The sequence below is a fragment of the Podarcis erhardii genome, assembly GCF_964252035.2.
Source record: "Podarcis erhardii genome assembly, chromosome: Z".
In the NCBI taxonomy this organism is placed as follows: domain Eukaryota; kingdom Metazoa; phylum Chordata; class Lepidosauria; order Squamata; family Lacertidae; genus Podarcis; species Podarcis erhardii.
In genome coordinates, this window is record NC_138504.1 from 28,521,601 (window position 1) to 28,642,652 (window position 121,052).

A 121,052-nucleotide genomic window follows, 5' to 3' on the forward strand; every position below is an offset into this window, starting at 1 on the left:
TTGTACCTTGGGTTAAGAACTTTGCTTCAGGATGAGAACAGAAATCATGCTCCAGTGGTTCAGCGGCAGTGGGAGGCCCCATTAGCTAAAGTGGTGCTTCAGGTTAAGAACAGTTTCAGGTTAAGAACAGACCTCCAGAACAAATTAAGTTCTTAACCCGAGGTACCACTGTATTTGTATAGGGTAGACTTCCCCAAGCATTGAGGATGATTGGAGTTATCATCCAAAACATTTGAAGGAGAGGTTTGGCGTAGGTCAGCTTCAGAAACGGGTCAAATCCTAGTTGTAGAATTTGATGAGACTTCCTTATCAGAAGGAAGACCCCAGCATGTGCTGCAGCATGAACCAAGGCTGGATGGAGATAAGTCACCAAGAGTGAACACCAGAACCATACTCTAAGAATTTGCTCCAACTGGACACATTCCCAGCTTGGGACACTTCCATCATCACAGGAGACTAAAGAATATGGACTACAAGGAGTCTGAACCAATGTGTAGACTTGGTTGGAAACATGAGGCATCCCCTGTCAGATTCCTACTTGACAAGGGGAACCATGTCCAGTCAGGATCAGAACCTCACTAATACATCAGGATGAGTGAGTCAACCAAGCTGACTACATAAACCAGGGAATGGGGAACCTAAGGCCCTCTATATGTCATTGGACTACAGCTCCCATCATCCCTGACTGGCTGGGAAGAAGCTGGAGTCTTAACAATACCAAGTGGACTGCAGCTTCCTCAATCCTGACATAAATCCTCAGTTACTGCTTGGAGACTTCTGGTGCCATGGCCTCCATAGATCTACTCAATAGATATATTCTAGGCTACGGACTGAAACCACATGAAGGCACATTTATTTATTTAATAAAAAAATTTACACCACTTATAAAAACAAAAAACTCAAAGTGGTTTACAAAAAAAGGCAAAGCATTAAGATGAATTAGCAACAATAATGTAAGACTTTCCAACAGTTAAAATGGCAATAAAATAAAAACAGCTTAACCAACTTTCAGTACCAACTTTCTTAACACCTGTGTAAACTTGCCTAAACAAAAAATGTTCTTAGGAGGTGCTGAAAGTGTACAGTGGTACCTTGGGTTACATAAGCTTCAGGTTACATACGCTTCAGGATACAGACTCTGCTAACCCAGAAACAGTGCTTCAGGTTAAGAACTTTGCTTCAGGATGAGAACAGAAATCGTGCTCCGCGGCGTGGCAGCAGCAGGAGGCCCCATTAGCTAAAGTGGTGCTTCAGGTTAAGAACAGTTTCAGGTTAAGAATGGTCCTCCGGAACGAATGAAGTACTTTACCTGAGGTACCACTGTACTGTACAGTGAAAGTCCTGTCTTATATCAATGAGGCCTTGCTGAAGCTAAGCAGGTCTGGATCTGTTCTATGCCTGGATGGGTGACTGCTTGGGAACCATATGAGTGTTAGCTTGGGTTCCATGGCATGGAAGAGTGGTGGGAAAGGATATAGTATAATATACTATGTCTATTAAAAAAACAAAACCTTCTGGAGAACTTTTCCCTTTCTAGGCCTTCTGACTGCTGATGGTGCAAGACACCTTCCTCACCTGATGTATTTTGTGCACGTGGGTAGACTGTCCCCTATGCTACCTGGAAAACTAAGAGGGACCATGGAGGACGCTTTTTAGCCTGTATGGTTTTCACTCTTAGCTGTACCAGATCCAGTCTCTGCTTAGCAAAAACTGCCAGTTGTTTCTGACTGTGCCAGATTGTGATGCCTAAATGTGTCGGAATGAGAAGAGAGATGTGTCAGAAAGAGAGAGCCTCTCTTGAGGAGGCAGATGGTTAAAGTGACATGTTTCTGCAAGAGTTGCTTAATATAAACATGTTCTTGGTAATCCTTTGAATCTATCCCAGTGAGTTTGGACTGAAAACTGCACACCGCTGCTCGGGGGTGGGGAGATTCACGTCTAGCAACTAATTAGCTTATATTATTCCTCTTCTGCATTTTTAAAATATTTAGTACACAGTGCTGATTACTATACACCCCAGTGTATCAGATGAAAATATAGGAATTGCAGCCTTGCAGTGTTTCTTCAACATTCTAATATGCCCAAGAGAGAGCTGTGCCATACAATCTAAATTAAATTCACACGCGATAAAAGGAAAATAGCTGTGTTGATCTATAAAAGAATTTCCAAAATCCATGTTAAGGCAATATGTCAGGGAACTGCCATCGGAGCCAGAGGGAGAGGGAGGGCTCCAGAGGGATTCTGGAGAGCGTACCGGGAGGGAGAGAAGCAGCCCATCTTCTGGGGGAGGAAATCAGCGTAACACTAGTGGAGAAGGGGGGCAGATGGGGGAATCGGCGAGGTGGCTCCATGACTGAGGAGACCAGCAGGGAGAGCACGGGTCATCCGCTGCCCACACCCTCCCTGTGCAGAAGGCTTCCGCGCAGGGAGAGTAGGCGGAGACTAGGCGTCAAAGAGCTTCTTTGCTGGAAGAAGTTCAAGAAACGCCCACTGACGGATTCTGCCAGCGATTGAGACAGCCACGGGTGAGTGGCTGTCCGGACAGAAAGGGTTCACCCAGGCAACTCAGCTAAGCGTGGCGCCGATTTACGCACAAGCAACCCCTAGAACCATTACAGCAATCCGTCAGTCCTTGACGTTGCTTGTGCGCAGCACCGGAGAGGCAGCACGATGAGCCAAACAGGGACAGCCGGAGAGATGGAGCAGCCAGATGCGGTGCGGAGTCTGGTCGAGAGGAACCGAGACTTGGAGCAGCATGTAGCTATCCTGACGGCGCGGCTGGACGAGAGACGGGCTCAGGATGCACAGGTCAGACTCACCCCAATCGCAAGGAAAGTACCGGGGCTGGTACACAAGTTCGGTGGGAAGCCCCAAGACTACAATGCTTTCCGAACGGAAGTACAGTACGCTTTGGAACTGCAGAAAGATGACTTTGCTGATGACGGGGAGAGGGTGGCTTACATTGTGGGGCATCTGCAGGATGGGGCGCGCGAATGGATCAGGCCCCTAATGGCGACACAAAATGATGCCTTGAAGGACCTTAAGAAATTCTTCCAGGCGATGGATGCGATGTACTCCAGCGAGGTAGAGCAAAGTGTGACTTGGCAGGAACTGATGGGGTGCAAGCAGGGGAGCCAGTCCGTCAGAGACTACTGGTCGTGTTTTGCGATGTTAGTCCACCGGCTAGGGTGGGATCTGGACTCTGAACCAATACAAATGTTGTTTGAGGAGGGTCTGTCCCCCGCAGTGAAGGATGAGTTGTCCCGCGTACCCCGACCACGGTCGCTGGATGAGCTCACAAAGGCTGTGCTGGCGATCGGCATACGCCAGGAAGCGCGGGCTCAGGAGAAGCGGGAAACAAGTGGGGAACGTTTCCATGACTACCGCATTCCTGAGATACCGAGGCAGCCTTCCCAAACGGCGGAGCCAATGGAAATTGATGGCGCGCGTGTGTGCGAGGCTTCAAACTCCAGTGAAGGTCGTAAAAGGGAGGGAAAGGAGTGGAAAACTACCAAGAAGTGTTTCCTCTGTCAACGACCAGGACATTTTGCTAAGGTCTTCCCTCAAAGAAAAGCCTGGCAAGGGATGGTGGGGGCTGCTGGCTGCGAGGCGCAGGGAAAAGACAACGCCTGGCTGCCAACCAGCAGGGGCAGCAGTCAGGCCAGCAACCAATAGAAGTGCCCCAGCTTGACCCCCCCAAGGCAGCTATAGCCATAGAAGTGGTGCTAGAACTCCCGAATGGGCACCCCGTCAAGGTTAAGGGACTGCTGGATTCGGGCAGCTCGTGTAATTTCTTCAGCAGAGACTTCACTCTGGAGCACCAACTGTTGCCTCTAGATTTTCCCTTGCAAGTGACCACCATTGAGGGCAAGATCCAGGTTTGTACTGACCACAAGAACTTGGAATACTGGCAGACCGTGCGAGTGCTCAACCAGAGACAGATTCGATGGGCCCAGGAGTTCTCCAAGTTTTCCTTCGAGATCAGATACGTTCCGGGAGAGGAAAACGTAAGAGCAGATGCTCTCTCCCGGAAACCGGAGTACATGGAAGGAGAGGGACCATCGGAGGTCCGACACGTGTTTCCCGAGGACCGAGGGGTGTGTGGGGGAGCGTTGGTTGGGAAACGAGAACTGGCAGGGCTTACTAGAGACGACGCGTTCGCTCAAGCGAAAATCAGGGAACTCCGGGACGGAAGGGAAGACCATGGAGGGTTTGAGGAAAAGGAAGGGCTACTGTTCATGGCCAATTATGGGTGTCACCCCAGGGCCTTCCCGGGGAGGGGGGAGGAAGGATGGAGTGTACCCGTGGCTGAGCAGTTTGTAGAAGAAATGGAGGCCTTGCACCAGCAACTCAAGATGAACTTGGAGCGGGCCAAGGAAGTTTACAAGAGGCAGGTGGACAAGCACCGTCGGGAGGGGGAGGCCATACAGGTGGGAGACCGGGTGTGGTTGTCAACCCAAGGGTTAGCCCTAAAGGGAGGGCGCAAGAAGTTGCAGCCGAGGCGGCTGGGGCCTTTTGAGGTAACACAGCAGGTGAACCCAGTGGCATTCAAACTCAAGTTGCCTGACAGCATGAAGATACATCCGGTGTTCCATAGGTCCCTACTTTCACCGTACAGGGAGGGGCGGGAATTTTCGGGGTGGGAGGGAGGAGTCACCACCCACCCGCTGGTAGAGGAGAGGGAACACCGCAACCAAGCCATGGAAATACTCAATTCAAGGTGGCGAGGTCGCCAGGTGGAGTACTTGGTAGCTTGGGAGGGAGAACCCGGGTCAAAAAACACGTGGGTCCCCGCTGAATCAATCAATGACAGCTATCTGGTGGAGGAATTCCACAGTTTGTTCCCGGATAAGCCAAAACTACTAGCGAGATTCTGGGAGGAAGAATTTGGAACCACAGACGACGAAGGGGACTTTGTGGGTTTTCCTGCCTCCGAAGAGGAGGGAGGGGAGGTGTCAGAGGGAGAAGAATCAGACTGGGAGGTCCCCCATGCGGGAAGAGATCTGAACGGGTGGGAAGACAGTTTTGAATCCTCAGAGGATGGTGACAGCTCCTTCAGGGGATTCCCCGCATCGTCGGGCAAGGGAAGAGACAAGGTTGATTCAGAAAATCGCGCTGGGGGTGGAGGGGGTCCTGGGGAGGAGGTGGATGTCAGGGAACTGCCATCGGAGCCAGAGGGAGAGGGAGGGCTCCAGAGGGATTCCGGAGAGCGTACCGGGAGGGAGAGAAGCAGCCCATCTTCTGGGGGAGGAAATCAGCGTAACACTAGTGGAGAAGGGGGGCAGATGGGGGAATCGGCGAGGTGGCTCCATGACTCCTTGCCGGAGACAAGTGGGGAGAGCACGGGTCCTCCGCTGCCCACACCCTCCCTGCGCAGAAGGCTTCCGCACAGGGAGAGTAGGCGGAGACTAGGCGTCGAAGAGCTTCTTTGCTGGAAGAAGTTCAAGAAACGCCCACTGACGGATTCTGCCAGCGATTGAGACAGCCACGGGTGAGTGGCTGTCCAGACAGAAAGGGTTCACCCCGGCAACTCAGCCAAGCGTGGCGCCGATTTACGCACGAGCAACCCCTAGAACCATTACACAATACTTTTATTTGATCAACCCAAATGCTATAACAATAGGACACAAGATTTTGAGTTCTGCAGAACTCTGTTACTTTTATTTACCATCTAGCTCTAGTAATATGGATTTTGAAATTCACACCGATTTCCCATTGCATCATTTCCTTACATGTGAAACTGTGAGCAAAGTTTCTTACTAAACCTTTGGCAGGAACTGGCAAACAGATCAAATTAAACAACTTAGCATGCTATTTATGTGGGACATTATTGCAGTCAAACCAACAAATCATGTTTTGCCAGATGGGCACATGAAGGGGCTCAAGCTTACAAAGCTTTCCTATAAAACTTGCTAGAGAGAACTCTCTGAAATCACTTTCTTTTTCTGCCTTGGCAGAAAGCTGTAACACCATATACTTCCTTCCAGCTTGGGCATCCCTTTCTTTGCTTCCAAGCTGACCACCTGTACATGTCTGAAGTCTGCAGCTCAGACACTATTTTTGAACTTACATTTTGTACTTTTGTAACTTAGATAGTACTGTGGATGCTCAGGTTGCAAACGTGATCCGTACGGGATGCACGTTCGCAACCTGCAGCGTTTGCGCATGCGCAGGTTGCAATTCAGCACTTCTGTGCATGCGCAAAAAGCGATTTAGTGCTTCTGCACATGCGTGATCACCAAAACCCGGAAGTAACCCATTCCAGTACTTCTGGGTTTCGGTGGGTGTGTAACCCGAAAATATGCAACCTGAAGCGGCTGTAACCCACGGTGAGACTGTAGTTATAAACCTGCTTTCATTTTGTTACTGTGACTCCTGCTTTAAGACCTATATCATGTAAGTAAATAGTTCTTTTATTTCTTCACAAAACAATGTGTGTGATTGATGTTCTTAAGAGGGGGGGGAAAGGTAATACCAGGGGAAATCCTGACTGCTTCAGAGCATCCTGGATTGTTTTTTCTAGAATGTCGAGTCAACCTTGTGTTAGCTTCTAAGTTTAAGCTGCAAAGGATGGTACTCTGCTGATCTTACTCACATGAGCTAGGAAGGATAATAACTAAACAATACATCCTCTCCTAGTGTCCCAATCCATTCCTACAATGAAACTATGCCCCAGAGCTTAGCATTGCCCCTCCTTCAATATAGCCCTGAAATCCACTTGCATAGGATGGTACATCCATTTTCAAAACATTGTTCATGTTCCAATTCATTTTCAAGTAAGGAAATAAAACCCACTAGAGTTGCAGCCCTACGTATTTGTTGTAATTAAAAACATCCATAATGCTTCCTCAAAGGCAGCATTTTCATACATGCTTTGTTATTTAAATGCATATATCTATCTATCATCTATCTATCATCTATATCTATCTAACATCTATCATCTATCATCTATCTATCTATATCTATCTATCTCTCTATCTATCTATCATCTATCATCTATCATCTATCATCTATCATCTATCATCTATCATCTATCATCTATCATCTATCATCTGTCTGTCTGTCTGTCTGTCTGTCTGTCTGTCTGTCTATATCTATCTATCTATCTATCTATCTATCTATCTATCTATCTATCTATCATCTATCTATCTATCTATCTATCTATCTATCTATCATCATCTATCTCTATCTATCTATCTATCATCTATCTATCATCTATCTATCTATCTATCTATCTATCTATCTATCTATCTATCATCTATCATCTATCTATCTATCTATCTATCTATCTATCTATCTATCTATCTATCTCTTTATCTATCTATCTATCTATCTATCTATCTATCTATCTATCTATCATCTATCTATATCTATCTCTATCTATCTATCTATCTATCTATCTATCTATCTATCTACCATCTATCTCACACAATGTGCAACTGATACTTCCAGAGATGAAGCAGAATAAAGCTATCAATGGCTACTAGCCATGATAGCTATGTACTACCACCTCCAGTGTCAGAGGCAGGGTACCGCTAAATGCCAGTTGTTGCGAATCACAAGTGTTGTGCTCATGTCCTGTTTGTAGGCTTCCCAGAGGCATCTGGTTGGCCACTGTGAGAGCTGAATTAGATGGACCTTTGATTCAGCAGGGGTCTCAAGTGGCTTAACTTGAAAGAATGTGCATTATCCTTAGCTTGGAGGCCCTGGAACACTGCAGCCCTGGAAAGCATCTTGGACTTTCTATTGGGGTGGCCCAACTTTGGGTTACCCACTTAAAAAAGAATAACAGTCCTAGCCATCTCAAACATCTGAAGGGCTGTCACATGGAAGAAGGAGCAAGCTTGCTTTCTCCTGTTCTGATGGGTAGGACCCGAACCAATGGATTCAAGTTACAAGAAAGGAGATTCCAGCTAAACATCAGGAAGAACTTTTGGGCAGTGTGAGCTGTTTGACAGTGGAACAGTCTCCCTCGGAAGGTGCTGGACTCTCCTTTCTTGGAAGTTTTTAAGCAAAGGTTGGGTGTACAACTGTCATGGATGCTTTAGTTGAGATTCCAGCATTGCAGGGGGTTGGACTAAATGACCATCAGAATCTCCTCCAGCTCTATAATTCTCATATTCTATGTTAGCAAAATCAACAAAGTGTCTTGTGGCGCTTTAAAGACTAGCACGTTTATGATGGCATAAATGTTTGTGGGCTACAATCCACTTCATCAGATGCATAGTGTTATCTTGAGTTGCAGATACATATGTACATAATTTGTGGAGGGTGGGGTGAGGTCGTAGCTCAGTTGTGGAGTATCTGCCTTGCAAACAGAACATCCCAGGTCGAATCTTCATGGACATCTCCAGGCAGGGTTGGCATCAGGGCCAGCCCTGGATGTTTTACCAATCAAGGCAAAACATAAAATGGTGCCCTCCTCATCCACTCCCACATTTGCTGGCAAGCAGCATGCTCTTGTGGGACCTGAATCTGCTGCCCCTTCCAGCTGCCCCTAGCCTGCTGCCAAAGGTAATTGCCTCACTGAGCTTCATGGGTGGGAGAGAATCCTGCCTGAAATCCTAGAAAGCCACTGTCAGTCAGTGTAGGCAATATTGAACTAGGTGGGTGTGATAATCAGCCTCATATAACCAACCTGCTTAATTAAGTCTAATCCATGATAGGGTTCATAATGTAAAGTAAGCTGTCCTGCCTGGCTTAGCTCACCATGGGAGGGACTAGGTCATCAAATATTTCTCTCCCCCCCCCCCAGTCTACCTGAGAAGTTTAACATGTGAAGAGGTCTGAGGAGGTCTGAGAAGAGTTTGTAAGTAAACCATTTTTATCTTACTAAACATGTGACCTTTCTTTTCCTATGCTGGAGGAAGAGGGGACTATTTTGGAACTCTCTCAGAAAGACATATATCAAAGGTATAACAGCCTATATTTCCATGCTTTACTTTGCTGCATATTTGGGGTTCTCTCACCAAAGAGTACTTGCCCCAAACTTGGCTCTTGGCATCCAGGGAATTATTCTTTTGCACCATTCTTTTCCTTGCCACAAACATAGTGGATCAGTGGTCTGACTTGGTAAAAGGCAGTTTCCTATGTTCCTGTGTGTGTGTGTGCACGCATGCACATGTGTGCTCATGCATGCAAAGAGTGAGGCCAAAGTGAAATGAGATGCAAACAAGTACAGACATATTTGCAAAGTTAGCTGTGGTCATACACAACAAGCAGTTGTGCCAGTAACACAAACATCCTGGCATGGTAAGCCAATTAACACATGCAGCATGATTTTAAAAATCCACAATATTTGTTCAGTTACCTAATTATTTATACTTTTCTACATCACATTTTCCTCTGACCTTAATATTTATAATGTCTCTAGCATGCATTTGTTTATATACTTGCAACTCAGTATAACACTTCATGCATTGGAGGTCTTTGTGCCATAACACAGGTTCTAGTCTTAATAATAATAATAATAATAATAATAATAATAATAATAATAATAATAATTTATTATTTGTACCCCGCCCATCTGGCTGGGTTTCCCCAGCCACTCTGGGCGGCTTCCATAAAAACCAGAAATACATTAAAATATCACAGATTAAAAACTTCCCTGAACAGGGCTGCCTTAAGATGTCTTCTGAATGTCAGGTAGTTATTTATCGCTTTGACATCTGATGGGAGGGCGTTCCACAAGGCGGGTGCCACTACCGAGAAGGCCCTCTGCCTGGTTCCCTGTAGCTTTGCTTCTCGTAATGAGGGAACCGCCAGAAGGCCCTCGGCGCTGGACCTCAGCGTCCGGGCAGAACGATGGGGGTGGAGACGCTCCTTCAGGTATACTGGGCCAAGGCCGTTTAGGGCTTTAAAGGTCAACACCAGCACTTTGAATTGTGCTTGGAAACGTACTGGGAGCCAATGTAGGTCTTTCAAGACCGGTGTTATGTGGTCTCGGCGGCTGCCCCCAGTCACCAGTCTAGCTGCCGCATTCTGGATTAGTTGTAGTTTCCGAGTCACCTTCAAAGGTAGCCCCACGTAGAGCGCATTGCAGTAGTCCAAGCGGGAGATAACTAGAGCATGCACCACTCTGGCGAGACAGTCCGCGGGCAGGTAGGGTCTCAGCCTGCGTACCAGGTGGAGTTGGTAGACAGCTGCCCTGGATACAGAATTGACCTGCCAGTGGCGTAGCGCGGGTTGTCAGCACCCGGGGCAAGGCAAGGAATTTGCGCCCCCTAACCCGGGGATTTGCGCCCCCTAACCCGGGGATTTGCGCCCCCTAACCCTAACCCCCAGATGTTGCGCCCGGTGCGGCCGGCCCCCCCTGCACCCCCCACGCTACGCCACTGTGACCTGCGCCTCCATGGACAGCTGTGAGTCCAAAATGACTCCCAGGCTGCGCACCTGGTCCTTCAGGGGCACAGTTACCCCATTCAGGACCAGGGAGTCCTCCACACCAGCCCGCCCCCTGTCCCCCAAAAACAGTACTTCTGTCTTGTCAGGATTCAACCTCAATCCATTAGCCGCCATCCATCCTCCAACCGCCTCTAGGCACTCACACAGGACCTTCACCGCCTTCACTGGTTCTGATTTGAAAGAGAGGTAGAGCTAGTCTTTAAACTGCCACAAGACTGTTGCTATTGTTTAAGCAGTGCTTAACGCTCTTAGGTTGCTCTTCTCATCCCCATCAGTATCTCGGGTCCCTGCAGCTCGATCTAATTACACAACATCCATCCAGGTGCAGTTGAGCCCCAGAAGTCATCACCAGCTCGCATCCATCCTCCAGTCAAAATAATGATAATAATGCATTCTTTTTCATGTTCATATTGTGTCGTTCTGCATTTCATACCGGAGAGACTTTGCAGGCTTCTCTTCGCTCAAAGCGAAGATGTGAAGCACCTGACCTTGGGAAAAGGAGGCGGGTCTCGGCAGCCTTATGAATGAAATTCCAGAGGACGAGTGTGTATGCGCGCTCGCGCGAGAGTGTGTTTATCTCCTCGCCGGTGCGTATCTTGGAGAAAAGGAGAGGAGGAGCTGAGCTAGTGTGAGAAAGCGCCTCGTTGTTATTCTGATCACAGGCTCCTCTGATTCACAGACTTGGAGCCGATCGTGAATATAAGAGAAGACTTTTGACGTCAGAGTAGAGAGATATCAGCAGACCCAAAGGGGGAAAAATATTAAGAGCAACTCGGTTGGCAGAGACCTGCCAGCGTTATTAGCCATGTAAACCAGAGAAGGAAGCCTTAATTCCGAGGACTGAGAAGGATTTAGCAGGGAGGACAACTGACCAAAGAATTGGAAACCAAGGTACAAACAACAACTGGGGAGGTGGGGAATTGCATGCCTGTTTCTGAATGTCGCCTGGGGTTTACCTGATTCCTTCCCCACCCACACATTCTTCCATCCCGCAGTGGGCTTGGAAAGCGGGAGGCGGAGGGTGTTCGCGTTGCATGGAACAATGAAACCAGCCCAACGGCTTGGCTACTGTTTTCTAAATTGTTCTTTGGTGGGCTCTGTTAAGTTGTATTATGGGAGCAGCCACAAGAGTCAAAAGCAGCGGCTGCAGCAGCACAGACCAAACGCCTAAAGGGTGACCTTTGAATGGCTCTCGGGTTCTTTGTTCACAGCGCTAAAACCTGACAGTAGAGAGAAATGTGCACGGTGGTTGTAGAAGGAAGGGGTGATAGGTGGGAATACGTTGGAGTCTCACAGACTGGAAAGGTTGCGTGCGGGTAACTGTGTGATTGTGTCTGTGCGCGCGCGCGTTTTTGGTTTTTTTCGCGGCAGCTGAGCTTCTGCGGTTGTTCGCAGGCGGCTTGTGTCATTCCCCCAAAAAGGAGGGGTCGGGGCGGGAACTGCAAATTATACTGGCTTCTCTTCGGTGCGGCAGTCTTACTGTTCTAACGGTAGCTGGATGTGTTATGAACGAAATTTGAGTGAGAAGGTGCTTTGGAATCATGCAAATAGATATCCGGAGAGGACTAGACTACAAATTATATCTGCCTATATATATAGCTAATTAGAGAGCGATAATTCTTTCCCATTCGAGTCAAAAGGTATTATTATTATTATTATTATTATTATTAGCAGCTCTGGGAAAGACCAAGCCAAGAAATTCTAGCCCCGCTATATAACGCTATGTAAGTCATCGGTGTCCCATTTTCCTTCCCTCCCCACCATGTAGCCGCAGCACCCAACATACAACTGATGATGCAAGCGCCTCTGCATCCTAACAGTGTGTGTGTGTGTGTGTGTGTGTGTGTGTGTGTGTGTGTAGAGGGGGGTAGGAAACATTTTGGATGCACAACATGGCACTCTGATTTTGCTCATTTTTGTGAGGGGCATGAGCGGCAGGGAATGGAGATAATTTACAGTAAATTAAAAATACTCACTACCCCGAAAATCAGCAGTCCTCCTATGAAGGACTCTTCACCTGGGGTTTTGGGAGAGGAAGTAACCAAGCATGTTACACTCAGCTAAGTCTGCACGCCCAGACATACGCTCAGATTACTGGTCACTGCTTGCAGGGAAGGGACTGGTTTTTTCTTTTGCAAAGGTGCCCTTTTCAAAGCTGCTGTTGTGTTCCCGCGAGTGCCTCTGGCGTCTGGCTCCGGAGTTTTTAGGGTAACAGCTTTTAATACAGGCTGAGGAGAGCGTCGTCTTCCGTGCCTCCACCTTCGCGGCTCGGGAACCGATGTGTGTTTCCTGGGGCAGAGAAGCTAGGGAGCATCCACGCTGATTATAAGATGCCTTCTCAGCCGCAGGGTTAAAGGCTGATGGTTCCTTTCGTTGGCAATGGGACGAGGTGGCTGGTTTGGTGTCAAATCCAGGTGGAATTGACATGCCCTACCCCGCCTCCCCATCCCCAGAAATGGGACTGGGATATATTGGGTCATAGGAACAAAGGCATCTGCTTTCCATTGGTGGTGGATCTCCAGGGTTCCCGGCCTTTCCTAGCCCTGTCTGGAGATGCGGGAGTTTGAGCCTGTGACTTCTGCATGCAAAGCAGATGCTCTACCACTGAGCAAAGTTACTTCCCCGTGCATACGGAGCTGCCGTTACATGGAGTCAGGTGCTGACCACTGGTCCATCTAACTCAGTATCGTCCTTCCTGTCTGGAAGAGGCTCTCCGGGATTCCGGACAGGGGTTATCTCCCAGCTATACCTGGAGATGCTAGGGATTGAAGCTGGGGCATCCTCCAGACAAAGCAGGTGCTCTGTCGCGGAGCATCCTCTCCGTTGAGTTTGAATGCACACTAGTGAAACCCAAACCTGAGCTCTGTGGATGCAAACACCGCTAATGGCCCTTCCCTCCTCCCTTCCACGTGCGGACCTGGGGGTGGGCGGGTGCCCACCATACTTGACACACGCACCCCAAACCCTGCCAGCTCCTCCTTGACCTTCTCCCAGGGACCGCCCGCCCCCCGCCCCCCGCCCCCCGCCCTGCCTTCTCCCCTATAACTGTCTCCCGTTCCCTTTTTCTTCCACTCTTCAGTGATGCTCGGTCACCCTACAGCAGCCGCAGCAGCAGCCATGGAAGAGCACTTGCTGATGCAGCAGCAAAGTCTGGAGCAACAGCAGGAGGAGCAACTCTTAACGCTCCTCAACGCCTCCTCCCGGCCCTTCGCCAGCCTCTGGCCGCCGTCGGTCGCCTCTGCCACCGCGGGGAGCCCTTTGGATCTGTCTCCGGCGTCAGGAGACAGCGGGGATGTGGCCGCGGCGGCCGTGGCGGTCAACCCGTGGGACATCGTGCTGTGCGCCACGGGCACCGCAATGGCCTGCGAGAATGCCTTGGTGCTGGCGGTGCTCTTCTACACTCCCGGTCTGCGCGCACCCACATTCCTGCTCATCGGCAGCCTGGCCCTAGCCGACCTGCTGGCCGGCCTGGGGCTCATCGTCAACTTCAGCGTGCAGTACCTGCTGTCCTCGCCAAGCGAGACTGCCCTGCTGAGCGCCGCCGGCCTGCTGATTACTGCCTTCTCCGCCTCGGTGTGCAGCCTACTAGCTATCACCGTCGATCGCTACCTGTCGCTCTACAACGCGCTGACTTATCACTCCGAGCGCACGCTGACCTTCACGGCCGCTATGCTGCTGCTTGTCTGGCTGTTCTGCCTGGGCGTCGGACTCCTGCCCCTGCTAGGCTGGAACTGCCTGCGGGAGCGCAGCACCTGCAGTGTCCTCCGGCCCGTTACCAAGAATAACGCCACTGTGCTGGCCGTCGCTTTCCTGCTCATTTTCGCGCTGATGGTGCACCTCTACCTGCAGATCTGCAAGATCGCCTTCCGGCACGCCCAGCAGATCGCCATCCAGCACCAGTTCATCGCCACCTCTCAGGCCACCTCCACCCGCAAGGGGATCGCCACGCTCTCGGTCATCTTGGGCACCTTCGCCCTCTGCTGGATCCCGTTGGCCATCTATTCCCTGGTGGCGGACTCCAGCTACCCAGCCGTCTACACCTATTCTTTGGCCCTGCCGGCAGCGTTCAACTCGCTCATCAACCCCATCATTTATGCCTTCAGAAATCCGGACATCCAGAAATCCCTCTGGGTGGCCTGCTGCGGGTGCATCACCTCCGGCTTCTCCTCTCGGCCCAGGACATCCAGCGACGTATGACAAGGGTCTATGGTTGCCTTTATGGTTTTGGAATCTTAGTTTCTCTCTCTCTCTCTCTCTCTCTCTCTTCTTTCTTCCTTTCTTCCTTCCTTTCTCTCTCTCTCTCTCTCTTCTCTCTCTCTCTCTCTTTCTTTTTCTTTCTTTCTTTATTTCTCTCTCTTCTTTCTTTCTTTCTTTCTTTCTTTCTTTCTTTCTTCCTCTCTCTCTCTCTTTCTCTCTCTTTCTCTTTCTCTTTCTCTTTCTCTTTCTCTTTCTCTTTCTCTTTCTCTTTCTCTTTCTCTTTCTCTTTCTCTTTCTCTTTCTCCTCCTTTCCCCCTTCCTCGCCTTTGTATGATCCCCCAGCACCAGCAGCTGCAGCAGGGGGGGAGGGGAGAAAACAAAACGGGGGAGGGGAGGGACCCCTACCCAACCTTCTTAGGAAAAGAAAGCAGGGTGTCAGTGCCAAGGCTCTCCAGATGGTTATTTTCTTATGCCTGTTTTTATTTTGATAAACCATACACAAGTAAGATGTGCCTGACATGCTCCCCCCTCCCTCTCCCCGCAAGCGACCGGGCGATATTTTAATTTTATTATTTCTTTGTGTTTAGGGAGGGAGGCGTGGCGAAAGACTCGGACATTTGCCAAAATCTGTGGCCAATGTGGAACACCAAGTGTAAACTGCAAGATAATGTTTCGAAACATAACAAATCTTGTTCTGCTTTCTTGATTTACTTTTTTGCCTCTAAAATTTCTTCTCCTTTGATGGAAAGCAGGATTCTCAGGAAAGGCGTTTGCGGGGAGCGGGCGGGGGTATCTTCTGCTTTTGTTTTTTAAAAGTTGCCTGATTTTATTCTGCGGGTACAAGTTTTTTAAAAAATGGGTCATGTGAATTCTGCCTTTGAGTTTCTTTTAGTTAGTCGTGGACAATGGAGCGTAAGAGGAGGTTTTGCCTTGACTCCGGGGTCTAGGGCAGCTCAGGGCTCTTCTCTGAATGAAGCACACTTTTTCGAAACAGGGTGTGAATGTAAGCGCGGGAGCAGGAAGCCAGACGCAAACAGTTAAATGTTTGCTTCCCTTTATTAATGTCGAATATAAAGATAGCAAAGCAAAACCAAAATTATAAACAGATAGTTTGCAGGAATATTTCCAGAGAAAAACGTGGGCTGCTCCGTTTGGAGTTTCCATTTTTATCCTAATCAAATTTTGATCCTCTATGCAATATCAATAGCCATTTAAAAATAAACCGAGACGTCGTGGGATCAGTGGAATCTGCCAGATTCCTTCTCATCCCAAAGACGTGTCAGCACCATCAGGACTGGACAGCTCCGCGGAAGTCGCAATCAAACAGTAAAATGCTACTTAAAAAAAGCACACAGGCTTCTGTTTTGAAAAAAAAGATAGCGTGTGGTGTGGATTTATTAGCCCCGGGCAAAGGAGATGGGCCGGGTTGAGTCAGATAAAAATAACTGCCATTCCTCGTCATTGGCTCCCCACCTTCCCTCCAGCCCTCATAAAGATTGCACAACTCAACAACTCATGAGTTGACTGAGAAGGTTGAATGGCTGTTCCATTATCCTACTGTGGAGCCAGTACTCTAAGGGAGTCCACAGGAATGAACGCACCTTAAATTCGTGTATCACTGTGTGAGATTATAGAGTAACCATTTATTTCCTGCAAATTTCTTTATTTCTTTGGACTTAAAAGTGACCCCAGAGATAATTGGGGCTACACACACTGACCTAAAATGGAAAGGAAAGAGCAGATGTGGGAGAATAATGTTGATATGATTAGGAAGCCCAGTTAGTTAACTTTAAGTTTTAAGGAAGATGAGAGGTACTACTCTGCAAAACTACCAACCCTATTTAGTAGGAGGGAAGGAGATGAGAGACTGGGGCCTTCAGCTTCGCCAGTCTTATTGTTCTGCATACCTGAAGCTACTAAAGTAACATGTCTGAATAGGCACTCTTTGCTAAACTCTTTTCCTCTATGTATGATGTCATTTGTGATGTGAAATCAGGCCGGGGGACATAAAGTGACCTTTATAATGGGGATGTAGCATGGCCAATAAAGGGAATGCAGTCGGGTCATTTAGGAAAGAGAATTAAAAGCCCTATGGAAGCATCAGTGAGATTAAGCCAGAAAACAACTGTGGTGATAGAGACTGCAATTCAGCCAATGGCTTGCATGACTTACTTGTGACAGATGCAATCCTGCACCATTAAAGTTAAAAGGAACTTTGCTATTGATGACAATAGGAACAGGATTGTTCCTAAGTGTGTTGCTCTTCTGTGTATGTTTGTGTGTGTGTGTTTAGGTCAGCCAGCAATTTGAGGCTTAGATGTAGTAGACAAGATATAGCCACACAGAACATTATTTTCTTCTATTTTCTGCTATGCTGTATCTTCACCTTATGCATGCACACAAGTGCAAAAATGCAGAAATGTGTCTCTTATGTTTGAATAATTCCTTTTGTAGCATCCACAAGCAAATCCTCAATGATACTTATGTCAAAATTTTGATGCCTTTGACAGACTAGGTTTCAGCTGCATATATGCATATTTTTTGCTTTCCAGGATGTTTTTCTTGTGCCCAAATTTTGTGCAGACCTGCAATATTGCATCCCTGTGGTGTATGCATTGGTCAAACACATGCAAAAACAAAACCCAACCTCAGCTGAGTCAAGAAGATATTGCATCACTGTGGGAATCTCTGTTTACTTTACTTTTTCATGTTTATTTGTGTTGTTCATAAAACTTATCCCAAAAATTACTTTGTGCAAACCAAGAGATTTGCTGGGTTACAACCTAGAAATGCAGTACAGCTCAGTCTGTGCACTGGTGTTTCCTTACTAATCCACACAAAAAATGCTAAGGGAAACCTATGCAGCAGATGTGGTTTGCCTTAGTAGGCATCCCTTTGTGAATGTAGCTACCCACCCCCAAAAGAAAGATGCACAATTTTTAGATGGTTTTTAAAACTAGGTTACATAACACTTATCTGCTCTACATTTATTAATTCTAGTTTGATTAGCAACTCCTGAACATAAATGCACGAATTCTTTCCTACCACCACACCACTCCCTCCACCCCAACACCTTCATATCCTTACAGGAATGTTGCTTTACACAGTTCATTCTTCGTTTTCTAAGTTGTATAAAAATAAAACTTTTGTGAAACTTGTGCATCTTACCTACCTGAAGGTCTTAGAAAGAAAAACACCTTTGACTTGAATGACTGTTGTAGAAGAGCTTAGTTGTGTACGCACACTGGAAATAGGTGTGATGTGGAAAGTGGGTGTTGTAGTATACAGATTACCCCTTATGGTATAGGTGGGAACTTCAGGCCTGGCCCTCAAATCTCTCCCTAGGTTACACTTCTCACTAGCCCTGCTGCACACCCTTAATGTTTTTCTCTGGCTGGGATGTGTCCTAGAAACATAGAACTGTAGAGTTGGAAGGGACACCAAATGTCATCTAATCCAACCCCATGAAATCCAAGAATCTTATCTAAAGAATCCCTGGCAGGTAGCCATCCAATCTTTATTTAAAAACCTCCAATGAAGGAGAGTCCACCACTTGCCAAGGTAGGCTGTAACACTGTCAAATAAGTTCACACAGTCAGAATGTTTAGTTAGACTCTCCTTTCTTGTAATTTGTATCATTGAACTCTGATCATGCCTCTTGCTTGTCTTGACAGGATAGAGAGGGGTGTCTGAGTCTCTGTGTAGAAACAAGCAGAATGTAGAAAGGTAAAATTTGCATTTGTTCCTCCACTCACTTTTGCCTCAGGTCCCTCCAACAACCAGCATGGTCTCACTGTTTCCCTAGGGGCCAGTGAAAAGACAAAACAGTGTGGGGAAGCCATTCTTTGGCGCAAGAAGTGCTACTTGTTGAATGGAATGTCCACACGTTTACCCTCCAAAGAGATATAAATGTACAGCAATCATTCCATTTGGTGAAACCAAGTCCCTGCAATGCACTTTATAGATGAGTGGGGAAAAACAAAAAACCAATGCTATTATTGCACTGTATGGTGTATTAAACTGATACATTCATCTGTTAAGAGTAATTTATTTTTATTACTGTACATAAAATGCTAAAGTGATTTGTCAAAACGATACTTAAAATTATTTTTAAAAGAAGATTAAAGAGAGATGTTGACTTCTGGGGCATTGGCCCTGATATGTGCCAATATTCTTGTGTCTTTTGCTTTTTTAGATTTGTCTTAATAAATGTCAGCAATGATCTTGTGCTTGAGTCGTTTCCTTTATTATAAGGCTGCAGAGTGTGTGCCCCACAGCATCCAGTGTGGTCCATCAGCCATATAGAGTTACCTGCCAGGTGACTGACAACCTACACTGCTTTTGCAGGTCCATGCAAGCAAAAAACCCCAGGAAGTTTATCCTGCTCCCAGTAGGATATGTTCAGTTTTATGAGACACAAACTCCGTATGCCTGCCACAGAGTTTCCAGCCCAAGATGAAAATGTGACAGACTGAACTTGGGGCCTTTTGTTTGCAATCATATTCTCAACTATTGGTGAACTACAACCCTTCTGCCAGGGAGAGCCCTGTCTGTAAAGACAGCCCACTCTATGTTGAAGGCAGACAGCTGATTTTAACACACACATTCTGGTCAAATGCATTGCCTTATTTTCGCCAGAGGAGAGAAATGGCAGCCATTCTCTTGTATAGATTAGGTAGGTAGCCTTCAGCCCCTGCTGATCTCAGGGCATTTTTGGTGGGCAGATTATTTTCCATGGCCCCAGGGCTTTTTAGTCATTTTAGGCCATGGGCTTGGTGACAAGTGAGACTCAAACCCTAGGCCCCATGGCTTGGCCACAACAGAGCATATGGCAAAAAGACAGGACTCTGGAACAGCAGTAATTTATGAACTTGAAGTCAGTAGCATTTGATATGGGGTGGGAGCAGAAGGATGGTAATCCCAGGCCAATGATAGGTTACCTTGTTGTTGTTGTTAGATTAGCAATTTCACTTATGAATGAAAAACTGTCAGGTGCATGACATCTGGGCCCACTGATTTGTTAGTTTTCATTCTGTTGATTTGCCAATGAGCTTGCTGGATCATGCCAACGGCCCATCTAGCTTTGTAGGTATAAGGATGTGGCATGTCTCTAGTTTTGTCAAAAGAGTGCCACAATTTGCACAGTGGGTTGAATTGCAGGCCACTGGAGTTCCTCACAATATGAGCTGGGGTGCAATCTGTCCAAACTTAAAAAATAATTAAGCCCTACTGATTCCAATAGGGACGTGGATGGCGTTGTGGGTTAAAGCACAGAGCCTAGGACTTGCCGATCAGAAGGTCAGCGGTTAGAATCCCCGCGAGGGGTGAGCTCCCATTGGTCAGTCCCTGCTCCTGCCAACCTAGCAGTCTGAAAGCACGTCAAAGTGCAAGTAGATAAATAGGTACCGCGCCAGCAGGAAGGTAAAAGGTGATTCCGTGCGCTGCTCTGGTTCGCCAGAAGCGGCTTAGTCATGCTGGCCACATGACTGTACGCCGGCTCCCTCGGCCAATAAAGTGAGATGAGCGCCGCAGCCCCAGAGTCAGTCACGACTGGACCTAATGGTCAGGGGTCCCTTTACTGATTCCATTGGGAGCATAAAAGTACTTCCTTACTCCCTTCTGTTGAAATGAAGTGACTCTGTCAAAGTACTGGATCCTGGTCAGATTTTTGTGGCTTCTGGAATCTGTACTTTTCTAATCATCTCAAATTCTATGTCCATGATTTCAATGGGACATCATTTGCATTTTAACTGGCAGATTTAGATAAATGTAAATAGCATCAGCTGGTGTGTGTGTGTGTGTGTGTGTGCGCGCGCGTGAGAGAGAGAGAGAGAGAGAATTAAAAGTGTAGTAATATACCAGTTATTAATTGTTAGTAAGTTATCAGAGCTCTCATGCATGAGCTCACAAAATCATCCTCCTACCAGGTTCCCTCCAGATGTTTGAACTACCACCAGCACTGGCCAGAACAACTGTGCTGGCTGGATTTGATGGAAGCTGCAGCCCAAAATGTTTGGAGGAAGGCTGGACAAGGTTTTGCCCACTGTTTAAAAGTAATGGAAATATCAAAAGGGGGAGCAGAGAGAAGAAAAAGCAGTGGCCACACAGACAGAAATTGTCTTAAGAGCTTTATTTATTTCTATTACTAACATGCATAAAGTGTCAACAGCTTCAGATTATGTTGTACAACATTTCTTGAAAAAATAAAAAGTCCCATGAAGCATTACTAGCAGTTCCCCCCACCCATCCCACAGTATCTTGCACAGATTGTGTTTTTTCCCCTCTACAGGCAGGAAAATAATAAAGTTCACTTTTGCAACCATAAACTTTGGTCCTGATTTTGTCAGCACTGACACAAGCAGAACCCACAACATCGGGAACCCTTGCTTTACAAACAGCAAACTGTACGGCAGATAGATAATAGTAGCAAACATATACTGATCTACTGACTAAATGCACATGTTTAGAACACCCCATTAGACTGTGAAAAGCTTCTCATTAGTGCTGCTGCTTTGCCAGCTCTATAATAATGCACATGAATCAAATTATCAATACCTTGAAGCATGTACAAACTTCATGTTTCTCTTGCTGAACAGAAATCAAACGTGTGTGTGTGTGTGTGTGTGTGTGTGTGTGTGTGTGTTTGTCTGTCTGTCTGTGTGTCTGTGTATAAACACTCATTTCCAAAAATGAAAAAGAAATAGTATAAAGTATTATATGAGCAGAAGAGAGAGCAACAAAACTCTGAAGATCACTTGCACTGCTTGGTGGGTGTCCCTTCAGGAACCCAAGTGGAGGATAGGTCTCAACAGCAATTAGCCATGAAAGCTAGAGTGAACTTTCATTTTTAGAGGCAGTATACCTCTGGATACCAGCTGCTAGGAACATAAGATTGGGGAAGGTTGTTGCCTATGAGCTTCCCTGAGGCATCGCCAGGTGGTGTGGCTGTACTGACTAGGATGCACAGCAGAGACAACCAAAATGGTACCCTCCAGATGTTGTGGTCTACAATTACCATCATCCCTGACCAGCAGGGCTGAGAGAACCATGTTGGTTACACACTTGATATAGAGTGTTCACATTCAGAGTGTATTACCCAGAGATCTTCTCTACTCACCTATGTTGGTGTGTCAGCATCATAACAGAAGCTTAGGAAAGCTCAGGGGGGAAATGGGAGGCAAGCATGGCACTTTAAGAGCATGCAGTGAAGGAGAACAATGACTTAAGGCTTGGTGGGACTTTGAGATCTTGCTTCCTCTGAAAGCATGGCCAATCCTGCTGGGATTCAGCAACTGCACAGCTGAGCCCACAGTGCCAGTCTTGCTGTTGCCATGTTTCTCAAGGCACTGATACACTGTCAGATCCTTCTCAAGAGGAACTTTAAAACTATTTGCTGTCAGGGGCATAGTGACACAGGTCATCCATTTCTTTCCAAAGGGCTGAAAAATCTTGGCTTCCATTAGCACGCACATACATACATACATACATACATACATACATACATATTGGCAGGTATAATTGTGTGCATGGCAAGTCCCCACCTTTTTAATTCCTCCAGTCCCCATTCCCAGGGACCAGAGGGATTCTGGACATCAGTACACTGGCCTGAATTGCTTGCACTTCTCTCTTCCAGCCAGTGGCTCAGGGAGCAAGGAACTGGCACATGGCATTAATGGCTCATGCTCTACAACAAAGCAAGGAGACAGCATCTCTCAAAAGAAGGCAACTGCCAGCAAGGCTACTCACTGAACACAATAAGCTGGAAGACAGTGAATTTGGTAGCATCCCTACTTAGAGCAGAGATGGTTGGAGCAACATCTTGCATTCCCATGAAGTCCAAAATCCAGCCTCCTATTATAGGGATACTGAGATACACCCGTTCTCCGTGACTTTAAACAACTGCATTTAAACCAAGCTGCCTCATGGACTTAAATATTTGCTTTCCTTTTAGGAACTGTTTTATAATCATGAAACTTCATCATGGGGCTGAGGGTGGAGAAGGTTTAGGGTCTGGGGTGGGGTGGGGAACCTGTGGTTCTCCAGATGTTGCTTGGCTACATCTTCCATCATCCCTGTTCATAGTGGCTGGGGCTGATGGGAGTTGTAGCCCAACAGCATCCGGTGGGTCATCGGCTCTTTCCAAGCCTGCTCTTGGGAGTGAGAAACCTATCAGGATAACTAACTACCTCTGCCCCCTCCTCAAGTCTTCCACTTGGTATCAACTACATCATTTTACAATTGCAAATTAAAACCCAGATACAACCTCCCCTTTTTAAGCAGTTTCTCTCACCATGTTACCATCATTTCTGCCTTGAGTTTAGTCCAGAACTACTGATCATTTATTCACAGTGACAGGATAACAAAGACTTTTACCCAAGAAGGTGCATTCTTCCATTGTCTCCCAAAACAGACAAATGCCAACAAAAGGAAAAAAAGGGGGGACAGCATGTAAATCAGAGGACAACACCTTCTAAAGTGCAGTGCAGGTTCTGAAATCTTTGCTTCAAACTGCAAGTTTCTCTAAGGACAGAGCCCTTCTCTTGCCCTTTGGGGGCTAAATTCACATGACTTGGCCAACTGGTAGCAGCTAGGCCAGCACAAGCTTATCACACACACCGACAGGGTCAGCTCTGTAATGGCTGTTAAGCAGCATTCTCACACATTCAGGTCAGGCTGTATTGAATATTCTCCAATTTCAGTGTTTGTTTCGAAATAGCAGATTGGGTGTTATGATGAGCTGTACTAGTTACTACAAAAAAGGGTTAACTTGCATTGCTGAACATTTTGCATTGCTTTGGCCCCAGTTCTTCCAGCTGCTTCCGACCCAGCAACTGCTGCTACTCAGAGGTCTCCTTATTTACTTACTTACAGGCCAAAGGAATCTTAACCTCAGTGGGATAGGAGGAGTACAGTGGAGCAACAGAGAGAAAACCACATCCTAAGCCCTGATGTCCACAAGAGCCAGATCAGGAAGCAAGAGCAGGTTTTTTTACTTGCTTTCTCGCTTTTTATTTGACAGATTTATATCCTAACTTTCTACTATTTAGGTCTGCAAGGCAGCTTAGAATTTTCTTTGTCTACACTCTCAGCGCAGGTGGGCTTCTCTGTGTAGATCTCCCACCCATCTACTTAGCTTATGCTGATGTTTTAATTATTAGCACACATATAATAGCTGGGTTTACAAGAAAGCTTAAGCACTTAATGTACAATTAAAAATTATAACAGTCATATAGCCCACTACGGTATAGCGAAAGAACAGTAAATGAACAGCCAAGCAAGCAATCAATCTCCTCCCTCAGCTACCCTCCAAAAAACAATCAGAGTGCCCTAAGGCACTCTGAAAGATGAGTGCCTTAGTCAACTATCTAAACATCAGGAGCAAGGAAGCAGAACAGAGTTCCCCAGGACATCCCACAATCTTGGTGGCAGAAGTAAAAAGCCCCTCTCCTGTGTCACCAAACACCAAATGGTGGAATAATGAGGGCAATAATTCTGCCTCTGGGGGAGATCTTAAGGTATGGGTGGGTGCTGACTGGCTGAGGCAACTACACGATTTTATTCACATCTGCCCATGACATCATCAAGCCAGATGTAGCAGTATGACATCATCCTTAGGATCTTGACTGCCATCAGGCCAGCTGTCTGGGAGAAGAACTGTGTGACAGGGGAACTCCTGGCCCTTTTGGCCTGGAAACTGTCACCAGCTCTGCTCCTGGATATGATGGGGGGAGGGGAGTAGCAGGGGCGGGGAGAGAGTGTTTCAGAGATAGCGAAGCTTGATTAAGGGCAAGATAGTCAGAACTGACACTAACAAACCCAGACAATGGAAAGAGGATTTCCAGGCAATCAAAATCTGCGCAAACCAAACTACATAGCTGCCTCATAAGAACTGTAACTCCATGAATTTGTTCTTGAGCTCAAGAGTTCGAGTTTATCTTTTCTCACATTATCATGTCTTTTCAGACCTTGAGGGTCCACTTTAATACTGTTTTGGTAATTGTGCCTAAGAGCCTTCTAAACTAAATGGGTAGGGTATGCGTGCATGGAATGGATTGAACAAAGTGCTGACAATCACACGAGACATCACCATAATGTTAAATGCCAAATGATGGTGATGATGGCGAAAGCAAGGGACAAAATAGTACCATTGAAATCAGCCTAACATCCTATATACACACACATACATACAGAATATATTACTGCAACAAACACAATACATTATTGCAACAATTCCTATACAGTGCAAAAGCCAAAGGGTGCTTTTTAGATATGAAAACAAGCATAAAATAAAAGGAAGCCATTCTGAACCACCCTATGGCCATAAAACAGCCTGCCTATGGAGTTGCATCTGTAAGCAGCATTGCCCAGGAAGATACCATAACCTTCTCCATTGGGCAAATGTACACCTGACTGGAACCACTTTATGCTTCCAAATGCATTAGATTACATGCCATGACAGTTCACAGAAGAGTTTGCCAAGTCTGCCTCTACAATCTTCACATTGTAAAGTTCCTTTACTACTTTATTGGTTCCTTTACTACTTTATTGGAAATTTCATGTTGTGTATGTCACACCACCTGCTCTGCCTACTCTAGCCCTCAGCTGCGGTGCAGGATACTATATTGTAAACACCAGTGTTGAAGCAAGATTCAACTGTGAATTCACTCAGCTTCTGAACAGGGAATTGTGGAGTGGAGAGGGAGAGGGAGAGGGAGAGGAAGAGGAAGAGGGAGAGGGAGAGAGAGAAAGACACTCTCTCTCTCTCTCTCTCTCTCTCTCTCACACACACACACACACACACACACACACACACACACGATCAGGTATCAAAATGTCTGGGGTTGTTGTAATCACTCTGCTTTGGTTACTTAGAAATTCAAACAGGGTTATATGCAATCCCAAAGTGAACTTTCAAATTCGTTTCACAATGTGAGGATGAAGACAAGAAGAATCTCTTGTTTGATGATGCCTGAATCTAAATACAGTTCTTCCTACCCACCCACCTTATTTCTTTCTTTATTTTTTAGTTATTTAATGCCTGTATAATCAGTGAGCAACTCAATCACACAGAGCTGTGTGATGGGGATGGCAGCTGCCACTTCTGCCATGCTCAGGGGCATGCAACAGAACTCCAGGGAAGGGCCAGATGAATATTAATTATTGCCATCATGAAGCTAACAGCAAAGTTACGTCCTATAAATTTGCATTCCTGATGATGAATAGGCCAGCCTATTCAGACAGGTAAGAATGCCGGCACGTGTTTTAATTTGGTTTTTAGCATGTTGCTTATTTAATTATTAATTAATTTAATTATTTCTGAATGTTTAAATAGTTGTTTTAAACTAATAATGTCATTGTTTGTTTTTTAAAAAGAAAACCAAGTGATGTATAAATTTTGTGAAATGAATAAATTGATAAATTAACGAGGGACTGCCAATTGAGATGGAGCAGTTTAAATATTAAATGGGCCTTATTATCTTTTTTAGGAATTTTTGAATGCTGAGGGTTGCATAACCCTGCCTGGCTTAACTTTTGGCAGAGGCACCCAAACAGAATGAGAAGGAAGCCTTTTTTACAGATTTTATTCTTCAGCAGCTGCTCTAAACTGTGAAGCTTAATTCAGTAGTACCGTTCCCAGTATAGTTTGCTATATATAATGCTGCATTAATTGATGCCTAACCCAAAAAGAGACAAATAAGAGCGACACATAAATCCTGCCACAAGAAGCTTGAATTCTGTGATAGCCAGATGCCATCAATTGGTTATTTCCCCCCCTCTTACCACAAAGACCTGGGTGGGGGCAAATTACAGTCTAAAATTTCAGTATGCAAATTAATCATTGCTTCCAACCTTGCAGAGATGGATGCCTGGTCCTGTTGGGTGACAAAGGCAGAGTGAGAAAGACTATTTAGTTTTACTTGATTTTGTCCTCTCTGAACAAGTGCACAGAATCTCATGCTAGTAGGTGGAAGCTCATAAGCCAGAAGAAACATCAGTGCAGGCTGGTCCGTTAGGATGAATGGGGCCGAGCACCACCAACCTCAGTGTGCTTCCAGCCTGCATCCCTGCTTACTTACAGCTCAGCAGGGAGGGAGGTGGGGACAGAAAGAGAATTAGTAATCTGGGCCTGACATGAGCTCTAGCTCCACCTACTGTTGGCCTCCCTGCCTTCCATCCTACCAGTCTCAATGGGCATTGGCCACCACTGAAAAACAAGGTAAGAGGCAAGCAGAGTACAGTGATGGCAAAGCTATTCACTTTGTCTCTCAGTGGCATCATGGTTCAGAACCTGGACTAAGAAAAAAAGAATGTCAAGGGAGTTCTGCACTTGCAAGGAATCAACTGTTCAGTTTGGCAGCTTGATCCCAGAAGCTGCAGGTAGTGCAGAATGCTACAGCAAGATTGTTGACAGGAGTGAGACCTTGCTAACAGACAGCACCTGTGTTCAGAAACCTGCTCTGATTGCCAATTTGCTAATGGGGCCTAGTTTAAGGTGTTACTATTAGTATATAGAGCCCTGAACAACGTGGGACCAGTTTACCCGCCATATCGTTTTACCACATGTATATCCTAATTTAGTCCCAATACTTATAATAAGGATTTTCCTGGACCAGGCTCAACCTTCTGCTGAGAGAGAAATCTGTCCTCTCTGCCTCCTGCCACCCTCAGATGTTATAATGAACGGGGGAACAAAATATTCCACACAACCTTTCCTGTTCTTGTCACATGTATGAGCAAGTCAAGCCTTTAAATGCAGCCTTTGAATTCTGATTCAAAACTCTGCCTATCTGATCAGTCTTTAAGAGGAAGCTGTTCAACACCTCTGCCCAAATCAGAGCCCCTAGGACCTAGCAACTACGTTAACTAATCAACACAAAATAAAAGCTTAACAAATACATCTCTTCACTATGCAGATATATTCTTTGAAAATAAATGCTAACATATATTCTTCTAGAATAATATAGGTGAGAGAGAGAAGAAATGAACCTAACCCTTTTAATAGATGCTTCATATCAAAGCCACTATACTAATACAGTACAACAACAACCAATCACAGGGAATGCTTAGCTTATTATGATGTTGTTATATAAGGTATCATCCCTAAAGTGCACCCCGTTGTCTGCTAGACACATAATGCACAGGGCTAACCTTTGAACACTGTAGTGGTAACTTCCCAACCCCACTGCCCCAACCATTCTACGGAAAGTGTTTTCTATTCTTACCTATTTATCTCTAAAACGGCTAACAATGCCAAACAGCTTACAAACACAACCAACACCATACCTGACTGGCCCACCACCTTATTTCCCCCACATTTTCTATCCAGATGTCACAGAGGAGGGTTTGCAATTCTATCTACCACCAATTCCACGGTGATTGCTCCGCTACTCTTTGGCAAGGGTGAGAAGAGGGGCCCCAACCTCCTCTGCAGCTGAGATTTGGGGAGGGGAGAGCCCTTTGTCTGCAACCCCAAGCTGAAGGGGAAGTATTGAGATGGATGTTTGAGCAATGATTGGAACAGAAGTTACGAGCATCAGAGCCAAGACAAGACTGAGATTTCCCTCTGGTTTCAGAATGGAAAGATGGAGGCACTTGGCAGTGATTCTCAACCAAGAAAAACTGACTTTGGAAAGGTGGATACATTATGCAAAGCAAGCTATTTTACCATTTTGACCTTTCATTTTTGTTTGTTTCTGTTTACCATGCCAAGGGCCAAACAGCACTTTGTCACAACTTGGGAGCAGTGTTTAAGAAGGAACTGGCCATAAATTCAACTTCAGTTACTTTTCATGTGCAGTGCTTTCTAATTTAAGTTTACCCTGAAGTAAGTCCTGCTATAATCAGTGGGACCGGCTTTCAGAAAAGTGCAGATAGAATTGTAGCTCAAGCCCCAAGCACTAAACCATTAAAAAGCATAACAATAAACACAGTTGGGGTGTTTTTTTTTTAAAAAAAGGAACAGTTAAAACAATGAAATCACAGGTTGTATTCAGGGGAATGGTTGCCTAAACAGGTGTTTTAGTGGATCAGAGTTCACTTTGTCACATGCATGATATGATCACTTACATGTTCTTATCTCTTAGTACAGACAGAATAAAGTGGTTGTTGTCTAACATGGTGCACTTACTAGGTTTTGCAATGCCTTATATTTAGTAAAACTGCCTATATAATTAATACCACACAATGACTCTGAATACTGGGAATCACAGGAGGGCAGAGTGCTATTGCCCTCAAGTCCTGCTTTTGGGCTTCCAATAAGCATCTGATTGGCCAGTGTGAGATCAGAATGCTGTACCAGATGGGCCATTGGTCTGATCCAGCAGTCTCTTCTTATGTTCTTATAATGACTTATATTCACTCGATTGGCTCTGGTATTGACTAGCAGTCTGCACAGTGAAATACACCTACTGCTATGTTTTAGCCCTACTTTGTAACCAGCAACAACAACATGTTTTAGTTCTCTCTGTACCTTCTTAAGTGACTTCCCATGCATGTGATGAAGTGACCTTTGACACCTGAAAGCTGACATCATGATAATTTAAAGTGCCACAGAACTCTGTTGCTTTTGTCACAATAGACTAACATGGCTACTTCTCTGGAACTTGCCTCTAAAATGTTAAGCCATAGAGGAAACTTTACAAGCATGTAAAAGCACATTCCTCTAACCCATGACACCACACGGCAGTACTCTACACAGAAAGAAGGCTTCCCACTCATACCCAGGAGCATAGAAAGTGCATCTGCTTAAATAAGCTTAAAACTTTGTCTCTTGTGTTTGACTGCTCCCTCAATCTGCATGTTCTTCTCTGAGACCATAGCTTAAGCTGTAATAGACCACACTGACAACTGAACCAGGAGTGAGTTGTGGTTGTTGTTTTAGCTTTTCCAGGACTTTCAAAGCCTAAAATACCATTTCTCACACCTGAAGGAAAAAAATGGTCAACTGCTGGTCTACCACCACCAAATGCTTTTTTTCAAAAGACAAAAGTCACTAATGCACACTTGCCCACAAAGAGGCCACCTTAATAAAATTTCAACAGTGCAACATGGCATGAAAGCAAAGCTCACTGAACATGAGCTGCTGGCAGCAGCTGGAATTTACCCGCAGGGGCACCCGGTCACACACACACACACACCTGGCTGTGGAAAGGTGGCAAAAAGAACTTGGGGGAATCCTCCCCAAGGCAGCACTCTGCCCCTTCTCAATCTGACCATTCATTCTCGTCCAGCTCCGAGTCATCATCTGATTCACTGTACTCGACGGCGATTCTGCGGGAGAGGATTGTCGCCACGTCATTGCCCACTGGCTCTTTCTTTGCCTCTTGCTCCCATTGTTCTTGGACCTTCCGGAGTTGAATCCCTGCATTTGCAAAGGAAGAAATACTTTGGAGGACTGGCTTCTGAGCAGGTGTGTTGCTGGGACCTGACTTCACACTGAGACTCCAAGCCATGAAAGACAATCCCTGTTCCCTTCCCAAGTCCCAACTGGGGTCCCAGCAGCTACACTGAGCTTTGAAACAGATCTGTAGAGCTGGAAGGCACCCAAAGGGTTAGTAAATCCAACACCCTGAAATGCAGGAATCGATCACCTCGAGAAGCCCAGCACAACAGCAGGGGCGATCCCCACCAACCTCTAGTTCCAGATTTGGAGCTGGGGCTTGTTTTGCTGTTAGGAAGCTCGAGTGGCCATTATCCACCCATTTTTCCTTGCTAAAGGCGGAGGAAAATCTGGGGCTTGTCTTGGCACCTGGTGCCAAAGGGCCTGATTACCTAGACATCTACCTCTAGCTTCCATTTCTAGCTTGGAGCTACAGAGGTTGGACTGAGATTTCCCCTGCAGTTGCACTGAACCCTCCACAGCTCAGCACAAACAATAGGCATTGCTTCCTCCCCAACTGTAGAGGGAAATGGAACTTCACTTCTCCTCCTAGCCATGGAAAGGTGGGAGTAGATGGAATTGTGGGACAGTGATCAATTTGTACAGGCCTGGCCGAAACAGGCCTTCCCAGTCACTATTTGTTTGATACTAATTAATTCTGCATTCGTTAAGGGGCAGCTAACCTTTTGGGGCCATTGGACACCTTTGGAATTCTGAAAATGTGGTGTGGGCACCAGCCACAAAAATAGCTGCCATAGAGCATGGCATATAAGAAAATGACTACCACAAATAAAACAGCAGAAAAAGAGGCATGACCACAAAATGGAGTGGGCTTGGATGCCCCACTGCTTCCATTAAGGGGATAAAATACATCTACATCAGTCATCATACACCATGCTCACTCACAAAGACAAGCAGTCTACAAGTCTCCTGTCTAAGGAGAACGAGAGGTCAAGCCAATGCAAACAGGAACTGAGGCGGAAGAGCAGCCAGCCTCTCACAAATGGTGGATTTGGATGAGATATTTACTGAGACCTTTCATGGGTGCCATGGAAGGTACTATTGGAAGCACTGGTGCCTGTACATGCTGTTTGGATGAGCATTGTTTAATGGCTTCCAATCACTTTATTTTTACCCTTTAGAATTTCAAAAGCAAACAAATAAATTAAAAAATGTGGACTCTTTGTGGGAGGGAATATTGCTATACAGAAAAAGCCGGTGCTCACCTCTACGAATTGCAGCAAGCAGGTCGCTCCTGGCATCACTCATTGGTATCAGCGGGAACTGAGGCTTCCGTGGTTCAACCGTCATGGCTGGGGGAGAGGCCAAGTGAGCTGGTGAGGTGGTAATCGTTGGGGGTCCAGGGGGAGGGGGCGGAGGTGCAACGGGGGGCCCCATTGGGCCAGTCTGAGGGGGAGAAGCAGAGTAGGGGCAAGGTGGGGCCGGTGGAGGGGAAGGTGCGTAAGAGGAGTGAGCAGCAGTGGCAGCTGCATTGGACGCCATGGTGGGAGGGGCAGAGATAGGGCTGTCAAAGGCAGTTTGAGCGGAGGGTATCACCGGGGGAGGGGGAGGGGGAGCAGGTGGCACAAAGTACTCGGCCATTGGCACTTGCTGGGGGCTGAAACGAGAAAGGGAAAGAGACAATCTGAAACAGACTCTGGCCCAATCAAACATGGCGCACATACAAAAAAATCTACAAGTTAAACTTAATATATAGGTTGGCATCAGACAAATGCTAGATACGTGGATCGAGTAAAGTGAATTACAGACACATCTTTTGGAACTTCTTTCAGATACAAACATTTTGAAAATCTGTTTCAAAAGGCTAATGTTTCTAATATTGCTCACTGTTAGAACTGAAAATATTTCTAATTTGTTATCTGGAAGGTGTTATCTATGGAAATGATCGAAAAATAGTGATCAACCTTATAACTGCTAAGATTATGATAGCTAAAAATGGAGGGGGGAGGTTATATCTCCTAATATATGTTAAGGGCTTTTTTTGGGGGGGGGACACACCCTGGTCTATAGTAACAGTTGATTGAGTTAACTAATTATAAAATAATACACATAAATCAACCTAATAGGTTTTGGAAGAATTTGTGTTTTTTTGTAATGTTTAGGAACAGCAAGTTTAATGATACTACTCAACCTTATGTTGTTTTCAACCTGCTGTAATTGTTTGTAATTGTTTGATTATTTCTTTATGGATATTTTATTGCATCTATAATAAAATGGAAACAAAAACAGATGAGCAGCTCAAGTCACAGAATTAGGCTAAGTTTAGCCCTTCTTAACTGCTGCACAACTTTGGAGCTAGAGCTATGGTTAAAGGCAGCTCCTCCCTCGAAGTAAGCAAACTAGAGCAGATACAGTCCTACATACATGGGAATTTTCACAGTACTCAGACATGGCAGGCACCCAGATACAGAATGGCAACCAGTACTAGTGCAAGAAAGTCCAGTTGCTAACAAACTCCTGTGCTGAGCTTGCCCAACTCATGACCCACCAAGATGTGCAAAAACCTTTTGTTATCCGAGGCAAGCAGTTAAGCAGTAAAGACTGAGGGACCATAGTAAACTAGACTAAAACCTCTAATTTTTGGAGAAGGGGTAAAAAAGAAGTGCTACTGCCAGGGTTTCAGGCAGGGGTCTCTTCCAGTCCCCAAAAATGCCAGGGAATGAACCAGGGACCTTCTGCATGCTAAGCAGATGCTGCACCACTAAGCTATGGCATAAAACCATTTCATTTTTGTTATCATTACCCACTATACCTTCTAACAGGAGCATCTAAGGAGATTTTAAAAAATAAAAAATCACACACACACACACATCAGAAAAGTCCTGCTGAATCAGTCCAAAGGCCCATTTAGTCCACCATATTGATCTCACAGATCTCACAGACCTCACAGCAAGCAGGATCTGCGTGCAACAGCACCCTCCCCCACCTGTGATTCCTCACAACTAGCATTCAGATGAGCTTCCCAAATGTACTCACTACTCTGTGTGCACAAATCTCATGCTCAGATTGCATAAATGTTTAATACTAATTGTGTCTATTTGGACAACAATCTGCATGGTGAAAAACTGACTGGCAAGTTCAATAAAATCCCTTTCCAGACAAAAATTTCATAGGAAAAGTAACTGTTCTCTTGCTGTCTGCTGTCCATAGTCCTGAAAAAGACAGTCCGTTGTTTGCACACATAGGGCTCATTCACAGTTAACTTTTCTCCACATTTTTCCAGGCACAGACTGCATTTTAAAGCTCCATATCTAAGCACTCCCCGCTTCCCTGCCCCTGGAGATTTCCTGCAAAACCCCACTCTTTACCAGTGAATCAGAGCAAATAGCAATCCACGGAAAACCTGAATTGTTGCACTTCAGCTTTAAAGAACAGGTTTTTGAAGGGGAAAGTCCCGAGAGGAAAAGGACACTTGGACATGGAGCTTTGAAGCAAGGACCTGTTGCTATAAAGTGCAGGGCAAAAGCTAAGTATGGATAAGCCCTTTGTCTAGAAGTGCTATTTCACATTTTACAGATCATCCAACTATAGTTGTCAGCCTATTGCATTTCTATATTTTCTATGCAGCCCCCTTGGTCTCTTTTCAAGCCTGGCTTTTGAAGCTCATTACATATCAGCCCTTAGCCATTGATCCTACAAGGACTTGCACATGGCTTGATTTTTCCAGTGGGGATGCCTCTTCTTCCACAGGAGGAAAAAATAATTTGCAAGAATTTACATGCCAACTTACTTAACAATGAGGGAGTAAATTCTGCCCATGGGCCTCCATGCAAAAAGGGGTCAAGAGCAGCATGGGAATGGCAGAATTTGGGTCTTAAGCTCATTTTTCAGCATTCATTTACCGAGTAATGACAAAGACTAGGAACAACTGGGACAGAACTTAATCAAGGGAAAAGGAGCTAGGTGAGTAAAGGATGCAGGGAAATGATAGGGGATTCTTGCTGAGCCTAACGGAGCGAAGTCAGCCTGCCCTTGTGGCCACCAGAGAAAGCCAGCAGCATTCAGTGCTGTTTCAGACGCCAGCACTTTCCCAGGCTGGGCAAAATGGATGCTGGCTGGCATTTACATGAAGGGATGAACAGTGATGAATATACAATCAAGTTCTCTCTTGGGAGTCCTGGTAGGATTTAGATTGTCACTCACATTACTGTACCAATGAGCAACCTCTGTGCAACCATATTGTTGCCAGCTGGTTTTACAGAATGCAAGCCTGCCCTACCATGGGGAAAACCCATATGATCTTCCAACAAATGTAGTTAAAGAGGAATATTTATATTTTCCTCATGTTTCCCAGGATTGATGAATACAGCTGTATTCCTTTTAATCATCTGATCTCTGGACCAGCTGCTTTCCAATGTGGAAACCAAAGGGTGGAAACTTGAGCTTGTCCATACCAAAAATAAAAAATAAATCAATGGCAAAGAAAGGGGTTGGGGTCAAGTTTCCCAGCTCCTTGGCTATCCATGGATCTGACTGTATTCTGCTTCTCAACACCTTTCCTACACAAGTTTGCTACACTATCAATATCCTGGTAGCTTTAGAAAGTGCCAAACTCTCTTTCTGAAAGCAGAAAGCCACACCTAACAGGGGAAGGAAAGCAGGCAGGAATCCATACCCATAATCCTTGACTATCTGAGGCCTCGGTCCATTTAGCATAGTCTCTGACGGCTGCGGTACATGGGGCTGTTGGACCCGGTTGAGACTGTTCTGCCGGCTTCCTGCTGCTGAGGGCCTGTAGACATGTTCCTGGGCCTGGTTAGCCACCAGGATGACCTCTTTGTTGTCTGCTGACAGGTGTGAGGCTGGAGCTAATATCTGCTGGGCAGGATGGTTAGGGCTGGCCGGGTATGAGTGATCAGCTGCATCTGACGCATAAGATCTGTCACACACAAAAACACCAAAAGGTTGTACTCCTGAATGGGGTGGGTGGATGGAAGGAGCCAAACTGAAGGGAAAATTAAGATGACATCTATCAGCTGCTGGGATCAAGGCATGGTGTGTGTGTGTGTGTGTGTGTGTGTGTGTGTGTGCGCGCGCGCGCGCACGTACGTACGCACACATACACATTTACACATGCACATACACGCACACACTCTAAAAGGAACACACACATGCAGCAAGGATGGAGCAGGCATGGATTAGGAAGTTAGCACCACAGTTTAAGTGATTAACCTTCTATAGGGGTTTAAGTACTCCTAACTTGTGCTCCAAACAGCACACTGACTTCTTATCTCAGCATCATGTGAATGCAGAAGCAAAGCCCATGCAATGATTTAGCAGCCCCAGAGCAACAAACATTGGGTTGTTTTTTTATTTGGGGCAGGGGGAGAGTTTGTCAAAAGGCCTCATTTTCCTGAACCTCCAGCTAGTCAGATAAGAACCCTTGCTGTTGTGAGCAATAAAAGCATCCAGAAAAATAATAATAAGTCAAACAATAATCAAGCCCCAAAAACAGCAAAAGAAAGAAAAAAGATTGAGCGAAGCGTGTAATACATAAAACCTGCCTATTATCTGGGGACAGTGATCCTTCCGATGAGGCCATGTGATATGGGGATGGTGAGAACCTGTTATCGGGCCGGAATTCCTTATCGTATGCCATCATGTTCCATTCCAGCCGACGGTTGCGAGCCTTTCGCACTTTCTTCACTTCCCTGGTGGAGTCTTCAACCAGCCGCTGCTCCTGCAGAGAAACAGAGTAAAGTATCTGCTGTGTCAACCACCTTTCTGCTACTGATGTGAATTGTAAGGCTTGGCTGGCCTCCACAATGGAACAGAATCCCCAAGGGGTAAAAACAGAATACACCACCTTCAGGCTGCAGAGTCTGAGGGTTTCTTTTTAATGTGTGTGAGTGTGTGTGTGTGTGTGTGTGCACGCACGTGTGTGCATATTTGAGTTTCCCATATGTAAATAATTCCTTACAAGAAAAAAACTAATCCCAGCACAACGAAAGGTGAGAATGCTTTCAGCTCAACACACTCCTTATTTACTGAGATCTGTACTTTGTTTGTTTTTTCATAATGCAGGTGATTCAAAAATGTGGTCACGCACATGTATTCTGAGGTTGTCTAGGTTATTCTATAACAGTGGGGTCACTGCCCCCTTGATTCTGTACACTCATGCCCTGTGCCCCCTACCCTACCCTACCCTACAAAAAGCATTATTCACCATCCACTAAGAAAGACAATAACACAATAAAAATTCAAAGCAGTAACAATGAATTGCATATTTAATCAAAACCCAATTAAAACTTTTTGTAATCAACCATTTATTTAGCATTTAATCTCCGGTGGGGTGTGAGAATTCTCCTCTTTCAATCATCTCTAGACAGGCAGATTATCTGCTTACGTGCTCTATAGAGACTACCTGAATCCCAACTCCTATATATTCCCCCTTCACAAAAATGTACCTTCTGCCTGCGTTTCTCTTTCCTCTTGTCCTCTGTTGCCTGCAACATCTTCTCTTTCCACAAGTTGAAGAAATATGAAGGGTCCGTGTAAAACTTCAAACCGTCTTTCTTGTCATCTCTAGAAAGAGCAAGTGGTGGTGGGGGGGGGGTTGAGGGGGGGAGGGAGAGGTAGAGAGAGAGAACTATTTTAATTCTTATTTCATAAAATTTATACACCACTTGATTAAAAAAAAAAAAGAGAGAATACCGTATTTTTCGCTCTATAAGACGCACTTTTCCCCTCCTAAAAAGTAAGGGGAAATGTGTGTGCGTCCTATGGAGCGAATGCAGGCTGCGCAGCTTTCCCTGAAGCCAGGAGAGCAAGAGCGCACCGATCCCTCTTGCTCTCCTGGCTTCGCTTCGCTGGAGAGGCACTGTGCAGCTTTCCCTCTCTGTGCAGCACCCTTTCAGCGAAGTAGCAGGAGAAATGGAAGGAGCTCCGTTTCTTCTGCCGCTTCGCTGGAGAGGCGCTGAGCAAAGAGGGAGAGAATTTTTTTTTTCTTGTTCTCCGCCTCTAAAACTAGGTGCGTCTTATGGTCGGGTGCGTCTGATAGAGCAAAAAATATGGTAAATTATCAGTAAGGAAAACATTCACATTGCTATGAAGGAACACCTAAATTGCATAAGTTACCATCACAGGACCATCTTTTAAACTTATTAGACTCCCCAAATGAATCATAGAATCATAGAATCATAGAGTTGGAAGAAACCACAAGGGCCATCGAGTCCAACCCCCTGCCAAGCAGGAAACACCATCAGAGCACTCCTGACATATGGTTGTCAAGCCTCTGCTTAAAGACCTCCAAAGAAGGAGACTCCACCACACTCCTTGGCAGCAAATTCCACTGTCAAACAGCTCTTACTGTCAGGAAGTTCTTCCTAATGTTTAGGTGGAATCTTATGGGTACAGACTTAGTAACAGAGACTCTTTTGCCAAATGCCCTACCTGTAAGGAGTAAGGATGTTGAGCGGTGGGGGCTTATCGCACCTCTGGTACATCTCCATCACAGGGTTTGGGATGGAATTGCGAGACACCACCTGTTGGTTCTGAATGGTGGAGCTCTTGAAAGCTTTCCGCATGTTGATATCCTGCAGTGAGACTGGAAATGCAAGGCAGAAACATGAAAAGGATGAAACTCAACCCTGCGCACCCGCAATCCCAACACACAATGCGGGTTTTGTTTCCTACAAGTCACGCACTGGTTCTTTGGTGCAATGATTCCCATGCTTATCCTACCATCTCAAGGCAGGTAACGCTTTACACTATACTGCAATTCGTTATAACCAGTATCTTAAATATTTAAATGGGGGGGGGGAGAGCAAGCGAGCACAAGATTAAAGACAGAATCCCACCACCTACTGAAACCTAAAACTCCTGCCTGCCAGATCATAATCTCCCCCATCTCTCAAGAGCTAGGTTTGACAGATAACACAAACACTTTAAAAAATAAAAATAAAAACGCTGTAATTCACTATGACAAATATTATTTGTAATATAAATACAGGGGGAAAACAGATTAAATACAGAAAAAGCAAGTTAAATATTAATACAATTAAAAGTAATTAACAATGGGTAATCAATATAACCAGTTAATGAACTAACAATCCTATGCAATCTACTCAAAAGGAAGTCTCACTGAGTTCAGTCAGAGACTTACTTCCAGGTAAGTGTGCATACAGTTGAGACTTAAAGATCATAACCCTAAGATTTAGACAGCTGTTATCTCACATTTACTTACTTATAAGCGGCATCGAGAGTGGAACCATGAAAACTGCAGTGACGATCTCTGCTTTGAGAATTCTTGCAAGTTTTAAGATGTGCTATAAGTACGAGCATACTTTCTACAAAGACCCTGTTACTTCAGGGGTGGGGAACCTTGTGGGCCTCCAGATGTAGCTGGACTTTATCCCCTGACCATTGGCCACATTGCCTGGGGTAATGGAAATTGGGAGTCCAAAAACACCTGGAGGGCCAGAGGTTCCCCACCCCTGATTTACCTCTCAGGATAAATGAGCCTGATGCAAGAAAAAAAAGCTCAGCACCTTCTTGCTGGCTTGGAGAGCAGACCAGGGCAGGGGCTGGAAAGGTGCAAACCAGCCCGCGCCGTCTTCTGTAGGTCTGCTCCCAAGGTGGAAAGTGCGGCAGCGCTTGCTTTTATAGCAAAACAGGACCTTAGCCAACACCCACACCCCAGCTGTATCCAATCAGCCAAAGTACCTGCCCTGGGACCTTGGGCAAAAGGGCAGGTGATAAATTGCTATAGCAACCACAACACCCCCCAGGATATTCTATGCCTTCTGCATCACCTACGCTTTCCAAGAAGCAGCAGTTATCCAGCTCCACTACTGAGGGGTGGTAGAACACAAGCAATTACTTCATCAGATTTCTGAAAAAGATTAAGGTTGCTAGGAAAGCAGGGGGCCAGTATGATTTGTGGGGGGGATGGCAATTTTCTGATTAACGGAAATGACAGATGGGGAGATTAGACAGCTGTTCATGTGGCTAAACTGAAGGTTCCTGTTTTCTATTTTTTTTAACAAGATTGATTTTTTAAAAAAACAACAACTGGCAAGAACTTTCCGGGCCTATCATCAAAGTACAGTCATACCTTGGGTTACAGACACTTTGGGTTGCACGATTTCGGGTTGTGCACCGCGCCAAACATGGAAGTACCGGAACGGGTTACTTCTGGGTTTCGGCGCTTGCACATGAGCAGAAGCGCCGAATTGCAACCCGTGTGTGCAGACGCGGCGCTGTGGGTTGCAAACGCTGCGGGTTGTGAATGTGCTTCCTGCATGGATCACCTTCGCGACCCGAGCATCCACTGTACAAGGAAGGGGCAGACCTACAGAGGAAGAAGCAGGGAGAGGATGGATTGCATTGCACCTTCCTTGCTCTGCCTGATCTTCTCTCCCAGCCAGCAAGAGTGTGCCGATGTTTTCTGCCTGCCTCATTTTGCTTGTTCTGTGAGATATCTGCTAGTAGGTAACAGTGTTGTGCTGATTACAGTTTGGGGCATTGGAGTCTGATTGATCAGCCAGGGAAAGACTGAAGGTGGGAGTTGTGTGTGTCAGGCAGCTGGCATAGAAAAGAACTGTGTTAAAGCAAATACTAGAACTATTATCTATTGTTGAATAAGTGAAACAGCATTATACTCAAGAAATCTAACATCTGCCTTTATTGGTGCATCTGAGCTCACACCTCTTACACTCTTCTGAAAAGGTTAAGTGTGGGTGCCAAATATGGATCTAAAACAGGGAGCAGAGAGGCTGTGTCCCTCCTTATGTTGTTGGACTACAGCTCCCATCATCCCCCCAGCCAGCATGGCCAGATATCAGGGGGAATGGGAGTTGGAATCCAACAACATCTGGTGGATTACATGTTAGACCACCGTATCCTCCTGTGTCCCTCAGGGCTCAATTCTATGCCCCATGTTGTTTAATATCTATATGGAACCACTGAATGGAGTCATCTGGAGTTTTGGCATGCACTGTTGGCAGTATGCTAATGACAGACAACTCTGTTGCTCCTTTACAGTGGTACCTCGGGTTAAGTACTTAATTCGTTCTGGAGGTCCATTCTTAACCTGAAACTGTTCTTAACCTGAAGCACCACTTTAGCTAATGGGGCCTCCTGCTGCTGCCGCACCGCTGGAGCACGATTTCTGTTCTCATCCTGAAGCAAAGTTCTTAATCTGAGGTACTATTTCTGGGTTGGAGGAGTCTGTAACCTGAAGCGTCTGTAACCCGAGATACCACTGTACATCTGCAGGTGAGGCAGTGGATGTGCAGGACCACTGTTTTGCCTCGGTAATGGACTGGATGAGAGCCAACAAACTGAAGGTAAGACTGAGGCACTGTTAGTGAGTGGTTCCCCAGAACAGTTAGGTGGAAGATTACCTGCTCTTGAGAGGGTTACAGTCCCCTCTTATGCAGCAGGTACATGGCTTGGGGGTGCTCCTGGATCCATTCTGTTGCTTAAGGCCCAGGTGGCCTCGGTGGTGTGGAATGCCTTCTGTCAGCTTTGGCTGTTGGCTCAGCTGTGCCCCTATCTGGACAGGGATAGCCTGATTTCTGTGGCCTCCTCTGGAAACCTCTAGGTTGGATTACTGCAATGTGATATACGTGGGGCTGCCTCTGAAGACAGTTCAGAAACTTCAGCTGGTGCAAAATGCAATGGCCAGATTGCTCACCAGAACATGCTGGTTTGAACATATATCACCAATCCTGGTACAACTGCAATGGCTGCCGATTAGTTTCCGGGCCCAATTCAAAGTGCTGGTGTTGACCTATAACATGGCTCAGGAGCTCAATACTATAAGGCTCACCTCTCCCCATACAAAGTGTCCCGACCCTGTGCTTGTCATCTAAGGCCCTTCTATATATCCCCCATTGCAGAGAAGTTCAGAGGGTGACAACAAGAGAACGGAACCTTTCTGTAGTGGCTCCCTGATTGTGGAATGCTCTCCCCAGAGAGACTTGTCTGATGCCATCAGTACATGTATTTAGGCTCCAGGCAAAAACATTCCTCTTTACCCAGGCCTATGGCTATTAAATAAGCTATGGCTTGTGAAAATGTGAGGGAGAGGACTGCTATTAGGATGACTATATTATTATTGGGCTGCCTGTCAGTATGTTTTTAATTAAGTTTTTTATTATGTTTTTATCATTTATGTTCTGTAATGTGTTTTTAATGTTGTACACTGCCCTGGGATCTTTTGACAAAGGGCAGCATATAAATTGAATTAATAATGATCAACTGCACATTTATTCAAAATCCAGTTAAAAGTATTTCAATTAATTCAACAAAACTGATGAACTTGATCTATTGATATCAGCTTTTCAAAACCTGATAGTCAAGTACAGTTCCAGTGGCCCTCACACAGGTAACCCCCCCGCCCCCTGCCCCGGGATGGTACTGCCTATTTTGAGAACCACTGAATTCTAATATCAGCGAAGAAGGCTAGGGTGTAACTCTGCTCTCACCAACTAACCATGGTATTTGGGGGGACATGGGGGGTTGTGTACCTTAGGAGCATTCACTGATGGGAGTCACCACCTGCAGCTTGAAGTAAAGGTAAAGGGACCCCTGACCGTTGCGGACGACTCTGGGGTTGTGGTGCTCATCTCGCTCTATAGGCCAAGGGAGCCGGCATACAGCTTCCTGGTCATATGGCCAGCATGACTAAGCTGCTTCTGGAAAGCCAGAGCAGTGCACAGAAAAACTGTTTACCTTCCCACCAGAGCAGTGCCTATTTATCTACTTGCACTTTGACATGCTCTCAAACTGCCATGTTGGCAGGAGCAGGGACCAAGCAACAGGAGCTCATCCCGTCGTGGGGATTCAAACAGCTGACCTTTTGATCAGCAAGCCCTAGGCTCTGAAGCTTGAAGTAGCACAACCCAAAATGCAGTGAGAAATACACCAAAGGTTAAGGTTGTTTTGAGAAAAGTTTTCCAGCTGCTGATGGAAAAACAAGTGGGCTTATCCCGTCCTTCAGAGCTCATCTTTCACTCCCCCAGCGGATTAGCAGAGAAAACTAAGTGCTAAAGCTAATCCTGCAAGAGCAAGAATCCTTCCTCACCACCTGTTGAGAACATAAAGAGGTAAAAAAATAAATAAAAATCAAGGCCAGCAGAAATGAACAACAAAAGTAAATGGTAAGTGGTCTGTAAGTGGTCAGGTGGTCTGATTTAGTTCAGCGACAATAATGTTTGGGTGTAGGGGACACCCTCCCCAAACCGTAGAAATTAATAAATGGTAGGATTTTGATTATTTGGAGTATTGAAGTGAAGATTGGAAGCCAGTGGAAAAGTACAGGCTAAGTTTCCTTCCAAGTCAGGGCCTCACCTGGGATACAGGCATCAGCATGACAAAAAGTGTTGATGGCCCATCAAAGAGGAATCCTTGGCCCTAGGCAGACAGAGGTTGCCATGGCGATGGGGTATGTGTGTGAGGTGACAGGAAAATAGTCTTTTTAGAAAAGTGTGCTGGGAAAAAGAAAGGAGAAAAAAAAGAGAGCTACCGTATTTTTCGCTCCATAGGGTGCACCTGACCATAGGGCGCACCTAGTTTTTAGAGGAGGAAAATACGGAAAAAAATATTCTGAATAAAATGTTGCACTAAACTATTTAAAGCAGCAATGTGGGCGGCTCCTGTCCGCTTTGCTGCTTTAAATCGAGCCTCAGAGGAGGGTAGGAAGGGGAACCATGGCTTATCTAAGTCCAGTTAATAATGCTGAGCCAGACTTATGGCCATCGAGATTAGCCTGGCCGTCTCAGTGGAAATCTGGGGAGGCTGGGGTGGACTTTCAGTGGTTAAAGTGTGGTTGTGTCTTCCTGCCCGGCATCTATTTCCTGCTGTCTTTCCCCCCTGCACCCCCGCACCCTGCTTCGAGGGAAGGAAGAGGAGCCATGGATCCTCTGCTCGTGTCAGCAGCTCCCCTCCCACTTTGCTGCTTCAAAGGGAGCCCAGGAGGAGGGAATCTGCTGCAGCCGCAAGCAGTGGAGGATCCGTGGTCCCTTTCCTTCCCTCCTCCGTGATTGCTTTGAAGCAGGAAAGTAGGAGAGGAGCTGCTTACACGAGTGTAAGCTGCTCCCCTCCCACTTTCCTGCTTCAAAGCAATCACGGAGGAGGGAATCCGCTGCAGCCATCAGCAACGGAGGATCCATGGTCCCCTTCCTTCCCTCCTCCGTAGTTGCTTTGGAGCAAGAAAGTGGGAGAGGAGCTGCTTACACGAGTGTAAGCTGCTCCCCTCCCACATTGCCGCTTCAAAGGGAGCCCGGGAGGAGGGAATCTGCTGCCGCTTCCCCCACCTCCCGCAGAAGCCGCACGCTCTTTAAAGGGGCTGCGCGACTTCTCCTGGCTTTTCTGGGAGGTGGGGGGATTCCCCCACCTCGTAGAAAAGCCCGCAGGAGCCGCGCAGCCTTTAAAGGGGGTGCCGCTCTTGGGGGCTTTTCCCCGAGGACGGAGAAGGGACTGATGCGGCCAGTCAGTCCCTTCTCCCTCCTGGGGAAAAGCCCGCAAGAGCACACGAAGCTTGTGTGCGGCTCTTGGGGGCTTTTCCCGCCTGCCTCCCCCCTGCATTCACTCCATAGGACGCACACACATTTTCCCTTGCTATTTAGGAGGGGGAAAGTGCGTCCTATGGTGCGAAAAATACGGTATATCTTGGGCAGGCTGGCTGAAGGCGGGCTGGGAGAAATGCCTTGGACTCCAGTGCTGCACTGATGTGGGGGACAATCCCCTCTTGAAATGACCATGCTGCAAGATCTGGAATCTCTCCATGCAGACTGAAGGTGTAAGTATGTGTATAAATCACATTTCTTAAAGTTATGACAGTCTCGACCGTGCCTTGTGGGGCTGGCACCCAACTTTTGTAACAATAATGTATTTCTCCCTCATGCACAGGAAAGCCTTGCTTCTGTCCATGCCCTGCTAACTTCTATGTTTGATCAATGTAGGCAATCTGTTAAATATGGGGCTGCCTCTGAAACTGCAGTTTGGAAACTGCAGTTAGTGCAAACTTCTGCTGCAAGACTGCTAACTGGGACCCTGCACAAGGAAAATATATTGTTAGTGCTGAGATATCTGCACTGGCTCTCAGTCCATTTCTGGGACACGGGTGGTGCTATGGTCTAAAACACTGAGCCTCTTGGGTTGCTGATCGGAAGGTTGGCGGTTTGAATCCCCACAATGGGGCGAGCTCCCGTTGCTCTGTCCCAGCTCCTGTCAACCTAGCAGTTCGAAAGCATGCCAGTGCAAGTACTGTGTTTTTCGCCCTATAGGACGCACTTTCCCCCCTCCAAAAATGAAGGGGAAATGTGTGTGCGTCCTATGGGGTGAATGCAGGCTTTCGCTGAAGCCTGGAGAGCGAGAGGGGTCGGTGCGCACCGACCCCTCTCGCTCTCCAGGCTTCAGGAAGCTATCCGCAAGACTTGGGAGCCCGCGGGAGTTCCCACTGGGCTCCCTAGGCTTGCGGAGAGCTGCCTGCATCCTGAAGCCTGGAGCACGCCCCAGGTTTCGGGCTTCGCACAGCTCTGCACAAGCCTCCCACGGAGGCTTCAATGGGCCAATATTTCTTTAAGTGGGTCCATAGAGAAAAGACAAAGCTATGTTTGTTTGTTTGTTTTTGTTATTTGCTATATTTTATTGGTTGCTTTTTTACCAAGGTAATTCAAAGTGACTTATGATGTATAACAGGCATGTCCAACAGGTAGATCACTGGATGTCTGCGATAGATCACTGGTAGATCATTGGCTCCCCCCAAAGAAGCTGAACAACTGTGGCTCCCCTAAGAAAAGCTCAACATTTTACCTCCTCCCTGAAAAAACTCAACAACTTTGACCCGAACCTCCCAAAAATGGGCCTTCCTCCTTCCTAAAAAAAAACTCAACAACTTTGACCGGAAGCCCAAAAAAGGGGGTAGATCACTGCTAGTTTTTAACTCTGTGAGTAAATCGCAGTCTCTTGGGAGTTGGCCACCCCAGATATATAAGAAGAAGAAGAGAAGAGTTTGGATTTGATATCCCACTTTATCACTACCCTAAGGAGTCTGGGACGCGGGTGGCTCTGTGGGGTAAACCACAGAGCCTAGGACTTGCTGATCAGAAGATCGGCGGTTCAAATCCCCACAACGGGGTGAGCTCCTGTTGCTCGGTCCCTGCTCCTGCCAACCTAGCAGTTTGAAAGCACGTCAAAGTGCAAGTAGATAAATAGTGCAAGTAGATAAACTGGCGGGAAGGTAAACGGCATTTCCGTGTGCTGCTCTGGTTCACCAGAAGCGGCTTAGTCATGCTGGTCACGACCCGGAAGCTGTACGCCGGCTCCCTCGGCCAGTAAAGCGAGATGAGTGCCGCAACCCCAGAGTTGGTCACAACTGGACGTAATGGTCAGGGGTCCCTTTAGCTTTACTTAAGGAGTCTCAAAGTGGCTAACAATCTCCTTTCCCTTCCTCCCCCACAACAAACACTCTGTGAGGTGAAGCCAAGAGACTTCAGAGAAGTGTGACTAGGCCAAGGTCACCCAGCAGCTGCATGTGGAGGAGTGGGGAATCGAACCGGGTTCACCAGATTACAAGTCCACCGCTCTTAACCACTACACCACAAACGCATACACTAAAGCTAGCATAAAATGGAAAGACAAAGAAAAATCTAAAAGGCCATTGTGTTTTAAAAGGCAGAATTAAAACATCTCACTCACAGGACACAGATAACTAAGGCCCATAGAATCATGGAATTGTAAAGTTTGAAGGTGCCCTGAGGGTCATCTAGTCCAACCCCCTGCAATGTGGAATCTCTACTAAATCATCCATGACAGATGGCCATCCAACCTCTGCTTAAAAACCTCCAAGGTTTTTAAGTCCACTGCCTCCCGAGGGCATCTGCTCCACTGTCGAGCAACTCTTACTATCAGAAAGTTCTTGATGTTTAGTTGGAATCTCATTTCTTGTAACTTGAATCCATAGGTTCAGGTCCTAGCCTCCAGAGCAGAGAAAACAAGCTTGCTCCATCTTCCATGTGACAGCCCTTTAGATATTTGAAGATGGCTATCACATCTCCTCTTTTCCAGGCTAATCATACCCAACACCCTCAACCATTCCTCATGAGACTGGGTTTCCAGACTCATTATCATTTTGGTTGCCCTCCTTTGCACAGTTCCAACTTGTCAGTATGGTATTCTTTTTAAAGTGTGGCACTCAGAACTGTACACAGTATTCCAGGTGTGGTCTGACCAAGGCAGAATAGAGCTGGACTATTACTTCCCTTGATCTGGACACTAGACTTCTGTTGATGCAGCCTAGAATACCATTAGCTTTTTTTGCTGCTGCATCACACTGTTGACTCATGTTAAGCTTGTGGCCTACTAAGACCCTGAGATCCTTTTCACATGTACTATTGGCAAGCCAGGTGTCCCCCCATCTTATATTTGTGCAGCTGCTTCTATCTGTCTAAGTGCAGAACCTTACATTTGTTCCTCTTGAAATTCCTTTTTTAAACGTTTTGACCCAGTTCTCCAATCTGTTAAGATGACGTTGAATCCTGATTCTTTCTTCTGTGGCATTAGCTACCCCTCCCAGTTTGGTGCTATCTGCAAATTTGATGAGCATCCAAAAGGTCTGGCAGAAAAGAAATTATTTTGCCTGGTGCCTGAACATTGACAGATGATTGACAGATTCTGGGTAAATGCATGCTAATCACTACATGGGACTATCTCATTGATAACTTTAAGCTGCTTTGGAAACCTGGCCTATGATGAAGATGATGATAGTAACTAATGTGAAAAACACCTCATTATCATTGCCTTTTCAGAACGCTTACTGGAAGAAGAAAGCAAGGAAGGAAGTAATGGAGATCCTTCCAGGCTGCACACCTTTGTGCATTTACTTGGGAATAAGTCCCCCTGAAATTCTTGGGAGGCATTTCTGAGGAAAAATGATTGGTCAGCTGAGAATATAGCTTCTCAACAAATATGCAATTCTTTTCAGAGACTGAAAATTCAGTGGTGAAACCAGAGGCTTGTTCTTTTCATCATGAGATACTGAAAGACTGACATTTCCCAAGGTCCAGGTTTGTGACTTTGTTAACCCAAACTGCTTGCATTCAACAGGACCGTACATTGTGCTTTAGATAAAAGGTCCCCAGTGCAAAATAAGAGGGGGGGGGAAGGGGAGTGCTTTGTTGTTGTTTAGTCGTGTCCGACTCTTCGTGACCCCATGCACCAGAGCACGCCAGACACTTCTGTCTTCCACTGCCTCCCACAGTTTGGTCAGACTCATGTTGGTAGCTTCGAAAACACTGTCCATCCATCTAGTCCTCTGTCGTCCCCTTCTCCTTGTGCCCTCAATCTTTCCCAACATCAGGGTCTTTTCTAGGGAGTCTTTGCTTCTCATGAGGGGGCCAAAGTATTGGAGCCTCAGCTTCAGGATCTGTCCTTCCAGTGGGCACTCAGGGCTGATTTCCTTAAGAATGGATAGGTTTGATCTTCTTGCAGTCCATGGGACTCTCAAGAGTCTCTTCCAGCACCATAATTCAAAAGCATCAATTCTTTGGCGATCAGCCTTCTTGTGCTAGAATCCATAAATCAAGGATGGATAACCTGAGATTGAAAGCCTAAATGTTGCTTTTTGCCTAAATTGAAATCTGTGACAAAGGGGTTAGTTTAATCTCTGGTTTGCTAGTAAAGGTGAATTACTGTGTCATGAAATTGTGCATGGCTAAAATGTATGCCACCAACATGAAAAGTTTGGAAAGCTCTGGGTTAGGGGTTTATTAGGCAGGACAAACCAGTTTAATTTCCTTAGGGAAATGAAGAGATCCTAGAAAAAGGCTAGAGGCATTTTACAGGCAGGGTAAAACAGATATCCATTCTAGGAGAAATTAGGTTTATTAAAAACAGTGTTAGAAAGTTAAAAGAAAGTTATAATTATATCTTTAAAGGAAGTTTTGACTGAAACAAAGTATTGTGCCTTTACTAGTGAAACCACTAAGCTTTATCCCACAGAGTGCTTGTTACTAAAATTCAAATTTTGCTTCCACTGTGCCTCATCTTTAATTTATTCCCAGTGCAAGAAATAAGGGGGCACAGGATCCCTACAATGAGACCTTGTTGCTGAATTATAGTAAATGCTACCATGCACATAGAATCTCTGAATTAATAGTTGTTTTTGACAGAGTCTCTAAGTTTAAATCACCCAGACCCAATCATGTTACCTTGCCAGTGGCGTAGCGTGGGGGGTGCAGGGGGGGCCGGCCGCACCGGGCGCAACATCTGGGGTTAGGGCAAATCCACGGGTTAGGGGGCGCAAATCCACGGGTTAGGGGGTGCAAATTACTTGCCTTGCCCCGGGTGCTGACAACCCACGCTACGCCACTGTACCTTGCTCCCATTTTTACTGAGGGAGTTTGACACACCACCCACGTTTGGCTCTAACTCTATCCACCTTGGCATGCAGCCCCTAACAAATTACTCTCCCAAATGACTGAAGGACTCTCCAACCCTGCCATAAATCATCCTTTTCATAATGTATGGTTCAAAAAGCCCTAATATTCTAAGAAAACAGATTGTTTACTAGAATTTCCTTTTCCCGGGAGTGTTTTGCCTGTTCCATGGCAGGGTTTTGTTGTACTGAGTCACAAAGGGAAGCTTGAAAATGGCAATACTTAATTAGCGCTTAAGGAAGCAAAACATCTAAATGCAGTTCTGTCCTCCTTGACCAGATAAACAAAACCAAAGGTTAATGTGACCCAAGTGGTTGCTACTAATGCTGCTTACCTTCTTCCACAGTGGAGTCCAGTTGGGTGACCTTGATCACCAGAAGATCAACTCGCTCTTGCAGAGAATTCATCCGCATGTAGAAACTATTGGCTTCATTAAAAAGCTCCCCGAATATGTCTTCAGCATGTCTGCCTGAAATACCATGAAACAAAAGAGGTGACCTGTTCCAGGCAAAATAGATTGAGGACCCTTTCAGGTAGTCAAAGGAAAGCAAATTTGTTTACGAACCAGAAGGCAGAAGTAATAGCAACAAAACAAGTGAAGGAGTTTTTTCTACAACACAGCATACCGTTCTTTTAATTTCCTGGAAATGCTTTTATTCCATTTTCCAGTTTAACAGCACAAGAAGCCCCATACAATAAACACAACACAATGGTTAGCCTGCCCTAACTGGACATATGTTGCCAGAGGCTGTGTGTCAGAATCAGTCTCTCATACATATGTTACAAAGGAATACCGTATTTCTACGAAATCATTTTCCGTTGTATATCAGCAAATAGTTCAGAGATGGTAGCACAGCCTTCTCCAACCTGGTGCCTACCAGAAGTTTGACTGCAATTCCCATCAGCCCCAGCCAGCTGCTGGTAGTCCAAAACATGTGGAGGACACCAGGTTGGCAAAGTGTGTGGCAACATATAGTAATTATTTCAAATAACCATTAATAGATTTATTCACCTACATACATTTGACTAATCCTCTTTCTACGGCTATGCTGGTAACCACCATCGTATCTTGTGACTGCAAATTCTAAAAATATTAATTGTGTGCTATCCAAATAAATACATCTTCCAGTCTGCCTTGAACCTTCTGCCAACAAGCTTAACTGGGTGACCCATGATCCCAGCATTATGAGAGAGGAAGAAAAATGCATCTGTCTACTTCCTCCATGCCAGGAGTCACCAACATGGTGTGCATGAGCACCAGTGTGCCTACTATGTACCTCCTATGGTGCTTGGAAAAGTTCTAAGTAAATATTCCCTTAAAAATCCAAAATGCATGATAGACTGTTGCTCTTCCTGCTCAGTTCTTGTCTGCAGTGGCTCAGCCTTTCCTACATTGAATATGCTGCATTAGACGTGCTCACATTTCATTAGATACAAAGATTGGACACCCATCCTCTAATGAACAAACAAGAGTGCAAAAGACATCCTCCTTGTTAGCAAGCACAACAGTGGCTCCTGCATGTGCCCTTTCTTCCATGGATTTTGTGATTGGGCCAGTGGCACTCACCCAGAATTCCAAATGTGCCCACAAGCCCCAAAAAGTTGCTATATGCCATCATAACTTTTATAATCCTCAATTATGCTTCTTTTGCATATATTTTGAAAATAAACTAACCCCTCCCCAATATATTATAACTTTCACTTGCAGAAAGATGCTCCAGCCCCCTTTTCTGTACCTTCTACAGCTTGACAAAATCTAATGCAAGAGAAATCTGAAATGAGCGAACAAATGCATTCTTAGACTGGAACTACACATTACTTTAAACAAGGGGTTGCAAAAGGAAACAGCAATGGTAAGTTTCATTCCACCATAACATCTTGGATCACTTATAGTGCTTTGACCAGGCCAGTGCAGAGCTTGTCTGAGGTCCAGGGTGGGAGTTTTGTCCATAAGATGGACCACTGCAGTGCAACCGCCTCATCTGATCTGATGCTACACACTAATTTGCATTAACACAGGTTTAGATTTTACTATTGAAGTCTTGAAGTGCATATGGACAGGCATGGCCGTTTCACCCATTAAGCTCCAGTTCGGCTGGGAAGGATGGGGGCATTTTTGGATGACAGTGTAAGTCTGGCAGGCCCCTGGCAGGGCCTTCTGGCCAACTTAGCCCTCCAAGGCCTGCAGCAAGTGTACCCAGCTTCCTTCTCCCCTGCTTTGGCCTGTCCTTGACGTTATGGGATTGTGTATTTCTGTTCCTATCGCCACCGGCTGTTATCGCTTGCTGTTTTTCAGCCTTGGGTTCTGAATATGCACCTGGATATTTTGTCCCTTTTGTTTGCTTCCTGTGTTTGGTGCGTCCCCCCACCTTTTCTCAAGGCTGCAATTATTATAGCGAGGGGATTTTTTTCAGCCGGAACTCACTGGAGCTCAGTTCCGGCTCTTCTCGGGTGGACGCCATTGCCATTATAAGAGAACAAGGGAGGCATTCGTAGTGAATTCCAGTACCTCTTTTTCTAGAAAAATAGCAATGATTATAGTACGGTACATGAAGCTCATTTGTGCAGGGGTTGCGTTCCGGGTCATTGCATGTGCCAACAGTCACACGTAAGCCTGTTCCACCCCAATTCTGGGACTGAAAGCCACACATGTATTGGCAGTTGCACGTCAATAGGACGCATGCAAAATGGTCACCACCTGTACCAACTTTGTGCCACAATTGGGGGCAAGGAAAGCAACACACTGGCATGTCTTTCCATATGCATGCATTTACAAACATGTGCCAAAACCACTCTTATTCCCCTTGGTGGTGTCTTCTCAGAGCCTGTAATTTTATAATGCTGCATCGCGAATGGTGTATAATTGTGTGTGTGTGTGTGTGTGTGTGTGTGTGTGTATAAAACCCTGGTAAATGTGGGATAACTAGTCTCATATAACCAACATTCTTGAGTCTAATTAATGCATGAAGGGGTTCAGACCATAGAAAAAGCTGTCCTGACAGGCTCAGGTTTTCTTTTTCTTTTCTTTTCTTTTTTGCAGCAAGAAGCTGGGAAACAGGGACATCTGGTAACCTTATCCTAGAATCCTCCCTCCTCCTTCCCAAAGCCTAGTTAGTGCTTTCCCAGCTCAACTCCTTCCCAAAGCCCAGTGCCCTCCTAAAGCTCAACCACTTTGGGAAAAGCACCATTTGACAAGGCAGTGTGCAGTCTGCAGATTCCTTGTCAAAGTACTATTGCAGCCCTCTTGTATGAAGGTTGGACCTTCCTGAACTACATAATCAAGACTTTGTTCCCCTCCAGTCTACCAGAGAAGCACAAGGTGTGAAGAGGCTATACTCTAACAAGCCTCTATTGAGCACCTATACCAATAATTTAGCAACATTCACCACTTTGCAACTAAGCCAGGTTTTACCGCCTGTGCAACTTTTCTGACTGATGCATGGAAAAATGAACCTCTGAAATGATCTCTGAAAAGTTTGCACCGTATGTTCCGGCATATAAGACGACTTTTTAACCCAGCAAAATCTTCTCAAAAGTCAGGGGTCATCTTATATGCTGGGTATGGTTGTGGGGGGTCGCCTGAGTGAAGCGGCGGGGGGCTTCAACTATTTAAACGGCCACAGCGCATTTTTCCCTTGCCTTCCCTTGCCGTTTTGCCTTGCTCCTTCTAGCTGCCTTCATGGCGCAAGCCCCTGGCTCCTTTGTTTCACCCTCGGCTGCTACAGCGTGTGTGTGAAGAGGTGGCAGGAGAGCAGGCAGGAAGAGGAGGCTGCTTATCTCTCCCTGCGTGTCTCTCTGCTGAACATCTCGTCAAGCAGGGATTTGTTATTTTATTTTTTAAGTCTCTAGATGGAGCCACTCAATGCAGCAGAGCACACATTTTTATTAAGCATATAGCTCTCTCCTCTCCTCTGAGACAGCTGATCCCAACCACCCGCCCTTTGATGCCACCTGGCAGGTTGCTTGGATCGCCTGTCTGAAGCCCTGTTGGGGTTGCTGCTGCCGCCGCCCTCTCAGCCTGGTGCCAGACCTTGTGGAGCGTCCATGCTGCTGCTGCAGAAGCTGCCGGGCTGGCAGCCATCAGCGCTGGTTTGTGGCTGCCGCAGAGGTTCCTACTATTAAATTGCTCTGTCTTTACAAGTGTTTACATGGATTAGAGTTCCTCACTTTGCCTCATAAGCGTGTGTTGAAAGGGTGGGAACTGCAGTTTTAAATCCACTTATCTGGGGAGTAAGTAAGCCCCATTAAACTTGGAGGGATGTGTGTAAAGCATATTGTGCTGTAAAGTATATAACTTGGAACAACTTCAGAAGTGACTTTAACAGGTACTGTAATGTGCTGCTGACCTGTGTTGTGTCTGTTGGTCCGCTAATGCCATCATCTTTGAAGTGGGGACACACATGGTTTTTCAACCATGAAGATGTATGCTGAAGCTCTGATCCTTGAAGCTCTGTGCAGTGTGTTTCTGTGATGTATATGATTTAAAACATGTTGAAGACTACAGGTTCTAGAGAGTGTGTGCAGCATGGGGTTGTAATGCATACCTGTTAAAATTGTGAAGTAGCTTGCAAAAGGCATGTTGAGTGATAAGTAAGCATCTGCATCATATCTTGAGTAATGTGCTTTTCTAATCATCAGCATTATCCCCTTCCTTAGGTTATGCCTTTCACCCCATTGCTTCTTTAGGCTTCTGTTAAGTGCCCATTAATACTCCTTTTGTCCACTCACCTTTTCCATGTTCCCAATCCTTCCTTGCATTTAGCATTTTTTGACTGCCTTATTCCTCTCACACACTACCCTTCATTCCTCCCTCCTCATGTTTCCACTTAACCACTCTTTCTCTTTTTCTGACTTACCTTCCATTTTTGCTCTTAATGGCTTTTTCAATTACTCTTTCATGCCTTCTCAATTTGTGTCTTCTTAATACTCTCTTTTAGCTGCTCCTATGCATGTTTACTCACAAGTAAGCCCCACCACTCTGGGATTTTCTCCCTGTAACCCTGCATAAGAGTGTAGCCTTGCAGTACCAGCCCTTATGCATGCTTATTTAGAAATAAGTGCCACAATATTTAATAAAGCTTACACCCCAGTAAGTGTGTTTATCCTTCCTTTCAGCTTTAGAGTGAGTTAGGAAAAGTTTAATCCACTTGCACTGTTTTATGTTTACATGTTTAATGACAAACAGCCTTATGTTTATAAGTGACATGCTAAGTACCTGCATGTCATAAGCATTTGAATTGAAATTACCATATTGAAGTAAAGTCTGATGTTGTTGTTTTTTTATTTATTTAGTGTGCGTTGGAAGAGGGGTAGTCTTATATGGCGAGTATATCCCAAACTCTATATTTTATCTGGAAAAGTCTTATACACCAGAAAATACGGTAAGTACAAATTTTAACTTACCTAATGTTAGGTCTTCTCCTATGCTGGGGGAAGAAGGAAGTCTTGGAACTCACAAGGGTATATTTTAAGGTATGCAGGCTAAAATTTGGCATTACTTTGCTGCATATTTTGTGACTTTAAATCTCTGCTGGGGTGCTCTCACCAAAGAGTACTTCCCCAAACCTGAATCTTGGCATCCAAGGAATTTTCCTTTCTATATATATATTATACCTTTTCCCCCTTACTGAAAAGGTCTCAGGAACCTAACAATTAGAGCAACTCTTTTTGTTGATTTTATTGTTTACAAAGGCCTACCGACATCAGAGTTATGTGACTTGTGCAAGGCTGGCCAACATTAATAATAATAATAATAATAATAATAATAATTCCATGTGATTTCCAAATATCAAATACATTAGGATGCCATATACCTTTAGAACCTGAAGTATTTTTACCTGGCTATTTGGAAATTATATTGGAGATTATCCTGGAAAATGATCTAGAAGTAGTAACTAATCCTAAAAAAATCCTACAGAATTTGAATGGATTGGAAACATCTGATTCCTTGCAACTTTGATCAAGTTCAGCTACTTTATGTGTAAATCAGCTCAGTAAGTTATTTGGGGAAATGGGTGGTTATTTGGGGAAATGGGTGGTTTAAAAAAATGTTTTGGAATAATAAGTTTAATGATAATTTTCAACCATATGCTGTCTTTTATTTATTTCAATGTTATTACCGAATTTTTCGCTCCACAAGACGCACTTTTTTCTTGCTAAAAAGTAAGGGGAAATGTCTGAGCATCTTATGGAGTGAATGTGTGGTCCCTGTAGCCGAATTGCCCAGGGGCAAAAAGCAGAAGAAAGGGGGTGTTGAAACAAAGCTGCTGAGCAGCTGATAGGCAAGCGATAGGTGAGGGAGATAAGGGACTCTAGCGATAAATGAAGCTGCCTGGGAGGAGAGAGGTAAAGATGGCAAACTTGCAAGGAGAGGAGACAGGAAGACTAAATCAATGAAGAGAGAAAATAGAAGAAAAGGAAGAGCAAAAAACTGCTCCAGCTAAGGAAAAGACACAAAGGTAAAGAAGAGGAAGTGTTGAAAGGGAGAGAGATAAGGGATGCGATAAAGGAGGCTGCCTGGGAGGGGGGACATAAAAGCCAAAGGATCCTCAGGATTTTTGCATTGGGTCACCCCAAATTCACCATCAGATCACATTGCATGTCCAGGGCTACGGCCTGCACCAAAAAAACCACGCACCCACTGTTGTGTGGGGCCGCCATGGGGAAAAAACGTGGTTACAAAGCAAGGATTCACATGGATCGTCAGGATTTTTGCATTGGGTCACCCCAAATTCACCATCAGATCACATAGCATGTCCAGGGATACAGCCTGCAGCAAAAAAACACGCACCCACTGTTGTGTGGGGCAGCAATGGGGCAAAAACATGGTTACAAAGCACGGATCCACATGGATCCTTGGGATGTTTGCATTGGGTCACCCCAAATTCACCATCAGATCACATAGCATGTCCAGGGTTACAGCCTGCACCAAAAAAACCACGCACCCACTGTTGTGTGGGGCCGCAATGGGGCAAAAACCTGGTTACAAAGCACGGATCCACATGGATCCTCAGGATTTTTGCATTAGGTCACCCGAAATTCACCATCAGATCACATAGCATGTTCATGGGTACAACTTGCAGCAAAAAATGCACACACCCACTGTTGTGTGGGGCCGCAATGTTGCAAAAACGTGGTTACAAAGCAGGGATCCACATGGATCCTCAGGATTTTTGCATTGGGTCACCCCAAATTCACCATCAGATCACATAGCATGTCCAGGGATACAGCCTGCACCCAAAAATGCACACACCCACTGTTGTGTGGGGCCGCAATGGCACAAAAACGTGGTTACAAAGCATGGCTCCACATGGATCCTCAGCATTTTTGCATTGGGTGACCCCAAATTCACCATCAGATCACATAGCATGTTCATGGGTACAACCTGCACCAAAAAAACCACACACCCACTGTTTTGTAGGGCCACAATGGCGCAAATTCGTGGTTACAAAGCACGGATCCACATGGATCCTCGGGATTTTTGCATTGGGTCACCTCAAATTCACCATCAGATTACATAGCATGTCTAGGGCTACAGCCTGCACCAAAAAAAAACCACGCACCCACTGTTGTGTGGGGCCGCAATGGCGCAAAATCATGGTTACAGAGCACGGATCCACATGGATCCTCAGGATTTTTGCATTGGGTCACCCCAAATTCACCATCAGATCACATTGCATGTCCCGGGTTACAGCCTGCACCAAAAAATACACCCACCCACTGTTGTGTGGGGGCGCAATGGCACAAAAATGTGGTTACAAAGCATGGATAAACATGGATCCTCAGGATTTTTGCATTGGGTGACCCCAAATTCACCATCAGATCACATAGCATGTTCATGGGTACAACCTGCACCAAAAAAACCACGCACCCACTGTTGTGTGGCGCCGCAATGGCGCAAAATCATGGTTACAGAGCACGGATCCACATGGATCCTCAGGATTTTTGCATTGGGTCACCCCAAATTCACCATCAGATCACATTGCATGTCCAGGGATTCAGCCTGCACCAAAAAATGCACACACCCACTGTTGTGTGGAGCCGCAATGGCACAAATACATGGTTACAAAGCACGGATCCACATGGATCCTCGGGATTTGTGCATTGGGTCACCTCAAATACCCCATCAGATTACATAGCATGTTCACCGGTACAGCCTGCACAAAAGAAACCACGCACCCACTGTTGTGTGGGGCCGCAATGGCGCAAAAACGTGGTTACAAAGCACAGATCCACATGGATCCTCGGGATGTTTGCATTGGGTCACCCCAAATTCACCATCAGATCACATAGCATGTTCACGGGTACAGCCTGCACCAAAAAACCACGCACCCACCGTGGTGTGCGGTCTCAATGGCGCAAAATTGTGGTTACAAAGCACGGATCCACAATGATCCTCAGGATTTTTGCATTGGGTCACCCCAAATTCACCATCAGATCACATAGCATGTCCAGGGCAACAGCCTGCACCAAAAAAACCACGCACCCACTGTTGTGTGGGGCCGCCATGGCACAAAAACGTGGTAACAAAGCACGGATAAACATGGATGCTCGGGATTTTTGCAGTGGGTGATCCCAAATTCACCATCAGATCACATAGCATGTTCATGGGTACAGCCTGCACCAAAAAAACCATGCACCCACTGATGTGTGGGGCCGCAATGGCGCAAAATCGTGGTTACAAAGCACGGATCCACATGGATCCTCGGGATATTTGCATTGGGTCATCACAAACTCACCATCAGATCACATAGCATGTCTAAGGCTACAGCCTGCACCCAAAAAAACACGCACCCACTGTTGTGTGGGGCCGCAATGGCGTAAAAACGTGGCTACAAACCACGGATGTACATGGATCCTCAGGATTTTTGCATTGGGTCACCCCAAATTCACCATCAGATCACACAGCATGTTCATGCGTACAGCCTGCACCCAAAAAACCACGCACCCACTGTTCTGTGGGGCCACAAGTCGCAAAAACGTGGTTACAAACCACGGATCCACATGGATCCCCAGCATTTTTGCACTGGGTCACTCCAAATTCACCATCAGATCTCATAGCATGTCCAGGGCTACAGCCTGACAAAAAAAACCACGCACCCACTGTTGTGTGGGGCAGCAATGGCGCAAAAACGTGGTCACAAAGCACGGATCCACATGGATCCTCAGGATTTTTGCATTGGGTCACCCCAAATTCACCATCAGATCACATAGCATGTCCAGGGCTACAGCCTGCACCAAAAAAACCACGCACCTACTGTTGTGTGGGGCCACAAGTCGCAAAAACGTGGTTACAAACCACGGATCCACATGGATCCCCAGCATTTTTGCACTGGGTCACCCCAAATTCACCATCAGATCTCATAGCATGTCCAGAGCTACAGCCTGACCAAAAAAACCACGCACCCACTGTTGTGTGGGGCAGCAATGGCGCAAAAACGTGGTTACAAAGCACGGATCCACATGGATCCTCGGGATGTTTGCATTGGGTCACCCCATATTCACCATCAGATTACATAGCATGTTCATGGGTACAGCCTGCACCAAAAAAACCACGCACCCACTGTTGTGTGGGGCAGCAATGGCGTAAAAACGTGGTTACAAACCACGGATCCACATGGATCCTCAGGATTTTTGCATTGAGTCACCCCAAATTCACCATCAGATCACATAGCATGTCTAAGGCTATAGCTTGCACCAAAAAATCCACGCATCCACTGTTGTGTGGGTCTGCAATGGCGCAAAAACGTGGTTACAAAGCACGGATCCACATGGATCCTCGGGATTTTTGCATTGAGTCACCCCAAATTCACCATCAGATCACATAGCATGTCCATGGCTACAGCCTGCACCAAAGAACCCACGCACCCACTGTTGTGTGGGTCCGCAATGGCGCAAAAACGTGGTTACAAAGCACGGATCCACATTGGGATGTCTGCATTGGGTCACCCCAAATTCACCATCAGATAACACTTCATGTGCAGGGCTACAGCCTGCACCAAAAAAACCATGCACCTACTGTTGTGTGGGGCTACAAGTCGCAAAAATGTGGTTACAAACCACGGATCCACATGGATTCCCAACATTTTTGCACTGGGTCACCCCAAATTCACCATCAGATCTCATAGCATGTCCAGGGCTACAGCCTACACCAAAAAAACCCTGCACCCACTATTGGGTGGGGCCGCAATGGCGCAAAAACGTGGTTAGAAAGCACGGATCCACATGAATCCTCGGGATTTTTGCATTGGGTCACCCCAAATTCACCATCAGATCACACAGCATGTTCATGGGTACAGCCTGCACCAAAAAAAACCATGCACCCACTGTTGTGTGGGGCCGCCATGGCGCAAAAATGTGGTTACAAAGCACGGATCCACATGGATTCTCAGGGTTTTGCATTGGATCACCCCAAATTCACCATCAGATCACATAGCATGTCTAGGGCTACAGCCTGTACTCAAAAAACCACACACCTACTATTGTGTGGGGCCGCAATGTCGCAAAAACGTGGTTACAGAGCACAGATCCACATGGATCCTCGGGATTTTTGCATTGGGCTAACCCAAACTTATCGTCAAATCACATGTCTGTGGCCACAGCATTAACTACAAAAATGATACATCCACTGTTTCGTTCAGAATATTTTTCTTCCTGTTTTCCTCCTCTAAAAACTAGGTGCATCTTATTGTCAGGTTCTTCTTATGGAGCGAAAAATACGGCAGTTTCCATTATTTTGTTTATTTTTATTTTACTTTCATGTTAATAGGTAGAAGTCTTGTCTTTTTATTAATGCCTTAGTAAACAATTTATAATTTAAAAAGAAAAAGAGAAAGAGAAAGAGAAAGAGAAAGAGAAAGAAAGAAAGAAAGATGGCATATAGGGCTATAAAAGGAAATGGGAAATAGATTCACTCTTCCAACTTCCTTCAGCTCTGTGGACCCACCTGGCCTAGGCCTGGCAGGAGAATTTACTCTATGGTCTGAACCCCTTCATGCATTAATTACACTTAAGGATGCTGGTTATATGAGACTGGTTACCCCACTTTTCCAAAGGAGCAGAGGTAACCACCCTCAGCACCATGGCTGCAAGTGGAGCAGCCCAGAGGCTTTATGGGCACCAGGGGAAGACCTCAAGGGCACCCATACAATATAAAAGTAATTGTGCCCATGACTGCCACACTGGTGACACTTCCTTTTGCAAGTCCTTTTTTGCCTACCAACATTTACTCAAGCCTTTAGAGAACCATGTGTATCACCATACAACATACTGAGAAACAAAATTGAATAGCCAAAAATATGACTGGAAAAGATGACAAATCCAGTGTATACACCCTCTGAGCCAACTCCACCAGCACAAACTGCCACATGCAGTCTCACTTTGATTTAGTTTTGCTTCAGATCCCTTTGATGGGCCAAACAGAGGGTTTTTCAGAGAGAGATGTCTCTCCGGAAAATTACAATGCTAGTCTTGTTCCACAAGACAGCAACACAGGGACATGCTTTGTCAGTCACATGTGCTCGCCTGAGGAAGCAACTCCAAATAACACGCAGTATTGAAAAAAGAATAAAAGAAGCTGCAAAACAGGAGGTAATTGTCACCCTTTGTGGATCTAGCCCGGCTAGCAGTTGGGCAGGCATTATGCAGGCCTGTTAGTGGATGCTCACTCAATCAAAGCATAAGAAAATGGTCTTTCTTGTAGTTTACAAGCCTTGTGGAGTAGCCATGCTTTTTTATTCAGACTTGCACTAGGTCAAAACAACTAACAGTTTTGGGCAAACATTTTCAGCAGTGCCATAAAATCTCCCTTACTTTATCAAAATTTTATTTCCAGTACACCTTGTGAAAAGGTTAGGAAGAGAAGAAGAGCTGGCTGCTAAATCAGTCCAAAGGCCTATCTAGGCCACATTCACACCATACATTAAAGAACTATGATACCACTTTACATTAATGTCTTTCTTCAAAGAATCCTGGGAGCTGTAGTTTGTTGAGGATGCTGAGAATCGTTAGGATGCCCCTATTCCTATCAGTGATCTACAATTCACAGAGTTCCCAAGATGGATTGTTAAACCACTCTGCAAATTATAGTTCTGAGGGAATAAGGATCTCCTAGCAACCCTCAGCACCCTTTACAGCTCTCAGAATTCTTTTGGAGAAGCCATGACTGTTTAAAGTGGTATGAAAGTGTTTTAAATGTATGGTGTGCATGTGGCCTTACTCTAGCACTGTCTCTTCCACAGTGGCCAAAGATATGTCTTTTGGGTGGCCCACAAGTTGACCTCCTAACCTGAGGACATGGACACGATGCTTGCCGCAGTTTGGCTCACAACATGCTCATTTTGGCTTACTCATGCTTGCTATGTGTGTATGTATGTTTGTTTGTTTTTGTGTGTGTGTGTGTGTTAGTCCAGCTTGGTTAATGCATCTTTGCAAAAGGAGATAGTACCCAATGTCTTGAAGAAAGAGGCAGTGTGGCAGCTCCTAAAAAAAGCCCTTTCTAGATTGTGAGGTATTTGACAACTACTGCCTTGGAGGAAAGATGCATGAGAAAGATGCATGAGAGGGTGGTGGTGGATGGCTTTTGCTGGGAGAGGAATGGGGAGTGTAAGAAAGCCTGTTGCTCTTGGTCTTAGCAACTTTAGATCCCTTTGCCATGGTATCCTCCTGGACCACACCATGAGTTGGGAGTTGGTGGCACAGTCTTGCAGTGGTTCCACTGCTACTTATGGGATTGAGCTCAGAGAATTGTGTTGGGGAATTGTGTGTCCAAATCACTGAGACTCTTGGGCTCTGAATCCGTGCAACAGGGTGAGCTCCCGTTGCTCTGTCCCAGCTTCTTCCGACCTAGCAGTTTGAAAGCACGCCAGAGCGGGTAGATAAATAGTTACCGCTGCAGCAGTAAGGTAAATGGTGTTTCTGTGCACTCTGGTTTCTGTCACAGTGTTCCGATGTGCTGGAAGCAGTTTAGTCATCCTGGCCACATGACCCGGAAAGCTGTCTGTGGACAAATGTCGGCTCCCTTGGCCTGAAAGCAAGATGAGCGCCGCGACCCCATAGTCGCCTTTGACTGGACTTAACCTTCCAGGGGTCCTTTACCTTTTACCTTTACCCCCTGCTACTTATGGGATTGAGTTCAGAGAATTGTCTTGGGGAATTGTGTGTCTACTCCCTGGAAGTGTTGCTGTGGGATGCTGCAAATGGCTATTTTGTCCCATTCCCACACGGCACACCCAACCCGGTGCTGTTTAATATCTATATAAAGCCACTAAGAACGATCACTAGAAGATTTGGGACATGGGCTACATTCACACTATATATTTGAAGCACTATGAAATCACTTTGAACTGTCATGGTTTCTCCCCAATAATTCTCGGAGCTATAGTTTGTTAGGAACTGCCCCTGCTGCCCCCAATATTCCCCTCCCACCGCCTGATTGTAAAACCACTCTGGCACTTGTAGCTTTGGGAGGCGAATATAGAGTCTCCTAACAACTCTCAGCACCTACAACCTCTAAGATTATTTGAGGAAAAGCCATGACTGTTTAAAGTGGTAACATGGTGTTTTAAATGTATGGTGTGAATGTGGTCATGGTGCCATCGGTATACAGTACTGTGAAACTGAGTTCTATTTCACTGTGACATCTGAATCAAGAGACACTGTGACTGTTTTGAACCAGTGCCTGAGCGCCAACAGACTGGATCCTGTTAAGATGGAGACTGTGGGTGAGTGGTTCCCAGGTCTGGATGCTGGGGAGTTTATCAATTCTGCTAAACAGGTATGTGTTTTGGGGGTGATGCTGTTCCTCTTCCTTCTCACTGTTACCAGCTGCTTGCTTGCCAGGCAGAAAGCAGGTGAGCAATCAAATCAAGCCATCTACAGCTCTTCATTCTCACCACCACTGTCTGGGCCACAGCAAGAAGTAGGAAAACAAGCTAGCAAATTGCCATAGTGAATAGAAGGAGCAGCTTTAGGTGCTCCTACCAGTGGTCCTCTTTTATGGTGTGAACCCTCAAGAAGTTGCCTTGATCATGTGGAACTTTGACACTAGCCCTGCCTCTCTCACTGTTATTTCTCATAACTGGTAATTAAGCTAGTGTGTCCTAGTGGTTAGAGTGTCAGACAAGGGTCTGGGAGACCAGAGTTCAAATCCCCAGATCACTGGTGACTGTGGCCCACTAGTTGCCTTTCAGACTAACCTACCTCACAGGGGTGTTGTGAGGATAAAATGGGGAGAGGGGACCATATACATCGTCTTGAACCCATTGGAGGAAAGGTGGGATAGAAATTTAATGATGTATAAAATAATTTAGAGGCATATACTGCCTTTGAGGCTGAGGTTTCTATGGAGTCTTTGTGCCTAGCAGCCATTGGCAGGCTAATCTTCCATGAATCTGTCTAGCCCCCTTTTAAAAGTCCATGTTTACTTATTTATGTGCATTGCCCTTCCTTGCTATCAATCTCAGCTAACTTCACTTGCCCTCAGCACTTGCCCATAGCCAGACTGACAGCCCTACATTGTGCTTCGCACCCCATCCACTGTGTGACATCCAAGTGGACACCAAATAATTCATGTGTGGTTTTCCCTGTGCCTCTTTTTATTTTTGTTTTAGATTAAGTTCCCAGTTTTATGTTTTTAGTTATGTTCTTATATTTCTACGGATAAGAACAATTTTAAAAAGATGTGTAAAAGAATAACAACACCACCACCTACCTACCAGCAGAGGCAGCTAAAAACAGAGAAAGCTAAAAACAGAGGAGAGGGGTCAGATAGATCATTTGGCACTGATCATTTGGCAGGTAGATTATTTGACACTGAAATTATAACAGTGCTGGCGCCTGTCAGGCAGGGGTGAGAACATGTGATTCCATTGTTAAAACATCTACACTGGCTGCCCATCTACTACTGAGCCAAGTTCATGGTCCTTGCATTAACTGACAAAGCCCAGAACAACTTGGGTCCTGACTCCTGGGTACCTCAGGGAGCGCCTGAACCCCTTTTGCCCCAGCTCTGTCACTGAGATCATCTTCAGGAGTGTCCTTGGTCATTGCCCAGGTTGGTGAGTCTCTTCTGACAACAGCAAGAAACTGAGCCTTGAGTGTCATTGGCCCAGTCCTGTCAAATACTCAGCTACTGGAGATTCAGCAGGCGCCTCCTGTGCCAACCTTTAAATGCCTGCTGAAAGCTCTTCTATTCCGTCAGGCTTAAGCAGGCAATAAAACGAATAAACTTTTTTCATTCCATTGACCACATTCCCCTATAGGCAAGCTTCTGAGGGCCACAGTGGCAAAAGTGGGCAGAGAAACAGGTGAGAGGCTACATTGTCAGATACTTCTATGCATGCATGCACACACATGCGCACGCGCGCGCGCACACACACACACACACACCCTCCATCCAGACAAGCAAGAAGCATTATCACAGTTCAAGAAGACACAAAAAAACAGAACTGGTGAGAGGTGCAGCCTCATAAATATACATGGCCTGGGTAGAGTCCCAGGGGCCAGTAAGATACATCTGGAGGGCCAAACAAGATTCTCCACCCCTACTATACTATCATTCCAGAAACAGGATGCTGCCACAGAGATGGTTCTATTCAGCACCACTGAACCTAGCTTGGTATTGTTGACACTGACTGGCAGCATCTCTCCAGGGAGATGACTGTTCAGCTGGCATAAACCCAATATAAGTTTGTCATGCGGACACATCATCAGATTTTTAAAATGGAAAAACTCCCATGATCCCTGATCAGTGGAAATGCTGGCTGGGGCTGATGGGACTGGAGTCGAACAACATCTAGAGGGCTGCAATTTTCTCATTCCCAAGTTAAAGAAATACTGTATGCATGTTTTAGTTCTGTCCCACTGTTCTGTCCCACTTGGGGTTTTTGCAGAACCCCAAGATCCACTAACCAGAGTGGTGCAAAAGACTCAAAATTAAAGGATTCTCACACCAGCATTTGTAATGAATATCAGAACAAAATGAGACTCACAGTCCTTCCATGTAAAACACCACTCATGATACCTCAATCTTCTTTCATTTCAGCAATTTAATTTAGGGGAGGAAGGGAGTCATTTTGTTATTAAACAACTGAGAGTCAGAAATCCTTGACAATCTACTGCAAATCATCCAGAGAATCTCCCAGCAGATCCTGATCTATCATTTGCCAATCCCTACAGTGCAGGCAATGATTGCTCCCTCTTATTGCTTTCAGAACTTTGAAGCACTCATATCTGGCTGCAGCCTCAGGCCTGGTACAGGACACACATGTTTTTAGTTAAAATAATGCCTGCTTGGAGCACACCATTAGTTAAAAGGTATTCAGAATGACACTTTGTATAAGATAAGGAAGCTTATGCTTATTAAAGGAAGCACAATTTTTATAGGAAAGAGTTATGTAGACCTAACTGACTAGTTGGAGAAACAAAGAAGTCATGCTTGCCCCTTAGTTCTCAGAAGGTAGATCCAAGATGACCTCGTGCCTTGAGATCCAGAGTAAGTGTGCTGAGGAGGAGGAAGTTGTAACAGAATGCAACCTAAGACATATCAGTCTAAACCTCAAAGGATAGAGAGAAGCCAGCATAGAGGTTAAAGATACAGGGATAGTCTGGGAATCTAGAGTTCCCTTACTCTGTTTAAACCCCATGCAAGCCCTTTTCTGCCAGCCCTTTTCTGCACTCAAACTTATCTAAGATGCAAAACTCATCAGAAACTTACTGAGGCTCCCCAGCTGCTTAATGATGGCGGCTAAAGTGCTGTTGGTCACACATTCCAGCTCACTGGTAACCCCATCTGGAAGGGCTCCGCGGCAGAGGTGACGAGGTTCTATGTTTCTCTTCACCAACGGCATCTTGGAAGGGAATCGGCAGGGCTTCGCCTTGGATAAAGGGTAGAAGAGATTACAGAGACCGATTCAGTTTTCTTGTAAGAATTTTTGTGTCAATGGACATTACACTTCACAAAGTTTTCATAAACAAAATGAAAAAAAACACCACCAGGGTCTCTCCCAGAGGAGGTGACATTCTGAAACTGGTGTTGAGGAGGAGAACAGAAGGAAAGAAATCCAAGGCAAGGCAAAGAAGGGACAAGAACAGAGAAGCCCAGGAAGTTGCCTTACACCAAATTCTATGATTCCATGACTGAATAAAGTTTTCACTCTTGGGGGCCCTAAATAGCAACTTGCCCCTCTCCAATGATAAAGCAGCAACAACCCACAGTAAAATTTGCAGAACAAAATATATAAACAAAGAGGGATTCTTTTTATTTTATCTATATTATTTATTAAATTTCTACACCACCCTTTATCCAAAGATTACAGGGTGGTTTATAATATAAAAACAAAAAAGTATATAGCATAATAACAAATGAAAACCATACCCCCAAAAGCACTAGCATCAGCATTCCACTCTCTGTGACAACATTTATTTAGCCACAAACACTATGAGGGTGTGTGTGGTTTTTTTTGGGGGGGGGGATGCCTGGATGATGTTCCAAAAAAGCTGCTACAAAGTTTCCTGAACGCTTTGTATGCAGGAATCCACTTCTGCTTACCTCCTAGGCCTGTTTCTGCGTCGCCACAGAAGAAATACTTATACAGTGGTACCTCTAGTTAAGAACTTAATTTGTTCCGGAGGTCCGTTCTTAACCTGAGGTACCACTTTAGCTAATGGGGCCTCCCGCTGCTGCTGCGCCGCGGCCGTGCGATTTCTGTTCTCATCCTAAGGTAAAGTTCTTAACCCGAGGTACTATTTCTGGGTTAGCGGAGTCTGTAACCCAGTGGCGTAGCGTGGGGGGTGCAAGGGGTGCCAGCCGCACCGGGCGCAACATTTTTGGGGGCGCACTCGGAGCTCTCTGCCCCTACCAGGCTGCGAAGGAAGGGACGAGGCTGCGCGCTCCCCAGCCCAGGCTCCTTGCGACGCTTCAAGCCCGGCAAGCTGCACCCTCTCGGCGGCGCGCTGCAGGTGCTTCCCCAATCCTGTCCGAGCACTAAGAGCAGGAAGTCGCCCTGCCGGCTCGGAGGAGGCAGCCCAGAAACGGGGCGGGAGAGCAGGACGCCGCCCCGCGCCACCTCGCCTCAGGCGCCGCCTTCTGCGCGCACACTCGCTTGCCGCTAGAAGCCCTGCGCGTCGCCCGGCATTGGCACGCGTTTGGGCGGGCTGCGGAGGGCGCGAGCGCTGCGTGCGCCCCAGGAGGCCGGCGAGGGCGGGAAAGCGGGCGGCTCGCTCCTCCCGCGCGCCCGAAGGGGCTTGTTTGGCGGTTCTCCCGGAGAAGGAAAGCACCGCATGAGCATAGCAGTGGAGGGTGAGTCTCAACTTTTCTGGATGAGGCTCTTGGAACGCGGCTCCGAGCGGGCGCGGCGAGGCTGCAAAGCAGCCGGAGAACTGACCTCGCGGAGATCGGAGAGCGCTGCGGCCTCAGAATTGAGGCTATGGAGCGGCACAGGGCAAGACTCTGGAGCCTTGGAGGTCCAGGACGCCACTCTGCCAAATAAGCCGCAGAAGGATCCCCAGGCGCAGGCGAACGTGCTCTGCTTTGCTCCACGCCGAAGCAAATGAAGGATTAGCTGTAATAAATTAACGATGGGTCCCTGTGAGACCATTGCTTCCGGAATATAATATAGCCAACTGCCTAAATTTATGTTTTCCCATGAATTACATTGATCTGGAGCTGGAGGGTTAGAATTTTTATTTTTCGTTTCGTTTACTAGGTTTTAAAACAGCTTAAGGTAGCCTTTCTCAACCTGTGGGTCCCCAGATGTTGTTAGACTACAACTCCCATCACCCCTAGCTAGCAAGGCCAGACCTCAGGGGTGGTGGGAGTTGTAGTCCAACAACATCTGGGTGGGGACCCACAGGTTGAGAACCACTGGCTTAAGGAATATTTGCACATCAGTCTGAAACTTCTTTAGGTTACAGCTTGACCTTGTGGATGTACAGCTTGGAACGGAGGTCCCCCTGTCCTCAGTGGGGTTTGGTCCCAAAGTGAGTGCACAACTTTAAAGAGAGCCAACACCAGGTGTGGGGCAGCCCTCAGGAAAGTGGTGGGGCCACAAGGTGCCATGAGAAGGCTGATGACACCCAGCTTTATTTCACCATCTGGTGAGATGGCTGAGGGGAAATAAACTGAGTTTGAATCTTGGCAGGATGGAGCTACTAGGGGTTGCTGGTTCTGGTGCTTGAGAATTGGACAGTTGACTGTCCTGAATGCAGCTGCACTCCCATTTCTTTTTAAAAATTACATTTATATACTGCCTTTCACCCAACAAGCCCATAAAAACACAAATTGCCCAACATGATATTAATAAACAATACCCCCAAACTCATTTAAAAGGCTATGGATGGTTCAGTCAGCCAAAGGCCTGGCTGTAGAGCAACATTTTAAAGATATGTAACGAAAGTGCCAGGTGAGAATCCCTAAGAGCATTCCACAAAGGGAGCCACCACGGAAAAGGCCCATTCTCATGTTGCCATCCTATGGACCTCTCGTGGAGGGGGGAACTTGAAGGCCTCAAATGATGCTTGCAAGGTCCAGGTTAAGGGAAAGATGGACTCTGAGGTATTACAGTCCTGAGTCATTTAAGCACTCTGTTGTTGTTTTTTATAATAATTTTTATTGGTTTTACAACATGAAAAAAGAATAAACAAAACACAACACAAACAAACATAGCACGACTTCCCCATACCTCCCCTTCACTGCATCCTTGTTTTAAATTTTTTTAGCAATCCTTCATCCATTTTTATGTTTAATTTTCTTTAAAATTTTCTTAAACTTAAATTTTAACAGCTGTAATTCTCTGCATCATACCCCTTGACATCTTAGCATTCCGAAATTTTACAACAGTTCTTAAGATAAATTTTAAATTTTTTCCAGTCCTCTTCCACTGTCTCTCTCCTCTGGTCACGAATTCTGCCGGTCATCTCTGCCAGTCCCATAAATTCAGTCACCTTGGTCTGCCACAGTGGCGTAGCGTGGGGGGTGCAGGGGGGGCCGGCCGCACCGGGCGCAACATCTGGGGGTTAGGGGGCGCAAATCCACGGGTTAGGGGGCGCAAATCCATGGGTTAGGGGGCGCAAATTACTTGCCTTGCCCCGGGTGCTGATAACCCACGCTACGCCACTGCTGTAACCTGAAGCGTCTGTAACCTGAAGTGTCTGTAACCTGAGGTACCACTGTATTACTGAGGAAGAAGTAAACTGAGCATAAATAGCACATTCTGTGTGTACACACAAAAGAATGAATATATGTTGTGAATTTACAAAGCAGGTGGGTATAACTCACCTAACAGAACCATCTGGGATATTCAGAACATACAGAGTCATGGGGAAAGGTGAATGACATGAGCTCTTCAGAGTTGCCATGGCACACATTTATTGAGGTGGCAGAATTTAATTTTTCTTGGCTGACAACTCAAGAGTGCCTGGATTCAGAGTTCTGTTTTATTTTTAGCACACGCCACCCCATTAGACTGGACTCACAACAAGAATTTAGTGTGTGCTTTGAGTGGACACAGCTGCATTTTGCTGGATTTGCCTTGATATGCTCATTGTGGTTTTCCCTAGGTACAAAGGAAGTGATGCACACTTTTCATTTTGTGAATTGTGCTTCAAAAGGATCTGTTTAGTACATTTGGTGTGCATTCCTTCATCCGGAATGTGTGCTGAATCCCAAAATCTTTGCCACTTTTCTGCTCATTTTGAAGTAAACTATTGTCCATCACTAAACAAGAACCCAGCTGCTTAAACGGATGATGAGTGGCATATAAATTGCACTGTCAATTCTGCAATAGCCTGTGGGCAATGAATGCACTGCATTAGCTGCTATCATCATTACACACATTGGCAAGGAATCTGAGGAACTGCTGAAGAATCAAGTGACATTTAATTTCCTGATGGGCTCAACAAGACACTAGGGACCCTTGTGTTAAACAAGTTTTAATTAACTTATTTCCCAGGCTTCCCCCTGCCTTTATTTTTGTTACCCACAATTCCGTTCCATTTCTCTATTAATCTTTAAAACAAAAAACAAAACAAAAACCCCTCAAAATACTGTTAAACACTACCCTTAGGGGTTCCAGACACTTACCCAGATTCTGTTTCCTTGCAATGAAGGTCAGCAGAGACTGTGTTGTCTTTAGGATATATGGGGTTGTTGTTTTTTACACCTATATACAACCTGAGCATAGAATAGAGGGGCTCACAGAATTAACACCCTAACAGATCCTGCTTCTCTGTTAGTTAAAGCTTTGGGTCCAGCACAGAGCAAGCAGGTCCCTGTGTTTCCAGCCTGCTATCAGCTGAGCTCACTTGCACTACTTTGGCTATTGCTCTCCTACCTAGCAGCTAGGTGGGTGGGGTGGAGGAAAGGTCCACCTGTTAGCCTGGAGGGCACCATCATCCAGTTGTAGCTCTTGCAACCTAGCCCATCATTTTGAGATGCTGATGAGGACCCTTAAGTGGCCTGCAAAGGCCACTGCCTTACAGTGGTACCTCGGGTTACAGACGCTTCAGGTTACAGACTCCGCTAACCCAGAAATAGTACCTCGGGTTAATAACTTTGCTTCAGGATGAGAACAGAAATCGCATGGTGGTGGCACAGCGGCAGCGGGAGGCCCCATTAGCTAAAGTGGCACCTAAGGTTAAGAACAGTTTCAGGTTAAGAATGGACCTCCGGAACGAATTACCGTATTTTTTGCACCATAACACTCACTGTTTTCCTCCTAGAAAGTAAGGGGAAATGTCTGTGCATGTTATGGAGCGAATGCCTACGGATGGCGGGGTATCTGCTGCAGTTGTGAGCAGAGGATCCATGGTTCCCCTTCCTTCCCTCCTCCGTGGCTCGCTTTGAAACAGCAAAGCGGGAGAAGAGCCCCTGCAGAGGTGCAAAAACATGCTTACAAAGCATGGATCCACATGGATCCTCAGGATTTTTGCATTGGGCTACCCCAAACTCACCGTCAGATCACATGTCTGTGGCCACAGCATGAACCACAAAAATCATACATCCATTGTTTTGTTTAGAATATTTTTTTTTCTTGTTTTCCTCCTCTAAAAACTATGTGCGTGTTATGCTCGGATGCGTGTTATAGAGCGAAAAATACGATAAGTTCATAACCCGAGGTACCACTGTACAAAGAAAACTGAGTAGTCCAGCAACCCCCCTCTTTTAAATTCTAAACCCCACGGGATACATGACCCCAGTAATTGGAAGTGACTCAGGACATCATGCAGGCTGACATCCCACATCTACAATACCTATTAAAATGTGTGTTCTCTCCCCCAATATCTATCTAAATCTGTATTTCCCTTTCCCCCCCCAAAATAAAAAGGAAAGTTGGAAGCTGCCTTAGCTTCCAAGTCAGAGCACTAGTCCATCTAAGCTCAGTATTCTATACACTGGCTGACAGTAGCTCCCCATGCTCAGAGTAAGGCCATCAGAGTAAGGCCAGGAACGTCTCCATCCAACAGGAAATCTCCCGTTTCTGCGGCTGCTATGGTGGTGGGCAGGCCCTATCCTGCAAAGCCACCCTCTGCTTAAGGTAAGTGGTATTCCAGGCCTACCTGGAGATGCCACTGGGTATTGAGCCTGAGACCTTCTACATGCAAAGTAAATGCTTGACTAGGGAGCTATGGCACAATCATCTGTCAGGAACTTAAAAAGTTGTCTTGTTCTATGTTAGACCAGTGGTCCTTCCAGCTCAGTACTGCCTACACCAGCGCTTTCCAAACTTTTCAAGTTGGTGACACACTTTTTATACATGCATCATTTCACGACGCAGTAATTCAGTTTTACTAGCAAACTGGAGGTTAAACTAACCCCTCTCCAGCTCCGGGAGGATTGTGGGGAGTGTTCGTGAGACACACCTACATGCTGCAGCTGACACACTAACACAGTGGTTTTCAACCAGTATGCTGTGGCACCCTGGGGTACCTTGAATGATGGTCAAGGGTGCCATGGGCAACACTGGCCTCTGTCCCTCTTTCCTTCCCTCCCTCCTGTGATGCCCTATTGCATCTCTGTCTCCCAAAGGCTTGCACAGCTGTTTGTTGCAGAACCTGGCTACAAGCTCCCCAGGCAAATGGTGAATCCCAGGTCCCCCTGGGGCAGTGTGAGGAGGCACTTCTCTTTGGGGCAAGGGAGGCAGCTCAGAGATCAGGGGCAGCAGCTGCAGCTGCCCAAATGACTCTCAAGGAGAGGAGAGGAAGATTAGGGAACACTCCACAAGGGAGGGTGTTTGAAAAGGGGTGAGGGGCTGCCAGCTCTGCAGGCAAGGGAGCCCCACAGGGGTGCTGCAGAAAGAATGCAGCTGGTCAAAGGAGCTGTGGACTCAAAAAGGTTGAGAACCTCTGCACTAACATGTCACAACACACAGTTTGGAAAACTCTGGCCTACACTGATTAGCAGTGGCTCTCCAGAGTTTCAGGGAGGCGTCTTTCGTCATTCTACTTGAAGATGACGGCAACTGAGTGATCAGGGGCTATATACCAAATCATACCTAAGCTTTCTTATTAGAGATCAAACATGTCTAATTACTGGAGGACAAACTTTTCTAGATCTCTTTATCAAGCCTATTTCCATGACCTGGCCATTCCTGCACCCATTTATTTTGAATTTCTGATGGGATGCTGCTCAGATAGTATGGAAAGGATAGGGAGGGTAAGGGAGAGCCTGAGAAAGCATTTCACAAGCTACTTGAATTAGTGGCATGATTAAGGGAACTGGAACAGAAGAGCTACTGACTCCACCTGCCAATTAAATGCCAGCATTCTGTTATGAAATGAACATTGGTCTAGAAAAGAATGAATGCAAGGAAGGAATTTGGTTTAGCAAAACGATGGCCAAGAGGAAAAGGCAGCACTGGGTCTTCATCCAATACCCAGTGAACTTGGAAGAAATAGTACAAGTGCCTTGGGACAAGTCCACTGGGGAAGAATGGAGTTGTTGCAGCAGTTCCTATTCAGTGTGCCACCTCCCCATTAACCATCTCAAGCAATAATATTGAAAGATCATCATGGCTGAAGGCAGAGCTAACCAGGTCCCATTCATCCACTTGCTCATAATTTAACAGCTTTGCCAAAAATATATGGTGGGGCCTCCCACTATAAATTAGGGCAATTTAGAACTGGGTTGGGGAAATTTCACATAGTTTTGCAATTCTAGTCCAGTCTATCTTCCCATCACTTGAACTTTCTTTTAATGTAAATTGATATTTATTTATTTTATTTTTTGTTATGATAAAATTTTAAAAACAGAATAGTGCATATATTTCTTATACATCCTACATTGTGAAGTTTTGTCAATGTATTTTTAAAACTTTTTTTAAAAAATTAGTATTATTTTGTAACAATAATTTTTATTATTTTCAATTACAATCCAATAATAGCCTCATTATAACAGTACCAATTTATAATACAATTATCAATACCAATCATTCAAATAATGAATTATATAATTTAGATAAAGTGGCCCCCGCGTGCTCGATTTGATGGCTTGATTATTTGCTTTATTTCTGCATTCCAAAATCTTATTAATTTCCATTACATTCCAGGCATAATAATAATCCCTTATACAACAACTGCAATATTAATAACTTCTATTTGTGTTGACACTTTAATGATATACAAAACTACAAGTGAGGAACTCAAACTATATCCTTGTTCTTCCAGTGAGTGGCAATTATTCTGTCCGTGGTGTTTCTTCCTGTCCTTGTAAGATGTTATGTCTTTCTTTCTCCCGGTTGTTGATGTCATCCATCATGCCTTGGAAAGAGCTATCCCATTGTTGTTCTAGAAATTTCTCCATCGCTCTGTCCCACTTTGTTGTTTTGCAACTTTAACAACAGCTGCAAAAGTCACTCTGTTCCAATAAATAACCTATTTTCACCATTTCCCCTCTCAGTCTGGGAAGAGGAGCGGTCTGTTGAACTGCAGATGACTTAATAAAGAACCTTCTCAGTTCCTTGGCAGTTCACAGACTCCTTTCATTCTTCCTTCCAACTGAAGATATACGAGCAATTATACTTCCAATTAAATTAAATCCTCTTAGCATTATTCAGTTCACTCCATAAATAATAAAAGATAGGGAAAAGTCAGCTCTAAGTTTCAATTGTATACCTTTTGCAAAATAGAGCTACCCTCCTCTTTCCCCCTTTTTACACACATAGTTCTGTTTGATGCTATATTCCATATTTATAATCCAATTTCTTCCATCCTTGCTTGTACAAATATAATTTGAACATTCAGAGGAGGGTTGCCGAATCATAAGTGTAGAGAATAAAACTTTAAATAAAGAAACTGTAGGCTCCCCCCTCCATCTTTTGCACCGAATGAAGTCTTAAGTTCAAACCCTAAAGTCTTTGCAGTTGGTTTTGTTCCGCAGTTTGTTATCTCATCTTTTCTAGCATGCGCCTGTACTTTAGTCCAATTAAACTCTATTTACCTCTATTGTTACATTTAACTTTTTGAAAGTCTTAAATTATTGTTAATTTTTCTTATTGATATTTTTTGTTGCATCTTTTTTGTTAACTGCTTTGAGGGTGGTTGTTTTTTTTTTACAATCAAGTGAAGTATCAATTTTATGAAATAAATTAAATAAATATTCCTGTACATACAACTGTATACAGCAGTAAACCTAACCCTTTCTCTCTCTCTCTCTCTCTCCCTCTCTCTCTCTCTCTCTCTTCTTTCTTTCTTTCTTTCTTTCTTTCTTTCTTTCTTTCTTTCTTTCATTTTTGCAGCTCTCTTCATGCAGAGAATGTTCTTTAGACTTTGGGATGATAGAGAAACAGTGAAGGAGCAAAGAGCCAGTATAACAGGATTAAATGAACATGACTCTACAGCTAGGACAAATTGTGATTATTAAGGCTCCATTAGCCTCTGCATCACCTAAAACCACTAAATATTTTAACAATTGAATCACTGATAAATCTTTTAACAAGAGAAGGACTACCAATTTTCTTCTAGTCTCTGCTTTACCAAGGACCTGTGAGTACTGGTTAGCAGTAGGAACAGAGTCAGAGTAACTGCTGACTTTCATATTCTTTCAAGGGAGAACAGCTCCTGGCTCTTGTTCCCAATACACTTTACTGCTGCCTTCATCAGCATGGTGGCCTCCAGATGTTCTGGACTACAACTCCCATCAATCCCAACCAGCACAGCCAATGGTGAGGGATTATGAAAGTTGTAGGGTAAAATATCTGGCAGGCACCAGGTTGGTGAGGGCTGCGTTATTGAAACAAAAGATATTTGCACACCAGGCAGAGTCTCTTCTATCTTGTTCCAAACTGCAGATTAACCAGAGTTTACAGCATTCTCCATGTCATTCTCCCCGCAGAGGTCTACTTTGGGGAGTGTCACCGGTTTGCTTGCACTGGGCACCGAGCCACGAGGATGCTGCAAGGGATGCAGCAACAATGATGAACACAGTCTCTCAGCCTAACCTCCATCATAGGTTTATTGTTTGTTTGTGTGTGTGTGTGTGTGTGTGTGTGTGTGTGTGTGTGTGTGTGTATCCATTAAGGTAAAGGACCCCTGGATGGCTAAGTCCAGTCAAAAATGACTATGGGGTTGCAGCACTCATCTTGCTTCAGGCCAAGGGAGCCAGTGTTTGTCCACAGACAGCTTTCCGGGTCATGTGACCAGCAAGACTAAACGGCTCGCCCCGTCGAACTGCTGACCTTCCGATTGGCAAGCCTAAGAGGCTCAGTGGTTTAGACCACAGCGCCAGCCACATTTACCTTTATATATCCATTATATAACAACCATTACAAAAAGAAAAATAAACAAAACAAAATTCCATCTTACCCCACTCCCCTCTCCAGGACAAATCAATCTACAGTGGTACCTCGGGTTACAGACGCTTTGGGTTACAGATGCTTCAGGTTACAAACTCTGCTAACCAGGAAGTGGTTGCTCCAGGTTAAGAACTTTGCCCCAGGATAAGAACGGAAATTGCGCGCCAGCAGCACAGCGGCAACAGGAATCCCCATTAGCGAAAGCGCACCTCAGGTTAAGAACCGTTTCAGGTTAAGAACGGACCTCTGGAACGAATTAAGTTCTTAACCCGAGGTACCACTGTATTTAAGTTTGCCAAAGTCTAGTCTGTGGTTTCAGTGGTTGTTATTCCACACAGTTATCAGTAAATTACTTTATAAAAGGATGCCATATTTCCACACAACCTTCTACATCATTTGTATTATTCAATGCTTGTCATCTCTTTGTTAATTTTTCTGATACAGCGATAAACCATGCATTCTGTTTCCAGCAAGCAATACACAGATGTTCCATCCAATCTTTTCCAATTCTATGCCAGGCATGCTGCTACTAAAAGAAAAGCAATTAGTTCTTTATAAGAAAGGTAAAAAGTGCCCTTCTTTAAAAATGGTTAACAATCCCAAATTTGGGGTACATTCTACCTGTTAACCTGTGATACAGCTAATGTAAGTAAATACCCTCTGCCAGAAGGGTTTTATATGCTCACACATCCACCACATGCAGCAGCGTAGCGTGGGTTATCAGCACCCGGGGCAAGGCAAGTAATTTGCGCCCCCCAACCCGGGGCAAGGCAAATAATTTGCGCCCCCTAACCCGGGGCAAGGCAAGTACAGTAATTTACTCTCCCAAGCAGCAGCAGCAGCGAGGCTTCTCTCCTTAATTGATTCCCCCTCCACACCGCGTCGTTTCCTGGCTGCTCCCCCCCCCTTCCCCTCTCTCTCCTCCTCGCTCTGCTTGCCTTGCCCTGCCCTGCCTGAGGGCACCCTGAGGAGACTCCGCTCTCCTTTTTGACCAGGCGAGGTGGGAAAAAGGGGGGAAAGTCTCTTCCCGCCCCCTCGCCAGACTCCCTGCTCCGCTCGGCTCACTACCCAGGCGGCCAGTGGAAAGAGAGACGCAATTACCTCTCCCTCCGCTTCGCCAAGCTGTCAAAGCCCGGCAGCAGCGGCAACGGCAGCAGCAGGCGCAGCCAGACCCCCGCGAGCCAGCCAGCCCGCCCGCCCGCCCGGCTTCCTCTCCTTTTTTTGCCAGCGGCAGAAGGCTTTGCTCTCCCCCTTCTGCGACCTCCTCGCCAAGCCGAGCGAGCGCGGGCTCCCTAACCAGTGGATTTTAGTAGGGGCAGAGAGCTGCTAGTGCGAGTGCGCCCCTGCCCAAGTTGCGCCCGGTGCGGCCGGCACCCCTGGCACCCCCCACGCTACGCCACTGACCACATGTGATATGTTGTACCTCTACTATTGCACCCTCTTCAGCACAGTGGTGAGATTGTTTTATTAATATAGCTATAGTGTAATGGTGTCAAATGCCATTGGTGTAATAATTTAAATATATTTTCTCATATATGAGTTGATACTGATATTAGTGGTTTTTTAGCCCACAAATTATTCCAATCTACCTCGGCAATCTCTATCTCTAAATCAGATTCCCATTGCTTTTTTACAGAATTACATCCTCCAATTGTTAACTCATTTAATATTTAATAGAGTATGGATTTTTTAAAAAAATGTATATTCATTTGCATGTAAAATCAAATTTTCAAATGATGTTAAAGGTCGTGTGGCTTGCGTTTTAACTTCAGAATTTGATATAAAATACACTACTTGATTAGCATAAAGCCAATTTATACTCTGCACTCCAAATTGTCTCATTATTTGTTCAGGTGATATAGTTGAACCATTTTCAAATAAATCAGTTGGCCTATAAAGATCTTTCTCTCTCCATTTCTGAATAACATGCTATTTTCCTGTCATATAAAAAGTAGATGCAGTACAAAAGGTAACAATGGAGAGATTGAAGGAGCTAATTTAGATGCCTACATGTTCCATTCTTTCAGATCTGCCTGTGCAAATGGATTTACTATGGGATCAAAACTGTTTTTCTTATGTATTAAAAATTGTAAACTTGGTGCTCTATATAACTCTTTCAAAAACAATTTGCAGCCATGTTTTATTATTTGTGTCAACACATTATTCCAAAACATTTTGAATATGAGTAGCATTGCGATATTTTTGTAAATAAAGTAAAGCAACACACACGCACATCCTCTGAGACTGCTGGTAAATCACAGCTAATCATAATCTGGGTCTTTTACCCTGGTGTACAAAGTTTACTACCTTTTGCCATTTTTACAATATCTCAATCGAAATACAAATGGGTATAGTCTGAAACAAAAACAAAAACTTTGGTAGAACCATCATTTTCACCAACAACACTCTTCCCATCCATGATAATGTCAGCCTGGACCAGTTTTTGAAATCTGTCTTAATATTTCTTATTAATGTCAGAAAATTAGCTTTATAAAGTTTCTTCCAGATTTTTGTTATATTAATTCCAAGATATTTGATTTATTGTGGGCAGATCTTAAAACCTATCTTCTCTCTTAGTTCATCTTGTAAATCAATTGGCACATTCAAACACAACAATTCTGATTTGGTTTTATTAATTGTCAATCCAGTCACTCTACCAAATGCTTTTATTTCCCCAATGGCCTCCGTCAATGACACCTCTGGATCAGAGACAATCAGGCAATATCATCAGCAAATAAATTGAGCGGATAGGATTGACCATTACATCTAATGTCATTGATTTTATTACTATTTTGAAGAGTGTTTGCAAGTGGTTCTATTGCTAACATGACAAGTAGCAGTGATAGAGGGCAGCTTTGCTTAGAACCTCTATGTACATCTAATGTGGAAGAGTCCTGTCCATTACCCCAAACAACTGCCTTGCTATTAGTATATAAATGTTGAAATGCGAACATAAAACTATCATCAAAGTTAATTTTAGAGAAGAGTAGATACAAATAACTTCAACATATTTTATCAAAGGTTTTATGAACATCTAACGAAGCAATCACACGTGGATTCCTTGACAGTTTCCAATAATATACTGCGTTTGACATCTTCTGTACAGGATCTGATATATGTCCAAGCTTAACAAAACCTGCTTGATTTGTATGGATTATACTAGGTAATATATTTGCCAATCTGTTAGCTAAAATACCAGTAAATATTTTAGTATCCTGCCCAATGTGTGAAATGATTCTGGAGTCTCTGAATCTTTACCTGGTTTCAGTATTACCACTATTCCAGACACTTTCTGGTATTTTGGGACCATTGCTCCTGTTACACAATTGTAAGGATAACATTTGGGAGAGGGAAAACTGTGCATGCCACCTTTAGCTCCTTAGAAGAAAGGTGGAATATATATGTAATTATTATTAATAACAGAGGATGGGATGCCAGTGTGTCATCTAAGACATGCCTATGCATTGTCTAGACCAGCCTTCCCTCATCTTGAGCCCCCAGATGCTTTGTATACTGCTCCTATCAGGTCCAGCAAACACATGGATGGTGACACCTGTGTTTGCTATGAACCCAGCCTCTGGAAATCACAGCCTGAAGAGTTAAAACCATGAAAGTCCAAAACTCTGAAAAGGAAAAATGAGCAGATCCTGAAAGACACACCAAACATGCAGTTTTATTACACAAAATGGTGTTTTAGGGGAATGCAGAACAACTAAACATTCTGCAGGGACTGAACGTTCTCACTGTAAGTTGTATAATTAAGGCAGCCAGGAGAATTAAGCATCTCCAAAAGCAATTAAGTAATTCAGTCTCACAATTAATTAAATAAATGCATGAAATCACTGATGGGTTTACTTAATCATGTGTGCAAAGGCATTTTGTTATTAAACTTGGATGGCTTCAGTAGAGGACTGGACAAATTCATGGCCACTAAGACTATCAATGGCTACTAGCCATGATGGCTATGCTCTAGCTTATGAATACCAGCAGATGGACATAAGAGAATATGAAGGAACCTTCTAGATCAGATCAAAGGACCATCTAGGTTGTGTCCACACTAGGGCATTCATGCATATGTGGGCCACTGTTTCTGTGTATTTGTAGTGGAGGCTAAATCATTTGGGCAAATGGGGCGCTGTCCCCAACCTAAGTTTGCCTTCAGCCAGCCTCCACCTGCCTGCCTTCTTACTTGCAAACTGTCCAAGGAGTAGCACTGGCTGTCAGTCTCCTACCCCTTTGTCTTGTCCTTGCAGAAATCAGTGGGTAGGAGATTGGGAGACAAAGCTGCAGCTAGTTGGCTCTACCTTTCAATGGCTGCAGCTCCACCTACTGTTGGGCTCTGTGCCTTTCACCCTGCCAGTCCCAATGTTCACCAGCCACCACTGTGCATTTGTGCACCTCTGTCTACACATAAACACTTTCAGTCATATGAACGAGTGTTTCCTATACACACCTATGGGTAGTGCTTGGTGTTATATATTTGCAATGTGTGGTGTTGGTTAGTACTTCCTCCCCATTACTACCTCCATAAATGCTGAAAACTGGAGATCAGTTGTGGGCATGTGGGATCTTCTGTATGCAATGCACTATAACTGAGCTAGGTTCCCTTCCTCGATAAATCTGACAAACATGACCTAGAGCAGAAGCCCTTCCTTCCAAGTAGTATATGTTGACTTGTTTGGTATCCCTGCATACAACCACTCCCACAAGCCCTCCATTGTGCCTATGGTTCAGAGTAGGTGACTATGCATAAGGCATCCAATGGTTCCTTATGCAGGAGAGAAAACAAGTTGGAAAGACAATGAGTAGAGCAGAACATAAAAAATTGTGTCAGGACAAAATGGTATTTTGATGAGCAGTCATCTTGTTCAAGACTTTGGCTGCTGCATGAGAGAAAGGGGAGTAAGAGAGAGAGATTCCATTCAGTACATTCCATCATGAGAGTGCAATGAAACAGCTTAGCTAAATTATACTCTCTCGTCTTTTAGCCTAGAGACTAGCAGAGCCTAGGAAAAGCAGCTGAGCAAGGCTATGGAACTACTATGGTTCACACAGAAGCAAAAATGTTTCTGAAAATAGTAAATGTCCTATGGGTGCACTGTTAGAGCTCAGTCATAGAGCACATGATTTGCTTCAACAGCTCCATTTAAAGGGACCTGGGGAACTTAAGAAGTTTCTGGAGAATCAGGAGAATGACCAATGTGGTCTAACATCTTGTCACACAGTGGCCATCCAGATGCCTGTAGGAAACCTGTAAACAGGACCCAATCACAAGAGCCATCTCCTGTTCTGTGCTTTCTAGCAACTGGTATTCAGAAGCATTATTGCCTCCAACTGTGGAGGCAGAGCAAAGACATCATCGCTAGTGACCATCAGTAGCCCTCTCCTCCACAAATCTGTTTAACTGTCTTTTAAGGCTATCCAAGCAAGTGGTCATCACTGCCCCCTGTGGGAGCTACTGCCATAGTTTATCTCTGTTCTGTGTGAAGTAGTCCTTTGTTTTACAAATAGTACTAAGCAAGAAAGACCATTGGCCTGAGTTGTCATCAGTTAATGTTGGCTGGTCTTTTTAGTATTTGCATTGTAAGCTGAGCCTGAAAGGATACATGCCTCAGATCTGTGCATGCACACACACAAACATTTTTGATGCCTTGGCATGAATTTGCCTCTGATTTACTGAGATGGGGATAGTGCTGTAATGCAGCACAGGAAGGCAGTAGGAGTGGCCACAGTCCATGACAGAGCCTGCCCTTGTTTGTCCCCTGCTTCTGTCTAGGACAGGAATGACAAGCCAATGGTCTATCATAGGAACACAGGGAACTGCCTTAAACTCAGACTATTACATATATTCAAGTTACATATGTTCACCCTGCATATTTCTGCTGTTTCTAATAACCAAACCTACAGTCTGCATAGACCTGCTTCACTTCAATGATGAAACAAAGTTGGGAAATGCATGCATGCGAATAAAAATACTGTACATATTTTTTCCGAGGAGAAAGCTGCTGCAGCATTTTACTTTCCACTTGTGTGGCAATAAATTTTAACTGGCTGAAAACTAAAATGGCTATTGGAATGGCTCTAATTTATTGCCGGCTGTGATGGCAGCTGAGAATCTGGGTGGTACAAAAGACTGAGGAATTCCAGCGCCTCTTTCGTCTTGCACAATGAGCCCACTCAAGGAGCACACACTTGCAGATTTTAAGTGACTGGTGCACTTGACTGTGCAACCAGCTTCCAAACACTGGAAGGTTCTTATTAAGCAGACATTCATTTTTATAGGATTAGACAAATTCATGGTACATCAAGGCTATCAACCACAATGGCTATGCTGTACCTCCACTGTAGGAAGCAGTATATCTCTGAATACCAGTATCTGTTCTGTTGCCTGTTCACAATCTCCTGTCCTTTACTTAGCTGGCCTCTGGAACATCCAAAGGTTCAGGCCATTGAAATGAATGCCCCTGAGCACTCTCTCCCGCTTCATAGAGCCCATTTGGTTCCCTGGTATACTCCAGAGATTAGGGTGAGGAAACAAGCTGGGAACACAATCGAACACTAGTCAAGCCTGCCTAGTGGCAATGAAGGCAGCAAAGAAGGCCTACTTTGCTGCCTCCATTGCATCCTTATTGTGCCGTCCACAGAGCTTCTCCAGGTAGTGTTGGGCCTCTTACAGTCTTACAAAACTTCAAGACATGTTTGGGGATTGATTGGTAAAAAGCATACAGAAAAATCAAAGAATAAATGTGGCATTATCCCTATGTTTCAATATATGCAAATGAAACAAATTTATTAATAGAAATTTGGGGACTATTCAAGAGACCACTGATTTTGTGGAACTGATATCAGGTAATAATAGATCGTAAAGAAATTGGAGCCAAATAGATTTCTTATTTGTTTATTTATTTAACAAAAATTGTATGCTGCTTGATTGTAGTGAAGCCTCTAAGTGGTTTACAAGAAATATTAAAGGGTGTTACATCATGAGTAGGAATCCATAGCTCACTCTTTCTAAACACTTGGGATGCAGGCCAGGTCAGTCTCTGCAATTCTCCCATAAAGGCAGAGCCTCCCCACTTAGTGCGGAGGGGGAGATGTCTCTTGTCTAGCAGCATATGGTCACTTCCTCCAGTGGCATTTTTCTGTTTCCAAAAATGCATCCATCAAACCTCTTTGGAATCTCAGCTCTGTCAGATCCACTGACCTCCCCAAGCTGTTTCTGTTCTGGGAGATGAATCTGTTTGCTCAGTCCAACTCAATGCACATGTTAAGTCTGAAGGGTGGGGGAAGAGAGAAAGAGAAAGAGCGAGAGCAAACATGCCTGGCACTGGCATCAGAGCATGCTCCTTTCTGAGATACGCTTTCCCCAACACAATACAATGATTCTGAAGAAGTGTGAATGCACATGAAAGCTTATACCCAGAACAAAATTAGTTGGTCTCTAAGGTACTACTGGACAATTTTTAATTTTATTTATTTATTTCACAATACAGTGAGCTCCTGCATTTCCATGGGCTGTTAAATGCCTAGAATGACTCCAACAAAGACCTGCATGCTTTTAAAATTGAAGTTGAAATTCTGCAGCAGATATGCATAACCTCTGGTCCTCTGGGAATTGCTGAACCACAACTCCAGCAAGCATGCCCAATGGCCAGGGATAATGGGAGCAGCATTTGGAGAGCCAAAGGTTCCCCATTCTTTTTTTTCCAGTGATGCCATTTCAACTCACATTCTATTTCTTTATTTTGTAACTCCCCCCCCCCCCACGCTTAAATCTTTCCCTACCACATGTTTTGAATTAATCCCTGTTCTTATAATTCTTGACCATTGGCCATGCTGGCTGGGAATGTGTAATCCAAAACACCTAGACACCGGATTGGGGAAGGTTTCTGTAAACTTTAAATGCCAAGCAAGACTTATTAGGAGAATTTAAAGAAAGAGGAGGACTTGATTCCTTTACAGTTTAATATATTTCCTCATCACCAGATCCCATTTTTTACTGAGCCCCCAACAGATACTCCTGGGCATTGCAAAATAATATGGTGGAGGATACTAGCATAGCTTTTCAGGCTCCAACATAACTCCATACCCAGGCTGTCTACTGGTTCCTCCGGAGAAGGGATGGTTAAATCTGTCAGTTTTAATTTCTCTCTACAGTGGTACCTCAGGTTAAGAACTTAATTCGTTCCGGAGGTCCGTTCTTAACCTGAAACTGTTCTTAACCTGAAGCACCACTTTAACTAATGGGGCCTCCTGCTGCTGCTGCACCGCTGCCACACGATTTCTGTTCTTATCCTGAAGCAAAGTTCTTAACCCGAGGTACTATTTCTGGGTTAGCAGTGTCTGTAACCTGAAGCGTCTGTAACCCGAGGTACCACTGTAGTTACCATTTTCCCAATTATAAGTTCAGTTCTCCACAATTCCACTTCAGTTTGCGGTTGTTGTTTTTTAAGTCCTTGTGAAAATTAATCTGCATTTTAGGGCGAATGTATGCTAATATACGGGTGGCGCTGTGGGTTAAACCACAGAGCCTAGGACTTGCTGATCAGAAGGTTGGCGGTTCGAATCCCCACAACAGGGTGAGCTCCTGTTGATCGGTCCCTGCTCCTGCCAACCTAGCAGTTCGAAAGCACGTCAAAGTGCAAGGAGATAAATAGGTACTGCTCTGGCGGGAAGGTAAACGGTGTTTCCGTGTGCTGCTCTGGTTCGCCAGAAGCGGCTTAGTCATGCTGGCCACATGACCTGGAAGCTGTACGCTGGCTCCCTTGGCCAGTAAAGAGAGATGAGCACCGCAACCCCAGAGTCGGTCACGACTGGACCTAATGGTCAGGGGTCCCTTTACCTTTATGCTAATATACACATTTTTACAAAATTATTTCACCATGCAATTTTCTCTAAATGGTTCAAAATTTACCCTAGTACAGTATATGCATTGGTACACATAACTTGGCTGGAGAACTGCATTGCAAAAGTCAGAGAAGTGTGAATTTGGTGCAAATTTTAATCTGTTTTTTAGTCTATTGTTATTTTGATATTATGAAAGTTTTAAACTATTATGATTAATTTTTCTTATTGCTAATATTATTGCTTTATCTTTTCTGTAAAAAAACTTTCAGGAGGTTGTTTTACAATCAAGCAGTGTGTAATGTTTTATTAAATAAATAAATAAATATTATTAATAATATTTAGGTTTTTTAAAAAAGAAATTACCACATTTTACATAGGCCTCAAGGTGATTTGCAAACATACCATAAAAACAACTGAATTAGTTTTAAGAACAATACAAGATGAACACCTAAAAGATATTTCACCCAGCAGGAAAAACTTGTTGAAACAAACATGTTTTCAATTGTTTCGAGAAAGTACAGATTGTGGGTGCCTGTCATATCTTAGAATCATAGCACTGTAGAGTTGGCAGGGACTACATGGGTCATCTAGCACAACCCCCCGACATGCCCAAGGTGGAGCCCAAACCCATGACTCTGAAATTAAGAATCTAACGTTCTACCAACTGCTTGAAAGTAACATTGTTCCATCAAAAAGGGGCAGCCACATGGAAAGCCCTGCTCTGAGTGACTGTGGAGTGGGGCTCCTGATATTTTGGGAACATTGAGGAGAAACTCTCCTGCACAGCACAGTGACCTTCTGGGCACAAAAGGATAAGGGTAGTAGTATTTTTCTAGAAAAAGAGATGCCAGAATTAACCATGAACACCTCCCTTGTTCTCTTATAATGGCAATGGTGCCCACCTGAGAGGGGCTGGTACTGAGTTCTGGTGAGTTCCTTCTGAAATAAAGCCCTGCCTGAAACTGTCTGCAGACAAACGCTGGTTCCCTCGGCCTGTAAAACGAGATGAGCGACGCAACCCCAGAGTCGTCTGCAGCTGGACCTAACTGTCAGGGGTCCTTTACCTTTTTTAAGGTGACCACATGCACTGAGTTCACCATCTCTCTCCTTCTTTAAGACATATGCAGCCTAGCACTTGCCTGTCAAGGATCCCCAAGACACCCCTGAATAAAAACACAGTTCATTTTTGCTTGGGTTTTTGGCATAATTTTGGCCACAACTTTATTGAATTACAGTATGTGAGTAGTTGCTTAGGCATTGGTTAGCGACTATCTGTCCCACTTGGAGGGAGGAAAAGAACTGACAACCACACCCATGTGGAAGTCAGTAAGGGCAAACAATTTTGGGGAGAGAATAAAGCTGGGTGCCAGGCTCACACCTCTCCCCAAATGCTCCCCAGGGCTCTTGCGTGGCCCTAGTCCTTTGTCAGGGATACGGACAAAAGCATGGCGAGCCCCTGGATTCCTTTAACAGAATACCCTTGCAGCAGCAGCAGCAGCATTGGAGGGGCAGGCACAGCCAACCTCATCCTCTCCACCAACCAAAAAATTAACCAATGCCTAACAGCAACCTTACAAGTTGTGACAATTTGCTACGCAGTAGGCAATCCCAAGTGGCCCCAGCCAATCAGCCAAATGGTAAAATTCCTACCAGGCCCCTGCTCAAAAGCAGACGACCCCATGACAGGCATAGCAAGGTCAGCGCAAACAAACCCTAATTAAAGGGAGGATGGTCCCATCACCTTCTGGCAAATAGAAGGGGAAGAAATGGAGGCAGTGAGAGATTTTACTTTCTTGGGCTCCATGATCACTGCAGATGGTGATAGCAGTCACAAAATTAAAAGATGCCTGCTTCCTGGGAGAAGAGCAATGACAAACCTAGACAGCATCCTAAAAAGCAGAGACATCACCTTGCCAACAAAGGTCCATATAGTTAAAGCTATGGTTTTCCCAGTAGTGATGTATGGAAGTGAGAGCTGGACCGTAAAGAAGGCTGATCGATGCTTTTGAATTATGGTGCTGGAGGAGACTCTTGAGAGTCCCATGGACTGCAAGAAGACCAAACCTATCCATTCTTAAGGAAATCAGCCCTGAGTGCTCACTAGAAGGCCAGATCGTGAAGCTGAGGCTCCAATACTTTGGCCACCTCATGAGAAGAGAAGACTCCCTGGAAAAGACCCTGATGTTGGGAAAGATGGAGGGCACAAGGAGAAGGGGACGACAGAGGACTAGATGGATGGACAGTGTTCTCGAAGCTACAAACATGAGTTTGACCAAACTGCGGGAGGCAGTGGAAGCTAAACGCTGCGCACAGGAACCTATATAGCACCCCCATCCATCAAATAAAATTGCAACCATTCATTTTCCCCAGCAACACTGGGGGTGCCCAGTCAAATTCGTGGCCATCCAAACTAACCTGCCCAGCAACAGGGGATGTCATAGTTGCTCCCACCGCAATACGTGCTCTCCATGAAGGAGAACCTGCTTTGTAAGAAACTCCCCCGGGGCCTAATTTGATCAGTAGAGCAGGCACGTCCAACCAGTAGATCGTGATCTACCGGTAGATCCCTGGCTGACCCTGGTAGATCACGGGACCCTTATTGATCATGGGATTAAAGAAAGTTTACTGAAAATTAACAAATAAAAGCTGAAGAACTCTGGGCAATCCTACCCCCAAAAAGCTCAACAACTCTGGGCTCAACAGCTCTGGGCAATCCTCCGCAAAAAAATATTCAATAACTCTGGGCCATGCCCCATACATGCTCCTCCTCCCTCCAATGACAATAGATAGATCACTGCCAGGTTTTAAAAACTGGGAGTAGATCACAGTCTCTTGGGAGTTGGACATGCCTACAGTAGAGTGTTTGGTATGTGGTGGGCGGGGCTTGTGTGTTTTTCTCCGGAATCAGCCCCTCCCTTCAGTCTGTGTTCCGTTAAGAATGTCAGTTAAGAGGGACCAACTGCCTCTTCTTGCCTCAGACTTGCCTCATATTGTATGTTAAAGCTTAGTTTACATTTACATGAGCCACTTATTTCCCTCAAAGAATAGGAAACTCTGCTGAGGAAAGGCATGGAATATCCTAAACTTGGGTGAGTGAGGGGATATTTCCAGTCTGACAGGAGGATTAATTTTGTTAATCATCCCCCACCTCCACAACAATTGGGTTATGGGTCCAGTCTGGCAGAGAGAGAGAGAGTAATAATAATATGACCATGTATATAAAAGCTACAAAAGCCCTAGAGCCTCCTGTTCCTGTTCTCACTTCAAGTAACTATCTTTTCTGGACATAAAATCTGCATCAGCAGAAGAGGCAGAAAAAGTAAAGTGGGAAAAGCAGGACATAAAGGCAAGGACAGAAATTACAATTTATGTGAGTGACAGTGACTTACACCACATAAGAAATGTTAAGACTGCCAAAGAGTTGTGGCAAGGTCTGAAAGAGTTGTATGAGAGAAACACTCTGAATGAGAGACTGTATTTTTCAAGAAAGCTGTTTAATTTAAAATAGAAAGCAAATGGAGATTTAGAAAAGCATCTAAGTCAAGTGACAGAGTTGATGGATCATTTAGATATTATAGGCAAGGAATTTGAAGAAGTGATTTTAATTCTGTCAAGTTTGCCTGAAAGTTACAGTTTTTGATACGTGCAGGAGACTAAAGATAAACTTGATATGAAATATGTTGTATCAAGACTTAAAGAGGAGACTGCTAGGAGAGCTGAAAAGGCAGCAGAGTGTGAAACGTTAAGTATTTACTGATACGTATATATTTAAAAATAAGGCTGCTTTTCAAGCTGTGGCCAAAAGAGACAAATCTATATGCTTTTTGTGTGGGAAATAGAACATTTTGCAAGGAATTGTACAAAACAAAGTGTTACTAATAAAAAAAGTTCCAGCGTAGTGACAGAAAGCAAACCAAAAATGCTTTTACAGTTCATCAGAACTATCTAGCAATCTCAAGTTATAGGAAAATTGATACTATTAACAGTAACTCTTCTGGTTGGTTAATTGATTTGGGAGCTTCATTGCACATAACACGTGATGCGCTTTTTTTTTCAGAGAGTTAAATGAAAACTCATCAGAGACAGTTACAGTTGCAAATGGCCACAAAATTTCTGTGCAAGGAAAAGGAACAGGTTCGCTCAAATGTGTTCAGGCAGAAAAACAGTTTGCAATGAAGTGAGAGGTGTAGTTTACTTGCCAGAATTAACAGTTTGCTGAGTGTGTCAACCCTGACCAAACGTGGTTTTAATGTAAATTTTAATCACAACAGATGTGTAATTACCAAAGATGGACTTTTATACACACAAGGTTTTGAAAGTAATGGAGTCTTTGTGCTAGATACAGGTCAAGAAGAATATGGTCAAGAAGAATTCAAGTGCAACCTGTGGCACATAAGGTTTGGGCATAGAGACTTCAGGATTATTGCAGACCTGCCAAAGAAAGGTTTGGTGAGGGAAATGGAAATTAAACCTTGTAAAGTTGACCTGAAGGGTGAAATATGTGAAAGTTGTTTGTTGGGGAACAAGACCTTCTATCCCCAAGCAAAGCCAGAAAAGTTCAACAGAACCTTTGCAACTTATTTATACTGATATAAATTCAACTGATCTCATGGGAAAAGTAAGTATGTATTAAAGTATATTGTCGATTATTTGCAAAACTGCACAACTTATCTTTTAAAGGAAAAATCAGAAACTGCAGAGAAATTGAAGATGTTTATTGCAAGTGTTGAAAGCCAATTTGGGAGAAAGCCATGAGCAATACTTTCAAACAATGGTGGTGAGGGCATGTCACACCACATCAAATCTTATCTAGATGAAAGTGGTATTAAACATTTGCACATTACCCCATTTACTCCAGAACAAAATGCTGCGGAGGAGAGAAAGAATCGCTCTCTGATAGAGCTGGTCAGATATATATTTACGGAGTCTAATTTATCATTGAATATTGGGATGAGGCAGTGATGACAGCAACATATTTGCAGAACAGACTTCCAACAAAAGCTACAAATAAAACAGCATTTGAACTTTGGTTTGGAAGAGTACCGAACATCAGTCAGAGTCTTTGGATCTAAAGTTTTTGCATACGTGACAGCACAAAGACATACCAAACTTATCACCAGGACTGAGTTAGGAATATTTGTTGGCTTTGAGAAGGGGCACAAAAGTTACAGAATTCTTAATCCAAAGGCAAGAGAGAAGTGAAAGTGAGAAGCATAGTGTATTTCAGAGAAGGAGAGCAATCTTGTGCACGTGTTCCTAATCTGAACAATTTTAAAGAGAAACAGAGAAGAGAAGATAATAGATAAGCCAGAAGAAATAAGCAAGTGTTTTGTAAGATATTTAAAAAAATTATGCAAGGCAGATATAGAAGAAGAACAGGACATAGCACAAGCTTGGAAGACAAAAGAAATACCAACGAAAGAACAATGGAAAGGGAAACTTATGGAATATGCAATACTGGCAAAATTAACAGATAAATTACATGAAAAGGATAATAAAGACTTTAAAAGAGAATGGGAACCATTTACAGCATATATGAAGAAGCAACATAAAGAATTGGACTCACTGGCAGGGTTTGAATAAACAAACACAATTGTATATAACAAAAAGTAAGATTATATGTATGGGGGAAAATTAGGAAACAACATGCAGGGTGAGTAATATGGAAATAAAACAAAATGGGAATATGAGGGAACTCCAGGGGAGGGGGGAAATGTAGAAAATTGTTAGAGAAATATTGTTAGAAGATGAATACATGGAAAAACCAATAAAAATATTTAAAAAAACAAACAAAAGAAGAACAAGACATAATAAAATATCTCCAGGGAAAGGAAATCCCAAAGGTGGTAAAAGACAAAATTGGACAATTCAAATCACCTATATCTATGATGGAACTACACCAAGCTATCTCAAAGGCCAATATTGGAAAATCCCCGGGACCAGATGGTCTGCCAGCAATACATTATAAAAGACTAGAAGAGGTGTTAGTCTTACCGCTGAAGATACTTATGAACAAGATCTTGGAAGATGAAAGAATACCAGCGACTTAGCAAGCAGCTAACATAGTGTTGATACCTAAGCAAGGAACAACTCAAGAATCTGTTAACAACTATTGACCAATCTCATTGCTTAATAATGATTATAAACTGTATGCAGGAATTCTGACCAATAGATTAAAAAAAGTATTCAAAGATATTATTAATGAAGATCAGGCCAGATTCTTGCCATATAGACAAATGAAAAATTATATGAGAATGTTGATTAATGTAATTGAATATCTAGACTTAAACCCAGGAAAGAAAGCAGCCTTTATGCTAGTGGATGTAGAGAAGGTGTTCAACAATGCTTCCTGGAAGTTCTTTAATAGCAATGGGAGACCATTTTACTAGAGGAATAAGGGCAATCTATGAAAAACAGAAAGGCAATCTGATAATTAATAGTGAAATGACGGAGTCTTTCCAAATAGAAAAAGGGACCAGGCAGAGTTGTCCACTTTCCCTCTTACTGTTTATTATACTCCTAAAAATACTTACACTGGATATAAGAAAAGATCAAGGAATTCAAGGAATAACATGGGGGGGGGGAATCCTTTAAACTGAAAGCTTTCGCGGACGATTTAATATTAATGGTGGAATAGCCAGAAGAAAGTATTCCAAAAATCTTAGAAAAAATGACGGAATTTGGTAAGGTCTCAGGGTTCAAACAACCTGCTGCCAGGTTGATGATAGCAAAAAATTGGAAAGGGGGCAATGTCCCCTCAGTAGAGGATTGGTTTAACAAATTATGTGAATTCATAGAGTTGGCTAAAATGACAGCAGCCATTAGAATTCAGTCAAATCAAAAACTTAAGAAGGAATGGAACTGTTTAGAAGAATATATGACAAGACATCGTTCCAAAACAAATTTATTGATTTGCATGGACTAAGTTCATAAAGGAGTGGAAAAATTATTGTAAGATTGTTCTGGGGCCAAAGTAACTAATATATATAACACAATGACAAGTTCAAGATATATCAACGGTTGTCGTGCTGTGGTGGAGGGAAGTCACAATAATAGAATGAGATAGATACAGAATGGAAAACGGGAGTTTTATTAATGTAACAATTTACACTGTATATTATGTATACAGTGGTACCTCGGGTTACATACGCTTCAGGTTACAGAGTCCACTAACCCAGAAATAGTACCTGGGGCCTAATTTGATCAGTAGAATGTTTGGTACGTAGCTTGTGTGTTTTGCTCTGGAATCAGCCCCTCCCTTCAGTCTGTACTGTGGTACCTCAGATTAAGTAGTTAATTCGTTCCGGAGGTCCGTACTTAACCTGAAACTGTTCTTAACCTGAAGCACCACTTTAGCTAATGGGGCCTCCTGCTGCTGCCGCGCCACCGGAGCCTGATTTCTGTTCTCATCCTGAAGCAAAGTTCTTAACCTGAAGCACTATTTCTGGTTAGCAGGGTCTGTAACCTGAAGTGTATGTAACCTGAGGTACCACTGTATTCCGTTAAGAATGTCAGTTAAGAGCAGGGGGTCGGCAATGTGCAGTCCATGGGCCGGATCCAGCTCACGAAGACCGTTTTACTGGCCCAGGAGCCGCCCCCGAACCAAGCCGCCTGCTTGGCGAGTCCCTCACGTGCTGCGCTAAACCGGCGTGGCACGGGGACTCATCGAGCAGCACCAGAAATTGCGTCTGCACACACACAGATACCAGAAATCACTTCTGCACATGCCCAGATGCCAACAATTGCTTCTGTGCAGGCACGATTTTCAGTGTCTGGGCATGCGCAGAAGCGATTTCCGGCGCCACGGACATGCACAGATGCGATTTCCAGTGTCATGCTGCGCTGGTCTGGCCCATGGACAATCTCCACAGGAGTGATCTGGCCCATGGCCGGTAAGCCTTACCAACCCCTGGTTAAGAGGGAGCAACTGCCTCTTCTTGCTTCTTGTCTCAGACTTGCCTCAAGTGGTTGTACTGTATTTAGTTTCTCTCATTATGCTACAGTGGTACCTTGGGTTACAGACACTTCAGGTTACAGATGCTTCAGGTTACAGACTCTGCTAACCCAGAAATAGTACCTCGTGTTAAGACCTTTACCTCAGGATAAAAACTGAAATCGCGTGGCGGCGGCGCAGCAGCAGCGGGAAGCCCCATTAGTTAAAGTGGTACCTCAGGTTAAGAACGGACCTCCGGAACGAATTAAGTTCTTAACCCGAGGTACCACTATATTTTGTTAGTTTCCTTTACAGTATTATTAAAGCTTAGTTTAGATTTACATGAACCACTTATTTTTCTCAATGAAAGAGAAACTCTGCTGAAGAATGGTGGAATATCCTAAACTTGGGTGAGTGAGGGGACATTCCCAGTTAGCCAGAAGGACTGATTTTGTTAATCATCCCCACCTCCACAACAGGACCAGCATCACCACAAACACATTTTAAGTCTGCTTCTTTTCAAGGGGAGTGCCAAGCACACAAACTGAGGCCTTTCCTGCTCCTCTTTCACCAAAATCAACAGAATACATTGTTTTGGATGAGCCACCAGGGATGTCAGAAATCTCCTCAAACCTCCCCAAAGGCAAGCTGAAGGGGTCATTTAAGATCAGATTTCTACTTGCATTTGGGGTGCTGCGAAGCCATAGCAATGGGAAAACGCACTGAGATGGCAAAGGGATTACATTATTCCTGCATGAGTGCAGTGATGAGCTAATGGAAGCAGCACATTCAGAATGATTACATCTGGCTGAGCGCCAAGGGGCAGAGGCAGGCAGGGAAAGTCCCTTGCATGAGTAAATGGCTAGTAATTTAAGGCTGGCTCTGTATTGTTGCACCTCTTTGGGAGGGGCAGCTTATCAGGCAAGATCTACAATAAATAATGCAATCACAACAATATAAAAGAGGAAAGGAGAAGAGTGCAAAATGATAGAATCTCCTAAAATTATGAATTGTTTAGAGCAGCCTTCACCAACCTGATGGCCCCTGGTTATCTGGACTGCCACTCCCACCAGTTCTAGCCAGCACTGTCATGGTAGCCAAGACTCATGGGAGTTGTAGTCCAAAACAGCTGGAAGGCACCAGTTTGGTGAGGCCTACTTTAGAGCACAGGTAGGCCACCCACAGCGCTTCTCTTCATTTTGTGCAACTCCTGAAGCTGCCTCATTTCTCCATCCTTCTTATTTCTTATGTAAACTTCTTATGTAAAAGTGCATAGATTCTTTATACAGCATACTGTACATCATTTCATCTCACTAGATGAGGGCATAGGTGGCAAATACCCAACGCTTACAGATAGCTCCCCTTTCTGGGCTCACAGACCAGCACCCCAATTCTGCAGATAAGGATAACATCAAAGCAAACCAATTAACGTATATCGAAACAAATGAGCTCATTGCTGCAACCGATACCAATTAATTGTTGGGTTATCTTGAATATTTATTTATTTATTTATACCCCGCCCATCTGACTAGGTTTCCCCAGCCACTCTGGACAGCTCCCAACAGAATATTAAAAACATGATAAAGCATCAAACATTAAAAACTTCCCTAAACAGGGCTGCCTTCAGATGTCTTCCAGAAGTCAGATAGTTGTTTATTTCCTTGACATCTGATGGGAGGGCATTCCATAGGGTGGGTGCCACTACCAAGAAGGCCCTCTGTCTGGTTCGCTGTAACCACACTTTTCGCAGTGAGGGAACTGCCAGAAGGCCCTCGAACCTGGACCTCAGTGTCTGGGCTGAACGATGGGGGTAGAGATGCCCCTTCAGGTATACTGGGCCGAGGTCATTTAGGGCTTTAAAGGTCAGCACCAACACTTTGAATTGTGATGTTAGCAAAGCTTCTGGAACAGCTCACCTTTGGTTCAACACTTTGGTTCAACACAGAAGCCATTCTCCCCACTTGTGATTCCCAGCAACTGGCATATTATCTCCAACATTGGAAGGAGAACATAGCCATCATGGCTGGTAGCCATTGAGAGCCTTGTCCTCATGCATTTGTCTAATCCTCTTTTAAAGCCACCCAAGTTGGTGGCCTTCACTACCACCTTGTTCCATAGTTTAACAAGATTTAAGGCATTCAGTGTCACAAGGTATTATGGCCACCAGCTTAAGTTCGTATGACATCCAGGTTCAGAGGCAGCATATAGGGATGGGCTATTACTATGTGGCATCTGGCTGACCACAGCTGGAAATGGGATGCTGGACTTGATGGACTCTGTATGCACCCAGCAAAGCAATACTCCATCTTCTGGTATTTATAAATGTAGAGGGCTGTCCGGACCAGTAGGTTTGATTAAGATAGCTCCCTCCGATCATAAATTTGGGGCACCAAGTCTTAAACCCACCTGTGAGCCCAACCAGGAGCACAAAGTGTGGTTCTGGGGACACACTTGTACACCATCAACTAAAATAATGTCAAATTAGCAATGATTGCCTACTTGGGGTCTTAGTAAAGACAGCAGACCAGAAAGGGAAACAGTCTGCAGCCTGATGGTAGAAAGACGCATCAAGGCCTTTACTATCAAAGACTGGCCACAAACTTATTTTTGTGCCTTAGCTGCAGAGCAGGATTAGACCAGCTGAGCAGCAGGGACTTGAACAAATTCAGCAGCAGGACCCACAATTATCCTTAACTCGGCTTGGTGCTGCTTCCCAGGGGATGAAAGAGGCCAGAAAATTGGCTGCCAGCCCCAGGGCCTAGAAATCACTACTTGTGGCATTGGCTCCATCCCCATAATCTCATGAAACAACTATGCTATTATGCACAGTATGTTCACTGTAGCCCTGCTCAGCAGAAGCTCAGCCCAACAGGCAGGATGGGAGGGGCTGCCTTTGGTTGAATTCCTGCAGGGGGATCACAGAGTCCTCAACCCCTCTCCCCAACACACACCCAACACAAAGGGTCAAACCAAATCATCCAGCCAGTGATCTGCACCCTGCAGCCTTTCTGAGTGCCCAGGTTTCCTGACAGCCCTGTGACATCCTCAAAAAGGCTTTTCTTTAAGTGCAGGCATTAGGGATGCTGCCTACCCTGCTCCTGACAACAATTTATTGGGGGTTTTTTTGTTTAAAAGAGAGAAAGGACAAACTAAGCATCCCACTCCTCTTCCTCATTACAAACCTGAAGCTCCAAAGAATAGTAGTAAAGTTATTGTAAGCATTGAAGTGGAGAGTCCAAAAGTTGCTGGTGTCAAGACCATCTATTACAGAATGCAACAGGTACAGTCTGTCCTGTAGGGACTTTGTTCATGTGCTCTATGAATGGCTACCAGCCCACCACAAAAGTCTTTATCTCTTTTTGCCCTCTAGGCATGGGAACAATTTGTGTCAGATTTTGATAAAGTGCTATCTCCCAAATCACGTTATACCATGTTTGTACAATTAAAAATATTTGCTTCTTTCTAGTTTCTGGCCATCATTGTTCTTGCTGTCCTTAATAAGTGACCAATTACATGTTTATTCAACAATCCTTGGTTGTCTCCGTTGAGTACACCTAACAATGCTACATACATTTTTCAAAAAGTGGAATTGTTACAGGAATCAGTGCAAGGAGATTTTTTCTAAAAGATAAAAGGAAGAATGAGTGCACTGAATTCAGGTGCTCAGTAATCACACATAAAAAACACAGTCTTCCTACACTTCCATTAAAATAAAGGAAGACACAGATTCACAGAATTGTAGACTTGGAAGGCTCCCCAAGGTGAATTTTGTCCAATCCCTGCTAAATAATCCCTGACAGATGGCCATCCAACCTTTGTTTAAAAAATCCAATGAAGAATGTCCACCACATTCTGAGGCAGCCCATTCTACTGTTGACCATTGGAAAGTTCTTCCTAGTGTTTACAGTGGTACTTTGGTTTAAGAACAGCTTAGTTTATGAACAACTAGGATTAAGAATGCTGCAAAACCGGAAGTAGGTGTTTTGGTTTGTGAACTTTGCCTTGGAAGCAAAACACATTCCACTTCCTGTTGAGTGTAAATTGAGTCCCCCGCTGCTATGGGAAAGCACACCTTGGTTTAAGAATGCTTTGGTTTAAGAATGGACTTCTGGGAAGGATTAAGTTCGTAAACCAAGGTACCACTGTATTTGGAATCTTGTTGTCATTTGAATCCATTGGTTTTGGGTCCACCCCTCTGGACCAGCAGAGAACAAGTTTATTCCATCTTCTATATGACAGCCTTTCAGATATGTGAAGATGGCTATCATATCTCCTCTCAGTCTTTTCTTCTTCAGGATAAATATGCCCAGCTCCAACTCATGAGCTAATTTATCCTATGGGGTTTTTGGAGATCAGGAAGCACAGCAGCTAGAGAGGCTGCAAAGAGCTGGAGAAATGTGTGACAGGAAGACATACACACTGCCCACCCGCCATAGCTACCTCACAGTGATAAACTCCATCTTGCGCCCTTTAAAAGCATAAAGAAACTATAAAGCACCTTGAAAAAGAGGCAGAGAAATTGAATCCACCACCATCCCGCCCTGCAATTTAATAAAAAACAAAAATCCCAGCCTTAAAAAAAAAAAAAAAGATTTTTGGGCTTTTCAAATTGCAGTTAGATCCTCAAAGGGAAAAAATACAGGGGCATTTTCCCCTATAGGATTAACTGCTATACATTTAAAGCTCTCTTACACCAAAGAATCTGAGAACTGTATTTTGTTAAAGGGAACTGTGAGGTCTCCATTACCCTCACTGAGGTATGATTCCCAAAGTAGTTTAACAAAGTAGTTCCCAAAGTCCTGTTTCCCATGGACAAGGGTGCAGGCTCCTAGGGGCCATGGCACTTTGGAAACCCACCCCCCGCCATATATATATATATATATATATATATATATATATATTGAGGAGGCTAGGCCCCCTCAATGTTCAGAGGGCTCCACGTGCAATGTCTTGACATCATGCAATGTCATGCGTGTGACATTCTAACATCAGAACGTCAGTGTGCCCTCTCAGTCCTCTGGAGAAGGTGGCACCTCTGCCTATGAAAACTTGGAATCATAGCTCTGTGTGGGGAATAGGGATCTCCTAACAACTCCCAGTAGTGTCGTAGGGAAGTGAGAGCTGGACCATAAAGAAGGCTGATCGCCGAAGAATTGATGCTTTTGAATTATGGTGCTGGAGGAGACTCTTGAGAGTCCCATGGACTGCAAGAAGATCAAACCTCTCCATTCTTAAGGAAATCAGCCCTGAGTGCTCACTGGAAGGACAGATCGTGAAGCTGAGGCTCCAGTACTTTGGCCACCTCATGAGAAGAGAAGACTCCCTGGAAAAGACCCTGATGTTGGGAAAGATGGAGGGCACAAGGAGAAGGGGATGACTGAGGACGAGATGGTTGGATGGCATTCTAGAAACTACCAGCATGAGTTTGACCAAACTGCGGGAGGCTGTGGAAGACAGAAGTGCCTGGCGTGCTCTGGTCCATGAGGTCATGAAGAGTCGGGCACGACTAAACGACTAAACAACAACAAACAACAACTCACAGCACCATAAACAAACTACACTTCCCATGCTTCTTTGGGGAAAGGAATAATTATTTAAAGTGGTACAGTACTGCTTTAAATATATAGCACAGATTAGGTCTTAAATTGAAAAAAAGAAGAAAAAGGCGGGAGAAACAGTATCCTGTTTTCCACAGGAGGCAGTGATGACCACTAACCCCAATGGCTTTAAAAGAGGATTAGAAAAATTCATGAAGGATAAGGCTATTAGTGGCTATTAGACTTGATGACTATGCTCTGTCTCCACAGTTGGAGGCAATAATGCTTCTGAATACCAGTTGCTACAAACCACAGGAGAGGAGAGGGCTCTTGTACCCAAATCCTGCTTGTGGGTTTCCCACAGGCATCTGGTTGGCCGCCATGAGAACAGGATGCTGGAATAGATGGGCCATTGGTCTGATTCAGCAAGCTCTTCTTATGCTTTTCCCAGCTGCACCACCTCAGTCAAATCTAGAGCTCCCTGTGACAGCCTTAAAATACAGACAAAAATATTGTGATATCTGGTCATGGATCCCACATGTCAAGTTTAAGTCAGGTGCAAGGGCGGGGGAGAATTGCTTTCTCCCAAAGCCAACAAAAGAAGGGAGAACTTGTGTCTTCCATTAAAAGTTTTTATCATATCACTTTTGCTCACTGTATGTTAATCACAACTACTGTACAAGTACAAAAAATTCAAGAAAATGTAAAAGACTGGGGAAGGGGAAGCAAAACTAATTTTCACCTGGAGCAGCAAACTAGCCCATGATGGCCTGCAGTGGTGTAGCATAGTGGGAGCCGGCGGGGGCATGGCCCTGGGTGCACAATTATGAGGGGACACAACCAGGTGCCCCCACACAGGTGCCAGCTTCCACAGGGATCCCCATCCTGCCCTGGTGAAGGTGGAAGAGCAGCTCAGGCCCACGGTGAGTGGGTGTGAATAGACAGATGTAGACAAGGGGCCACCCCAGCCCAGCAGTCTTCTCCACGAGCGTCAGAGGGAGGATTCACCTGCCAAGGGCTGTATTGGCTAGCCGGGCTCCCCCCTGCATGGGCAGGCTATGCAATGCGGCCCCACTTGGCTCTGTTGGGGGGAACTGCGTCATCGTCAGCGGCTTGCCCACCCCTGGTGCTAGCAACCCATGCTACGCCACTGCTGGCTTGCAGGTGCAGAGATGGGCAACAGCCTCAGTATACATTGACTCCTGAGATAGGCCTCAAGCTGACTAGGAGACTGTGTTCATGTGCTAACCTCTCCAATGGGCTGCCCAAGCTAAGTCTTCCCAGCTTCTCAAGATACAGTATACAATATATTTAAATCACCAAGGAACAGAGGATGCCAGGGTAGGAAGGAGCAATAATTTATAGGAGTGAAGACATCCTGTCCAGGTACTGGAATTTGAAGTCAGTTGCTTTCAAATTGCTAAATCAGTTGGAGAATTCCCAGGCAACTCATCCACAGAATCATGTGTCTAATATTCTCATTCCTTCTTATTGTGAACCTTAATGTTATCAGCCATTATTATTATTATTATTATTATTATTATTATTATTATTATACTTTCTCACCCAATGGCATACCCACGCAAACCACAGCATCTGACAGCCCACAAGAAGCAAATCCAAGTCACAGAACTGCAGTCACAAGAATGCCCCCGAGTGCTCAAGCCCAGCTGTATGGCAAGCTCACAGCCACTGGCTAATCGGCTTCTAAAACCTGAGATGCCAGGACTCAAGGCGGTCAAGAAGCCGTAATCTCTGACCTGGAAATTCCATTTGCTTATCCAAGAGATGCATGGAATGCTGACCTTGGTTACGCAGCTGCAGTGAGGCAAAGCACTCTGCACATGCTTCAAGGTACTTTCTCATGTCCTGCAAGCGGGGCCCTCTTGGGCTCCCATACAAACCAGTTTCTAGTCTTCGAGGCCTCCCTCCCAACACCCTCACGTGCCCTTCTGTTGTGGAAATTGCCCGAAAGGGAATGCAGTAAGCCAACATCGGTGGTTTTCCAAAGTACCCACCCAATATATGCTGAAGCAGGTGCCATAGAATGATGTGCAAAAAGCGATGTCCTTCTCCAGAGAGCTCCCTGAGCTACCCTGTCTTTATGGATCCCTAGATGTAAGGGTCCCGCCCCGCCCCCATATCCTTCGCTCTCCACTTTGGAACACCTACCCCCACCCCACCTCTCTCTAGTTAAGGCTGACAGCGGAATCTGTCCCTCTCTCCCCCACGCCCCGCTCTCTCGCGCTCTCTCTGCCCGCCCCCCCTTCTCTGCTAATAATGGCACGCATGCCCTCCTGCCCACATTCTAGCAACCGGAATGTGCCAAGCGCCGCAGCATGCAGCAGGCAGCAGGCAGCAGGCAGCCAGCCACCCACTCGCCTTGCCCTGCCACTTCCCTCGCGCAATGCAATGGAGCCCCCTCCAGCCTCCCCATCACCATGCGCCCCCTCCCCTCCTCTTTCCCGGAAAAAAGAGTGAGCGGGGGGGGGGGGGGAGAGTACTTGCTGCTAGCCCACAAATCCAGGGTGCCCAAAGGCGCTCTCACTCTCGCTGTCTCCCTCCTCGCCTGCCAAGCCCTAGATCCGGGGGTGGGGAGGGAGCCAAAAAGGATAGCATCAGCCGGCCAACCCGCCCTTCCAGCGCATCGCCATGCAAAGTGAGAGCCCTTCACATTTTGCATCACCCTGCAGCGAAACGGAGGGAGGAGGGAGAAAAGGGGGGGGGGAATTATTTTCAAAAATGCAAAGCAAGAAATCGCATTTCCACATTGTCACCTGCTGGGATGCTGGAAGCGACGGTGATGGGCTCAGCGCCTGCCGCTGCCGCTGCAGCTCCTGTCTCCGCCTGTCATGCTACTTGAGGAGGCTGCAGAACCGAGGATGCACCCGCAGCTTCTGCTCTGAGTATCGCAGCAGCTCCTACTGCCTCTCTCGGTGCGTGCAGGAGAGCGCACGCGCGGCGGAGGCTTGGTGCGCGAGCGCTTCCCTGCGAGCTTTGGGCTCCGCAGTACGAGCACAGCGCATGCGCCTCCATCACCACCACCACAACCAGCAGCAGCTTCTCTAGCTGTGGGGAGAAGAAGACAACCCCTCCCCCCAAAACCCATCGCATCCATCCGTGGGGAGGCTGTCATCAATGCTGGAGTTGGCAGAGCATTTGCTCTGCACGCAGAAAGCGCCAGGCTCAGTCCCCACCTGCCCAGGTATGGCGGGGAATGAAATCCTGGAAAGAAGCTGCCAATCGGTGCTGGCAATACTAGCTAGATCAGTTACTGTATTCCCAAAGTGGGTGGTACTGCCCTTTGGGATGGAATTACCTAGGTGTGGCACTGAAAGGCAAGGGGTGTGTGTGTGCTGGAGTTGTAAATGACTACTGTATCAAGTTGCCTGAGTGCCAGCTTGAAAAAAGGGGGCAGATAAGCCCCACCCTGCATAATCAGCCACATGATGAGGCACACACACACAGCATTTGAATGGCAATGCTCACCCCCTAGGAGTTGGCTTCTATGGCTCCTGCTGTGACTAGAGGCTGGTGCAGAAGAGACATGTTTTGTTGCAGCTGGGGTAGATGAAGGCATCCAGCTGTGCTGCTGCAGATGCACCATGGTATTTATTCTCTCAGCACTCCTCCCATCAGTCATTCCCCCTCTGATCACTGCTGTGGATGCATGACCTGTCTGTCTCCAGGCACTGCGGTCGTTTGCAAGGGATTCCCACACAGTAGGGTTGATGTTGCCAACCTTCATGCCACATTTGCAGACATCTTTGTAATGTAGAGTTGGTCTGCCAATGGGCCTGGGGTCTGAAGCCAGTTCCCCATAGAGCATTTCCTTGGGGATCCTGCCATCTTCCATTCTGTGAACATGATCAAACCAGTGTAGACGTTGCTGTGTGAACATGCTGGGAATGTGGGCTTGGGAGAGCACATCTTTGTTTGAGACTCTGTCTTGAGATGTGATGCCCAAAATCTTCATAACACAGTGCATGTGGAAGATGCTGAGGCATTGCTCCTGGCAGGTGTAAGTTGCCCACGACTCACTTCCATAAAGCAGTGTGCTCAACATGCAAGACTTCATCTTGGTATTGGTCATTAGCATCACATTCTCCCATACCCTTTTGGAAAGGCAAGCCATTGCTGGAGTTGCCTTGCCAATACGCTTGTCCGGCTCAGAATCAACTGGGTCAAGTTAATCATAAATAGTTTTAATTGGACTTTGAACAGATGTGCAATTAATTGTTACTGTTTTGAATTTTATTGTGTTGTTATTTTCCTTAGCAGATTGTCCAAACCACTATTGCTAAAAGGAAAGGGAGTGGCAGGACGTGTAAGTAACTATCAGACTTCAAAAAGCTGCTATCACTGGATCAGGTTCATCAATCTTGTTGAATTAAATTAAACAGTTTAAATTGGATATTTAATAAATGTGCAACTTGACTGTAACTGCTTTGAATGTTATTGTATTATTATCTTCCTTAGTGGATGGTCCAAACTGCTCTTCTGAATAATGCTTTTTATATGGTAGGGCATTGGGGATGAGTTTATGGAACCAAGGGGGTGATGGCCCAAAAACGTTGAGGTACCAACGGGTTAAAGAGGCCTTCTTGCAGAGATGTCATCTTAATAGGAGGTCCTTTCTGCATAACATTGAAACCAGGTGTTTCCATGTGATGGCATCTACTCTTTGGAATCTCTACCCTTAAATTTTAGACAGATGCCATCTCCACTGTCTTTTTAGCACCAGCTGAAGAGCTTCCTCTTTTAACAAGGCTTTTAAAGCAGAGATCTTTCCCAGTTTGCATCTGCATTGGAATTGTTTCTAAGAAGGGCAGGGTGTAAATTTAATGAATAAACAATAACGTAGCCTTATGCCAGACGTTTTAGACTACAACTCCCATCCACCCCAGCCTGCTCGACTGATGGGAGTCATAATCCAAAATATATGGTTGGAAAAAGCTGTTCTGGTGTTATGGGTGAGATGGGGGCTTTCTGTCTATCCACTTTCTCCACAATGCACATAAATTTTACAAACCTCATAGGAAGCTGCCTTGCACTAAGTCAGATGTTTGGTCCCTCTAGGCCAGGAGTAGGCAACCTAAGGCCCAATCGCCTTCTCAATCCGGCCCACAGACAGTCTGGGAATCAGCGTGTTTTTACATGAGTAGAATGTGTCCTTTTATTTAAAATGCATCTCTGGGTTATTTGTGGGGCCTGCCTGGTGTTTTTACATGAGTAGAATGTGTGCTTTTATTTAAAATGCATCTCTGGGTTATTTCTGGGGCATAGGAATTTGTTCATTTCCCCCCCAAAAATATAGTCCGGCTCAACACATGGTCTCAGTGGCGTAGCGTGGGGGGTGCCAGGGGTGCCGGCCGCACCGGGCGCAACTTGGGCGGGGGGCGTACTCGCACTAGCAGCTTTCTGCCCCTACTAAAATCCACGGGTTAGAGAGCCCGCGCTCGCTCGGCTTGGCGAGGAGGTCGCAGAAGGGGGAGAGCAAAGCCGAGCGAGCGCGGGCAAAAAAAGGAGAGGAAGCCGGGCGGGCGGGCGGGCTGGCTGGCTGGCGGGGGTCTGGCTGCGCCTGCTGCTGCCGTGGCCGCTGCTGCCGGGCTTTGACAGCTTGGCGAAGCGGAGGGAGAGGAACATTATGGTAATTGCGGCTCTCTCTCCACTGGCCGCCTGGGTAGTGAGCCGAGCCGAGCAGGGAGTCTGGCGAGGGGGCGGGAAGAGACTTTCCCCCCTTTTTTCCACCTCGCCTGGTCAAAAAGGAGAGTGGAGTCTCCTCAGGGCGCCCTCAGGCAGGGCAGGGCAAGGCAAGCAGAGCGAGGAGGAGAGAGGGGGGAAGGGGGGGGAAGCAGCCAGGAAACGCCGCGGTGTGGAGGGGGAATCAATTAAGGAGAGAAAGCGAAAAGCCTTGGAGAAAGGGAAAAAAGGAAAGAAAAGAGGCAGCTCTGGGAGAGCGCGGGGGAAAGAGAAGCCTTGCTGCTGCTGCTTGGGAGAGTAAATTACTGTACTTGCCTTGCCCCGGGTTAGGGGGCGCAAATTACTTGCCTTGCCCCAGGTTAGGGGGCGCAAATTACTTGCCTTGCCCCGGGTGCTGATAACCCACGCTACGCCGCTGCATGGTCTGAGGGACGGTGGACCGGCCCCATGGCTGAAAAAGGTTGCTGACGCCTGCTATTAGCAACTATTTGTAAACAATCAATCTTTTAGCATGGTAGCTCCCACACTTTGGAACTCCCTGCCTATTTATATCAGGAAGGCAACTTCACTGTACAGTGGTGCCCCACAAAACGAATGCCTCGCAAGATGAAAAACTCGCTAGACGAAAGAGTTTACCATTTTTTGAGGTGCTTCGCAAGACAAATTTCCCTATGGGCTTGCTTCGCAAGACGAAAACGTCTGGCAAGTTTGTTTCCTTTTTCTTAAAACCATTAATACCCAGGGTGCATTGCTTGAAGTGGTGCAGTTGCGACTTGACTTCGAGGAGCAACTCATAGCGCGCGGTTTGGTAGCCTTTTTTCAGGTTTTTGAGGACTTTGGTGATTTTTGAAGCTTTTCCAAAACTTCTTTTGCATCCATTTGGTAAGTTAAACTTTTAAAACTTTTTTGGGGGGTTTTGGATTTTGGGTTGGGGTGTTTGGAATTGAAGGACTTGGTGTTGGGGGGGTGTTGCAAGAATCTGGGAGCTTGTGTGGGTTTTTTTTTTTGAATTTTTATGATTTTCTGTGACCATTGGGCCATGTAGTTTTTTTAAAAAAAAATTCTGGGTTTGAATTTCTGTGTGGTGGGTGGGTGGGGGAACAGTTGGGGAGGGGTTTGCAAGAATCTGGGAGCTTGTGTGGTTTTTTTTTTAATTTTTATGATTTTCTGTGACCATTGGGCCATGTTTTTTTTTTAAAAAAAATGTTGATTTTTAAATGTTTTTCTGTCATGTTTAGAAACTTAATTTATTGTTCCTTCAATTTTTGAAATGCTCTTTACAGTATGTGTGACTTTAAAGAGCAGTTAATAAACTCTTTTTGTACCAAATTTGGCTTTGTTTGGACTTTTTTTGACTATAGGAACGCATTAATTGATTTTCAATGCATTCCTATGGGATTTCGTGCTTCGCAAGACGAAAAATTCGCTAGACGAAAAAACTCGCAGAACGAATTAATTTCGTCCTGCGAGGCACCACTGTACTCTTTTTGGCACATACGGTGGTACCTCGGGTTAAGAACTTAATTCGTTCTGGAGGTCCGTTCTTAACCTGAAACTGTTCTTAACCTGAAGCACCACCTTAGCTAATGGGGCCTCCGGCTGCTGCCACGCCGCCGCCACACGATTTCTGTTCTCATCCTGAAGCAAAGTTCTTAATCCGAGGTACTATTTCTGGGTTAGTGGCGTCTGTAACCTGAAGCGTCTGCAACCCGAGGTACCACTGTACTAAAGCATTTTTGTTTAGGCAAGCCTACCCAGATATGTAGAATGTTGTAATGTGTTTTAACGTGTGCTTTTAGTTTGTTAGTTTAATTACTTTTGGAATGTTTCAAATAGCTGCTTTTTTTAAAGCTGTTTAAGGGTTAATTTTATTTCTTTGTTCTTTTTTTGCAAACTGCTTTGAGGTGTTTTTTTCCCCTCTTCTTACAATCAAGTGGTATATAAAATTTTGCAGAGAAGAAATAATAAAAATATTTGCAATGCCTCTTTCACTCCTGACTGGCAGCTCAGTGCGAGGTTTATCTATTATTTATTTGCTTTTTTATTTAAAGGAGGGGTGACAAAACCTCTGTGCATTTTTTTAAAAAAATCTACAGAGATTTGCATCCATTGCTGTCTGAGTGGACTTTGGCTACATGCACTTTGACTGCATGCATATCTCAAAGAATCCTGCAAACTGTTGCTTACACCCCAAACAGCTACAATTCCCAGCACCCTACAGGTCCCAAGACTTTTTTTTTGCAGGGGGGAATAATGTGCTTTAAATGTGTTTTAAACGTAACCTTCCATTTATTCCTCTCCATCCCCCTGCAGTTCCCATGTGCCCCTAAACTCTGTTCTGAAGGGTCCCACAACCCTTTGGAGCAGATTTTGAGGGTTCATGGGGTGCATAGAGGAGAGGAAGGTCAAGTCCTGTTGTGCAAGTAGAAGTCTTTTCTGTTTGTGCAACAGCAGCATTAGATACGGCTCATAGTTGTTGTAAAATACTAGGTGGAATGTAGAGATTTCAAGAAGAGATGGAACCAAACATTGCTGGCCTTAGCCATGATGGTTGTGCTCTGCCTCCGTGGCTGGAGGAAGCAATGTTTCTGAATACCTGTTGCTGGAAACCGCAGGGTGCTCTTTCTATTGGCTCCTGCTTGCAGATTTCCCACAGGCTTCTGGTTGGCCACTGAGAGAACAGGATGCTGAATTAGATGGGTCACTGGCCTGATCCAGCAGGCTCTTCTTATGTTCTTATGGCAGAGAGAGTGGGGAGGCCCTGCAGTCTTCTGATGGAAAGGCACCTGTAGTTGGAAGCTGACAGGGCAACCTGATGGAGCTGGTGTTTGCTCCAGTCCTACAACTTGAGAACCTTTTAGGTAAAAACCATCTTTGCCATCCCACACACTCCCCAGAAACCTCACTTTCATCTTCCCATTTCCTTTATTTTTAACATTGAGAATATTTGTATGTTTGAAGAGAAGAAAATATTCATCATTATCAGCGGGGCAGGGGAAGAAGCGACAAATGTGTTGGCTTACACCTGCTATAAATTCCTAGAACAGACGGGGATGTTTTTATTCATCAATCCACTTTTTCCTTATCTGGAGCAAGCGAGGCTCCCTCCTGCCAAACAGACAGTTAAGAGGGCTAATGCTCCAAAGGGGTCAAACAGGTGGGTGCAAATTCCCAAACTGTGTGGCTGTCAGGACCCAGTGAACATCAAGTCAAGCAGCACGGCCCATCCAAGACAGCAGCCAGTCAGTTTCAGTGGTGGTTGGAGTCCACTGGAACAGGTAAGGGGAAAGGCGGGGAGCCCAAGAGTAGGTGGGGCCAAAGCCAATAACAGGTGGGGCCAACAAAGTCTTGTTTTGCCCCCATCCTCCTCCCTGATGAGTTCTACACACCTACACACCCACACTCCAGACTGCCTGTAAGAAGTGCAGGTAGGGGCTACCTGGAGGCAGACTGAGGTTGGAGGAGCAATGGCTCTTAACTCCTAATGGACCGCCTCCCCTGGGCAGGTTACAGAGCAGGCAGAAAAAGATCTAGTTCATTGCTTCCCAAAGTGGACACTTCCCCCAACATTCTGTGGGAGTGGCCTTACTTAGCTGGGTGCAAAGAGGCAAAGGGGAGCAGGGCATGCTTGAAGTATAAATAACTATCAGACTTCGAAAAGTCCATCAGTTTTGTTGAATTAATTAAATAGTTTTGATTGGATTTTGAATAAGTGTGCAATTAATTGTTACTATTTTGATTTTTTGTGTGTCATTCTCTTCCTTAGTGGGTCATGGAAACTGCTGTATTTTGAATAATGCTTTATATAGGGCAGGGCAGGGGGCTCTGGGGATGAATTTATGGAACCAAGGGAGGCAGTGGCCCCCAGATGGTTGTGGTGTAGTGCAATATATTTTGTTCCCTTGTTAATATAAATAAGGGATGGGGAACTTTTTCCCAGCCTGAGAGCCGTGTGAACATTTTGCCTTTGTATAGTAAGCTAGTTTCTACATGAACTTGCATATACCTCTGTATCCTGTACCCAGGTAAGCAAGAGGCCATATCAGAGACATTCCACCCAAGCAAAACCAGCCTGAAGTTCCCCATCCCTGATTTAAATACTTGCAGGCTGCATTTCTGGACAAATTGTGCCCAAGGCAGCAAACAAAACACAAATATAAAAACACAGTGCACTCTTATGATCAAGCATTAAAATACAAAACGAAAATCTATTAATATATAATTCAGTCAGTAAAAAAAAAAAGACCCAAATTCCAGAGCCATATCAATAGCAACAGGATCAATAAAACACATCAAGTAAAAGCTATTCAGCACAGCTAGGCTTCCAAAGCCTTTTCAAGTCATGCAGCTGCAGGGACCAAGAGCACATCCCTTGGAAGAGAGTCCTGTAATGTGGAGCCCTATCATCAAGTGATTTTAAATATGCCCCATCAGTTTCCCTTGTTAAGGACTGGGGAACCCGCAGTTCTCCAGAAGTTGCCAGATTATTTTATTTTCTTCAGAATGCTTATATACTACTTTAAAAACAAAATGCTTCTCAATGTAGATTACAAAATTGTACACAAATGAACCAATGCACAGTTTTAACGGCACATCAGAAACAGACATTTCATTGCATTTGTGTGGTTTTTTAAATATATTTATTAAGTTTTTATAAAAGAGAAAACACATAACAACCATAAAAAGGTAAAGAAAAATAAAAACATAATCAAAAATACACATAAAACAGATCAGAAAAACAAAATACACATCCTCCCAACGATAAGAAAAATAAAAACTCCAACTTTTAAATTCATACTTGATTAACTTTCTTTCTTGGCTTCCTCACGCCTCCCTTTTTTGTGTTCCTTTTTACCCAATCAGATACAGCAAATCCTTGCCCTCTTTCAGAACTCATTTCTAATTATTAAAATCACTCTATTATGTCTCCAATCTTTCCTCCTTGTATTTAAACACCTTTAACACATTATTTACTTTTGACATAATAAAACTTTTGCCTTTCACCCTTTTTCTATTACATTTTTGCATATTTTTTCACACTGTATCACTAATGCCATATTATTTTCATATCCAACATCCTTTTAACATTCATAAACTTTGCAGTGTTTCTGCAGATAGTCTTTAAACTTTTTCCAGTCTTCTTCCACCGATTCTTCTCCCAGGTCTCGGATTCTGCCAGTCATTTCTGCCAATTCCATGTAGTCTATTACTTGCGACTGCCATTCTTCCAAGGTGGGCAAATCTTGTGTCTTCCAGTACTTTGCGATGAGTATTCTTGCTGCTGTTGTCGCATACATAAAAAACGTTCAGACATTTCATTGCATTTGAACCATTTCAAAATATTACTAAAGCCAGAATAAACTAACATGGCTGTACAGGTTCCCCATGCCTGAAAAGAATATTTTTTTTCGTGGGACAGTTCACACAGATGACTGAGAATCAAGAGTCAAGTAATCAGAGCAGCACAAGGAAGCAGTGTGGTGTACTGATTAGAGTGTTGGACTAGGACAGGGGTAGGCAACCTAAGGCCCAGGGGCCAGTTGCAGCCCAATCGCCTTCTCAATCCAGCCCGCGGATGGTCCGGGAATCAGCGTACTCATTACATGAGTAGAATGTGTGCTTTTATTTAAAATGCATCTCTGGGTTATTTGTGGGGCATAGGAGTTCGTTCATTTTTATTTTTTTCAAAATATAGTCTGACCCACCACATGGTCTGAGGGATAGTGGACCGGCCCACAGCTGAAAAAGGTTGCTGACCCCTGCACTAGGACTTGGCAGACCAAGGTTTAAATCCCTACTCAGTCCTGAAGCTCACCTGAGTTGGTGACTTTGGGCTGCTGGCAGACAGTCTTTCTGCTTAACCTACCTCACAGGGTTGTTGTGAGGATAAAATGAGCTGGAGGAGAAAACTGCACACACTGCATTGAGTGCCTTGGAGGAAAGGTGGGATGTAAACATACAGACAAATACATATGAATGTGTGACACATGCAGATACCTCAGAAGTCTTAAGAATGAAAGTTCAGCAGCAGGGGAGGAAATTTATCCATCCATCTATTTATTTATCTGTTTACAAGGCATGTTTCTCACCAGCTCTTATCTCCCCATCTGCAAAAATATCGGAAGCCTCATGTAAAAGCCCAAAGCCCTTTCTGTGCTCTTGAAAAATTAATCCAGGACAACCTTGCACTGCAGGCCTTTCCATTCCCAAAACTAGAACCAACCTTTACATTATTTATTGGCCTGAGGAAGTGCTATTGCAAAACATGCTGTCACCAAGCACTCAGTGCCGCTTTCTGCCTTACTTGACTCTTCAGTCGCCACTCAGATCATCGCAGTAAAGTGGGTCACCCTCAGAGAAGCAGCTGAGATGAGAAAATACCCATGCACACACACCCCCCCCTTAAGAAAAGGAACCTTAGCAACGGGGACAGTTTTGTGATATTTGAGAGCTCGCCTTTGAGACGGACCTGAACCCTCCAGAATAAAGAGATACCGTACTTAGAAAAACACTGTGATGACTTCCTGCCCAGGACAGCTTCACGACACTCACTGTTTTGCCTGCAATATCAGGTGGGGCAGAGACAGATTTTGGGGATTTAAGTGAGGACAAAATATAGGTTAATAATAACCAATAAATATAGGTGGTTATTGTTATTATTAGCCCCCTTGGCTCGGCATCCTATACAGAAGAACTGCCTGTACTGTCCTAAATCCGGTGTTGGGTAGGGGGATTCAGCCACCACCACTGGAGGGGTGATCCAATAGCATGTTGCTTTTTTAAAAAATAATTTTTATTAATTTTCCAACATACATTTGTAATATCATGTCAAAATTTATCACATATTTTCTCTTTTAGACTTCCTTCAGCCTCTCTGACAATCATCCATATCCAATTTTTTTAATTACGCATTTCCTAATTTTAATATTGCATTTTATATACCCTCTCTCTCTTATTTTCTTTTATACAATATTCCTTAAACATTCACAGAACTTCTGGAAATCCCACTAGTGTTATTCGCTCATCACATATACTTTCCAGATAATCTGCAAATTTTCCCCAGTCCTCGATGAACTTGTGGTCTTGTAGATATCTAATCTTCCCTGTCAATTTATCCAGTTCTGCATAGTCCATCAGCTTCATTCTCCATTCTTCAAGCATTGGTAGTTGCTCCTGTTTCCATTTTTGGGCCAGTAGTATTCTCGCTGCTGTTACTGCGTATTGGAAAAGTTTGCAATCCTTTCTGTTTATTTCATTTCCTACTATTCCTAAGAGAAAAGCCTTTGGTTTCTTAACAAATGTATATTTCAACATCTTTTTCAATTCATTATAAATCAGTTCCCGGAAACCTTTCACCTTCTTACATTCCTACCACATTGATAAAATGTTCCTTCTTTTTCTTTACATTTCCAACACTTCTTACATGTTTTATACATTTTTGCCAATTTTACGGGTGTAATATACCATCTATAAACCATTTTCATAACATTTTCCTTTCGCGCAGTTCATGCCGTAAATTTTATATTTTCATTCCATAATTTTATCCAATCATTAAACTGTATATTATGTCCCAAATCTCTGGCCGATTTAACTTCCTCATCTTTTGTATACCATTCCAGCAACATTTTATACATCTTAGATAAAGTTTTATATTCATTATTTGTTATTTCTATTTGAAATTTTGACTCTTTTTCATCAAAACCTCTTTCTTTAAAATCCTTTTTAAACATTTCATTAACCTGGTAATAATGCAAGCAATCATATACATACTCTTTTACTTATTCATAGGGTTTCATTTTCCATTTCCCTCCTTCTTTTACAATCAATTCTCTATATGTAATCCAGTTCCCTCTCATATTAACTTTTTTAAGACTCATAACCTCTAACGGAGATAACTAGTGTGGAACTCTTGGTTCTAATAGACTTTTATACCTCTCCCATATTTCTATAAGAGATCTTCGGAAAATGTGGTTTTCAAAGCCTTTATGAATTTTTTTCTTTTCACACCATAAATATGCGTGCCAACCAAATCTGTTATCAAAACCTTCTAAGTCTAACAACACTGTATTTTTTAACTTTATCCATTCCTTCAACCAACAGAGACATGATGCTTCATAATATAATTTCAAGTCTGGCAGGGAGAAGCCTCCTCTTTTTTTCCGCATCCGTTAATAACTTAAACTGAATTATTGGCCCTGCCAGATATACCTTGAAATTACTCTTTGCCATTCTTTAAAAATCGCTGTCCCCTTGATTATTGGAATTGTCTGAAATAAAAATAGCATCTTTGGCAGCACACTCATCTTTATTGTTGAGATTCTTCCCCATAACGATAGCTTCATTCGTCCCCACACCTCCAGATCTTTCTTTATTCCATTCCATACTGGCACATAATTATTCTGAAACAAATCAATATTCTTGGGGGTTAACCAGATTCACCAATAGCATGTTGCAGCATGATTGTTGACCAGAGTGAGACCCTACCAGCATACAACACCTCTGCTCAGATATCTGTGCTGTTGTGGCTAGACTGTGGGACTAGGACCTGGGAGACCAGGGTGTAAATCCTCACTCGGTCTTGAATCTCCCTGGGTATCCTTGGACCAATCATTGCTTCTCAGCCTCATCTTGTAGGACTCTTGTAAAGATTAAATGAGATGGGGAATGTTATGTATTGAAGTTCTCACCCTGGCCACCAAGGGGGGGGGGGTATTGTGTATATAATTTTCACTCAGGTCCACATCAGTTAATTTAGGCGGGAACCCTGGGCTGTTGCTACAATGTTGACAGCCAGTTGCCTATAAAAGCAGGCCAGCTGAGCTGTGTTCAGTTCAGTTCAGTTCCAGCTTACTTATAAAGAATTACTTGGAGAAATCTCTGTGTCGTCTTCTTTGTCAACCCACTACTAAATACTGGCAACGAAGTTGGGATTGGATGGACATCAGAGCACAGCCAGATTCGGACACTCACTGAGTGGAATCCTTGAGCTGAAACACTGAGCAAAATCACTGAACAGAACCCAATTCAGAGCTGACGGTATTGGCTAGAGCACTGTGTTCCATCGATCGCCCACCACGTCAGCATCGGAACCATGGCTTCACTTGTGCCTCTACTGCCATTCGCCCCAGCCTCTGAATCATGGGACTCATACTATACCTCGCTCAGTTTGCCTGCTACCTCCAAGCAAACGAGCTGATGGAAGGGTCAGAGGAGTGTAAGTGGGCCTATTCCTCAGCCTCTGTGGGCCTGAGTTGTTAGAGACGGCCCCAATTTTGGTTGCACCACTAGCAGTCCAAGCAGCGCCGTGGGACAAGCTACAGGAGAAGCTTAAAAACCACTACACCCCAAAGCCATTCAAAATTGCTGTCTGCCATGCGTTCTACTACCGGGACCAGGCAGAGGGGGAGTCGCTCAACATCTACATCGCCGCCCTCCGACAGACTGCACTGCACTATGAGTTCCGAGACTTAGACGATGCCCTGATGGATCGACTGGTCTGCGGGGTTCAGAACAACCGTCTGCAACAGTGTCTCCTCGCCAAACCAGACCTCACACTACAGAAGACCATGGAGGAAGCTGTGGTCTCAGAAGCTGCTGAACTCTCCGCCCAGGAGATTCGCAATGACAGCAGCCCGCATCCTGCTAAGAAGCCAATCCCAGCGCACCACAAGGAGGCCAGCAGTAACGAGGCGTCCCCCAGCGACGACGATGACATGCCCCAGACAAAGCGAGAGCACAGGAAGTTCAAACAGGTACAAGGACAAATCAGAATGTGTTGGGTGTGGAGGCAATCATTCCCGTATCAAGTGTCAATTCAGAGACGCCATCTGTCAGCGATGCTCGCTAAGGTCTGCCAATCTGCTCCATCCAACCCGCCCCCTTCACCGTCTCACAAGTCCAAGTCTTCACCCCGGTCCACCAACAGAAGCTGTTTTGCCCTCACCAACTGCTGCTGCTCGTCTGGATTAACGACTGGCCAAACCAACTTACCTATGCGTCACAAGCTACACGTCACCGTGCTCATTGAAGGAGCTCCGTGTGACATGGAGATTGACACCGGGTCTGCCTTGTCTGTCATATCCTGGAGCACCATCAAAAGACTCATGCCCAAGCTGTCCAAGAGGCAACTCGACCCACACCACATACATATACAGTGCATACATATACGGTGCCCATCTCCTTTAGCCTTGATCAAGCTAAAGCCACACCAGGTTCCGTTCGCTCTCAAAGCTAAGGTGGACGAACAACTTGACAAGCTGATTGTGCAAGGCATTTTGGAGTCAATTGACCATGCCAAGTGGGAAACCCCCATTGTCATGCCTGTGAAGCCGGACAGGTCAGTGAGAATATGCGCAGACTATAAGTGCACGATCAACAAGGTGCTTCAGCAGCATGCTTATCCGGTTCCCGTCGTCTACCAACTGTTGCATTCCCTGGGTGATGGCAAGGTCTTCGTTAAACTGGACCTTGCCCAAGCCTATCAACAACTGCCTGTCGACGACGCCTCTGCTGAAGCTCAGACAATTGTCACCCACTGAGGGGTGTTCTGGTGCTGCCGGCTGCAGTTGGGGGTGAGCGTGGCTCCTGGCATCTTTCAAAGCCTCATGGAGCGTCTCCTGCAGGGGCTTCCGGGTGTGGTGCCATATTTTTATGATGTGTTGGTATCCGCAGACTCAAATCAGCAGCTGTTCGAGCGCATCTGCGCTGTGCTCTCCAGGTTCCAGGAGGCCAGGCTCAAAGTGAAAAAAGAAAAGTGCCAGATCGCCTTTCTGCAGGTGGAGTTCCTGGGCTACCTTATCGATGCCTCCAGTCTTCACCCGACTGAATCCAAGATCCGGGCCATTCAGCAGGCCCCGATTCCAAAAAGCAAGGCAGAGTTGCAGGCGTTCCTGGGACTGCTGAACTTCCACAACATGTTCCTGCCCCACAAATCAACGCTAGCCGAGCCTCTACACTGTCTCCTCAGCATGAAGGTACCGTGGTCCTGGGGTCATCGGGAAACTACGGCCTTCAACGCAATCAAAGCCCTCCTCTCATTGGACAGTGTGCTGGTACAGTACAGTGAAGCCAGGCCGCTGGTCCTTGCCTGCGACGCCTCGCCCTTTGGCATCGGCGCCGTCCTCAGTCACTGGTTTCCAGATGGTAGGGAAGCACCGCTCGCCTACTTCTCCCGGACGCTGTCTCCTGGACACTGTCTCTAGCCGAATGGAATTATAGACAGCTTGACAAGGAGGCACTGGCACTTGTGGCTGGAGTAAAGAGGTTCCTCTGTGGGAGAACCTTCGACCTCATCACTGACCACAAGCTGCTCCTGGGCCTCCTCGTCAGTGATCGACCAACTCCACTGGTCCTCTCGCCACACATGCTGCAATGGACTGTCTTTCTGGCAGCTTACAGCTACCAGCTCGTCCATCGCCCTGGAAAATTGATGGGCCACGCTGATGCTCTCAGTCGTTGCCCTCTTCCAGCGCTTGTGCTTCATCATGCCTCCTAATTGAGGACCTCCCAGCAGCACCAGTATCGGCCACCAGTGTAGCCTCCACATCTGCCCAGGACCACACCACCAACCGTGTACTCAACTGGGTGTGGAGGGGGTGGCCGGAAGGGTCTTTCACACCAGAGTGCCAGCCGTTTGCAACCAGACAGCACAAGCTCTCGGCTCACCTCGGCTGCCTACTGTGGGGAGACTGAGTCGTGATTCTCCAGAGACTCCGCCAATGCGTCCTCGAGGCTCTGCACATCGGCCACCCAGGGATCGTCAAAATGAAGGCGTTGGCTTGGTGTTACGTCTGGTGGCCTAACATAGACGATGCCATCACTTCTTGGGTCAAGCATGCCAAGAGTCGAGACCTGCACCGTCGGCACCTGGGAGATGCCCAAGGCACCCTGGTCGAGGGTGCACATCGATCTTGCCGGCCGCTTTCATGGCCGGACCTTTATGGTAGTGGTAGACGCCTATTCCAAATGGCTGGAGGTGGCCCTGATGCCCTCCACCACTACTGAAGCCGTCATCCGGGTGCTGTGCAGCCTGTTTGCAACTCATGGGTGTCCTGATGTCCTCATCTTGGACAACTGAATATTTGGTCACTGAATATTTGGTCACTGAATATTTGCTTGTGCAGCACATCACCCCTCATGTAGCCACAGGGCGGAGCCCAGCCGAACTGCTTATGGGCCACCTCCTTAAGTCTCCACTTGACCGGCTGCACCCAGACTTTGGTGTGGCCGAGCCCCCAGGCTGTACTAACACGCCACGGTCCTTTATTCTGGGGAATCAGGTTTTTGCCCAGAACTTTGTGGGGGACATTCCTTGGGTGCCAGCCACGGTAGTGGGAGTCATGGGGCCCTGTTCGTACCAGGTGGCACTCGAGGACGGACACTTTTGGCGCCGGCACATAGACCAGCTAAGGCACAGGGTTGGGGATTTGGACACCACCACTATGTCCCCAACCGTGGCCCCAGCTCCAGAGCGGTCACTAATGGAAGGCGAGGTTCCACTTACATCTTCCTTACAACCTGCAGGCATGGAGCCGAGCCAAGCCATTTCAGTGCGTCTGCCCAGCTCTCCAGAGACTCAGACCACTGCCATGCCTGACCGTCTGCTGAGTATGCTCGTGGCGGTTCCTTCAACAGCAGCGGAGCCAGGGAACTCGGGCTCAATGCCACATTTGGTCACACCACAGTCGCAGCCAGAATCAGTACTGGCCCTTGGCGGTCTGGCAGGGTTTCCAAGCACCCAGCTTATTTAAAAGACTATGTTCACCGGACAAACTGCACATGTAATGCTGTATGGTGAATAGGGTCAATTAATACATGATGGTGAGTCTTATGGACAATATAGTTGATAGTGAAACCGTTATGCCTGCGAATTTGTAAAATTGGAATCGGTATACTTATGTGCCTTACTGAATCAATAAGGTTATTGCTGTATGTAATGGAACCACTATGATTGTAACTAATGCCTTATCTCGGTGGGGAGGGGTGTTATGTATTGAAATTCTCACCCTGGCCACCAGGAGTATAGTGTATATAGTTTTCACTCAGGTCCACGTCAGTTACTTTAGGCGGGAAACTCTGGGCTGTTGTTGTTACAATGTTGACAGCCGGCTGCCTATAAAAGCAGGCCGGCTGAGCTGTTTGCTATTCGGTTCAGTTCCAGCTTTCTTATAAAGAACTATTTGGAGAAATCTCTGTGTCGTCTGCTTTGTCTACCCACTACTTAATAGGGGAGAACCTTGTATGCTACCTCGAGCTCCTTGGAGAGAAAAAGTTGAATTTAAAGGCAGTAAATAAATAAATTGCTGATTTGTTGAGTCTCCTTGATTTCTGCCTTACCAGTCCCCAAAGGCACCGGCCACTACTGACCACCACGCTGGCCAATTGGAGACACTGGCCACAGGTCTGAGTGAGTCAGGGAATATGAATGGGACATTACTGGATTCCAAAGCTCATCATCTTGGAGGGCCACAGGTTCCCTGCCTGGACATGAAGACCAAAAGGAATCACCGCAGAACTCAAATACACCAAGAAACTTCTTTTCCTATGAGTGGAGTATTCCACCCCCACCCCACCCCACCCCACCCCACCCCGATTTTTATTTTATACACCTAAAGGCCTTTACAATGGACGACAGAGAATGAAAGTAAAACTTTCATCTAAAATCATACAATGTAACCTGTAGCAGTTTACAACATAAAAAGAAATTTACAACATTAAAATTTCAGATTGGAGTGCATTCTTAACAACTCAGGCAATTCAAATCCGTCTGTCACCTGGGGCTTGAATCAAGATCACAGTTTATAGGTTTTTTTTATTACACGGCATGTGTTAATGAGCTTACCAGTGCCACAGTGTTGGTGTTCTCACCTATGCTGCCTCATTAATTGGTCATTGTAACTGTTTTACTTTCAGATAATTGTCACCTTCTGTTCTTTATGCATTTCATTTCCCTCTGGTGATTTCATTGCCCCACACCTCACCATGTGTGTACATGCTTTCCAAATCGGTATCGTGCTTCATGTATCTGAGGAGAGTAGGTTGTGGTTACCAATTAGCTTACAGCATACTGTATTAAATTTGTTAGTCTTCACCTTGCAACAGGAATCTTCCTTGTTTTTGCTACAGCAAACTGACACAGCTGCAAATCTCTTCTTCCAACCCCAGCTCTTTGTGGGGTTACTTTTGAAGGTGACACGGAAGCTACAGCCAGTATGTTTCTGAGCCACAATTCAAAGTGCTGGTACTAACTTTTAAAGCCCTAAAAGGCCTCGGCTCAATATACCTGAAGGAGCATCTCCACCCCCGTTGTTCAGCCTGAACCCTAATCAAATCCCAGCCTTGCAAAGTGACTTGGAACTGGTGTTGCTCCAGCAGTGGGGGTGATGAGGGCTCGGCTGGCATGCTGCAGGCTCTTTCCCCCCCACCCGCCCGAGCCCCATGCCCTGCCCCCTATGGAATATGGCATGCATATGTGTGCCCTGGGTGCCATTAAAGTATCTTCTGTTGCTGAGTAGTATCTACACTCACTGGCAGTGGCTCTCCAGGGATTCTTGCCAGCCCTACCCGAAGATGCCAGGGATTGAACCAAGGACCTGCCGCATACCAAGCATGTGGTCTACTTACTCCCAGGCTGCAAATCTATGCACGCTTACCTGGCAGTAAGTCCCATTGCACTGAACCTGTTTACAAGTATTGGACCTCTTTATTCAGCTTCCAATAATACAGGTTGAAGTTCCTTTGGGTGAACAAGCTTTCTATGTACAATGCAGTGCTAGGATTTTCTAAATGTTTCGGTTTTAAAAAATTTAAAATATAAACATAAATAATTTAACTTTTAATATTTAAATCTATATAAGAAGATTAGTTGCTTCACAGAAAAAGATTCACCTCAGAATTGTTACAACCAGTGGCGGAGCTTCATGCTCCGGCACCAGGGGGTGGAGAGGAGGCGAGGGCGGGGCTGGCACATGTCTCGGGGGCATGGTGCACGGCCCGCAGGGGTGGGGCGTGCGTTCTGGGGGTGGGGCACACTGCCTGCAGGGGTATGGTGCCCAGCGCAAGTGGGGGGGAGCCGCAATGGCACCCCACCGGAATCATGCTGCCGGGGGCGGTGCACTCCCCCCGCACTCCTCTTCCTCCACCAGTGGTTACAACTACAGTTCCTTATGTGTCACAATGAGTTAAACAAATAATGTGATTCTGGCCAGATGATGTTCTGATTGGGTGAGTGAGTTCTTTCTCCCCCCCCCAAAAAAACCCCCACACCATTTCTAGGTGACGTGTTTTCTTAAGTCAGCAATTTCTAAACTCTAGGCCAGAGCACACTCACATGCAGCAGGAGAACTGTCAGCAACAAATTCTCTCATGAACCCAAAGTCTTTGTTATAGTCCACCTTTTCTCCATGGTCCTCACAGTAGCACACATGGCTCAGCCTTCCCTAACTTGGTGACCCCACAGACAGTTTGGACTATGGGTCCCATCAGCAATGGCCAGTGCAGCCATTTTAGTTCAAAACATCTGGAGGGCACTAGGTTTGAGAAGTATATACGATATACGATATCTTTATTGTCATTGTCCCATGCAGGACAATGTAATTGAAAAACTACATAAAACTACATAAAAACTACATAAAACTACATAGAAACTACATAAAACATTCAAAAACCTCTAAAAACTCTGAAACCCCATTTTAAAATACACTGTACTATAGAGACCCCTTATGCTGCGTTTAGAACCAGAATTGCATTTGCGTAGAAACTGTTTCTCAGGCGGCTAGTCCTGGCCTTTATAACCCTATACCTTCTTCCAGAAGGCAGAAGCTGAAAGAGATCATTTCTGGGGTGCGTACTATCCTGCGCTATCTATGCTGCTTTCTTATGGCACCTGGCAGCATAGATTTGATCTAAGGTGGGAAGAGTGCACCCAATTATTCTCTCTGCAGTCTTTACAACCCTGGATAGCATTGTTTTTTCCCTGGTCGTGCAGCTCCCAAACCACACACACAGACCATAAGTTAATACGCTCTCCACAGTGCAATGGTAAAATGCCATCAACAGGTCCTTTGAGAGATTGTTTTTCTGGAGGATTCTCAGAAAATATAACCTCTGCTGTGCTCTTCTCACCAGGTCTTTGCTGTTTTCTCCCCAGGTTATGCCCTAGTTTATCTTTACAACAACCTTGTGGTGTAGGGTGGAGTATGAGAGGCAAGCAGAAGGAGATTGGCTGGCCCAAAGCCATCCAGTGCCCTTAATGGCTAAGTGGAGATTTCATCCAGGGTCTGCATGACTTTAGTCTGTTTCACCACATTGGCCCACCTATGCAGTCAGTGCAGAGATTGATTCCCATGGCTTTGGATTGTGGGTTGGGATCTGTGGAATGCTCTGCGCAATGATCAGAAGTTTCTGTGTACACACTGTACCTTTAAAGCACACTCAAAACCCAGTCTTTCAAGGGATTCTCGACACTGTTGAGAGTTGCTGGGAATTGTAACTCCAAGAGAAGCAAACTACAGTGCTCAGATTTCTTTTTGAGGAAAATAATGTGCTTCATGTCGCAGGAAGGTGGTAGCAATCCTTCCATGTGCCACTAGGTGTCAGGGCTACAGCATAATAAGAAAGCAGAGATGGAAATGTAATTTTTCCCTACTGAAAGCTGACAGTGGTTTGATCGTGATTCCCCATTGGGCTGCATAGATGCATTAAAATAACTCCCGTGTACCATTTGAAAAACCCATCTGCTGCAGTGTGTGTGGCAAAATGTCAGAGCTGGTAGTATCAACTTTACCCTACACTTGTGCTGCAAGAAGAGTGGGGTTCCTCCCACGGATGGAGGAAGGGGGGTGCGGTGGGGGTGGACTGACCTGGGTGTCTTTGCTGAGGGGGGTGACATTTGGCAGTCGTGGGCGGATGGCACCCTCCAGGCCCCGCCCCCCTCAGGAGTGCGCCCGCCCTGGGCAGCGTGGGCATATGCTCCGCCACTGGTTCCTCCTAGTCTCCCCTCCACCTTTCCTCCTGTTCCCCACTTATCTAGCAATTCGTGAAAACTCCTATCAACTTTCGGAGCATGATTAATTTTTGACCCCTACATCTTCTTCTACATGTCGCTGTTACCATTTTTGGATTCTCAGGGTAGCAGTTATACAGTGGTACCTCAGATTACATATGCTTCAGGTTACAGACACTTCAGGTTACAGACTCTGCTAACCCAGAAATAGAGCTTCAGGTTAAGAACTTTGCTTCAGGATGAGAACAGAAATTGTGCTCCAGCAGCGCAGCAGCAGCAGGAGGCCCTATTAGCTAAAGTGGTGCTTCAGGTTAAGAACAGTTTCAGGTTAAGAACAGACCTCCAGAACGAATTAAGTTCTTAACCCAAGGTACCACTGTATTACAATTCCCACAGTGGCTTAACACTTTATCCCTCTTTACAGGGAACTCTAAGAACTGTAGCACTGTGAGTAAAATAGGGGTCTCCTGACAACTCTTGGCACCTTTAAGAAACTTTATCTTAGCCTTCAAGATCTAGCATGTCTGTGTCCTCTAACGTAATCCATTCCTTATGCCAGCCCAGCCCTGCAGCCGTATGATAAAGTTCTAAGTCGGGGAGTGAGAAGCCTCCTCTCTCCTTCTTATCTATTAACAATTGATGTTTAATTCGCGGTTTTTCCTCACCACGATAATCGATACAGGTAGCATGTCTATTTGATATATGATAAAGTGAGGGTTCATAAGGGTTTCTTGAATCATGTGATAAGAAAATCCCTGTATAAGATTTGGGAGAAATATAAAAGGTTGTTAGAGCCACAGATACACTTGTGGACCTCTCCTGCAGAAGCCATAGCAGTCAAAGAAAGGAAAATGAAA

General features: G+C 45.2%; 2 protein-coding genes and 3 long non-coding RNA genes across 8 annotated transcripts; 3 read left to right on the forward strand and 2 right to left on the reverse strand.

Annotated features, from left to right (window-relative positions):
• The first annotated feature begins 11,033 nt into the window (after positions 1-11,033).
• On the forward strand, positions 11,034-15,933 carry LOC309334270 (G-protein coupled receptor 12-like). The gene is made up of 3 exons (XM_081848513.1): positions 11,034-11,295; positions 13,484-14,595; positions 15,189-15,933. Exons 2-3 carry the CDS (start codon positions 13,486-13,488, stop codon positions 15,255-15,257), a joined length of 1,179 nt encoding a protein of 392 aa, XP_081704639.1. The 5' UTR covers positions 11,034-11,295; positions 13,484-13,485; the 3' UTR covers positions 15,258-15,933.
• A 9,454-nt stretch (positions 15,934-25,387) lies between these two features.
• Positions 25,388-100,469, reverse strand: LOC309333509 (actin-binding protein WASF3-like). 4 transcript variants are annotated; one of them, XM_081847142.1, is made up of 10 exons: positions 100,268-100,467; positions 65,102-65,261; positions 48,722-48,856; positions 37,394-37,547; positions 36,409-36,526; positions 35,566-35,681; positions 34,617-34,880; positions 31,207-31,598; positions 29,011-29,962; positions 25,388-28,980 (listed from the first exon to the last, which is right to left on the reverse strand). In XM_081847142.1, the coding sequence occupies exons 2-9, from the start codon at positions 65,232-65,234 to the stop codon at positions 29,805-29,807; spliced, it is 1,470 nt and encodes a 489-aa protein (XP_081703268.1). In that variant the 5' UTR covers positions 65,235-65,261; positions 100,268-100,467; the 3' UTR covers positions 25,388-28,980; positions 29,011-29,804. The 4 variants fall into 4 exon arrangements, with proteins under 4 accessions (XP_081703268.1, XP_081703267.1, XP_081703270.1 ...); XM_081847141.1 differs by having other exon boundaries at positions 35,506-35,681; positions 100,268-100,464; XM_081847144.1 differs by lacking the exon at positions 34,617-34,880 and having other exon boundaries at positions 35,506-35,681; positions 100,268-100,469.
• Positions 55,257-58,216, reverse strand: LOC309333675. The gene is made up of 3 exons (XR_014152665.1): positions 57,793-58,216; positions 57,529-57,640; positions 55,257-55,365 (listed from the first exon to the last, which is right to left on the reverse strand). It is a non-coding gene; the product is annotated as an uncharacterized lncRNA (long non-coding RNA).
• LOC309333629 lies at positions 87,021-91,078 on the forward strand. The gene is made up of 2 exons (XR_014152616.1): positions 87,021-87,761; positions 88,078-91,078. It is a non-coding gene; the product is annotated as an uncharacterized lncRNA (long non-coding RNA).
• Positions 100,470-103,878: 3,409 nt separating the features above from the next.
• On the forward strand, positions 103,879-104,669 carry LOC309333658. The gene is made up of 3 exons (XR_014152649.1): positions 103,879-103,950; positions 104,026-104,159; positions 104,306-104,669. It is a non-coding gene; the product is annotated as an uncharacterized lncRNA (long non-coding RNA).
• The last annotated feature ends 16,383 nt before the right edge of the window (positions 104,670-121,052 follow it).

Bases quoted from the DNA above. Each gene is read 5' to 3' on its own strand.
- LOC309334270 (XM_081848513.1), top strand. From the start codon at position 13,486: ATGCTCGGTCACCCTACAGCAGCCGCAGCAGCAGCCATGGAAGAGCAC. The intron at 14,596-15,188 runs GTATGACAAGGG...CTTTGTGTTTAG, and splicing joins GGCCCAGGACATCCAGCGAC to GGAGGGAGGCGTGGCGAAAG.
- LOC309333509 (XM_081847141.1), bottom strand. From the start codon at position 65,234: ATGCCGTTGGTGAAGAGAAACATAGAACCTCGTCACCTCTGCCGCGGA. The intron at 35,682-36,408 runs GTACATTTTTGT...GTTTCTCTGCAG, and splicing joins AAGAGAAACGCAGGCAGAAG to GAGCAGCGGCTGGTTGAAGA. The intron at 29,963-31,206 runs GTGAGCACCGGC...TTGCAAATGCAG, and splicing joins GCTTGCTGCAATTCGTAGAG to GGATTCAACTCCGGAAGGTC.